At 41.1% G+C, this 144179-nt stretch overlaps 1 protein-coding gene across 1 annotated transcript; it reads left to right on the plus strand.

Annotated features, from left to right (window-relative positions):
• The first annotated feature begins 9876 nt into the window (after positions 1-9876).
• Positions 9877-107740, plus strand: ALDH1A2 (aldehyde dehydrogenase 1 family member A2). The gene is made up of 13 exons (XM_067030725.1): positions 9877-10824; positions 46994-47098; positions 47283-47423; positions 50298-50427; positions 65435-65496; positions 67488-67616; positions 67743-67856; positions 93694-93796; positions 95465-95649; positions 97593-97757; positions 98441-98598; positions 98899-98973; positions 105803-107740. The coding sequence occupies exons 1-13, from the start codon at positions 10708-10710 to the stop codon at positions 105873-105875; spliced, it is 1557 nt and encodes a 518-aa protein (XP_066886826.1). The 5' UTR covers positions 9877-10707; the 3' UTR covers positions 105876-107740.
• The last annotated feature ends 36439 nt before the right edge of the window (positions 107741-144179 follow it).

A 144179-nucleotide genomic window follows, 5' to 3' on the forward strand; every position in this document is an offset into this window, starting at 1 on the left:
TCTTATATTTTCAAAAAAGTTATTTTTTCTAAAATATTTAAAAATTTTAATTAAAATTAAAAGGCAAAATAGAAATTAAAAAGTATCAAACAGTAAAATTATGGTTTTAAAATATATAATTATATCTCATAAATTTTTTTTTTTTTTTTTTTTTGCGGTACGCGGGCCTCTCACTGTTGTGGCCTCTCCCGCTGCAGAGCGCAGGCTCAGCGGCCACGGCTCCAGCCGCTCCGCGGCATGTGGGATCCTCCCGGACCGGGGCACGAACCCGTGTTCCCTGCATCGGCAGGCGGACCCTCAACCACTGCGCCACCAGAGAAGCCCCTCTCATAAAATATTTTTATAAAAATAAAACTGTTAGAAATTGTAGCGTCTAATGTCCGTCTAGTTGCCAAGTTAAAGCAGCAATATCATACTTAATGCATGTTATGTCTAGACCTACATATTATACAAATTTTAGAGTATTATAAATTATTTAATGTTGCAAAATCTTCCTCATTTCATAGATCTGTTAAGAATACCTACCATCTTCATTTGTGACAACCTTAAAAAACCATCAATTGGAACACAAAGAGAAGCAAGAAAACGGACACTTGGCACTCTTGGGAAACAATACTTCCACTTTCGAAGAATCTACTGCATTCATGCTCTCTGAGAGAAAGGATCTGGTAAGTGAATTCATTTGACTTTCCTCTCATCTCTGCTTCCATTGATCAAATCCTGCCTGCACTCTAATGATGACAGCCACTTAACATACTAATCTGCCAGCATACGAATGCTGTTTTTTGTAAGAGATGAGGAAGAGCATTTCCTCAGGACCTGAATGTTGTTAGTTGTGATTGTGGGTGTTTAGGTTTATGAACACTGAGAGTCAGATCTTGAATGACAGAGGTGCTCGTGTATTCTTTATTGAATTTGTTTTTTGTGTATTTGTAACTGCGGCCCCTCTACAGCATGAGTACCAGGGCAGACATTCCTTTTACTCAGGTCTCCTCTCAGTCCCCCTGAGCACATGAGGTGAACTTTTTCCCCCTTCTGTCTTTTTTTGTGCTCCTTACATCTACTGAGAATAGCGTAGGGAAGAGTTACTCACATGGGCACTGTTTTTCAGATACTGAAAAGTGTTAACTGCCTTTGAAACACATTAAATCTTGTGGGCCTAAGTACATTTGTTGTCAGTTATGAAGGTTTTCCTTACAAGGATCAAGTTGTGAATTTCTTGAGGTGTGACCTTATAGTTTTCTTTTTCATACTCCCAGGGGGTCTTGCCAGTGCTAGGTACATAAGAGGCCATCAATAATAGACATGCAAATATTGCAGTGACTCATTTTTAGAATATTTGATTAGTGTGCACTTGATACTCTAATAAGGATATCGGTACTTTGCATTTGTATAATTGAAAGTAAGATATGTGGTCTTTTTTTTTTTTTTTTTTTTTGTGGTACACGGGCCTCTCACTGTTGTGGCCTCTCCCGTTGCTGAGCACAGGCTCCGGACGCACAGGCTCAGCGGCCATGGCTCACAGGCCTAGCCGCTCTGCGGCATGTGGGATCTTCCCAGACCAGGGCACGAACCCGTGTCCCCTGCATCGGCAGGCGGATTCTCAACCACTGCGCCACCAGGGAAGCCTGGAAATATGGTCTTTTAATTGTCCAAGTGTCAGCTTGAATATAAGGAGTAAAATGGAAGGGAAAAAAAAAGACTTTTAAGGCTCCGGTAGAGTAGCACACACATGTCTTGAAATACTCTTACCTGCAGACATAGGTCCAAAGTCACTTGTTTAATTCTTGTTTTGACATGAAAGATATCACATGCTTTAGAAGTGATTTCTGATTATTTTCCTCACATTCTTGCCACCTCTAATTCAAGTGAATTCTAGCTCTCACCCACCTTTCCTGAAACTCACGGTTTTTTTCATAATTACTAAAAATGCCTATTCCTGCATAGCCAGAGAAATAAAAACCCAGAATTTTAATAACTGGAAATATTGTGGAAATATATTTTAGATTTCTGAATTATCTAGAATCCAAATATAACTGACAGGGACTTCCCTGGTGGTCCAGTGGTTAAGACTTTGCCTTCCAATGCGGGGGATGTGAGTTCAGTCCCTGGTCAGGGAGCTAAGATCCCACATGCCTTGCAGCCAAAAAACCAAAACATTAAAAAAAAAGCAATATCGTAACAAATTCAATAAAGACTTAAAATAAAAAGGTCCACATCAAAAGCAACAACTACAACAACAAATATAACTGACTATTGGAACATCTAGTTCCCAAAATAATATCTGGCCATATCTTTAAATATATAAAATCACATGAATTTGGGATGATCCTAAAGTATATTATAGTAAATTAAAGGTTTTGTTTAATTTGCAATATTAATTTTCTCATTGAGTTCATTATCTTAGGCATTTTTAATGAAAAACTCAGGTTAGAAAAACTTAATAATTTGAGATTACAATCTAGACATGTAATTTTCATATTGAAAAGTGTCTTTGGATATGTATTTCTTTTGCAATTCTGATTTCCACATTTCTCTGGAAAGGCAGCTATCTCTAGACAGCATATTGCTTTTGCTAGGTTAGCAGGCCCATAAAACTCCTTAAGAGCATTATAGTATGCAGAAATGTTAAAACTGAAAGCCCAAGCTGTTTTAGTTATATAACAGACAGTTTTCTTTTTTCATAGTAGAAAAGTTTGCGTCTTTTCAACTGGCAAGCAGATGTTACCCTGGTGCTGCCTCCATATTCATTAGCTTGTAATGAATCTATTAATTGAATATGTAAGTTTGGCTGATTAGATGTAAGACATTTCTTCAGATTTAAAGGGTAGTAATAAAAAATTTAAACTGCAACACCAGATGAAGCATTTAAGGGTTGATAAATGTGAACTGGAAAGTGCACAATTCCAATATAAATTAGTTAATTGCCTCTGTTAATTTAGGTGAATTACATTAGCAGAAAGGTCAATCCATTTGAGGCTTGATGTGTTTTTCAAATAGTAAATTAAAAATAGCAAATCAAAGAGCACTACAAAGTGAGAAGCATGGAGTCCACTTTTCCAATCCAGGGGCTGCAGAGTGGACTCAAGTACACAGAGTTAACATTCTGTGGGTTAACCAGTGGTTCTCTAGCTGGGCTGTCTTACAGACACCAGAAAGCTTTGTTAAAGATATCAATGCCTTGGGCCCCACCTTAGACTAATTGAAATCTCTTGAGATTGGACCGGGCATTCATATTTTTAAAAGCTCCCTAAATTATTATAAATGGAAACTGGGCTGAAAACCTTTGGACTATTCCATGAATGTAATAGCAGGAGTAAAGTGGCAGGTCGATGGCAGGTATGTAAGCATTAGTGGTGTCAAACTTAATGCTCTCTTTTGTTCTTCAGTGGGGAGAAAAGTAAACTGCCCTTAGTCCCTCCTGTGTTTTCGCTTCTGGCTAGGCCTGTGCCAGTCTATTACCTGAGAACATTTAACTAGGATTTGGGAAGTGGGAGGCAATCCAGGTATTTGCTTTTGGGAGTTCCAGTTCTACAAGTAGTTAACTTACTGGATAACATTAGTTATCTTTACACTAAAAAATGTCAAAGGAGTTCTTTGTTGGACCATGTTTTGGAAAATGTTACCTTTATCACTTGTGTCTTATGTCCCTCATAGCACCTGGAAGAGTGTTAGCCCTATGGAAAGCCCCAACAAAAGTGTTTGTAATAGGTTGTCTCCTTTCTGATATCACTTTCTTTCACTCTCATTCTGCACTGCATATTCTCACTTCTTTCCTGTCTCATATGGCCCTTGAATTATTTCACATATGCAGTTACTGTCATTCCACACACTTCTTTTTTGTTCTTCACAGACTCTTTGTCAGTGCTTGGCTTATAATGTATCATCAATGAATATTTGTTCAATTGAGAAGCTATTTGATTGATAGGGGGAGAAAAAAAGTCTCAGTTTAGCAATGTAGTCAAGGAGTCACAGATGCTCTGAAAGGGGGAATATGTATATCTGAAGCAAGAGACCCTTCCTTTGTAGTCTGGGGCTCGATGTCCAAATTGGATGTCTATATCCTGGCTCTGAATGTCTCCCATTCTTGCCCTGTGCCTTTCACAGATTGAACTGTGGGGTTGAGAAGAAAGATGCTGGCATTCCCCCTCTATTGTCAAGACATCTAAAGTGTCCCTCATTATCTTTTCAGTGGCTCATTCCAGCAAGTAAAGGAGAACAATGACTGTTTATTGAGCCTCATTTTCTAGTGAACATGAACACGGATCCCTGTCCCAAATATCACCAAAGTTCACATGAAGATTTCTTATACCCAAAGACCCTCTGGGTAACTGACTGTGTAAGGGCAGAAAGAGTTGGGGGAGAAGTTTATATTTAAGAACGGGAGGGCTTCCCTGGTGGCGCAGTGGTTGAGAGTCCGCCTGCCGATGCAGGAGACACGGGTTCGTGCCCTGGTCCGGGAAGATCCCACATGCCGCGGAGCAACTAAGCCCGTGAGCCATGGCCGCTAGGCCTGCGCGTCCGGAGCCTGTGCTCCGCAACGGGAGAGGCCACAACAGTGAGAGGCCCGCGTACCGCAAAAAAAAAAAAAAAAAAAAAAAAGAACGGGAGAGTCTTAAAGTGAGTAGTAGTAATGGTTAAGAGTTAGTTATGTGTAGACATGAAGAATTTTTAAAGTCAAAAGAAAAATGCAAACTAAGGAACACAAAAGAAAAACAGAAGAGCAAACTTAACTTAGTTACATGCCAGCCACTTATCTGGATGAGGAAAAAAATAAATTCTGGGGCTTGCCTATTAGTAACTCTTCCTCACTCATGATGATAAAAATAGTTGTTTCCAATCTGAGACACACCCATGTGACTTGCTCTGGGATATTACCTTCTCTTAACTATAATGTGAACGGGACTGTAGGGTTCTAAGTACTGCACCTTTTATGGTAAATTTGGCTAATGAACCCTATCATTCTTTTCTTAAAAGTCACAAAGTCTTTTAATGAAAGTCCCTCTCCTAAACTAACTGCAGTGTAAAATTTGTCTGGATCTTGAAGATTTTTTTTTTCTCTAAAGTAATTCAGACTAAAACTGTAACATCTAACAAAGATTTGTCAGTATTAGACATGTACATTGAATCCAAGCTGTTGCGGTATGCGGGCCTCTCACGTTGCAGAGCACAGGCTCCGGACGCGCAGGCCTAGCGGCCATGGCTCACGAGCTTAGTTGCTCCGCGGCACGTGGGATCTTCCCGGACCAGGGCACGAACCCGTGTCTCCTGCACGGCAGGCGGATTCTCAACCACTGCGCCACCAGGGAAGCCCAGGCCTCTCACTGCTGTGGCCTCTCCTGTTGCGGAGCACAGGCGCCGGACCGGGGCATGAACCCATGTCTCCTGCATCGGCAGGCGGACTCTCAACCACTGCACCACCAGGGAAGCCCCAAGCTGTTGCTTTTTAAATGACAGTATTCACTTGCACATACATACCATCAACTGCAGAGGGAGCTAATGCCTTTTTCCTCAGGCTCATAAGAAAAGGCTGCGGGGCTGGGAGTTTAATTTCTCCCTACGCCTGTTAAGCGTGATTATTGGTAATGTACTGAGCTCATCTCTGCACCCAAAATTAAGCCTCTAAAACATATATGAGGTGGAACTGGGCTTTACAACAAAGAGTAATCTAGTTTCCACTTTTAAAATAGTCTCCTGAGGCTCTCAAAAGGTGGAGGATATATTTTAAAAGGAAAGAATTGTGTTTTGTAACAAAACATGATTTTTGGAGTCATGACCAATTAGGAATCTACTCTCTGCAACCGTAAATACTCTTTTTCATAGAATATAGTGACCAGAGGCCACATTGGGCATGGGGACTTAATATGTAGAGAATTTTTATGGTTAATAAATGCCACAATCTCAGCCTCTTTTCTTCTAGATATTGGAAGGAAAAGAATAATTAAGTGAGCATTTAGATCCCAATAAAAAGTTAACATTCACATTAAATTAAAAATATAAGTGAATTTATTTTATAGAAGTTTTATTAATGGGTCGAAAATACTTCGTTAAGCATTTCTGGAGAAAAATATGTAAAGCCCTTATAAGCTTTTGCTAATATATTAAATACCATTTCTCTATAAATATACCTTACATTAAGCTTTCCTGTTAGAGTTTTCAGGAAACATTTCAAATAAAGTAGCCAGGCGTATCCCATTTGAGATGAATGAGATCATTAGGAAACACTTATATCTGAAATAAGCACTGAGATCATTCTGCATACAACCCAAGGGCCCTAATTTTTAAAATATTTCAAACACCATGCCTCTTTCAAATCATTAGACTTAGAGACATTTAAGGAACTGGTTCAATTAACTCAGAAGAAAGAAATGCTATAATGTGTGATTTATTTTTGCAGATAAATTAAAATGCAAGTGTATCTGTTAGAAAAGGTAGGCTGTCATCGTGGTTAGTGATGGGAACAGGAAGGCAATTAAGCAGGGCCACCTGAGGCTGAAATAGCCCCTAAACAGGAAAGATTGAAGTTCAAGCTGGACATTCAGTTATTCTCAAAACCAAAAGTGTTCCTTCCTTGGAAGGAATCTTTATGCTCTACTTAGTTTCCCTCATTGACTTCTAAAACATGTTTCTCAGCTTAACAAATACTTTTCCCCTTTAACTGTAATCTGAAGAGAAGCCTAAATTGCTATGGTTTCATACCTAAAGTCAAGCTTCACATAAAGCTGATGCCTGAAAATTACAACTTTGCAATTCTACTATTTAGGTGAGGAAATATGAAGCAATAATTTATTTTTCTCCCTACAACCCCAAGATATTGGCTCCACCAGGCCTAATAAAATGTTTTCACAAGGAAATAAATAGAGCATGCTGTGGGCTTCCCTGGTGGCGCAGTGGTTGAGAATCTGCCTGCTAGTGCAGCAGACACGTGTTCGAGCCCTGGTCTGAGAAGATCCCACATGCGGCGGAGCAACTGGGCCCGTGAGCCACAGCTACTGAGCCTGCGCGTCTGGAACCTGTATTCCGCAACAAGAGAAGCCACAAAGTGAGAGGCCCACGCACCGCGATGAAGAGTGGCCCCTGCTCTCCGTAACTAGAGAAAGCCCTCGCACAGAAATGAAGACCCAACACAGCCCCCAAAAAATTTAATTAATTTTTTTAAAAAACAGAGCATGCTGTTGCTTATGTTCCCTTGTGCAGGGGGTTTTAAATAAATGTATCCTAAAAAATAGATAATTACAAGTGGGGGAGGGTGGGAGAAGGAAACATTATAAGGGTGGGCAAAAAATATGTTTCTTAGCCAAATCAGGGAAAAGACTGAAATTCAAAATGTTAGAAGCCTGAAGATAAAGACTGCTACTTCAACCATTGTTGAAATCTATGGAGGAAATGAGAGGACAACAAAACAAGATGATAAAAGGAAGAGAAGAGGAAAGAAGAAGAATGTGAGAAGAGGTTTTAAGGCAGCTTTGAAAGTAAAGCAGAATAAATTCTACTAATAGAAACCAAGAAGACTGAAGTAGTTATAATTCACTATTCTTTCCTGCTAAATCTTGTCCCCCATCTTGAATTAGAGTTTGGACAAAAAAAAATGGCCACAATCATGAGCTGAAGATAGGGGGGAAAGAGAATGATCATGCAAAGAAAAAAAATCTTAGAAATCTATGAACAGAAAAGTTTATAGTAAAAGATGGGGAAAAGTGAAACAAAACTTAAGATCAGGAAGAGAAAATGTCCCTCAGTCAGAGAGCTTAGGAAAGTTACCTTCATTTATGGTTGAAGTAGTCAGCGGAAATGGAAATGTTTAGGAGAAGAAGTGTTTTGGAAATGTTTAGGAGAAGCCAAGAGATCCTCACTTTCTTGCCTGAACAAGAAGGGAATCTCTTTATTACTCTTCCTCACTGTGTAAAAAACTCTAATAATTCTATCATCCTATTCCTTCCAGCCATGGTGATGGAACTGGAATTAGCACACCAGAGGTGGGTCAAGGGTCAACACCCCTGTCTTATACTTTGCAGAGAATATAAATCAATGGTTTCTGGTTTGTGATAGTCTTTCTTTTTAAAAAAATTTTTAAAAAAACTTTATAAATTTATTTATTTATGGCTGCGTTGGATCTTCGTTGCTGTGCACAGGCTTTCTCTAGTTGTGGTGAATGGGGGCTACTCTTCGCTGCAGTGCGTGGGCTTCTCATTGTGGTGGCTTCTCTTGCTGTGGAGCACAGGCTCCAGGCACATGGGCTTCAGTAGTTGTGGCACACAGGCTCAGTAGTTGTGGCACACGGGCTTCGTTGCTCCGCGGCATGTGGGATCTTCCTGGACCAGGGCTCAAACCGTGTCCCCTGCACTGGCAGGCAGATTCTTAACCACTGCACCACCAGGGAAGTCCCTGTGATAGTCTTTCTTGACAATATTCATGAATCAGTTTAATTTATACAGGTTTCCCTTTTCTCTTCCTCAGAATCTTTTGATGACTTGTCCTTCTCAGTGCCTCAAGAATAAAGGCCCTTACAACCTTGAGTCAACTGCCTTGCCAGCCTCATCTGCTGCTCTCCCAGCACCACTGATGTCCCGTAAAAAGCATTCTCACACCTCTGCACCTTTGCTCTTGTGGACTCTTCTTCCTATACTGTCCTTCTCTCCCTTGTTGAAGCCTGACCTTTATTTTAAGGCCTAGCTCAAAGGTCAGCATCCCCAGAGAGCTGGCTTCTTCCTTGATGGGGCACCCAGATCATGTTGTTGATGCTCTTCTGTAACTTTTCCCCACAGCCTCTCATAGTCAGTGATCTCCCTCTCCATGGGGAAGGGCTTAAGCTCACTAACATCCAGGGCTGTCCATCTTGTTTGTAAACAAGTCTCTAGCACCTTGCCTTGCATTGGAAGGTGCAAACATGCTTGTAGAATTGTTCCACAAGCATCACTGATTTCCCTTGCTATAGACTTCTCCCTCTCCTCAACTAACCTTACTTTTTAATCTCTCAGTTGTATCTCTAACCCTGTAAGGTCTTCATCTATTTCATGAACATACACTGTTATTATTAAGGCATAATTTTTGGCCATAGAGATCCCTTGTGAACTGAAATCTTGTAACTGCCTAAGCTAAGGTTCCTAGTTTCTCAAGAAAAACCAAAACAAAACAAAACAAAAACCCAATTCACTCTGGTAACCTTGTGTAGATACTCTGGGTTCTGAGAGGCTGGAAGTTATTTCTTTAGACTTAATACTAAAATGAAATATTTAGGTCTATTTCTACTGTTGTTTAGTATCCAAGCACTGAGCATAGGGCAGTTTTAGTTACTGAAAGTATCTAAGGCAGGATCTTTTCTGGCTGACACTTAACATCCAAAGAATCAGTAGGCCTCCGCCAGGCTTGCATTGAGAGTGAGGAAGGGAAGAGACCTATAAAGGTCTTTTTATCTGTACCCCAGATTTAGCCCATGGAGCCCAAAACCCATTCTGACATGGGGTGTCTGTGTTCTTGACATAGACCTACATGCTGACCTCTAGCGTCCCACAAACTAGAAGATCTGTTGGAGCTACAGAAACGCTTAAATTAGGGGGGTATAGGTATGGGAGCTCAACCCCAAAGGGGCAATTAAGTGAGAAGCCCAATGTCTGGCGGGATGATAGCTGTTAGCGTGAAGAACAACAGAAACGCAAAACTGGTGTATCCTTGTGTGTTTGGGGGCGAGGAGAGTACGGGCTGGAAAGAGGGATTTGATAAAGACCAGAGGGGTCAATGCAACTTACAACTCACCGGAGCGTACCAGGACCAAGGCTCCGTCCTCCCAGCGCAGCCCAGACCGCCCGGGGTGGTCCCGGCCAGCAGAGGGCAGCAGCTGGGCGGGAGAGTCCTGGAGAGGGCCGCGCGGCGTCGACCGGCTCGCGGGGATACTCATTTTGAGTGTGGGGCGAGAGACTCGCGCCCATCACTACTCGTCCTCTACCCTGTGGCCACGGCGCGCTTCGGGCCGCGTTTCGGGAAGTGCGTGTGCGCGGGGGCTTGGGGTTGCTGCGGAGCGCCGGGCGCAAATGCCCGGGGAAGGAGAGCGGAGGGCGTCCCGCGGGTCCCCGGGAGAGAAGGGGAGACGGGCTTCCGCGGTCGCCGGGCGGTAGGGGATCTCCGTGTCCGCTGCAGCGTCTCTCGCCCCATCCTCTGCCGGTCCCCCTCAGTGCCCCAGCCTTCTCCCGCCGACACCGCGCCCTGCTTTCGGGGCCGCGTCAGCACCGGGCCGCTCGGGTCCCCCGCCAGCCCCCGCTCCGCTTCCGGGTACACGACCCGCGCCCCATATCCGCCAAGGTGTGTCTTCCGCTGACACGGGCCCGGCCGGAGCGAGGCCAGTCCAGCCAGCTGAGCCCCGCGCGGGCGCGGCGCAGGTTTGCTTTTCCGCCGTCGAGGACTGCGGCGGCCGCGTGGGCGTGGGCCGGTCCCCGCGGCCAGGGGGGACAGGGGTACGGCAGGCGCACTTGACCGTGGGTCCCGAGCGTCCGAGCCGCGCTGCGCCAGTGGCGGGCTTTATGTAAATCGGGGCTGAGCAGGGGCGTCCTAGGTAGGATGGACCAGCCCCCCGCGCCTCGGCCCTCACGTCCAATAAGAAGAGCCCCAGCTTGACACCTGCCTATATACAGGCGAGCGCGCCCCCGGCTCGCGGACCGAGCGCACAGCCCGCACAGCCCACGCCGCGGGCGAGCGAGACCTCGGCCCGCCTTCATGACTTCCAGTAAGATCGAGATGCCCGGCGAGGTGAAGGCTGACCCCGCCGCCCTCATGGCGTCCCTGCACCTCCTGCCGTCTCCCACGCCCAACCTCGAGATCAAGTACACCAAGGTAAGGCGCCGAGAGGGCCTGCCGTCCACGGAGACTTTCTAGAACCTTCCTTCCTCTCCATGGTCTGTTAGGGGGAGAGGGTGGCGTGACGGGGTCTGGGGCCCGGGTCTCCCGGGCCAGCCTGTCGTCCCCGCGCAGCAGAGGGACAACACCCCGTCCTCGGCGTTGGGGCTTCTGAAGTCCTGCCGGGATCTTGGGACGCGTCGGGGACTCGCCCCAGCCTGCCGCTCGGCGCTGAGGGTCGCCGTCAACGGCTCCTTCCCAAACCGCATTTGCCGCTGCCTTCTGGTCGGATTCTCAGCGTCCCGACTGCTGCGGGGAAGGCGTCGGCACCGCTTCCACTCCTCAAATGGGTAAGAAGGGTTCCCCGCCAGGTCGGCCACGCAGCCTGGCTGTTTCTTCTCGGCCGTCCACCTTCAGGGGCCGCAGGGCTGCTGGCCCCGCTCGGGTCCTCGGCAGTCCGCACGGTGCGCCGCGAGCGGCTTTCGCGTAGGATCATCCGGCACGCAGCGCTCTGGCCGCCTTTGCAGATTTCATGGAAACCTGGCTGCTGAGTACAGTAGATCCGATGTCAGCGTTTCATTCGAATTCTGTAGGCAGTGGCAGTTTTCCTGGAAAACTTGAGAAGTCTTTAAATTCGTGCAAATTAACGGGTTCGCTTTTGAACTGAAAAAAAACAATTACTTTTTGTAACGAACTCTGACATCTCGTGTTGGCCAAGCAGGAATTTTTTGGTTGCACCACAACATAAAAAGGAAATGAGTTCGCTACCTTAATGTAAATAGAATTTACTTCCCACAAATTCGACATGGAAAAAATGCATTGATTACACACACGGTTGGGGGGGCGGTTATGTTATGGCATTGGGGTGGGAGAGAGAGAAATAGATGCGATTTAAAATAATGTTTCTTGGAGTTCCTTTTACAGTTGTCCTGTTTGATTTTCTATTCCTTTTAGTTGATTTCTACTACAGACATCGCCCAATCAACTTAAACACATACTGCACACACACAATACGGTTAAAGTTGTTTTCCATCATGCTTATTACGAGGTAAACTAAATTTTGTCCAAAAGTAAATAGTTTGGTTTTGGCTTAAGAGTTGAAAGTGAAATTTATAAAAAATCCATCAGAATATTGAAATTTTACCTGCTAAGTTTTAGGATAAAAATCAGGGTGACTTGTGTTTTGAATGCCAACTTAGGTGGATTTAATGTACCTGTTAGCTTTTTAGATGGTGTGACAAATTTTTGAAAGCCATTTTAAGGAGAGGTCGTTAATGATTACAACCATTTAGGCGTTGTTTGCATAACAATGGTGCCAATGTGTGGCAATTCTCCGGGTTTAGGAACAAGCAGGGAAAGCATGCAGCAAGAGTTTTGTTTTATGAGGGTCCCTAACCTCTTCAGGCTGTCTTTAAAGGTCTTAGGATGAGAGAGCTATGCTGGAGAGAGGACTTCAGATTTGGGAGGGTTTGATTTTAGTCTTACTTTGGATTGGATTTTCCTCACAGCCCCTGAAAGGAGTTTTAGGTATCTAGGAATTTAATTTTGAAACTCTTCCAGTTCTCTTTTTCTCTGACAACCCTCGCTCTCTTTTTTTCTCTTGTTCTCCCCCCAGTAGGAAAGACAACTGATTTATAGCTAATTGAAGCCTTTAATGTGGAGTCTTTTAGCTCAGGGGGGACTTTTATCCAGTATCCACTTTCCCACTTATTACAAAGAAAAACAATCAAAAATGAAATAATGGATTGTAACTTGATTCTTTAATTTGTGGGGAGGAGGCACCTTATTTTAGACTTGGCAAGCAACCCTCATAAACACTGAGTATTACTAATCTAAAGCCAAGCTCTTTTCACAAAACCTTGTAAAATCAGGTATCTGCGAACATTCCCAGCAGCTTTCCTCCTCAGCTCTTTAGTGAGACTTCTGAATTTTCTGAGACAAGCGGCATGGGCAAGCAGCATCTTTAACATGAAGAGCAGAAGCTGCTCTTTTGGTAGCCGAGGGTAATGGGTAATGATTTTTTTTTACTTAAAAGGAAAGTAAGATTAATGGAGAGTTTTTAAAAATTCACTTATGATCAGGAAATTATATTAGTGAGTTTAAGCAGAAGAATGAACAAGGTACAGTACACAGTCCTTTAGAACAGTGATACCACATTCATTAGGAATTTTTTAAAGGGTAATAGCTAAAATATTATTATGCTAGCGTGATTGTTGAATAACATGTAGGAAAGAAGTACGATATTTGTGTCAGAAAATGGTACAAGACAAATATAGATGGATCCTTAATAATTTCTGTCTTGTTAAACAAAAACTCTTTAGTGAAGGATATATAATGACAGGACTTTAAAATATGACTTGAGGACCAGTATAAAGTCACTACTGTTATGTAAGTGGTGATATTTTGAGTATTTTAAGTAGCATGCATTCAGAAAACTTTGCACATGTGATGTTGTATTTTTCTGTGTTTTTCCACCATTTTCTTTCTTCTAAAAGTATTTTACATTTTTTATAAAAGGGGAATAGGGGAGATCATAAGAAATAAAAGTTACTGCTATTTTCCGTCCAGTGAAAATGCTCCAAAATTAAAGTTCAATCCCCAAGAATGCTGAAAGGGCTGAACTGGTGGTTTTGTACTGACTCTTGGGCAATTACATTTAGTTTTTCAAATAAGCCTTCCTCTCTGAAGTTCCAACACCCATTTAGAACTGATCATCAATAGCAATACCATTTTTGGGAATATGTCTATTTTTATTTTCCTAATACAGCAAGCTAGACCCCAAGTTTTAAAAGTGATTCTTTTTTAAAGGAATATGTTTAAACAAAACAAACCAAAAAACTGCAGACTGCGTTAGTCAGGAAAGACTGATAACTCCACCACCATCAAGTAAGTAGTGAGGGGACCACTTTGGGGCCGGGAGAATGTGCACTCTCTTCCTTGTATCCTAAGGAGACTGCTTAACAGCTAGCATAGGAGTGTGATTGTTTTTAGCTGTGCTTTTATGAATTAAAGATTTTCTGAGTTGTTCCTGTTTTATCAGTCTGGTTTTAAAATTTTTGTATATCTGAATATATTATAGGAGTACACACATTATAAAATCAAGGCTTGCTCTTGTGCTGACTGCCCCTAACTGCAGGGGAGATCTCTTCCAGATTCCCAGAAGATCTTTGAAAACTTTCCGACTTTATCCCACCCCTACCTTCTCTATTGTCTCTATCATCTCTTCTGACTCTACTAGTCCCTCCCCCCACACACACATTATACACACATGCATTGTGCTGTCTCTCTGTTGATCACTTTTCAGTGAGAGTTTATGCCCATAACTAACACTAACATAAAGGGTTTTGTTTTCCTCTAGCATTTGATACTGTGAGGAGCTAAGACCTAGGGAAGAGGGGGTTATGGAGAGCTGACCCACTAAACTAGAAGAGAAAATAAAAGGCAATTAACTGAAAATTAGAGCTAATGTGCATTGGGTAACTACTATTTATTCTTTTATTTATTCATTTAACCTTTTTTTGAACACCTACTGTTTTCTGGGATCAATTTCAATACAGTTCAAAGGATTTTTAAGTGGCATCTTCCTAACAACAGTGCTTTTCATTAAGCTGGTTGGGCTGGGGAAGCATGGGCCTCCTAGGAGCTTAAGGTCTTTTTAGAAAGATGGAATGCCAAAATTTGGTTATCAGTATGGCAGTAGTTCAGTTGATCAATGTAATAATGACAATAATGATAATACTTATAATGCCACTTATATTGTGTATGGGACCTAATGGCTTACCTAGCACTTTCATATGTATCTTATTTGATCCTTGCAAAACCTTTTGAAGGAGACAGAGTAGGAAGAAGTAGGAATAAATGATAAGGAAGACCTTGGCCTTGAGTTATAAAAAATTGATAGGAGGTTTCCTCACCATACACTTTGCTTTTCCTAACAGTCACATACTTTTTTGAGAGAGAGAAAGAGTTTTAAATCTTCATTTTTGTATATTGCTTCTGTTGCAAACATGGAGAGAATATGAACTGGTCTACTTCTTTTAAGAAGGAGCTACGTTTTGTGGCTTCTGATTCCCTGACTTTAAATTACTATATTTGCTATTTCTATGAGTTAGTGGGGGGGTTTTATAGGTCTGAGGCAAGATTCTTGCCTATACTAGGGATTATTTCTTAAAAGATGGTACAGGTTTGGTTACTTCCAAAGCTCTAATCAAGATTGTCTGCTTGATCATGAGGTTTTAATCAAATTTAGCATTTAATGGGGACCTCAGGTTTTCAAAACTATACTTTTTCATAATTGGACAGCTTTTTGATGTTTGTATCATCTCCATTTAACCCAGGAAAGCTAAACAACTTCATTGTAGGACTTGAATTAGATAACTTTTCAGGGGTCCTGCCTGATGCCTTCTACTATACAGGCAGGAATCATATGGAATCATCATTTGCTGAGGTGCTTTTGTCCTTTATTTCTATAAAATGAGGAATTATAGTTTCTCTATGTAAGGGTAGAAGATTCTCTGAGGAGCATGTTCTGTGAGGTCTGATTTCCTTGCAGCCTGGCTTAAGAGAAGCCAGGCATGCATAAATTCTCTGTTGCATTAGATGATGATGAGCGTGATGATCAAACCATGACCAAAACAAAAACATCTCAAATATCAACATAGTTCTGTCTCAAGTCTTTCTCAGTTGGATAATAAAATACAAATACTAATGTCTATTTGTATATTTTTAGTTAGTGACAGCCTGTAGGGGTCAGCAAACTACAGACTGTTTGATTTTGTAAATAAAGCTTTATTGGAACACAGCCACACCAATTCACTTACATATTGTCTGTAGCTGTTACTACAATGGCAGAGTCAGGTAGTTACAACAGGGCTGTATGACCCACATTTCAGAAAAAGTTTATAAGCCCTTGACTTACTTAGAAAAAAGAAAGGCTCTGAATAAAAATAGGCCTTTGTTCAAATCTAGGTCACATTTGTACTTATTAGCTATGTGCACAGTTAACATTTATTCACCACACAATGCCAGGTATGGTGCCAGATTTTGGAGATGCAATAGTAAGCAAGGTATGGACAGTGTCTCCTCTCAGGGAGTTTCTTCACTGAGTATCAATTTCTACATCTGTCAAAATTAAGGTAATAGTAGTACCTACCTTACATGATGGTCATTGTCAGGACTAGGCAAGCAGGTATGTGAAAGAAAGTGGCATATAATGATAATCAGCTAAGGGCTAGATCAATTTCATTTTGGGGAAGTGATGAATACATTTGTTGTTTCAAATTAATGGACGCCCATTTTAAGAAAGATCAGAAATATATGATCAATAAAGTTTTCTGAAACAGGCCATTGTTTACAATTTTAATTAAGTATAAGAGTTTAATATTCTGGGTAGCTGTGGAATCCTTATATGTTTACACTGGATTTTCATCAAATGGGATCCCTTGGAGGTTTCCCTACCAAAGACTTCTCTTTACTAAAAAGTTACTAAAACAATTTCCCAGTCAGTATTTTAACAATCAAATTAGATGTCTGACACTTTTGCCAAAATTCTGCATTCATATGCCTCAGTATACCCAATTGGCTGGGCCTAAATGTCAGATGGCAAAGAGTCATTTCTGGTATTTTAAGTAGTTTGAAGAAAGATCTTGCCAAGTCATTGGTGCAAAAATCTGGGAATTATGGCAGCACAGGAGGACAGTCTCAGAAGATACCTTTTGGATATGGGAAGGTATCTTAGTTTATGTAATTTAAAATTGAAGAGTCTTTCAGTGGTCCTGATTGCCCAATCTGGGGGCACTTCACCCTCCAAAAAGTAAAAGCACCCACGTAGTGACTATTTTGAAAGTCCTCCCAGCATTTCTTTAATTTCTTTGTTTGCTGTGACAGGTAATTTCAAAGCCAGTCATTTCCCCTCAAACACCAAACCAATGCAGAGAAATGATTGTCATAGTGTCACCTTGGTTAATTTTTAATTGCCTTTTCAGACATGTCTTTGAGCTTTATTCCATTTTACCTTTCAGATATATGAGATAACCCAAACTGGGAATTTCTTATCTCTGGCATTTCTCTATTGCTAGTCTGTCTACTTGTAAGATGATAGAGTTATGTGTAAATTGTTTCCCTTCAAAATCTTAATGAGTTTATTTACAGTAAGTCTCTGTTTTGTCACATGATTTGAAAACACTTCCAGCCTTTGAAAATTCCAGTTGGAATAATAATTGAGTGCTTTTACCATCTAGACTTTTGCCAGGCTCTCAACAAAACTTCCCTGGGGCTAAACATGGGGGTTTATTGACTTCTGTAGAATGTGGTTAAAAATTAGGATGTCTGTGAGTGAACATTCTAATTTTTATTATAGAAGGAAGCTTTCCTTTTACTGCAGTTCAGCTCTGTTACCTCTTGAAGTAGATACCTGCTCTATTTTCTTTCCTTACCACAATCTGACCTTTGGAGAGCCAAAGTAGCAGTTTCTTTATCCCTAGATCTCTGGAAAGATAAAACCTATTGTCCAGTTGAAACTGGAAACACTTTATTTAGACAGAATTTAGGATATCATGGGTACCAAAACACTTTCCAATATTGATTATAAACTATAGGGGAAAAATTCAAAATAATTAAAGATTATATTTTTATACATCTTCTTATACATAATTTTAATTTGTCTAGCCTGTCTTCGGATTTCAAGTCCAATGACTCAGGATCTTTTGCCCTGGGTCATTTCTAGGGATTTCTAAGAGACTAAGCTGAGTCAGAAAATGGTATAAGATGTATGGCTCTTCCCTCAGTAAGGATGGAGCCTACTTCCAGGTAAGTGGATATACCAAAGTAGTGTGAATTTAGCAAACCCACTAACAGGCAGAAATCACCTATTTCCCTCCTCCTCCAACCCCACCATTGACAGACACCAAATATATGGACTGAGGTGTGTGTAATGATGGAGGGTTTAGGGTGAAGGAAGAGGGGAAATAAGAAGACCTTGCCTACTTGCTTCCCGGGGCTTCCCTGGTGGCGCAGTGATTGAGAGTCTGCCTGCCGATGCAGGGGACACGGGTTCGTGCCCCTGTCCGGGAAGATCCCACATGCCGCGGAGCGGCTGGGCCCGTGAGCCATGGCCGCTGAGCCTGCGCGTCCGGAGACTGTGCTCCACAACGGGAGAGGCCACAACAGTGAGAGGCCCGCGTACCACAAACAAACAAACAAAAAAACCCCCACTTTGCCTGGGAAGACAAAATGATGAAATGTCTCTACAGATCTGCAGAGGATAACTTAAAGTCTTATTTCCCCAGGTGTGAAAATTGGACTCTCTCACTGAATCCTTTTTGGGAGGAAGTCAGGAAATAGTATGAGACTGATTGGTTGAGCATGAAACCAGTGAATTCTGCCTTATCTATATTTTAGAGTCTGATAACCAGCATACCAATATAACTTGATTTTCACAGGGAAGGTTATCTAACTGTATTATCTCGGGGTAATTTTTATCTTTAACTGCAGTCAGAGCTACCCTTTTGCTCCCCTGAATTTATTTGCTTGTTTCTTCATCTGATGTTTATTAGAGCCTCTTGTGTACAAAGCATTGTTAATCACTGCCTGGCACAAAAAGATACATAGATGTGTACCCTGTCCTGAAGAGGCTGGAGAGGATTCCTATTTGGGTGTGGGATGGGAACATGCACACAGATAACTGTGGTTCATGATAGAAGATGCTAAATTCTTGACATGAATGCACTTAAAGCACCATGATGATTCAGAAGGTAAAGAGATGTTTCAGCCTCAGCACAGCAACAGCACATTGTATTGTTAGACATACTTGAGAGGAAATCAAATATTTCAATCATACAGCAGAGTATAGACAATATAACAAGCGTGCATACATATACCCAGATTTGTTTGTTCTTAACTGTTTGCCCTATTTGCTTCTAATCTTTTTAAAGAAATACACTGATGCTTCCCCTATGAACTTCTCCCATTCCCCTCTCTCCTCTCCTTCCTTTCTCAGAGGTATTTGGCATTTATCTTTCCCATTGGTGTACGTATTCATACATGTATATGCATTCATAAATGATATATGTTATTTTATTTTATTTTCTTACTTAGTAAATGTTTATTGAATTAATTCATGCTTTCTTATATTGTCCATGGAGATTATTCTTCTGGATCCCATTAATAAATAAAATAACCATTTAAACAATTTGTACTTAATAATCACATATTTCCTGGCAAAATAATGAGTCCAGCAGCCAGGCAGCCTGGACTTCAAAACTGTCTCTGTCACTTGCCTACCTGTGTAACCGTGGGCAAGCAAAAGTGTGCCTCACTTTTACTGTCTGTAAGATAAGGAAGGTATTGTGACGATTAAATGATTTAATACATTTAAAGCACTTAGAAAAGTACCAGATGGTAATGCCTCAATAAGTTATTGTTATTATTACTGCTAGTACAACTATCAATATTATTATTCCAGAAATGAACTTAAAACACTCTTTTAAAACAATACTAAATATGCTATATTACTCATTTTTTTAGAGTTTCTATGTGTTTTTTTAACATCTTTATTGGAGTATAATTGCTTTACAATGGTGTGTTAGTTTCTGCTTTATAACAAAGTGAATCAGTTATACATATACATATGTCCCCATATCTCTTCCCTCCTGCGTGTCCCTCCCTCCCACCCTCCCTATCCCACCCCTCTTGGTGGTCACAAACCACCGAGCTGATCTCCCTGTGCTATGTGGCTGCTTCCCACTAGCTATCCACCCTATGTTTGGTAGTGTATATATGTCCATGACACTCTCTCACTTTGTCCCAGATTACCCTTCCTCCTCCCGATATCCTCAAGTCCATTCTCTAGTAGGTCTGTGTCTTTATTCCCGTCTTACCCCTAGGTTCTTCATGACCTTTTTTTTCCCCTTAGATTCCGTATATATGTGTTAGCAATGATGTATGTTATTGTCTTGCATGCTAAACCTTTTAATATAAATGGTACCATTTATATCTTGGCTAACTAATTCAGTACTATGCTTCATCCTGTTAGTTTAGAGAATTTAAATTATTCCTTAGCACCAGGCTTGAAAATAGCATTACTTTGTTTTTTGTTAATATTTGAACTCATTGTGTTTTAAACTCAAAGCTAGTGTTATACATTCACCTTCGTATTTGGATTTCGTAAGTTATTTGATCTGTGCATGTGTGCCTCTAATTCTAAAGAACCTACTGAAGAATGAAATTCTCCAACCTTAAAACTGAATCTAGCCCTTCTGTGGATGTTACTTATGTAATACCTAACAGATGAACATAGTCTCTGAAAGCCCTTGTTACTTGTTTGCACTACTACTAAAAAGTGTGATTTTTGCCTTGTATTATATTTTTCTGCATAATCTTCTACTACTAAACTGTACTAGATTATAAACTTACATTCATGTTGGTATTTTGGAAGCATCTAGTTCAGTGTCTTACAGTGTAAATGCTTAGGGCATATTTGTTGAATGAATACTTGTTATATTTTATCATTAATAGCTACTAATAGCAATGAATTACCTTTTTATTAATACTTTATTAATTAATATATTATCCTTTCATTATTAATGCTATGGTTTCCAAAGTACTTTTCACATATGATTGCTTTTAATAATTGTGGCAGTCCTATTATGTGAATATTATATTAATACCCCCATTTTAAAAGTGATACAATCAAGCATATTAAAGTTAATTAATTTTTCCAGGATCAATAGCTATAGGTGACAATTCAAGACTCAAATAATCCTTTTCCTTCCCTCCTCATAACAATAAGAACAAGCACAAAAAACACAACAAAGACAAAAAATTTTGGATTATTAACCTAAAGCTCTGCTAAATGTTTTACAGGATAATCCCAAACCCAGTTCTCTGACTATAAATCCCAACCTTAAGTCCAGTTGGTATTGTTATAGCTATCATTAGCAACAATTTCAGCCTGACATAAAGATGAGAGTGTATGTTCAAACAAACAAAAAAAAGTTGATATAATCAACACTTTAGGTATGAATCACCTGGGTAGGTGTGATTCTTTAGCCTATGGGAAAGAACTGTATTTTTGGATTCTCAGTGGTTGGGTAGTCACACATGGCCCTTAATAACACCTGCTTGTTTGTTTTTTTTCAGAAAGTAGTTTTCTTTGGTATGGTTATTCAGATTCACTTGGGAGTGAGGATTAATGAGACTGTTGAAAGCGAATATATTTCATAGTCTTTCAAATCTTCCTCTCTCCCCATAGGCCATCATTTTGTGTTATTTGACTATAAATTGTGTGGGAGAGGCACTTGCCAGAAAGAGTTGGGTGGATATGTTCTATCTTGCCTTTATGAGCAACCATTTCTCACTAAGCCTTAACTACTGTTAGATCCATCTATTACATGTAATCTCAGCGGGGATGCAGAATAGAGAAACAGTGGTCCGCAGGAATTCATGCAATAACCAAACTTTAACAGAGTTGCAGTGACACAGGGGGGTGGTGATTGGGATGCACAATTCACGTTTCATTGTAAATGGCTCAAAAATCCTGTCTAAAGAAACTACTGTCAAGTTATTGCCTTTAAGCCAAATTTTATAATCTCCAGATTTCTGTGTTCACTTTTAGAGAGAACACATTTCTCTTTCTCCTCTACTTCCCAGTCAAACATCCCTTCTTCTAACCTTTTCCATCTCCTTTTAAATTTTTACGCACTTGTGCTTCTCTTCTCCTTCCCTAAGTATTTCTCTCAGACAGGCCCTTGATGACCCTCATTCCTTGGTTAGGCTCATTTACCTGTTTTCATAAAGTGGTTATAGCTGTGCCTGGGAACCTTTGTAGTCAGCTCTTCCAGCTGTTGGCCCGAATGGTCCCTAGGGAGACCAGAAGCAATGAACCTGGAATAACCACATTTGACTTCTGTGAGCCCTCTTGAGAATTTAGTAATTACTTAATGGATTGAATTGGTGACATATACTATTCCAGATAACAGCCTAGGTTGCATTAAATTAACCTTCACAAATGGGTATTTATTGGGTACTCTTAAAAGACTACATGTGTTGGCTGTAATTGCTCTTCCATGTTTCTCCATGCTGATAGGTATTTGTACCGAGTGAAAAATTTCTCAGATTAAAGCCTGGGTGGTAGTTGTAGCCATTTAGTGATGTGTCATTGTGTTCAGCACATTGAGCATAAATCCTGTCTTGTAAACAGCAGGGAGACTAATGAGGTTTGCCCACATTCTGGTATCATTACCAGGAATTCCAACAGCGAAAAAGAGAAGAAAGAAAGAAAAGTTCTTTTCAGAGTGATTTTTGGAACCCCTGATGATCCAAATTGAGGAGAGAGGTGATTGCTCAACATTAAGTATAGTCATGTATGTATAAATATGAGTACGTAAACTACATTTAGCCAAAACAGAAACCAAACATTCTGCTTTTATGAACACTGGCAAAGTCAGTGACTTAGTTCTACAGAGAGCTAATGAAGGGCTTATTTATGAGTGTCTTTAATTGTGAGGGTGTAGTGGGACGGCTATTGAAATAACGCAGCTGTTAACATGATAGCACACTTTTTGCTTTCTCAGAACTCCTTATCATTACAGCCAACTAAAATTTCACATTATTTTTTTGTCTTACAATTTTTGGAGTGATTCTGCTGTTATTTTTATAGTCACAACTGACTTCTGAACAAACCAGCTGTCTTGTGAGAAATCTTTCAAATGTGTTTTTTTAGGTTTATCTAAGATCTTCATTATTACTGCTAAATAACTTGTGTGTTTGTTAATGTCCATCAAGGGATTCAATTATTGCTTAATGCCTGGGCTACTTATCTTCCTGGATTCAAATGTTCATGAAAGCTGGTATCATTGCACCTTTGGCACAGAGTGTGTTCCGCACATTTTTGTGTTTGAATAAATGAGTAAGTAAATGGCTGAATACTAGAAAATAATATTGTCTGATCCATTTGCAGAGTTACTAATAGACAGAATGCTGGGACTAGAAAGTGAATTCCAGGGTACAGTGTTTTGAAATAAATAGCTTTCTCCCTTTAAAGAAAGCGCATGCATATTCTCCCTCTGTCTCTCTCAAGGAAGACTCCCTTCCTCCACTCCCACTTACCCCTTCCTTTGAAATAGAACCCTCAGGGTACATTGTAGAGAAGTGAGCAAGGCAGTCGACTGTGCATTAGAAGACCTGTGTTCTGGTCCCAGGTCTGCCAGGGATGTATGCTCATTTAGCAGTTCCTTGTACATGTAGGCACAGGATAAATAGTCACTGAATTAATGAATGAACAAATTACTCGATCGCTTATTTAATACTTCCTCGTACGCTAGGCTCTCAGGATATGAAAATGCTTTGTGATATTGGGTAACTTACTTAAATTCCTTAGACGTCACTGTTATTACTTATAAAATTATAGGACAGAACGAGTTGCTTATTTACTAACCCACCTAGTACTTATAAAAATGACTGGATTAGGAGAGTTGTAAGATTTCTTTATCCCACCCTGACTCTGCAGAACTCTTTAATTTCCTGGGTCCCAACCTGGGATTATGAGATCAGAAGGACAATACCAAACTTGTTTGTATATCTAGTTACAGTCTTTCTGGGACCCAAAATTTTCACTCAGAACAGTGTTTTTTAAAAATATTTTCCCAAGGATGTCCTTATAATTACCAAAAAGTAGTCCACAGAAATCTCTGTTAATGATTCTCCTTATGTAGATGAGTGATTAGCAGTGTCATAAAGATCCACTGGAAATAAAAAGTTTTGTGTTCACTGAACACTTAGAGTACTAGAAATTAGAGCAGTGACTCCCAAGAGAATTCCTCCTTTAAGTCTTAGGGATCATTGATTTTAATACTGGGTAATAGTGGTAGAAAGAAAAGGTTTGTTGGCACTTTTCCTCCAAACCATTTTGGCAGCTTCTTTGTCAACCTAAGCTCATGAAAACCACGGTGGGTCGGGTAAACTCTGTGGAGAGGGAACTTGTCAGAAGCTACGGCTTTTCACTTGAGTCTAATAGAGACTTAGCACTTTGCAGGTCAGTGCCACTGCTATTTGTCTCTGACCCAAGAGATCTGGAGTTCTTCACATCAAAACCACATCTTGCTGAGCAGAGATCAAACGTAGGAAGGTAAGGATTCTGCCAGTGATTTATCATGCCAGGGAGAGTGATCAGGCCATATGGGGCTGCTGCAAATGAAGTTGACATTCTGGCAGTTTCTCTTATAAGTCTCACATGTAGTTATAGCTAGTTTTTCTTGTAGAGGAATTCCGGGTCAAGTGGCAGCTTTCAGTGGCATTTCTTAGCAAGCCTTACCCCCAACATGAGGTTTACTTCAAAATCACGTCCTAGCAAGATTTTTTCTTATGGTTTATGTAAATAGCAAAAATGGATTTCTTAACCAAATATTTGAAGGTTAATTTGAGCTTTTCATTTGATGTCTCCTTTTTCCCCCTTTTCTGGGAAGGTAACTATTAAAAAACAAAAGAAAAAAGAAAAAGAAGAAAGAAAGAAAGAAAGAAAGGAAAAGAAAAATTAAGGCGATTTGAGGTCTACAAAAAACCACTTTCTTCCTAAATATTAAATGTGACTTTAAGGTAATGAAATTGACTCTATAAGCTATGCTTAATTAGGTTCATTAGTTCATCACATTTTATTAACTCAGGGCTTTAGGAATGAATGACTATGAATATTACAATACAATTCCTGGGGTAAGGAAGGTATCACATAGACCTTTCTGTATATTTGTAATGGCCAAGAGCAAAGAGGAAGGATTTAATTATTTAAGTACAAAATAGGTATAATTATGTTTGAAAGTATTTGCTAACATTTAAATCAAGGACAAAAATTTTAATTTTAATTGAAAGAAAAAATTCAATAATCCCTCTGTTCTTTTAACTATTTATATCAACAGATACATGACAATAGTTGTGCAACATAAAATTCAGCTTGTTGTTTGTTTACTGTTACAAGGAAATGTTTAGTCACCTGTGGAGAAATCACTCATTTATTGGTTCAAAGGCCTCTTCAACCTTAAGATATACACTGGGGTGTTTCATCCCCTCTTTGCACAGGATATTTGCTTTGTAACATCAATGAAAGATGATATTGGCCTTTAAATGTAGTCGTTCATGACATTAACTTCTAATTCAACTGAAGATATCAGTTGTCCCTTTTGTGTTTTACTTTTTCTTAATGAGAAAAATTTCTATAAATGGAATGGGCTTTGGTAGTTAGAACTGGGTCTCATCCAGTAGTCAAAATTCACTTGATTTCCTGAGGTGTCAGTATATCTGTTTATTAACTGGGAATTATTATTCTGACTGATGAAGTACTTCAGATCTGCAGGAAGCAAGTTTAAATATAGTAATAAACTGGACTTTCTCCCAGTTTTCATCCTTGGCATCCTTGGAGCATGTACAACATCTGCAAAAACCTGGTAGGTTTGCCAGGTAAAATATAGGGTGCCTAGTTAAATTTGAATTTTAGTTAAATAATGAATACTTTTCAAATATAAGTATGCCCCATGATTTGCCAGTGATTTAGGACATACTTATTCTGAAATTTAATTAGTTGTTTTTCTGATATTCATATTTAACTGGGCATCCTATATTCTTACTTGCTAAAACTGGCAACCCTAAACTGTTACACACATGGTTTGTGATTTTTATCTGTGACCAGCAAATAAACATCATTTTAATGGAAAATTAATTGGCAGTAAAATCAAAGACCAAAGGAATCCTTTAAAATTATTGCACTTGAATAATGAAAAGGAGTGTCTTAGAAAGAGTTTTTTTTTAACCATAGCAGTACTAGTAAATAAATAGGGCAACTAGGCCCATTGTAAGACAGCTTAATCTCCTAAATGAATTGCCCCAACCTTTTAATTCAAAATCATACAAACAAAAACATTGAGATAAGCTGGGTGCTTTTTCAAATGGGGACCCCTGTGGCTTTGAAAATAAACACTTCAGTCTCCTCCCCCCCCCACCAACGCCCACACCCACACTCACTGGCCTTTCTGATGTCTCCCATTTGCAAATGAACAGGCTGAATTCTGAGAAAGACAGAAGACTAATTAAACCTAGGAAAGATAGGCAAAGGAACATTTGTTTCCAAGCAGAAGTCAAAAAGAAATCAAGTCACATTCTGCTTTCTCAAGACTGACAGGAGGGCCTTAAAGTCCTTCCTGAAGTTCCTTCTTCTCCAAGCGTATTTCCCACACCATTGCTCAGACCCTCTCAGGGCCAGGCTACAGTAGTGTGTTTGAACCGGCCCACGTTGGACTGTTTTCATGGCCGAATCAGGCAAGGGTCACAATCAGAAATTGAGAGACTAGTCAGAGTGTGGGATGACCTTCACCATCTTTACCTTCTTCTCCCATCCCTTTGCCCTATGTGTCTCTCCTGGTTTGGCAAAGGGGTCTTACTGGCAATAGAGAGAAGAATAAATGGAACAAATAAACACAGAACAAGGAGTGTCTAGCTTTTTAAGAGCACTAATAAATTGCCTTGAATTGATGGTTTACATTCAGAATCAGAATCAATTAAGAGTTTGAGTGCACACTATACCAGACTTTTCAGTAATCCAATACTTTAATCCTTACAACCACTGGATGAGGTGATTTTCTTATTTTAGAGTTGAGAAAATTGAGCCACAGAAAGATTAAATGACACACCTAAGTCACACCATTTAGTAATCTTTATACATGTAGAAATTTGATCCGTAAAGAAATAGTTTGAGAGCAATGGGGAGGCAGAATTTGATCTTAGGACACCTAAGAAGACCAAAAAGACCTCCATGAGATTCAACGTAGGTGTTAGTCAAACCTGGTGATATGACTGAGGCTGGGCAAGTCAGACAGTTTAGGTCTGTGGTAGAGATACCTGCCATAACCCTTGGGATCCTGAATCACTAGGTCTGCCCTAATCTGTGTCACAGGTTCTTGGAATTACCCCCAGAGCCCTTTAATCTAAGTAATCCTAGCTGCCTCATTCTGGGAAAGAAGGCAGCCCCCTACCCCCCATACTTTGCCTCCTAGTTCATTTGGATGGAGCCTCGTGCCCTGAAGGCTGGCCAAACTGAACTGTCCTCTGGGGGATGTGACTAATGATCTCTTGTCTCTGTACTCTCATCAGTGTCCTTTCACTTTCAGAAACAGACCTTGAGGTTAGATGGATATGTGAGAAGCTGGGTGGATCTTGGCTACCTAACTGCTAATATCCTAACTTATTTCTGTTTACAGCATTAACACAATTTGTGTAATCATGGCATGTTAGTGGAATATTTTGGGCATACAGCATTTATTTTAAAATACTCTGGCACAATCAATTTAGATTAATATTTTAAAGCTATTTTAAAATATTGCCTCTAGTTTCTCATTTCTTTGACTTTGTGCTATTTACATACTTTCAAAGTCTAGTTTGCAGTCTTTTCTGTTGAAGGCTTTTCCTTTCTCCTGCCTTTCAGCCTAAGACTCAGGATAAGTGGGATTCAAGACATACAATATTGAGTCTATTATTTAAAACTGTTAATTGATTAAAATTAAGATTGATAAACTAGTCCTTGTCAAAGCAGGCTTTGAAAAACCATGCTTTTTGCCAGGAAACAATTACACCTATTGAACAAAGGCCATGTCTCGAAAATATCAAAACATTGACTTTAAAGCGAAAAATGCAATCAATCATCTAGGTGTTTTCCTATACAATGCCATTTGGGTGTTTTTTCACTTTTTAGCCAGATGTTTTGGCGTGAAGCAAAGCGAAGAATGGAAGGCAACAGAACCACTTTTGCTCTCACTACCTAGATATTTCAATAGGAAGCTTCTCCTCTCACCCCATAAGTGATCTGGACATTTGCTTCTTTGTTTTATGTTATATAGGTGGCCTCTTAATTAGAAGTAAAATAAGGTGGGGATTTTTGTTCATTAAAGTTAAAAATACCTTTATAGCCTTTGATTGTAATATTTAAAGGCTACCAGCTTTGCAAGGTAGCATACTGAGGTGATCATCAATATAATTTTTTATAACATTAGAAATTTAATTTTATATAGTTAAATGATAGTGCTGTCTGTACTTTGTTGTCCATAAATCTCTTTAAAGTCCATCAGCAGAAACAATGGAACAATCAGGTAAAAGGAGATAACTAACTAACATATGACAAGTCCTCAAACTACTTCTTTCCACTCTTTAATTAAAAGTAATTGAACTTTTTCCTATAAATAGATCAGTCTGGTTATTGATTTGCTGTCTGGTACTCTCCTTTGATGAACCAAAAGCAGTTTAGCGGCAAGCGGAGTAAAATTCAACTCTCCAAGGCATGTTCTACTGCAGGATTTAATACAAATCATTTGAAGCATTTACTATTAAAAAAACAAAACATTTTATTACTGAAATAAAACATGTCAGCTTTATGTCAGAGATTCATTGAGGATAGGAAGTTATTTACACCTAACTCCTATTAATGCCTGCTGCTTTGAGAACTCCTCAGGGGTTTAGATTCTCCAATTAGAAAATTCAAGGCAGCCTCTCTGTATTGTCACGGCCACTTTGCTGTGGGCTGGAAGTGTGGTAAGCCTGATTTGTCCTTGACTGTCTTCCTGCTGCGAAAGTGGCCAATTGATGTGGCTTGGCTTGCATAGCTAAACTTCACTGTTCTGAATCTTTATCCAAGTAACTGCTGAGATTTATAAAACAAATTAAAGCAATTTTTAGAAGAATCAAATTCCTGTTGACAGCCAGTCTGAATTCCTTACCCCACCTTTGCTTCTTGCCCCAGTAACATGATTTATTAAATCTTCTGAAAACTGTCTGCATGTTATAGTGCTGTGTTAGAATGTGGGAGGAATCCAGATGATGCCGGGAGACCTTTCTTCAAGGAACTTAGAAAAGGCAGAAACTTCCATTTTAGCCAGCTAAGACTTAGGCACATTCACATTTTATCTCGCCTAACTGTACAATAGACCGCAAGGAACAGGCCTTATTTCTGCTTTTATAGAAAAGGAAACAAAGCTCAAAGAGTTTCAAAGTCTATTTTAGATGGCTCAGGATTACACAAGTGGTAAAAGGCAGACTGATTTTAAATGGAGATCTTTCAACTCTAGTACTTCCACTCTAGTTTGTTCTATAAGGAAGATAAAGAAATACATGCAAGATTAATCACCTCAGTGCTCAATGAATTTCCTACTTTGTTTTACATACATAGACATGACCCTCATGACATCTTACCATTACTGTTGAATAATTAAGCAACTTCAGTCTCTCTAGTTGTCTTGGGGAGAACAGACTTGCATGTTACTTTGTTATCCTGGTGGTGTGTTTTGAAAACAATTGTATAAACCAGCCCAGTCATCTTGAATTGGCTTTCAAAAAGCCTGCCTTTATCATCTTTACTGTTTAAAAGCAGGGACACAACCATATATTTCATTCATACTTCAGGCCACCTCTCTTGGATGTTATGAGATGTCTGTTCCTCTCAGGTTCGGGAAGGGACACTTCTGTTGGGCAGAAGGCATGTGGAGTATTGTCCTTGTTAGAGTTCTTAAAAGCATTCCACCAGGAAGGGAACAACATTTGTGAGATGGGGAAATAGATGACATTTCCTGACCAGGTTCTCAGAATTCTAGGATGCTATGAAGTAATTACAGACGGAAATTGTACTTACAGGTTTTTTCCAAACGCCTGTGTGGTATGTCCCTAATTAACTGCCATTATGAATTTTAATTTTGATTCCCTAAGCTGGGTGAGGTAACTGAGAGCCAGGTAGCTGGCTCTTGATGCCTGTTTTGATAACTAGATTCTTCAGAGAAAGGAACATATGAAAAAGAAGGCACTTTGATGCGGTGAATTTGTAACCAGCTCTTAAATCAGGCAAGGTTGGCCATTCACTTTTTCTTCTGCACATCCAAAACCACCCTTCTGTGGAAGGTCGTTAGGATAGGGAATGGTTTTGAAGTCCCCTTCCTGGACCCTCAAATAGAGCCCTGTGGTTGTAAGAGCACAAACGTTTTCTTTAACAAGCCTAGGAAAATAATTTTCTCTCTGAGGATCACAGTACTGTGGCTGCTGTCCTCTGGCAGAAGTTCTTGCTTCTGCATGTGAGGAGAATGCAGAAAATGTCCCAGGACCTCACCTCTGAGTGGAATCCACTAGGAATGTTAAATCACCACTGTTTCCATAACACATTTTGCCTTCAAGAAAGAAAATGAAAAAGTATTTTGCTGTCACCCATGTTGATTGTGCTGAAGGAAAAAAGGACTCAAACAAAATTCCTGTGCTGAATAATTTTAGAGACATTGTGAAAGAGGTGCTCATATTTCCTGGTCGACCATCAAATCTTCTTTCTGAAGAAACATCAACAAAACTTAAATTTAGAAAAAGCCCTGGAATGGGAATCAGGATATTGGGTTCCAGTCCCTATTCAGCCACTAATGGGCTGTATGACCATGGGCAAGTCATTGGACTTCTTTTGACAAGTTTATTTATATAACACTTTCCTTCGGCATAGATTGTATCTAAAGCCCTTTCCAGCTCTTTGAATCTATCTCTTCTTGATTAAAGCAGCCTTTACTATATTTAGACCAAGAAAAAAGATACTCATTCATTAGTGCATTTAAAAATAGTACTTTAATAAGGGTTAGCTGTTAAAGTATGAGCTTGGCATGCTGCATAGTTTCACAATAAGAAACTAAAACCAATTTGGGGGGAGGTGAACTGTTTACATTTGTTCTTGGTGATCAATTTGCATAAATTTAAACATGTTTGTTCTAGGACTTTGTTCCACCTAAATTTCACTTTTTTCAAATGGTATCTTTCTAGCACATTAGTTGCATGTTCAAGTATAAGACATAATTGGAAAAGGAGGCAGTAACTTTTGAACCTGGAGGATGGAGTAGGCTATGGGCATGGACATATATGATTCAAGTAGTTATGAAACATCAACCTGCACTTAGAAAAGGAATAAAACAAATCTACAGTGTCACAGAACCTCTGATAAACTCTCTTATTGAGCGCCCACTGGTGGTCACATGTGTTCTATACCCAGTACCTCAGACAGGCAGTGTTAGAACTATGAAGTCCTTAGAGATGGCATCTTCCATTCAACTGGTAGTAGCTTTCTAACATGCCATGTAGAAAAGTATTCAGGAGTTTAACTGGAAAGTGTCATGATCAATTATCAATGTCTGTCAAGGGACTGGACGGAAGATTTGTATCACAGGTGCCATCGATGAGCCTGTCTTCAGTTGCCAAGTCTGGTATTGTCATAGATGAAAGAGGGATGGTGGGAGACTTGCTGAACATTTGGTGTGAAACCAAGACCAGAACACAAGCACTTCACCTCCTCTTCCTCCTTTCGCTGTGGAAGAAAATAGAACTGTTAAAGAGGTATCCCCTTATAAATAAACCCCCAGGTATAATCAGCCTAAATAATGAACTATAAAATGGCCAAACTACATAATTGGTAGTGGTCAAAGGAGGACCACCGCCATGCCCCAGTTCCTTTACATAGCTGAGCTTCCACTTCCTCGCCTATGACATGGAAATGATGACAGTGCCTACCTCATGTGGTAATTTGAGGATTAAATGAGTTAATACATGTAAAGTGTCTGGAACAGTGCCTGGAATATAGTAAGCACTCACATGTTAACTTTCATCATTATTCCCTTGATCCATTTGGTTTTCAATTCTGACTTTATAGTAAATTTCCTAATTATGTTCTTTCTACTGCCTTTGGCCTAACTGAACACAGATCTTTAACTACTGTTATAGTTCAGCAGAGAAGAGGGGGGAAAACCAGTAATGTTAAGAGGAACGAAAAAGCTGTATACTTAACTTCGGGAGACCTAGGTTCAAATTTTTGCCCTGTAAGTTATTTGCAGTATAAATTTGGACTTGTAACATAAATCTTAGTTTACTCATCTGGAAGGAAAATACCTACATCACAGATTTGTTATATAGATTAAGTGAAATAGTGAAAATGCTCAGTAAATGGTGGGTACCTAATAATGTCAATAATCAGAATTATTTTTTGAATGTGTATTATCCATATACTTCAGGTTAAAACAAATTTGGTCTTCATGGTATAGTTGGGCCTGTGTAAGTGTGCTCTGTTAGCACAGCTCTTGGAGAAGGACTTACTTATCAAACAGTTCTGTTTTTTCAACTGTGGGTTCAGAGATCTGGTGCTTTCTTTGATGAAGCCCAAGACCTCTCCTCAGAAGGATGTTCTCTCGGCTTCTGTCAGGCAGGTGTGGTTCTTTGGTTGGATTTCTCCGAGGCACACAAATGACTTGTCTAGTGTTTTATAAAATCAGAATATAAAATCTATTATCCTTAAAGCATATTCATAGTAGGTATTCAGTAATACTTTTGAATGTTGTTACCACATCATACCATTGGAGCTGTTCCTGTGTTGGTCTTCCCCCACTACAGTGCTGAACACTTATTTCAAGGGCAGGGGCTGACTCTATTTATTTCTGTATCCTCGGTGCCTAGCATAGTGCCTACCATATAGTGATTGTGAATAACAGAAAAAAATTAATAACTTTAAGGGAGACAGGACAAAGACACTCCCCTTCACACATGACTGTCCTTTTTCTTCTTTTCCCTCTCTTTTCAGCTCCTCCCTTCCTCCCAATAACTAGTGTCATGAGTCATTTACTAGCCTTAATTCACCTTTTTAGAAGATAATATTTCTTTCATTTCCCCTTTTCACAAAAATGAAAGGTGACATGTCTTCATATAAAGAAATGGCCTCGGCCAATTCTGGAAGAACTCTTGTGGTTAATCAGTTACTTTTAATTTAAATATATATGTTTAATGCTGTATTACATTGTAAACTCCCAGGCTGATTTATGGTCTCAGTCTGCCTTAATTAACATCGATTCTAGGGGAATAGTAAATGGGAATGGCCTTCACAATTGAGGCTGAACAATGGACTCTCTGGGTGTTGTCCAATTTGTAACATGATTTACATGGAAGCCAGCCCTTCCTTTCCTGGGGTTATCCCTTTTTCATCTAGTGTTTAGGACGGGTTATATATAATCCAAAGATAGGAACATTTGCTGTCAAATACTTTTGCTGATTTAGAGCTAGGCCACAAAATGGTCACTATTAATAAAGAAGGAGAAACAAACCTAATCTGAGGCTTTGCAGGGATTCCAGGTTCTTGCTATGTGTCATCGCTTGTCCAGTCTGTGGCATTTTTATGAAGTGGCCATAATGAAAGTCAGATTAAACGCACAGGATATATACATTTAATCAACAGCCATTGGAGTCTGTGGTGCTGGAACAGTTATAAGGGCCCCATGAATGCAAATTTATTGCAAAAGAATCCAAGGGGTGGGGAATGAATGTCTGCTGAATGGTACTACCTGACACGGGACACCAAAAAACTTTCCAGAGTGAGTGATTTAAGTGTAAGGTTTGGCTTGTAAAGCTGCCAGCTGCTTGGTTTCAAAACTTGAAACATTTCCAAAACATTGGATGAGGCACTTTATATGTGCACTAGAGTAAATACTCTGGTTTTACTGCCAATTTAAATGTGCTCAGTTTACAGTAATGAGCTTGTATAGGCATTACCTTGTTTATAGAAAGTGGAACAGGAAGAAATGAACATTAACCATTACCAGTAGCAATTCCTGTTGCCTTCTGCCATATCACTGATGGCAAGCAAAGTTTCTTCCAATTTGAGAATGTCACAACTGACATTGGTGTGTACTTGGCTTTAATGCCATGTTGCTTCAACATGTAACAGAGTAACAAATACTGTAATTCACTGTGGCTCTGATAAGGCTGCTCAGACCAGTTGACTGTTGTCTTACTATTTTTCCTAAAACAGATGTGAAAAGCGTTCCCAGATATGGGAATCATGGGACAGCAGAGTAGGTAGGTACCCTGATTATACACAATTGAGTTTATTTTAGCCAGGTCTGTTTTCTACAAGCAAATCAGTAATGTGAGTCATTTATTTTCTCCTAAAAAAGTTATTTGGATGTGTTTTGGTGCTCTACATGGAAGCATTGGCCTTTTTCTTTTGGGATGACTGGCACAGGAACCCCTTTAGCCCTCTCGTACTCTTGAGGTCATATACTGGAGACAGACAGATATATTTAGCCTGAAAGACATAATTTGCTCAGCCTGGAAAAGAAAGAAAATATAGAAATCTAAGGAGATATTAGTGAGCACAATGCCTAGAAGGGAGTAGGCACTCAATAAAAATTGATGAAGGAGATAAGAAAAGAAGGGAAGAAGGGAAGGGAGGGTGTTCAATAGGAAGAGACCATGGAAACCCATATTTTAAGAGACATATCCTCATGAGCTCAGCTGTGTTTAGAATAGACTTTTTAAAACAAAAAAAGTCCCTACTGATCTCCAGGGACTCCTTGTCTTTATTTCTGTGTTTCTTTGCAAGGCTTCTGAGAACCTTTTGGCCCAAGTACACATACTTATGAATATCTGGATTATGCTACCTAAGGAATACCACGCTTCCCCAACAGTATAATTCCTTTTCCTTTGCGTGGGATACTAGCAAAATGCAGAAATTGACCAGAACCATGAGCACTGTATATGTCTGCAAATAGTAGGATTCTGATGATGCAAGTATATGGCTATAAAATTGATCTCATGACACAGACTATGCATGTTTTCTAGCTGGTCTTGCTTTGAATGCTTTTTCTAACAGTATTTTCATGGTGCAAAAAGAAAAAGCTAGTCATTCAGCACTGAATAGTTCAAAATATTGAATACCTGAACTTTCATGACAGATGAGCTCCACCTCTGTCTATTTTCCCTGTCGTACCCTCTCCCTTTCCCTCCATCCCCACCTCCCTTCATCCTTGATTCCCTTCTCAGTTCATTGTTTCTCAGTATGAAATCAATAAGGCTTATTTTTCTTAGTCTCTTCTATTCAAACGGAACTGTATTTTTAAAAATAAATATGTTTTCTAAGCCTATTTTTCAATATTCATTTCCTTATCTTTTAAAAGTCTCCTCTTCTTGTCTCCTCTACAGTATTTTTCACTCCTTTAGTTACTGCTATTAAAAGTGATTAGTTTATATTTTAAAAATTCTTCTCTCTTCTCTCATGTCTTCCTTCTTTACATGACTCTGTTTGACTAGGTTTATGTGTTTCTGACCTATTTACTCTGACTGTGAGTTTTCATGGCTTTTTTGGCCCTGCTTGCCTCAAGGTACCCTGCTCACTCTGAAGACAGTGCTGTGGTAGAGGCCAGTACTGAGAGTGCTGGGGCCCTCAGCCACTGGAGCTACTTGTAGCGTCCGGGGACTTTTAGGTGGGAAGGAGAGAAGCTAAACTTGTATTTCTTCCTTCTGTGCCACACATCTTCAACCCGGGTATCATATAATCTTTGAGAGGAGCTGAAGTCAAGGAGGAGGGACTGATGAGGCCAGCTGAATAATTTTATTAGGGATAGAGTTTCTTTCTTCTACTTTATCCGTTCCCTACCCCAGGTCATACTCCCTCATTATTTCTTGTTTCCCTGAAGTGTTCTTCTAACATGTCAGCCCACACCAATTTCTCCCTTTTCTGAAGCAAACTCCTGCAGTGCTTATCTCTACCATTCATCTTGGCACTAAATCATAGAGTGTCTTAACATTATTTAACTTTCCTGAAAGTAATCTTGTCTTTGAAACATGATTATAAGCTCCAGGACAGCAGAGTACACATCTTCTGTAGATTTTCAGTGGTACCTACAAACAGTTCCCTGTTTAGAATAGGCCTTTAATGAACATTTTGCAGTTTTTTTCTGTGAAATCAAATTTCTGCTCCGCTATTCCTTAACCATTTAATGTGAACTCAGGCTGTTTCTGTTCTGTCAAACCTGTTTCACAGAGGAGGATTGAGAGGGTTTAGCAGCTCCCTCAATTTTATGAAGTGGTTGCATTGCAACTTAGAGCCATTGCAACTTAAGTCTTTTTTAGACTCTTTTTTAGATTATTATTTTTAAATTTACATCATTTAAAAGATTAATAGTTGCTGCCCAGGATTTCCACTTTGGGCATTAAAGTAAACTATCATACTCTAAAAGATCCTTCAATCACAATGCAACTAGCTCTTGTATGAATTAATGTGTGTGAGTAAATACATGTACTTGAATTTCAGTTTCCAATGATTTGTTGATTGTATATTGATCTTGTATCCTGGGACTTTGCTAAATTATACGTCTAGTACTTTTTTGGTAGATTTTTTAGGAATTTCTACACAATCATGTCATCTGAAAATAAAGAAAATAAAAACTTATTTTATTTTCAACCTTTTGGCCTAATAATATCAGATATTATTACAATATTAAATAGAAATAGTGGGAGCAGCTATCCTTGCATATATTATTTTTAATGTATTGCTTACTTAAAAGAACAGTGATCTGAAAACAAATCAAGGGGCTGAAGGAAAATGCAAAGGCTGAGTTTTCTCTAGAAACAAAATGCCAATACTAGTTCTAGAAATAGTAAACTAAACCTCCATCCAGCAACAGCAGAATACACGTTATTCTCAAGTTCACATGAAGCATTCAACCAAGTTAGATCACATTCTGGGCCATAAAACACACTTTGGCAAAACTGAAAGCGTAGAAATCATATAAAAAATATACTGTCAGATTTCAGTGAAATTAAGCTATAAATTAATAACAGAAAGATAACCTGGAAAAATCCCCAAATATATGGAGCTTAAACAACACATTTCTAAATAACACATGGATCAAGGAATAAGTCTCAAGATAAATTAAAAATATTTTGAACTAAATGAAAATACAACTTATCAAAATTTGTGAGATGCAATGAAAGAAGTATTTAGGGGGGAATTTATATCACTGAGTACATATATTAGAAAATAAATAGTCTAAGCTTCTACCTTAACAAATGAGAAAAAGAAGAGCAATATAAACCTAAGTCAAGCAGAAGAAAAATAATAATAAATTATACCAGAAATCAGTGAAATTGAAAACAGGAAAACAATAGAGAAAATAAATGAAACCATAGGCTGGTTCTTTGAAAAGATCAATCAGATTGATAAACATCTAGCCTGGCTAACAAAGAGAAAAAGAGAGAAGACACAAATTACTAATATCAGAAAAGAGAGAGAAGTCATCATGGACATTAAAAGGATAACAGAGGAATATTATGAGCAACTCCATGCTCACAAATTTGACAACTAATGGGCAAATTTTTTAAAAGACATTCTACTAAAACTCACACAAGGAGAAATAGATAATTTGAATAGCTCCATATTTATTAAAGAAATTGAGTTTGTTGCTAAAAAACTTTCTCACAAAGAAAACTCCAGGCCCAGATGCCTTTGCTGGTGAATTCTACCAAATATTTAAGGAAAAAATAATGCCACTACTACATAAACTCTTCCAGAAAATTAAAGAGGAGAGAATACTTCCCAGCTTATTCTTTGAGACCAGCATTACCCTGACACCAAAGCCAAAGACATTACCAATATACATTTAAAATCCCAACATCTACCAAATTGGCACCCAGTCCTGAAATAGTCATCACTTCTTGTCTGCCCCTCCATGGTTCTTTTGATTGTAAGTTATCCTGACCCAGGACTTAGAGTTTAAATGGCCTCAAACCGTACTGCATGACTTTCTGTTTCCTGGTTCCAGATGTTTGGACCCAAGGGCAGGGCAGTCATTTAATTTACATCTGAAGACTGGCTTGAAAAGATGTACTGGAACCCAATCAACTGCCGTTCTCCTGAGACTGACCTAAGAGACACAAAAGGAAGGAATATTGATGGTGAGAGCTGAGGATGGAGACTCATACTGGCTAAGCCTGGATAGACCTATATCTGTTTAAGAAATTGAATCAGTAATTAATAACCTCCCCCATTAAAAATCCATCAGTCCACATGGTTTCAGTGGTGACTTCTACCAAGCATACCAATCCCTATAATCTCTTCCAGAAAATAGAAGCAGAAGGAACACTTCCTAATTCATTTTATAAGGCCGGCATTATTCTAATACTAAAACCAGAAAGACATTACAGGAAAGGAAAACGACAAACTGATGTCTCTCGTTAACATAAATACAAAATCCTCAAAAATATTAGCAAATAAAATCTAACAATGTTTAAAAAGTATTATACACCACAACCAACTGGGATTTATTCCATGTGTACAAGACTGGTTCAGTAGTCAAAAATCAATTACTGTAATCTATCACATCAGCAGGCTAATGAAGAAAAATCATGTGATAATATCTGTGCATACAAAAATAGCATTTGACAAAATCCAACAACCACTCATGGTAAAAACTCTCAGTAAACCAGGAATAGAAGGGAACTTCCTTAACTTGATGAAGAACGTCTATATGAAACCTATAGCTAATATCGTACTTAATGGTGAGGAACTAGATGCTTTCCCTCTATGACTGGGAACAAGGCAAAATATTCTCTCTTCAATGTTGAGTTCCTATTCAACATTGTACCGGAAGTCCTAGCTAATACAGTTAAGATAAGAAAAAGATATAAAAGGTATACAGATTGGGAAGGAAGAAATAAAACTGTCTTTGCTTATGACATGGTTTCTATGTTGAAAATCCCTAGAATTGACCAAAAAAAAAAAACAAAACAAAACCCAGAAAAACAAAAAAGGCCTCTGGAATTAATAAGTGATTATAGCAAGGTTGAATGACACAAAGTTAATATACAAAAGTCATTTGCTTTCCTGTACACCAACAATGAATACTTGGAATTTGAAATAAGAAACACAGTGCCATTTGTATTGCCACAAAAATGAGAAATACTTAGGTACAAACCTAACAAAATATGTACAAGATCTTCATGAGGAAAAATGTAGAATTCTGATGGAATTAATCAAAGGAAATCTAGATAAATGGGGAGATATCCCATGGATAGGAAAACTCAGTATTGTCAAATGTCAGTTCTTTCCAACTTGATCTGTAGATTCAATGCAATCCCAGTCACAATCCTGATAAGTTATTTTGTAGATATCAATAAACAGATTCTAAGGTTTATATGGAAAGGCAGAAGAGCCAATAATATTGAAGGAGAAGAAAAAAGTTGTAGAATCGACAGTACCGAACTTCAAGACTTACTGTGAAGCTACAGTTATCAAGACAATGTACTATTGGTAAAAGAATAGACAAATAGGTCAATGGAATAGAATAGAGAGCAAAGGAGTAAAGGCAGTAACTGAGAAAGGATAGTCTTTTCGACATGGTGCTGGAACTAGGCATCCACATGCAAAAATGAATCAAGACACTGACCTTACACCTTTCACAAAAATTAACTCAAAATGGATCATGGACCTAATGTAAAATGCAAAACTATAAAAATCTTAGAAGATAGTATAGGAGAAAATGTAGATGACCTTGGGTTTGGCAATGAGCTTTTAGATACAACACTAAAAGCATGATCCATTAAAGGAAAAAATGATATGTTGGACTTCCTTAAAATGAAAAACTTCTGATCTGCAAAACGTACTGCAAAAGAGAAAGAAAAGACAAGCCACAAGCTGACAAAATATTTGCAAATCACATGTTACATGAAGGACTTGTGTCTGAATTATATCAAGAACTCTAAAATTCAGCACTAAGAAAACAGCTCAATTAAATAATGGGCAAAAGATCTAAGATTCCTCACCCAAGAAGATACACAGACAGCAAATAAGCATATGAAAAATTCTTAACACCATATGTCATTGGGAAATTTCAAACTAAAATGAGGTGCCATTGAACATCTATTAAAATGGCTAAGATCCAAACAAAAGGAAACAAAACCTGACAACACCAAATGCTGACAAGGATGTGAAGCAACAAGAGATCTCATTCATTGCTGGTAGGAATGCAAAATGGTACAGTCACTTTGGAAGACAGTTTGGCACTTTCTAACAAAGCTAAGAATAGTCTTGCTGTGGGATCCAGCACTCTCCTAGGCATTTACCCAAATGGGTTGATAATTTATGTTCACACAAAAACCTGCATATGGCTGTTAATAGGAACTTTATTCTTAATTCCTCCAAACTGGAAGCAACCAAGATGTCCTTTAAAAAGTGAATGGGTAAACAGACTGTGGCACATCCATAAATGGAATATTATTTAGCATTAAGAAATAATGAGCTAGTAAGCCATGAAAAAACGTGAAGGATGCAATACTTTTTATGCATTTCATCCTTTAATGCAAATTGCTAAGTGAAAGAAACCAGTCTGAAAAGGCTACCTCCTATATGATTCTAGCTATATGACGTTCTGGAAAAGGCAAAATGAAGGAGACAATAAAAAGGTCAGTGTTTGTCAGGGGTTTAGGGGGAAGAGGGAGGGATAAATTGGTGGAGCACAGGATATTTAGGGCAGTGAAGAAACTGTTCTGTGCTAAGTGATGATACATGACATAATGCATTTTTTCAAAACCCATAGAACTGTATAACACAAAGAGTGAAGCCTGATATAATCTATGGACTTTATCAATACTGGTCCATCAGTTGTAACAAATGTACAACGCTAAAGCAAGATATTAAAAATAGAAAAAACTGAGGAGGGGAATAGCAGGTATATGGGACCTCTCTGTACTGTCTGCTCAGTTTTCTGTAAACCTAAAACTTCTAAAGGTATTAATTTTTAATACAAAAACAAAAAGACCACGCAGATTTGAAAAAGAACAAAGCAGAACTTTTAGAAATAAAAATATAAACCTTGAAATTAGCAGATTGGACCCTAGTAAAGAGAACTGAATGCTAGATCTGAAGAAATTATTCAACTGCAGCACAGAGGAAAAAGGAGAATAACAGAAACAACTTAAATGTTTTTCAGTAGAGGGCTGATTGAATACATTAAGGTACACCCATGCACACACATGCATGCATGCACACACGCACCTATATATACACACAGAAATACACATTGGAGTCCAAAGAAACCATTAAAAATGTCTATAGCATATTGTTAACTTTTAAAAAAGCAAATTCTAAAGCTCATGTAAAATTGGTCTTATTTCGTAAAATTGTGTGTGTGTGTGTATATCTGCCTAGAGACATGTCTAGAAGGATGGTCATGAATATGTGAACTTTAGTTACTTCTGGATGATGAAATTTGAGGTGATTTTTTACCTTCTCTCTGCTTTCCTGTATAGTTTGAATTGTTTAGAAGAGTATTTTTTCACACATTTACAAACACAACAAAGCTATGTTTACATAAAATATTTTTTAAAAGAGATGGAAAATATGAATGGTTAAAGCCATTGAGGATGGACTAGAAAGGTATAACACTTGGAGTTCCAGAGCAGGGAACAGAAAGAATGATATTCAAGGAAATGATGATAGTGTTTAAGAATATCCAGAAATTATAAGAGACAAAAACTCAGAGATGCTGCAAGCACAATGCTTAAGTATCAAAATAAAAAAGAAATTAATACATAGACATATTGTGATGAATCTTAAAACACTGAGACAAAGACAAGATCTGAAAAGCAACCAGACAGAAGAGACAAATCATCAACAAAGAAATGATAACCAGAGACTTACAGCAGAGATTTCTTGTAAACACGATTGCAAGATAGAAAATATTGGAATAATAGTCTCAAAGTATTGTGAGAAAATGATTGTCTTCCTAGAATTGAGTAACCTTCTGGGTGTATCTTTTGAGTATGAGGGTACAATAAATATATGTTCAGAATTGAGACTTTACCCCCAACAAATATTTACTAAATGAAATTCTAAGAAATCATGAGAATAAAAATTTTTAAATCTTATTAAATATAATAAATCCTTCTCTGTATAAAATAATAATTTTATAACATGCCCCTGGAGAAGAGTGATTAGATTTTGTGTTCTAAGGCCATTGTAATTGTTTGGGAGGAATGTTAAGATATGTATTAACTTTATACTTAATTTTCTTAGATATGCATGATAAAATATCATGGATAATCAATGAAAGAACATGAAAGATGTTCATGTTCTTGAAAGATGTACGTGTTCATGTACATGAAAGATCATGTACAACTTCCAAACCAATAAAAGAGGGAAATTATAAAACAAACAACAAACATTAATCAAGCTGAAAAAAGAGGCAAGATGGGAGAAGACAGGAAGTAAAGTAAAGCAAGACAAATAAAAAGCATTAAGTCCAAATATCACACGATACGTTATTTAACACAAAATATGATAACAATAAATACAAATGTATTAAACTTGCCAGTTAAAAGACAGAGATTTTCATATTGAATAAAATAAAACATAGCCATACATCATTTAAAGGGACACATGAAAATAATAAAGATGTAATTGAGAGAGAGTAATATGATGGGAAAAGATCTATCAGGAAAATACTAAAGAAAAGCTTATGTGGCTTTACTAATATTAAACAAAATAGTCTTTAAGACACAAAACTTCATTAGTAATAAAGAGGGTCACTTCATATCGATAAATGGTTTTGTTTTATCAGAGAATCTAATAGTTCCGCTTAAATTCACTAATAAAGTAACCTAAAATTTATAAGGATAGAAATGATAGAGCTAAGGGATATATTGACAAATCTACCACCAAAGTGGGAGATTTCAACACAGCTGTCTAATTATCAGTAGGACAAGCAGATGAAATGTTAAGAAAGATCAGTTTGTCACATTACTGGTGACGTTAACTTTGATCACTTGATTAAGGTGCTGTCTGCCCAGTTTCTCCAATGATAAGTTACTATTTTCTACTTTGTCATTAATAAGCATCTTGAGGGGAGATACTTTGAGACTACATAAACATCCAATTTTTCATTATACTTTTACCCACTAATTTTACCATCCATTGATGATATTTGCCTGAAGCAATTACTATTGTGGGGTTTGACACATGGTGATAATCTAATTCCATCATTCCTTGACAGCTATTAGTTTGAATTCTACTGTTAAGAACAGCTTTTCCTTATCCCCCATTTATTTATTCATAAAAAATTTATATCATTTTGGACTCTTGGATCCTTTTTTATTCATTGGGTAATAATCCATTACTATCACTATTTGTTTTGTTGCTTAAATTGTCCCAGTATTGACCATTGGGAGCCCCTTCATGTTGGCTCCTGTGTCCTTTTGATATGTCCCCATCAGTTTCTGAGCATGTACTTGATTTCTGGCACCATAGTATTCCAGGATCATCATGTCCTTTCCCTCTAGAGCCCTGAGATATATTGTTTCTTTAAGGAGCCCTGGTCAGAGAAGAACACTTTAGACAGCATTCAGAACTTTTGAAATTGCTCAGAGAAGATGAAAACCTTCAAGTATTTTGGAGGAATTTGCTTTCCTTTGTTTTTTAAGTGTCATAAGGCTAGATCTATAAGAAATAATAGCATAGTAAAACTACCAAATATTTTAATGTTTGGCATACCAGGAAAAATAGTCATCACATTTACCATCTGGGTCCAATGGAGGCTATAAAGTTTTAAAATTAAGTTATTTTATGAAAAATTTAGAAAAGTGAAAGTAAAGAGACAGTGAAAACAAGAAAGCAATACAAGAAACAATAGGACAAGAATTTAAACATAACAAAACCAATTTTTCTTCCATATTTTCCTGGTATTGGAGGTATCTGTACATGAAGTGAGCAATGGCCCTTGAATGCAGCTAACTACTCATCAGCCATCATGTTTGAAACTGGAAATATTTATGTCATAAATACTGATTACAGATTTTAAACACATCTCTTATAGGTTATATCTTACTGTACTTCTGGTTCTTCTTGCATGTGCATTATCATAATGTAATACTATTGAAAAGTTTGAAGGCTCATAATTTTATAGAAAAGAGCATGGCCATTTTTGTTCCATAATTACAAAAGCATTTTCATTTTTAGTTTTATAAATGTAAATTAGATTGATCAATCCAATGAACTTTTTTATTTCTACGTAATATCTGTACTCCAGTCACCTTTGTGTATACACCTACCTTCAGCATTTGTCCAATTTTGAATCATATCAAGTAAACTTTTACCCACAAATATCATGAAAGATAAAATAATTCTTACATGTTCTTTTATCAAAACAGGATGGTTTTAAATTATTAAGTCCTTCCTATTAATGACTAGTTGGGTTAGACTATCATATTTCCTTTTTGTGTTGATAAGTATCTTGTTTGCTCTCTGATTATTAATTTGGAGAAAATGCATTTATTTATCCTAAAGACTCATAGTCCAAGATTTTGCTTATACAGTCAATTTCACTCTCATCAGCAGTCTCTGGTGTTTCTGTCTCTTTGACTCATCTAACAGTTATGAAATATCTTTTTCTATTAGTTTTCTTCTCTTTTTCATTATGGGCAGAAATGAAAAATTCTGAATTCTTAACTGTGTTCAATGAAATGTAAAAAGAATATGACAAAGATGGTGTCTCCACACTTCTTTATTTATACCCTTTTGAGGCATAATGCATTACTTTGGATAATACAATAATAAAACCAAAGGATGATGAAATAGTGGGGATGTGTTTATTTATTCATTTCTAAACAGTTCCATAATGTTTTTGTTTCCTTTGTGTGTGTGTGTGTGTGTGTGTGTGTGTGTGGTATGTGGGACTCTCACTGTTGTGGCCTTTCCCGTTGCGGAGCACAGGCTCCGGACGCGCAGGCTCAGCGGCCATGGCTCACGGGCCCAGCCGCTCCGCGGCATGTGGGATCTTCCCGGACCGGGGCACGAACCCGTGTCCCCTGCATCAGCAGGCGGATTCTCAACCACTGCGCCACCAGGGAAGCCCTGTTTCCTTATTATTTTAGGGTTTTTTTAAGCATAGTTGGAAATAATTGATGAGTGATGAAATAATTCCGAGAATGATGAAATTAGCAATATGTTTCAAGATACAGGGAAAGCTCACTAAGATCCCATAATGTATTTTAGATTGATAAAACAATCAGTGTACTTAAATGATAACAGTAAGAGAATGAATTTTATTCTATTAAAAAATAAGTAATTTTTCTCTTTGATCCTTGGAAGACCTCTAAGAAACAATAAAAGTCATGAAATATCAATCCTTACATACATTTAGAATTGTTCAACAAAGAAGCTTAAAACTATAATTGGATCTGGGCTTCCCTGGTGGCACAGTGGTTGAGAGTCTGCCTGCCGATGCAGGGGACACGGGTTTGTGCCCTGGTCCAGGAAGATCCCACATGCAGCGGAGTGGCTAGGCCCGTGAGCCGTGGCCACTGAGTCTGCACCTCCGGAGCCTGTGCTCCGCAATGGGAGAGGCCACCAACAGTGAGAGGCCCGTGTACTGCAAAAAAAAAACAACAACAAACAACAACAACAACAACAAAAACTATAATTGGATCTAAAGATATTCCAAGGGTTAAGAAGTTTCAGTCAAATAGTGAATAAAAGAAATAAGGAATATTGGCAAGACCCATTCTCCTTTAAACCTGATAATCTCTAGAAGTGAATCTTTAATGAAAGTAACCTCTTAATATTTTTCTTTTGCTACCTTTGAGATCATATTGTATTTCAAAGGAGTGTGCAGATTTGATGAGCTGTGAAATGTTAGGAAATTTGTTAAATGGAGTGAAAAGAGGGCTAGATCAGGAGTCCAAGAACTATAGATCTAATTTAGGCTTGGACATAACTAGTTGTGTTTCTTTGGGCTGAGCAGTCCTGGAAACCACAGTGTAGTGGAAAGAGCAGCAGACTTTGAATCAGAGCCACGATGAGAACCTGCTTCTTCGGACTTTTAACCTCTCAATTTTTTCATCTTCAGTTGAGATAATAAAATCCTGCCATTAGGGTTGTTGTGAGTATTTAATGAACTACTAGAGACTGTTGACCCTGGAAGGCTGGAACTCTTAATCATCTTTGCCTCTCCTGTGTCTAGAAATATCTATGCATTTATTGAATACATTATACAAATGAATACAGTATGTTAAACATGTTTAGACATTCATAGTAAAAACTTAAAAAAATTGTCACTCAATTACAAGGTCACTGTGTTTGTGCTCAATACATTTGTATTAAGTGCTTTTACAGGTTTAAGGTCTCCCCCCGCCTTTATCTTAAAAAGGCTTCAGGAAAAGAAGACTCCTTCAACACAGACTCATTGTTTTACCAAATCAAGGAAAAAGCAAAGCTTTGGCATAATCTAGAACTTAATTTTTAAAATTGTAGATCTACACTCAGCGTTGTCTATGATTATTAAAATGCCAGGCAGTAGCAAATCAGTTTATCATTGTGTTTGTTCTAAAGACTGACTACTGAATGGTTCATAGGTTCAGAAATTTTCACTGTTGTGCCATAAACTTTATAGAGTAAAATATCTTTGTGTATTCTTTGGGCTTTCATAGTCCAAAAATATTAGTTTGGATTTCTCTGTTAATATCAATAAAAATTTTTTAATGTTTTTGCCTATATTTTCCCTCCTTTGTTAATGCATATCTTACAAATCTTCTGAGAAATTGACTTGAATAATTTCTTAAACCATTTCTTTGCCATTTTAATATAATCTTTATTTCCTATATAAAGAAACCAAGGCTCTTAAGAAATCCTAGAGAGACCCATTTGAAAGTTATAGGCCTTTTCCCTTTGCTGAGCCACATAGCCTGCCCAGTAAAAGGAAAGAAATATAACTTGGATTTACACATGTAAGTTGTTTAACTCACCAGTTGGTTTGGCCAGAGCCATTGCTCAGTTCAGGATCTGACTATAAATTAGGCAAATGCTTATTCCAGCACCCTTCAGATTTCCCTGTGAAGTCACTTATGCCTGTGACAGAGAAACTAGTAGCTAAGGCCGGATGACTGTCAGTTTGATCCACGATTTACCCTTTTGGGATATTGGCCAGAGCTTGTACTATAATAAATACTTTCTCAATCTCGGTGTATGGTTTGTATGTATGTGAGACTGTCTATCCTTCCTTCCTTGTTTGACTCTCTCAGTAGTTGACAGGTTCACTAAAGGTAAGAATTATATTTGATCTTTGGATGATGTTGAGTTAAAAATATTACAAAGGAAAAAAAAAATATCACAAAGGAAATTTCTGAATTGGGGGTAAGGCTGGACTGCATAGTGATAAAGGGTTTCTTGTAACACTTCAAATTCTATACTTTAATTATATACCAGCAAGCATACAGAGCAAGTATTACTACTATGGTACTTCCATGTAATACGGCACCATGGACTGACTTCCTGACACCTGTCTCATGGATGCCATTCTGTTGTCTACTCCCTTAGATTTTTATTAACAACGAGTGGCAGAACTCGGAGAGTGGGAGAGTGTTCCCTGTCTATAATCCAGCCACAGGAGAGCAGGTGTGTGAAGTTCAAGAAGCAGACAAGGTATGTTTGTCTTAGAAAAAAATTTCGTATGAAATAACTACCTTCAGACAACAAAGCAATAAACTTATGCTCTCCAGACATCACCACTGACGTTCATTCATCACCTTTTTTTTGTGAAAGCAGATGGTTCTTCCTTTATTTGTAGCAATCCCTCTCTTCACTTGTGCCTCTTCCTCTCTAACAGGCAGATATAGACAAAGCAGTGCAGGCAGCCCGCCTGGCTTTCTCTCTTGGCTCAGTGTGGAGAAGGATGGATGCTTCAGAAAGAGGACGTCTGTTGGATAAGCTTGCAGACTTGGTGGAACGAGACAGGGCAGTCCTTGCAGTAAGTCACCTAAGAAAGCATCATGTCTTTACCCCAAATTTACCTTTCCTTTGAAATTTAGATTCCTCAGTCTTTCTGAAAGTATGATATGAAGCAGACCTGGGGAACAAGCTAAGGAGTACCTAATACACATGAAAAATGGGAGAGGTTTGGCTTTGGGGATCAAACGGGGAAGTGGAGGACCAGCTGAGTGTCTCTTCTTATTGAATTTTGAAGAACAAAACCATAGCTTCCCATGACTAGTTAGGACCTTCCTGCTTTCCTCGTCCCCCTTCCTCCCACCCTCAACAAAAAGAACAAAAACAGTCAAGCAACAGGAGAGTCACCATGCTCCTTGCAGGAAACCAATACCAAATACTGTGGGCAATGAAAAGAGTTTTATCTCTCCAGAGTTAGCCCCTCTTGACTAAAGAGAATCCTTCAGAAGCAGAGAGCATGATATGGACCTCTCATGTACTTCTGCTCCCTTTGTTCTTTTAGAACTAATAGGAGAGACAGAAGGAGACAGCAACTTTCTTTCACTAAAACAATCATTTTCTCACATAAGGAATATCTGCTCTCCTAGTGGTTTATTGTTGTCATTGTTGTTGTTGCTATTTTAAAAATAAAAGTCGGTTTCTTAGGGAGTACCTACTTTTTTGGAAATTGGAACCATTTAGGAATGCCTGTGCAGTATACCTGTCTTGCAGGGATCTCCACCTGCATGACCCATAGTTGATCATTTGATATTTAGGGCATCCTTGTTGAGTCAGGGCATTAAAGCCATGAATACTATATTCTGCCCTCTGCTTGGGAAATCAGATCACTATTGGGTTTGCTTTGGGAGAGGGAAGCATTAGTACCCTTCCTCAGTGTTGTTTCTACCATGGCTCTCCCTCCTACCATCCCTTTCATGGGTCTGTTCATAGTGTGGAAACAAAAATGAATCCTTTATGGAGATGGTTTAGAACTCTTGCTATATATAAAACATTTATTTATCTATAGAAATATTTTCTAGTTTGGTACTTCAAGGAATACTGTTTCCAATGAGGTGTTTGTATATATTGGGAAAAGGTGTTCCATGGAGATTAATAAGACACTTAGCATATTAAAGACTCTGACAAGCCCTACTCAGTGTTTCTCAAACCTGTTGGAGCCTCAACACTATTTTTCTGGCTAACCTGTCAATATCGTACAAAGCAGAATTCTTTGGAGTGCCTTGGGGAATGCTGGTGTATATGCTGTCTCTTTACTGGATTATGATTTCTTTGAGAGTGAAAATTATATTTTACTCCGTTTTTTGTAATCCTAGCATAGTTCGTGATAGATAAACGGTGAATGGGGGCACACTGATGGTCTGTAAGTGTCTGTTTAATTGAGTTAAATCCATACAATATTTATAACATTAGATTAGCAGTACTTACTAGATGATGATATAGTTCATTTCTGCTGTTATATTTTCATGTCATAAAATTCATATGCCATCCTGTTTCTGACATATGTCTCACTGTGGTCAAGTCCTTTATCCCATCACACTTAAATGTGATTTCTACTTTTAAACACTCCCAAGCCATGAGAGGAGTGAGTTTTGTTAAGAGGTAGCCTCTTGAATATAGGGGGAGCTCCTGACCAGAATACTGACGTTAATACTGCACCCAGGTAAACACAATTGAAAATAAACCTAGGGCTGGCAACTCTCAGGTAAGTTTAGCTGGTGTCAACAGCTCATAGGGATGGACCATTTAGGTGGCCCAATTCTGGTTAATGACTCTACTTCAGTCTATGCTGTCAAGACCTTGGCTCTATGCCTGCTGCATGGAGAATGTAATGCTCATCTCACAGACATATAAATATTCTAAAAAGAACTGGGAAATAACTTGATTTCCTTTAATATATATATTAAAGCCAATGTACAGTGAATAGGTCACATGATATTTTAGAATTAGTTCCACCTTATACACATGGTAAGTGGAAAAATTGCACTGTAAATAATATTTTCATGTCATTGAATGGAGAATATTTCAATTTTAGCTTTGTCAGCACTCAAATAATTTTCGTACCAGTATGTGTTGTAAAATGTCCTTGAAGAGAAGGACATGAGATTACAAACACGTTTTTTAAATTTTATTTGTTAAATATGTAACACCTTCTCAAGTCGAAATACTCTTCTCATTTCATTGTGTTCATTTGTAATTTTTTATGTTACAGATTTACCCTATTTAGGAATGTGTCGTTAAAATAATAACATTTATCATCTAAAACTGCTTAATAACTCTAACTCTATTTTTATTAAATAGGCCAGATACTTCACTCTTAATAGATAATGGTTATTAACATAAATATTTATGAAAAAACAGCCCTCAAGTTGTTATAGTATGAGCCTCCCTAGAGGAGATCTTGTTTATTTGGTGGTAATAAGTAAACTCGCTGTGCACGTGGCCATGGCTAGTCCATTTCTCAGCGGGGGTCTTGGCAGTGTGGAGAACGTTTTATAGTCTCATCAACTGCATAAAAGCCCAGGTCCCTGCTCCTCTTTTTGGATTCAGAATACTGGTGTAGACTCCAAAAAATCCCCACGCAGCTCTGATCATTAATACAACAGAAGCTGGTTTGACAAGCAGAACACTTCTTTATCACCAGTTGTGTTTATATTTTGGGATAGTGGTTACTGGAAGCACACAGGCACAAGAACACACACATATAAGTTCATTGTGGTTTTTACTGGAAACTAAACTAAACAGACAGTACTAAAAATCTTTTCATTTGGGAAATCAGAGTTGACCAGGTATGCATCGTTGTTCAGATTCATTTGTATTCTCTCTATTCCTTTTTTCTTCTGCTGTAGAAGTTACTTAGTGTATCATTGGAAAGTTCTCTCCATTTCTTTTCCTACAGACCATGGAATCCCTAAATGGTGGCAAACCGTTCCTGCAAGCTTTTTACGTCGATTTGCAGGGAGTCATCAAAACCCTTCGGTATTACGCAGGCTGGGCTGATAAAATTCACGGGATGACCATTCCTGTAGGTATGTGTAATCTGAGTACATTGAAAAGGGAAACATGAGGCTTCACCAGAAACACACTTTCACCAGCAAACACAAACAGCAGTCACATGGAGTACAGATCTGAGCACACTTTTACAGCAGCTTGAACCAAACAAAGAACTAAACAGATTATGTCACTAATTCTGACAGTATCCTTATTTCAATATATGGACAGTCCACACACAGGTGTAGGGGCAAGCCACATCAGTATGTCTCTCAGCTAAGGAACAGGCGTGTGTTTGTCAGCTGCAAAGTGCTTAGCACTGTGATAGGTTAGGTGCTGGGAGTGTGGAGAGGCGCTAGGTGTGGGGAAGCCAGGGAAAATTCTGAGAAGATTAAGACTTGGCCCTTGCTCTCCTGAAACAAAAGATCTTGTTTGGAAGGAAATCCTCTAAAATGTTAACAGTTGTTTTTTCTTGGTGGTGAGATTATGGATTATTTATTATTTCTTTTTCATATTTTTCTATATTTTCTTTTTACTTTCACAGTCTGTGAAAACAACCACCATCCTGACACCTTTTTTTAAGATCCAGGTTTGGAGACAAAACCAGTAACACAAAACAAAGATCTCTACAGGAGAGTTACAGTTAGGTGCTAAGTCGTGTGGCTTGGCCTGTCAGTGTTGTAGCCCTTTAAAGGAAAGGGAAAGTATCCAAACTAAGTTGGGGGAAAGGTCTCGGTATGCGCATGGATACTAGCTGTAGCTAATATCAAATGAAATGCTTTCACAGCAGCCCCAAGGAGAAGGCACTGTTATTAACATTCTCATTGACAGAGGAGAAAACTGAGGCCTAGAAAGGTTAGTTTTCCTGATTCACCCAGCAAATAAATTGTAGAGCTGAAACTTTGACATTAGAGCCTGGTGAATCACTTCACTAGAGGATCCATTTTAGATACTGGGTAGAAGAGATAATCACTACAGGAAAGGGACCAACTGGAAGAGATATGACGATATTGGCAGTGGTGAATACATATAAAGAAAGAAAATACATGTTTTTGAGTGGCTTCTGGATGCTGCTAAGTAACGTGCGAGGTACTCTACCCGTGTTCTCTGGAAAACAGCCTGCTTTCCATGTGCTTACTAGGAAGAGTGGAAAGTGATGCTAGGAACTTTGGAGTTGCCCAGTTTGGGCCTTCCTAGGCTGAGGAGGAGTGGTTTACCAGAAAAGGGGATGATTGGCTGATAGTGCAGCTGGCTTAGAGCAGTGCTTCTCAAACTTGAATGTGCATATGTATCACCTGGAATCTTCTTCAAGTGCAGGGCTAGGATGGGGCCTGAGATTCTGTATTCCTAACAAGCTGCCAGGTGATGCCTATGCTGCCGGGTTCTCTGCCTTGCGTAGTGAGGAGACGATACAGAGACCAGCACCAACCATGTGGCCATTGCAATGCCTCATTTAGCAAGAAGAGAAGTTACAGTGAGAAGAGAGAAGGGACAGAGATGAGGCTTCAAAGGACTATTTTAAAATTACCTCCGTGAATGATGGTGACATGTGGAATGTTAGTCTTTAGAAAATGCGTTTCTGGTTATAGGGACTCTTCCCTGCCATCCAGAAGTTTCCCACGTTCAGCAGACTCAGAAGGATGGAGAAGACTGTTCTTAAGGAATGTCAGAATCTTACTGCACTCCTGGCTGTGGGATATTGCAGACCACTGTTCTCTGGCCTCATTTGTAGGATCGAGGAATGGCCTAAGTGAGGCAGAGTCATTGTCTGGCGTAAGCATACATGTGGGAGGGCGTGGGAACGAAAACCTTTGTCAAGAGCAGGACATGCGCCAGCCTTTTCAGGTTGACCTCTTCTGTGTCAGTGCAGAAAGGAAATTATCAGGATCAAAGGCCCTCGTTGTTTTGCACCCCACACCACCTGCCATTTCACTAAAACAACAAATATGTTTCAGGTATTTAAACATCTTTTCAAATGATTTAGAGATATCTTAGAAATAAGGTGAAACAGAAGGCTGTACACGTTTGACCTGGTATTTGACCTAACGATATCTTGGTTCTCTTTTGCCTCCTTAGGAGAGAAGACCTTGATTGATTAGATAAAGATTTATTGGAGTTCCTGATAATGCTTGATACTTTACTGTAACTTTATCTGGAAGTAGAGGTGGTTGGTCTATAAGTCTCACTGTTTTCATCTGATGCTCTTTGGGGATTCTGAGTTAGAAATACAGGGCTTAGAAAAGTCTTTCGCAATAGTCTCTCCCACCTTTACTCATAAACTGGTGTCCAGCCTGTGAAGGAAAAAAAGTGAGGAATTCCCTTAAATGCCAAGTAATTTTTGTTTCCCCAGTTTTTCCTAAAGTGCGTTTAAGGGATACCAGGATGAGGGACTCTCCAGGGATTCAGGTCATTAAGCAGAGCTCCTAGGAAGCTGGGGGTCTGGGATATAAGACCTTTTTGCTGTGGTGCCTCAAGCAGTTGAAAGGAAGGATGACGGCAAACGTGAACTTGGCCACTTTCCTTTCTGTTCCAGTTTTAGATACATTTGGACATGCCTGTAGGCTCCTGAGAATTCATCTCACAACCCCTTTGGCTAGTTCAGTGCTTAGGGAATCTAGTTGGCTAAGCCAGAGGGGTGATAGTGGAAGATCAGGGAAAGGGAACGTCATTATTATTTACTTGTTTATTCTCAAATTTGTTCACTCAGTCCATTTGTGCTTTATTTGTCATTTGTAACTTTATAATTTTGTTTGTTTGTTTGTTTGTTTTTGCGGTACACGGGCCTCTCACTGCTGTGGCCTCTCCCGTTGCGGAGCACAGGCTCCGGACGCGCAGGCTCAGTGGCCATGGCTCACGGGCCCAGCCGCTCCGCGGCACGTGTGATCTTCCCGGACCGGGGCGCGAACCCGTGTCCCCTGCATCGGCAGGCGGACTCTCAACCACTGCGCCACCAGGGAAGCCCTGTAACTTTATAATTTAACATCAGCTTGATTTTTGTCTCTGAGTTCTTGGCTTTTTTCAATGAAATGTGGAATATAGGAAAGCTGTTAGACTTTAACCATGAGGTCTTTATTGTGTTACATACATTTCCCTGTGAAACACCCTAATTTTGTTTGAAATTATAATACAAAGGGAAAATGTACTTTATGTTTGCAAAGCACCTGAGCATGTAAAAGTTTCTTTCACATACAGGATCTATGTGATTGTGTGTATGATCTGTGAAACAGGTCAGATTTTAAAAGGTATTGTACCCATTTTGCAGGTGAGAAAATGAGACAGCGAGGGTTTAGTGTCTTGAACAAGGTCACATGTGAGTAAGTGGCAGGCCTGAGATTTAAACCCAAGTCTCTCTCTGCCTAAGCCATTGTAGACCCTTTTGTGGAGACCTGTACAGCAGGGCGGGAAAAGGAAGAGACCAGTCACCCTCTTCCGATTTTTAGATAAACATCCAGTTGATTCTCATTATTCATGGTAATTATGTTCTATAATGTTGGCGTGGACACTGAGTTAGTAAATATTGAACCATTGCTCCTAGGAGAAATACAAGGACGGAAAGCACAGTTCTGCCTGGTCACCCATAAAAGTAAACCTGAAAGTTTTTTTTTAATATAAGGCTGCTTTGTTACATTGAATCGTACTCCATGGTTCATCCAGCTTAGTATCCCTGACACTAAAGGATAAGAACCAGAAAGAGTGGGAAGAATTATGCTATTGTCTCTTGGACTCCTTCCCATTTAGGAAGGCTGGGCGTTCTGCCACGTAATGGGAAGAGCTCTTCCTTCACCTGCTCTACCAGGCTTCAACCTCAGTCTCTCAGGCGTCCCCTCATTCCTTCATACATTCATTCATTCATTCAGCAGATTTTTTTTTTTTTTGAGCACCTGTGTTAAGCACTGGAGTTACAAAGGCGAACAAGTTAGATGTCCATAGAATAGTAAAGAAAACAAACAGGTAGACAGCCAAGTGCAATACAGAGTGGCTCATTCACATATGGAAGTACAAAGTACAATGGTACTCCATAGGAAAGGCATCTCACCCAGTATTAAGGCTTCCTGGAGAAGGAAGTGGGATGTACAAGGTGATGCCTGTACAAGGGCAGGTAAGTGAAGATGGAGATAGGGCCATCACCAGCAGTGATGATAACCTGTGCGAAGTATGGAGGGAGGAGAGTACAATGTGCTAGTGGATCTGAAAGTACAGCCAGATTTAGAAGACAGAGGGGCTCTGGGCCTGGGGAAACCGTGCTGCAAGTTTTATTCCACAGTAATGGTGAGTCACTGAATTATTTTAAGTAAATGAATGCATTGATCAGAATTGTGTTTTAGAAAGAGATTTTGATTACATAATGGATAATCAGTTGGAGAGAACAAGTATGTACTTTTTCCCCTCCCCCTGAAGGGTAGCCTCCCTCTAGAGAGGGAGGAGGAGAAAAGGGTTATGGCATGACCACTTTTGAGCCATCCACTGGACAGCTGTTTCTCCCTCTGAATTGAAAGATTCTCCCATCCCTTTCTGTCACATCCCCCTCAAGGCCCACAGTTGGATGTTATCACAGAATCATGCAGTATTAGTTTGATTCACAAGGGTCTTGATGTTCTTCCCTTTACAACATTGTCTATTATTTCCTGCTGTGGTACTCAATGGAGCCATTCTTTCTGACCATAAATCCTATGCTTTGACCCTTCTGCAATAACATCTGCTAATTATGATGATAAATAATAATCATTATTATGATTTGTACACTTTCTTTGTGTACATTACAATATCTCTAATCTCGTAGAAGCCCTCCAGGGGAAGTAGTTTTATCCCCATTTTGATTATTTTTAACCTGTATTATTTTTAGCCTCTCATGGCCACAAACTCCTTGTGATGGGGGAAGGAACAAAGATTGTTTTTAGTTTACTGAAGGAAAAATAGAGGATAATTGATTTACATTACTTACGATTTTTCTCTTTAACAGTATTGATTTTATTTATTTTGTGATACGTAAGCAGAGAAAATGTGGTCCATGCTTTAAGCTGAATTCTGACATAAAAATGACCTTATGATACATTAGCATATAGAAAAGTTTAAAAAGCTACTCAGGCCATCTGTAATTATTTATTTACTTCACCTCCTTTCAGTTTTACCTGTTGAACTAAATAGGCTAAAAATGTGCAGAAATTGACTCATATCCTAAGGTTTTGCCTTTAACAACTCGATCTAATTTAGTGTTGTCAGCAAAGAACCCATATGGTCAGATCTTATTGTTCAATCAGATTGAGAATGAGGAGCTATTTGCTCTGCCCACCTAAGAACCCAGGGTAAGTAGTTACCTGAATTGGTGGTGACAGGAGATCGCAAAGTCTGCTTCACATGTAACCTCTTTGAGAGGTAAAGGCTGAAGAAGAACTCAGGGATCACTAAGGCCAGTCTCCTCATTATTCAGACAGAGAAACTGAGGTCCAGAGAAGTAAAGTAACTTTCCAAGATGATGTAATGGAGTAGTAGTAGAGCTAAGATATCTTCATAACCGACTCAGGAGCATGTAGTTTAACTTCTGAGATGCTACCAGCAGCCTCTTGGGAGAAATAGTGTTAGCACCACTGTATGCTAATGTCATCTCCAGTGTCTGTATAAGCATTTATAGAGTTTATCCTTATAGCTGTAAAATGTTCAGTGAGGTCTGTTCAGTCTCAGAATACATAGGAATCTGCTAGAGGACAAAATGAACTAGTTCAATGTAGTTGGTCTAATTGTTTAATACTGGGGTCACCAAAAGGGTTGCTGGCTCCTTGGAAGGCAATTCTGTATACAAATTAGAGATTAGAAGATGACCATCCATTCATTGAATTGTGTTACAGATTTTGATGCTGTTAAGTAAACTCATTTTTAGTGTTACCAGATATATAAGATTTGTAGCAATTCTTGAAATACTCTTCATATTGTAGTTGGGAGCCATTTCTTCTTTTTTTTTTTTTAACATCTTTATTGGAGTATAATTGCTTTACAATGGTGTGTTAGTTTCTGCTGTACAACAAAGTGAATCAGCTGTACATATTCATATATCCCGATACCCCCTCCCTCTTGCGTCTCCCTCCCACCCTCCCTCTCCCACCCCTCTAGGTGGTCACAAAGCACCCAGCTGATCTCCCTGTGCCATGTGGCTGCTTCCCACTGGCTATCTATTTTACATTTGGTAGTATACATATATGTCCATGCCACTCTCTCACTTCGTCCCAGCTTACCCTTCCCCCTCCCCATATCCTCAAGTCCATTCTCTAGTCTGCATCTTTATTCCTGTCCTGCCCCCAGGTTCTTCAGAACCATTTTTTTTTTAGATTCCATATATTATAGAATAATATATGGAATATATTATATTATATATAATATAATTGGAATATATATAATATATGGAATATATTATATTATATATAATATATATTATGGAATCTAAAAAAAACATATGTATTAGCATATGGTTACCTCACTCTGTATGACAGACTCTAGATCCATCCACCTCACTACAAATAACTCAATTTCATTACTTTTTATGGCTGAGTAATATTCCATTGTATATATGTGCCACATCTTCTTTATCCATTCATCTGTAGATGGACACTTAGGTTGCTTCCATGTCCTGGCTATTGTAAACAGAGCTGCAATGAACATTGTGGTACATGACTCTTTTTGAATTATGGTTTTCTCAGGGTATATGCCCAGTAGTGGGATGGCTGGGTCATATGATAGTTCTGTTTTTAGTTTTTTAAGGAACCTCCATACTGTTCTCCATAGTGGCCATACCAATTCACATTCCCACCAACAGTGCAAGAGGGTTCCCTTTTCTCCACACCCTCTCCAGCATTTATTGTTTATAGATTTTTTGATGATGACCATTCTGAGCAGTGTGAGGTGATACCTCATTGTAGTTTTGATTTGCATTTCTCTAATGGTTAGTGATGTTGATCTCTAATGATTAGTGATGTTGAGCATCCTTTCATGTGTTTGTTGACAATCTGTATATCTTCTTTGGAGAAATTTCTATTTAGGTCTTCTGCCCATTTTTGGTTTGGGTTGTTTGTTTTTTTGATATTGAGCTGCATGAGCCATGTGTATATTTTGGAGGTTAATCCTTTGTCAGTTGCTTCGTTTGCAAATATTTTCTCCCATTCTGAGGCCTGTCTTTTCGTCTTGATTATGGTTTCCTTTGCTGTGCAAAAGCTTTTAAGTTTCATTAGGTCCCATTTGTTTATTTTTGTTTTTATTTCCATTTCTCTAGGAGGTGGGTCAAAAAGGATCTTGCTGTGATGTATGTCATAGAGTGTTCTGCCTATGTTTTCCTCTACGAGTTTTATAGTGTCTGGCCTTACATTTAGATCTTTAATCCATTTTGAGTTTATTTTTGTGTATGGTGTTAGGAAGTGTTCTAACTTCATTCTTTTACATGTAGCTGTCCAGTTTTCCCAGCACCACTTATTGAAGAGGCTGTCTTTTCTCCTTTGTACGTTATTGTCTCCTTTATCAAAGATAAGGTGACTATAAGTGTGTGGACTAATCTCTGCACTTTCTATACTGTTCCATTGATCTATATTTCTGTTTTTGTGCCAGTACCATACCGTCTTGATTACTGTAGCTTTGTAGTATAGTCTGAAGTCTGGGAGCCTGATTCCTACAACTCCATTTTTCTTTCTCAAGATTGCTTTGGCTATTTGGGGTCTTTTGTGTTTACATACAAATTGTGAAATTTTTTGTTCTAGTTCTGTGAAAAATGCCATTGATATTTTGATAGGGATTGCATTGAATTTCTAGATTGGTTTGGGTAGTATAGTCATTTTTGCAATGTTGATTCTTCCAATCCAAGAACGTGGTATGTCTCTCCATCTGTTTGTATCATCTTTAATTTCTTTCATCAGTGTCTTATAGTTTTCTGCATACAGGTCTTTTGTCTCCTTAGGTAGGTTTATTCCTAGGTATTTTATTCTTTTTGTTGCAGTGGTAAATGGGAGTGTTTCCTTAATTTCTCTTTCAGATTTTCCATCATTAGACCCACAAATGGCCCTAAGTGGGTTCACTTTAGATGGCCAGAGTTTTACTATATAGATCACAATACATTATCCTTAATGGAAGAACTATTTGGCAGCATTTAATAATTAATGTTTACCTTTATCTTGGAGCCATTCATTTAAAAAATGAAAGATTTCACATTTAGATGGCCCAAACAAAGTCCTGAGAGCTTGCATCAGAAATCAAATGGCAAATCAGTGTAAGTGAACCCTAAACTTTGATGAGAACTTGGGCAAAATTTCATCAGTTCTATGAAAATACTTCTGCATTGCTGAGTAAATTATATGAGGAAGTAAAATGGGAAGAGGACTTAGTAAGTAGCTCCAAAAGGGGAAAACTTTTTAAAATAGAAAAAAAAAAAGTCCCTGTCTTTAATTTTTTTCCCCATTACAACCACCCCCTTTCCTTGGCCTAGCTGGAATGCACAGTAACATTGTGTATAGGAATGCAAGAGATTTCTGTACATTAATTTTGTATCCTGCTACTTTACCAAATTCATTGATTAGCTCTAGTAGTTTTCTGGTAGCATCTTTAGGATTCTCTATGTATAATATCATGTCATCTGCAAACAGTGACAGCTTTACTTCTTCTTTTCTGAGTTGGATTCCTTTGATTTCTTTTTCTTCTCTGATTGCTGTGGCTAAAACATCCAAAACTATGTTGAATAATATTGGTGAGAGTGGACAACCTTGTCTTGTTCCTGGTCTTAGTGGAAATGGTTTCAGTGTTTCACCACTGCAAATGATGCTGGCTGTGGGTTTTTCATACATGGCCTTTATTATGTTGAGGTAAGTTCCCTCTATGCCTACTTTCTGGAGGGTTTTTATCATAAATGGGTGTTGAATTTTATTGAAAGCTTTTTCTGCATCTATTGAGATGATCATTTGGTATCCTTCAGTTTGTTAATATGGTGTATCACATTGATTGATTTGCATATATTGAAGAATCCTTGCATTCCTGGGAGCCACTTCTTGGGGTCCATATTTTATAAATTTCTTCTCAATTTCTGGCACATTTCAGATTCTTCTGATTTCATTGACCATAGGTATTACCTAATCATAGTCTGTCTGGTTTATATGTAGATTATGTCAATGCCAGATATTCTTATGAGAATAATAATTCTGTCAAAATTTTTTTCAAACAACTATAAAATCTGCTTTAAGAAGTAATGTTTACCCTGAAGCAATAATCCAAATATTTAAATTGTTCTAAATAACTAAGTAATTGCTATATTTCTTGTGTAATTTGATGAGCCCCCATCAAAGAACATAGAAGAGTGCCTCAACATTCACAAATGTGGAAGAGGTTTTTCTATTACTCATCTCTAGAGACAAAGACTCTTCTTAGTTTAATTCTAGAAATAGCTCAATCTATACATGCTCAGTAAAATTTGATCCATAGTTCAACCAAATTCATGGTAAAGCAGAATTTTTGATTGTAAGATTTTTATATTCTTCATAAAGGTGTATAACATTCAGGTATGAAAACACATAAGAGAAGTTGTCTCTGGGTGTGTCTTAAACTCCTTTTAAGAACAGTGTTTTTTACTTGAGTGAAATGGAAAAGAGGCTGAGAGATAAAAAGTTCTAAACATGTGAATTAGTATCTCTGTTTTGGTGTGTCATCACTTCTTTAGTTTTCTCCACCATAGTTGTTGTCTCAGAATGTGATATTCAGAACATTTATTTGGTATTTTCATCACATGCAGTCCTTTCTTGCTGAGTCTGAACTCTCTCTGTAATGCCTCATATTTGGTAAGAAGACCTAAGATCATCATAGCCTAAAATGGAGTATCAGAGTTTGGATGGAGATTTTTTCTATGTCAGGCTGATGTGCTTTATAGCACAAAGGTAGAGAAATGATGGGAACAATGTTTTTAATCATCTTGCCATATTTAGAGAGCGTTATTAATGTAAAAGATGGGAAAATAGGCTGCAATATTTCTTCTAGGCAGAGAGCAGTACTCATTATACATCATCTTAGGTATAGAAGAGAGAGAGGGAGAAGTAACACTCCGTGCCCTCTTGGAGTTGACTCACCCCAGATGCAGAGAGGTGCTCAGCCTTGGGCTCCCCCACCTGAGGAGAGGGCTGTTGCTCTGTAGCGTTCCCTTTATAACTTAAGATACAGGAGTCTATGTGAGTTCTCTGTCTACACACCACATCCTCAAAGAATCATCTTCACCCTTCGTAAAAGGGTTGTCTTTTTCCTCCCATTTGCACTCCTTGATGTTGCACTCTGCTTCTATGGTTTGTGGTAGCCACCTAAATGCAACACCTTTTTCACAAAAGAGCTTTTAATATGTTTCTAAGTGAAGTGAATTTGAAGTCTGATGACACAGATTCAAGTGCAGGAGCCACAACTTAACCAGTGATATCCCTTTAGACTTAACCTCCCTGTGCCATATTTTCTCTAATTGTAAATTTCTAATAATAATACTTGCCCTAATTTGTCCGTAGTGTTGTTTTGGGCATGAAATGATGCAAGAATGTAAAAATATTTTGTAAGGTTCTGTAGAAGTATATATGTGTTTGTTCTTATCTTCCTATTTTAAAAGTGTTAAAAATATTGCTTAGATTCTCCTACACTTCAAACTCCTTTCAGGCAAATTAGTTATCAGAGAGGCAAAAAGTAAATAGAAATGAAGTCAGCAGCTGTAGGTCATCACAATACACATGGACTACCCTTTACTTGCTTGGTTCCTCTGAACGTCACTACTTGGAGCGTGGTCTGTGGATCAGAAGCATTGGCATAATCTGGGAGCTTATAGAAATACCGACTCTAAGGTCCCACCCTAGATTTACAGATTCGTAATCTGCATTTTATCAAGAACTCTAGGTGCTTTGTGTACACATTTAAATTTGAGAAGCACAATATGGCATACCATGTGGCACAGGTAGCCTGCAAGATGATTCTATAGAAATGCAAATCAGAACCACAATGAGGTATCACCTCACCCCAGTCAGGATGGCCATCACCAAAAAGTCTACAAACAATAAATGCTGGAGAGGGTGTGGAGAAAAGGGAATCCTCCTATACTGTTGGTGGGAATGTAAATTGGTGCAGCCTCTATGGAGAACAGTATGGAGGTTCCTCAAAAAACTAAAAATAGAGCTATCATATGATCCAGCAATCCTACTCCTGGGCATAGGTCCAGAGGAAACTCTAACTCGAAAAGAATCATGCACCCAGTGTTCATAGCAGCACTATTCACAATAGCCAAGACGTGGAAGCAATCTAAATGTCCATCAACAGATGAATGGATAAAGAAGATGTGATATATATTTATACACACACACACACACACACACACACATAAATATATATACACACATACACACATGTGTGTATGTGTTATATACACAATGGAATATTACTCAGCCATATAAAGAAAGAAAGAATGCCATTTGCACCAATGTGGATGGGCCTAGAGGTTATCATACTAAGTGAAGTAAATCAGACAGAGAAAGGCAAATATCATATGATATCACTTATATGTAGAATCTTAAAAAAATGATACAAATGAACTTACTTACAAAACAGAAATAGACTCACAGACATAGAAAACACAGACATAGAAAACATACCAAAGGGGAAAGGTGCGGGAGGGATAAATTTGGAATTTGGGATTAACAGATACAGACTACTATGTATAAAATAGACAAACAGCAAGGATCTACTGTATAGCACAGGGAACTATATTCAATATCTTGTAATAACCTATAATGGGAAAGAATCTCAAAAAGAATATGTATATATTTATAACTGAATCACTTTGCTGTATACCTGAAACATAAATCAACTATACTTCAATAAAAAATAAAAATTAAAGATGATTCTTTACAGTAATGCAGTAAGCATGTTTTATTTTAATTATTAGGTTTGAAGAATATTAGAAGAAAATATTGCTAGCTCATGAAATCTTTTATTTCATAGGTTTTCCTTAAGGTGAGGCTAACAAATAGCTGACAAATAGCTTTTAAAAGATGAGTTAATTTAAGAAATTATAAGTAATAGGGTAAGTGATACTTGAACATGGCAAAAATTAAGAAGGTGGCTCTTGAGTGATTGGCCTTTGGGTAACCTTAGCCTAGAAGCTTGGTGAGATCCAGAGCAGGGTCATAGTAGCTGTGTGGGACTTCTGAGGTGCCTCCAGCCCTGGCCAAGGGTGCACGTAGGAGGTATAGTTCTCGTGTGTTCTGGGCACCCTGTTCAGACTAGGGGTGTTCAGAATCCTCTTCCACCAACCAGATGAGAATATGGACTGAGCGCAAGGTCTGGGACCCTTTCTTTATCTCTTTCACTCAGTGGTGTTTTAGGAAGAGCTCAAGCACCAAAATACCCTTTTTAAAAATCTACTGCTTAGAGGAACTTAGATAGAAGATTCTTCGATTTCTTTCATTGCGCCAGCCATTGTCAAATCTGTGAAGTTTATCCAAGAAAGTTTTCATTCCCCATAACTCAAGTTTCTCTTGGGATCAATTATGGCATCGAGTTCAATTCCTTATGAGGTCAGCTTTTTAAGATTTTCCTACATTTCTTCTTCTCTTTCATTTCTTCAGTAACTTTCAAAATTATATAAGTAATACAACTAAATTCTTCAGCATTTAGAATGTAGAGATGAGGAAACACTTTATGAATTACAATGCTGTGCTTGTGCAAGTGCCCTGTGAATTCTCTCTGAACCATTCTAGTGCTGCTAAATAAACACCTGTGTGGTTCTTCAGTTCGTATTCTCATTTTTTTCTCAGGCCATTTGTACTCCATCTTGACATTACACTCTCTTTCTATGGTCTTTGATTAATACCCAAATCCATCACTTTAGCCAGATTACAGAGTTTACTTGAGAAGGATTTCCTTGCAAATGAAACTCTCTAGCCTATTGATCAGTGTTTTTGCTCCCTGTGAAAAACCTTCCCAGGAAGAGGAGCCTAATATTGCATTTATATCTTCTGGGAAAAAAATGTGAAACATTAAAATGTATTAATAGAAAAAAACTTCTTCAGAGATTTATAAATTGAAGAAGGGTGGTAACTTGCACTATTGTAAAAAAGAAGTATCTGTGAAAGTCCTTGAATTGTCTGCATACAAAGCTGAGATAGTTAAACTTGATTTTTAAAATATTACTCAGACTTCTTATTGTCATCCTGTGGACAGTTTCCACATTTTGGCTATTTTTTTTGTTGTAGTGGCGATACATTCTAAAATAATTTCCTTCCTACAGCGGCTGAGCTTACCTACTTTCTAAATTCTTCCATTTAAAGTAATATACATGAAACAAAATTAGGAGACAAGTAGCAGACTAGGGGAAAACTTTGCATATACACATGACAAAGGCCTAATTTTCTTAATATACACAGAGTTCTCTCAATGATTAAAAAAGAATAACCTAGTAGAAAAATGAGAAAGGATATAAACCTGAAGAAAAAAATTTTTAATGACCATTAAACATGAAAAAATATTCATTCCATATATCATCAAACACAAATCAAAACAGGTTGTCATTTTCTTACCTATCAGGTTGACCAAAATTAAAATGTTTGAAAAACCCCAGTGTTAAAGGGTAGGGGAAAAAAATGTTGTTTTGGAATTATGAATTGTGTAATTTTTCTGAAGAGTGATTTGGCAATATTGATCAAAATGTGAAATGCATGTACACTCTGACCATGAAATTTCACAGATACACAGAGATATATAAAATGATAGTGTTACAGCATTATTTATAATAGCTTGAACTGAAAGCAATCTCTGTCGTCCTTCAGGAGAGTTTACAGTGGTACCATTATTTATTGAGCCAGTGGAATAACATTCAGCAGCTTAAAAAATGTGTTAGATTTATATGAAAAAAGTGGGAAAAACCAAAGTATAGAAGACTGTGAATAATATGACCCCATTTGTATTTTTTTTAAAAAAAGAGAGGGGATAAATGGATGCTAATGTATGTGGGAAGAAAAAGTTCTTTGAAAAGATGTACCAGCAACAGATAGCTGTTAATTCTAGGAAGAATTAGCATCTCCTCCTGTCCCCACTTTCATTCCCATCCCTAATAGTAATGCTCTTCCTGAGTATTAACTGAGGGTCTTCACTTTCCCTAGTGAATGGCTTTTGAGAGAGAAAACAAGTATCAGTGAAGCAGCCAAAGAGGTGGCAACTGAGGGAAAAACAAAGACCCAATACCAGAAATGAAAAGCTTTATGGTGAAAAAAAAACAAGCCATTCTTTGGTTATCTCAACTAGCCACTTAAAATAATTCAGATAAACATAACGGTACTGTCCTAAAGAAGAATTTGGTTTGGATTTCCTGGGTATTTATTCCAATTTCCCATTGCTCCTATAGGGAAAACAAGGTTATTAAATTGTCCTCATTTCCATGGCTGGTTTGAGGGTGGAGGCTTTGGGTTATTGATGTAATCTTCTTTGAAGTGAACTTTTGCCTTCTTGAAATAGGCCTAGACATGCCTGGGTTCCCCCAGTACCTGGAAGTGCATTTGGACACCAGGACTGAGTTATGAAATAGATCTTACTTTTACACCTCACCTTTTCCAGTTGCCTAGCATTTTAAGTTTACCCAATAGCATTTTACTTAGTTTCTTTTTTTTAGTACTTTCAGAAAGCTATTTAAAATTTTGAGGTACCTCAGTTTTTAACTCAACTGTTCTATATATAAATATCATTTTAATATTTAATATAATATTTAATATTTTCCAGTTCCCTGGCCCGCCCTCCACCCCCAGGACTGCATCTAGTGTCATAAACTTGTCTTTTATTTTGCCTTCGAGGGCCTCTTACCAGTACTCTGTTTGGGTGTCTGGGGACCGTATCTGGAGAAACCCTTTGCCAAGTGACAGCTCTTCTACCAGCTTTCATACACAGTTGAGTAGGAAACATGGAAAAAAAGTTTTCTCAACTTTATTTCTGCTTTTTGCTGCCACCCAAGTTCTCCATCTGCAGTTTTTCTTGTAGTCTGAACTCTGTGGTAGTGACAGTGCTTGTTTCTTTCAGATGGAGACTATTTTACCTTTACAAGACACGAACCTATTGGAGTGTGTGGACAGATCATCCCAGTGAGTGTATCTCCTCACGCCTCGTATTTATTTTCATTTGAACCAGTTCTCTTAAAGATACATAAAACATGGACCTCAGCAATGTGTGTTTTCCATTACTGGGGGAAAAAAACTGAGTTCATGTTGTTGACATATCTTTAACAGCCTCCCTGCAAATGCTTATTTGAACAGGTTAATAGGGTTTCAGCTTCGTTACCAGGAGTTGAGTTCTCAAGTCATGGAATTCTCATGATTAAAATAAGCAAAGCAAAGTCTAGTGTATTAATAACCTGCCCTTGGTTATGGATGTCCATTCTGCTTATGGAAAATTAATACTTTGTTATATTTGCTTGTTTATTTTTTAGAACTGTGACTCACCATTTTTCCAGGCATATTGTTTTATATGGTCTTTTACTCCCATTCTTTCCCACTGTTTCTTTTCATAAGAATCTAGATAGAAGACTCTACAGAAGACACAGCAGTACAATTAACGTCACAGTCATAATTGAAACCATGCCGGGCTGTTGTGTGTCTTGTACAGGGAAATAGATGTAGTGCTTAGTGTTTGGATTGGAACATTAAACATTTTTTTTTTCTCTCTGTCTCATACACAGCCTTGGCATTATACAAAACATCATCAAATCTGCCAACAGAAGATTCTAGCTAATCGTTCTGGCAAGGATTTCAGGGAAGGCTCAATTTAAATTCTTACAGTATAGACAAGAAGTTTTCTCTTCTCAAAATATAGGAGAATAATTCAAGATAATCTTTGGCTTTGGAAACGAAAGATTTCTGAGAAGTATTAATATATTAGTGGTCCGTAAGCTGTAGGTTACTGTGAGATTTTTTAGAGAATGAAAAGGGAAGATGAGAGATTTAGTTTAAGTTCTTCTGCTCCTAAACCACCCAGGGAAATCCTACTCAGCTCAGAGCAGGGTTGAGGTCTGTCACCTTAATTGCAGGAACTCAAACCTGCTTTTCCTGCCCTTCCCCAGACTCTTGGAGCTGCAGCTTTCACTGACAGGACAAGAGCTGCTTGTCAGCCAGCTCGGCTCAATTACTGCACTCCAAGATTTATATACTGTAGATGGAATTAAAACATCACTGTGTACTCCCAAGTTTATAAACAACTAAGGGGAAAAGAAATTGGGTGTTTGGTGAAGGCAAGACACTTGTATATTTTTGCAGGCTTGCCAGGGCCAGTGAGAATCTTTCAAGGATGGCAGCTGAGATGCTTCAGGCAGAAACACATTGTGGTCAGGGGCTGAAGCCAGGGGACCAGGATTTTTGTTTTCTTTCTTAATGAAATTATCAACGACACCTGATAGTACTGAGGCTCATGCCTGCACTTATAACAATACAAGCTTAATATCCTTTTAAAATCAGTTTAAACCATTTTAGGCTGCAGACTCAGATACTCACATATATTTTTTAGTCTCCATTAGCTTTTTTTGCAGTGTCAAGGAGACAAAGTAAAACTTTTGTATACTCATCAGTAGATGCACTTTATTTTTTGTAATCACTTGTTTTGTGACAACACATGTAGGTAAAGAAAAAGGTGCTGCCTGGAAATATACACTGACTTCTAGTTCTTCGACACTGAAGAGCTTTCATACCAGTCTGAAATCCTGGTGTAAAAATCACAAATGCAAGAAAAAGTTTTCATACACAAGAACTTACTGGAACCAAAGGCTAATTTTAAAAACATATAAAGTAACACCAATGAAAAAACAAAACAAAACAAAGAAGAAACAGACTCCCTTTTTACCATGAGATTTCTTTTTGTGGGTAGCTGGAAATAGTAATTTGCTGACCAGAGAGAAAAGGAGAGATTTTCACGGTCAATCCTATTTCTGTTCTTAATGAAGTAATTAAAAAATCCAAACATCTATACTCTGGTGGGACAAGATTTATGTTGAGGACTAGTCTGAGACATCTGAGAAGTCACAGCTTGAAAACAAAGTAATGGAGGAATATTTTTCATTTATCAACCTTGAGTTTTTGCCTTTCAGTGGAACTTCCCCCTGCTGATGTTTGCCTGGAAAATTGCTCCAGCTCTGTGCTGTGGCAATACAGTAGTTATTAAACCAGCAGAACAAACACCACTCAGCGCGCTCTACATGGGAGCCCTCATCAAGGAGGTAAGAGAAACTGGCTTCAGGAGTGTCTCCCGCTCTCCTTACAGTTGGGGCCTACTGGAGCGTCTCCGATTTAACGTGCTTCATCAGCTTTCACAAGCCACGTTTCCTCCAATTCTGTTTTGTTAGGCTGGCTTTCCACCGGGAGTCATCAATATTTTGCCAGGATACGGGCCAACGGCCGGGGCAGCAATAGCTTCTCACGTTGGCATAGACAAGATTGCGTTCACAGGGTCTACTGAGGTAGGTGCCTGAGAAACCATAGCTTGAAGAACAGTTCTGCAAATGAGTAGAGTGTTTAAGAGAAAATTGAAAATGTTACCCATAGGCTGAACACCTAAAGAGCAGTGAATACCCAAGGTCTCAATGAGCAGCATTGGTATCATAGCTAGAAGACTGATGAATGTCAAGGTAAAGGTGTACATTGACTATTTGATGCCACAGAGCTGTGAGGTTTTTTTGTGTGCCATTTGTGTGAGACCAGTCCCAGAAAAACAAACAAAACCCTATTATATTTCGAAATAAAAGGAACACATATCAGAGGCAAAAACAAACAAACAAACAAACTGTCCCACAAAACTGTCCCAGAAGCTGAGATTCTGAACACTTTCTCAAATCAAGATCATAAGGTAAGAACTGGAGATCTAGGGACTTCCCTGGCGGTCCAGTGGTTAAGACTTCGCCTTCCAATGCAGGGGGTGTGGGTTTGATCCCTGGTCGGGGAGCTGAGATCCCACATGCCTCGCGGACATAAAATAGAAGCAGAGTTGTAGCAAATTCAATAAAGACTTTAAAAATGGTCCACATCAAAAAAACCTTAAAAAAAATAAAAAGAACTGGAGATCTAAATTAATCTCTGGTCTTATTATATCACCCATTCCTGTAGATGCAGTTTGCAGCTTACTATGACCATGAGCCATAATGGGTGATGTAGAGTAGAGGTCAGCAAACTTTTTCTGTAAAAGACCAGATGGCAAATATTGTAGACTTTGCCGGCAATATGGTCTCTGCTGCAACTATTTAACTCTGCCTCTGTAGCACGAAGTAGCCATGAGTAATGTATAAGCTGAACAAGGCTACAGGCCAGCACTCCATGTCCTGTACTGGCTTTGCTCTGGGGGCAGTCAGCTCTGCTTGCCTGCCTCTTGGCTCAAGCACTACTGAGCCACACAGCTTTCAGGAGTTATCAGCCCTTCTGGTCACATGGGGCCGGAAGACACTCTACAGTGGGTGGTGCCATGATTCAGCTCCTTGTCTGGGCAGGGCAAACTGGGCTCTAGGGCTAACAAAAGTCCTTATTTGAGCAGCTGAATCAGGCAGATCTGCAACCCTCTGTGTTCCCTGATCAGAGTGTGCCCCCAGTTTGGTTCTGCAGATGAGCAAAGCCACTGGTTGGGATTACTGCTTGGTCACCACAGGTAGGAATTCAGTCTGCCAAGATTTCTGTGCTGCAAGCCCCTACCCCCTTCACTATCACAGTCACGTTCCCAGTGCTTGAGCTCCGCAGAGTCCCCTGCAATCCCTGTGGTACGAGATCAGAGTAGCAGCTCCCACAAATTAACTCACAATTCTGGCTTCTCTTTTCCCACTGAGGAACCAGAGGGTCCGGAGAGATCCTCCACATGGTGCTGCAATGGCCTGGGGGAGGGGCAATGCGGTCACAGTGTAGGCTGCTTTTCATAACCCTTCTAATGGAGTCTGTCTGGGTCTCTATGGTGCAGGGGAGTGCTTCAGGCTTAACCTTATGTGCTAGGATTCTCTCAGTGATGTCTTGGTTTTTTTTAATAGTTGTTAGTTATGCTTCTTGTGAAGGGAAGAAAAGTCTGGAACAACCTATGTTGCCATCTTTGTAACATCACTCCTCAGTATTTTCACTAGTACCAGGTTGCTTTAATTATTAGGTTTTAAAAGATGTGTTGTAATATGGTAGGCAAGATTCCCTCTTATTTGGTTTTTCAAAGCCTTTTGGCTATTCTTTCTCCTTCTTTCAGATAAAATATCAAATTAGTTTTCCAAGTATCTTACCTTCCTCTACAAAACTCTCATTGGAATTTTGATTGGTGTCATATTACCTGTCTATATTAAATTGAGGGATAAGTGCTCTCTCTAGAAGATTGACTTCTCATCTAGGAATGTAATATAAATCTCTTCATTTATTTGTCCTATAATGTTCATCACTGATATCATCATTTATGTGTTAGGCTTTTCTTGATAAATTAATTTCTGGGGATTTAACTTTTTGTTCCAAGGATATTTCAGTTTAAAAACTGAGCACTTTTTTTTTTAAGTCACAGTACCATGTATTGGAAAGTTATATTGAAATGATGACTTAATCTTTCAGGCCAGACAAGAAGTGACATAGTGAATCAATAAGAACATAAGTGCTTGTTTCCAAGTTGCCTGGGTTTAAATCTCTGTTTTGCCATTTTAAAAGTTTTTTAAACTTTTAAAAAGACTTTATTGAAGTATAATTTACACACATTAAAATGCACCCATTTAAGTACCAAATGTACACAGTCATGTAACCATCACCCAAATTAAGATATAGAATATTTCCATACCCTAAAAAGATTTGTCATACCCTTGGCCCCAGACAACCACTGACCCTTTTTATTAATTTTTCTTATTCTATTAGTTCATATAAATGGACTGATACAATATGTACTCTCCTGTGCCTGATTTTTTTTTTTTTGGTGAGGGGGTTGTTGTTCAGTATTTAATGAATTATTGATACGATTGGGTTTGAATCTCCCATTTTGATTTTATTTTCTACTTGCCCCATTTGCTTTTTGTTCTTTTTCTCCTCTTTTTCTGCCTTATTTTGGATGAATTTAGTACTTCATTTTATCTTTTATTTTGGATTATTAGCTAAGCCTCTTTTTAAATATAAATTTATTTATTTTATTTATTTTTATTTTTGGCTGTGTTGTGTCTTTGTTGCTGTGTACAGGCTTTTCTCTAGTTGCGGTGAGCGGGTGCCACTCTGTTGCGGTGCACAGGCTTCTCATTGCAGTGGCTTCTCTTGTTGCAGAGCACGGGCTCTAGGTGTGTGGGCCTCAGTAGTTGTGGCACGTGGGCTCAGTAGTTGTTGCTCGTGGGCTCTAGAGCACAGGCTCAGTAGTTGTGGCTCACAGGCTTAGTTGCTCTGCGGCATGGAATCTCCCCAGACCAGGGCTCGAACCCGTGTCCCCTGCATTGGCAGGCGGATTCCCAACTGCTGTGCCACCAGGGATGCCCCAGCTAAGCCTCTTTTTAAAGTGCTTGCTTTAGTAATTCCAACATGCATCTTGATCACAGTCTATTATTTAAAAGTATTATGTTACTTCATATATAATATAATAACAGTACAACAGAATTCTTCTATTTCTCATCCCATCCTTCATGCTACTGTTGTTCTATAATTCACTATTGATGTATGTTATATAGCCCATAGTACATTGCTACACTTTTTGTTTTAAAAATTCAACTATCTTTTCAAAAAATTTTTTAAATGAGAAAACAAAATTATTTTACATTTACTCACATACTTGCCTTTTCTGACCCTCTCTCTTCTTTTTTTTTTTTTTGTTTTTTGGTTTTCTTGGTCCATGTTTCTTTCTGATATCATTTTCCTTCTATATAAAGATCTTTCTTTAACATTTCTTATAGTGCTGATCTGTTAGTGAAAAATTCTCTCAGCTTCTGTTTGTCTGAAGATGTCTTTATTTTCTTTTCATTTTTTATGACTTTTTCCTGAATATAAAATTCTGATTCAACAGTTTTTATTTTATTTTACTTTCAACACTTGAAAGATGTCATTCTGTTTTTTTATGACTTGCTCTGTTTCTGATAAGAAGTTAGCAGTCATTCTTATCTTTGTTTTACTGTATATAATTTTTTTTATTTGGGGGCTTTAAAAATATTTTCTTTTTACTGATTTTCAACAATTTGATTATGATGTGCTTCTGTGTAGTTTTCTTTGTTTTTCTTCCCATTTGAGGTTCATTGGAAATTCTTGGATCTATGAGTTCATATTTTCATCAAATTTGGAAAACTTTGGCAGTTATTTTTCAAATATATATGCTTTTTTCATGTCTGTTAATTTTTGAAATGATGCTGAACATTATGACCATTACCTTATTGAACATGTGGATTTTGTTTTCTTTCTTTAAAGAGTGCTGGACTTTGTTCTGTAAAGTGGTTAAGTCACTTGCAGTACAGCCTGACCCTTTTGACACTTAATTTTAAGCTTTGTTAAGTATAGCTTATCTTTTACTAAGATACTAAACTTTATTAAGATTACTAAGTTAGGATCCTTCTGGAGTTTCTACTGAATGTTCTCAGTGTTCAGCTAGGTCTTTCCACTCTGGCTAGTCAGAACTCAAATGTCCCCAACTCTGTATGAGCTCTGGGGATTATTCAGCATACAAATTACCTGGTCTTTGTTCTTTATCCAGTCTTGTGGAGTTTCACCATATGTATACCCAGTTTAGCCTTCAGTCAAAGACTTGATGGGACCCCCATAAGGTTTCTTGACTGCATTGTCTCCCTCTGGTACTAAGCCCCTAACATTTTAACCACCTTATTCTCTCTAAACTCTGATCTATTTCATCAATTCAGTGAGACCACCGTTTTCTACTTTGGTCTCCTCATCCCATGCTGCAATCTAGAAAGTCTTTTGGCAGAAAGGTCTTCCCTTGTTTGTTTCTTTTATCTCTAGAATCACAGTCCCATACTGCCTGATATCTCATTTAAAGAAAGCAATTTCATGTACCTTTCTAGTTTACCATGAAAGGGCAAGTCCAGTGACAGTTTTTGACAAATAGACTGCCAGTTAGTCCAACAGCCAAAATGGGTTTATTCAGAATCAGCAAAGAATTGCAATTTGGGGTCTGCAACTATGGCAAACTACATGCAAGTCCTTCCACAGCAAGGAGAGGACTCTTAAAGAAGGGAAAAGGAAATTGGAGGGCTATAGTAAACAGAGTCCATTGGAGAAATTGACAGTTTGAAGTATAGTGGCTTTTCATTTGCTGGGGTTGTGACAGTCTCCTCTAAATGGATGAACTCTTGCCAGGCAAGAAGAGGAAGTCTTTCTTTTTCCTGTTAGGCTGTGCTCTTGTCATAGGTGTTAGAGCTCCCCTTTCTGGTCTCCCAACTCTATCTTAATTGAGGTTTCTGTTTATTAATTTTTACATTTCCCCCTTTTGATCAAGAGCTTTCTCTGAAAGCATTGCTGATCAAGAGTCCAGTTTTCTGGTTTTAGCAGCTTTTTGTCTCTCAATGCCCGGAAGGACCTTGGGTATTGTTTCCCATGTCAGAGGGAAAGTACACAGATTGAAAACCTATTGAGGTCACATTCTAGTAACAAGGGGGGATAGGAGGGAGAACTCTCAGGCACTTTTTGTGTAAAATCCATGTGTTATCAAGATCGTAGACATAGGAGATCTTCTGAAGTGTTATGTCATCATTAAAGATCTGGCAGGCAAGCTTCCAACAGGACTGGTCCAGATTACCTTGAGAAAGCTATCTCATCAGGTGTTGTCTGCTTCAATTCTAGGAAATTTTTACTTTCAGGTCCCCAGATGATGTGCAGGTCCAGTCAGGGTTAGGTGCTTTCTTTTAGTGTATCACATGAATCCCAAATCTTTTCCCTGGAGTTCAGTGGCACAAGGGTTGGTTAGCAGTACCAGATAGGGGATCTTTCCAGCAAGGTTGGAGAAAGTCTTTCTGGAGGTCTTTTCCAATAGATAAAATCTCCAGGGTGCAAGGTGTGATGCTCAACGTCTTTGTCTTCCAAGAGCACACTGTAAAAAAGATTGCTCTAACAAAACATGGTTATTTTTAATAGAAGCAATTAGGCCTTTGCAATATTGCAGTATCTCTCTTATCAGTGAGTCAAAAGGGACAGGAGGCAAGTTCATTGGGTATTCTGTGACTGTTTCAAAGTATGAGAGTTTATGAGTTCCAAAAGGGATGGATCTAAGATTTAGAAGGACCTATGGCAATGCTTTTGGCCAAGGTGTTTTTAGGGACTCTACAAATTTGCCATTTGAGTCTTAATAATATCATTAGTGCATTTGACTAAACTAGAGGGTTGACAGGGGTACACATGGTGAAAGCGTTGTAAAACTGGCCAAACAGTGCACAGTTGTCAAAGTACTGACTCGTAAGATGAGTTCCTTGATCACTATGAAGTTCAAGAGGAGTAACCCAGGTCCGGGATAATCTTTTTCAAAGGGACTTTAGCCGCAGAAGAGGCAGTAGCCTGTCTGTAAGAGATGCCTTCAGCTCAGTGTGAAAACAGACAGACCAGGACTAAAACATATTTATATTCATGAGACAGAGGAAGTTGTATGAAATGCTTTTTCCAGACCTCAAATCGTTATTAAGCAGTTTGAAATGTCCGGGAGCAGTGCAAACAGGCTTCTCTGGGTTATATTTCAGACGAATGGGATAAGTGAGGTAGGAACTTCTTGCAGCCTTCTTAATGTTTCTTCACCAGTATTGATTCATGAATGCTATCATTATGTCAGTAGACCAATGGTTTAATGTATGTACAGTGGTTAGGATTGGGAATTCTAGAATCACCACTAGGACTGAGTTGTTATTTGGTCCAAACCAGAGCTTTCTCTTTTTGTCAAACCAAGAATTGTTGAATTTCCAGTCTTGTTTTTCCTTCTCTGAGGCCAATTGTGTTCAGCTTCTCTAACCAGTTTTTCTAAGTTATAATTTGGGGAAATATCTCTTTGGACCATGCCAGAGGTTTGGCTGTTATTGGTTCCTTTAAGGACAGCATTCCTTGTGGAAATGTCAACAAGGTGATTTCTTTTAGCTTCCATAAAGTCAACTTTAGAATCTTAATAATAGCTAAAGCAGCAGATAAAAGTATTGCATCTAGCAATTCCTGAATATAAGGGCCATTTTAAATTTTATTTCCACTCCAAGTAAGGAAGCCATATTGCTTCCACAGCATTCCAAAAGTATGAGCTACTCTGAAAGCACATCTACTATCAGTGGCATTTTTGTCCTTGGCTGGAGTACAAGCCTGTGTAAGAGCACATAATTCAGCTTGTTCCGCCAAAGTAGCCATAAGTAAAGATGCTGCTTCAACAACATTAAAAGGAGTTGTAATAGCATGTCCAGCACAATATTTGTCATTGTCACTTTTTAAATAGAAACCATCAGTGAACCATGAGAAATCAGTGTTACCCAAAGCATTTTCCTGCAGATCATCTCAAAGAGTCGCAAGGTGATCTATCAGCGTTAAGCAGTCATGAGGGACTTCATCAGTGACAGAGGGGAGAAGAGTAGCAGGGTTACCATCACTCTGTAAAAGAGTGATTTGAGGAGTAGTTAACGAAAAGACTTCAGAGGAGGTGAGGCAGCTGACGGAGAATTGTTGAATATGATGAGAATTCAGGTGAGCTTTTACTGCATGTGGTACAAAAATGGTTAAAGGGGATCCCATAATAGTTTTCTTGGTGGCCTTCACCAAAAGGGCAGTGGTAGTAATGAATTTTTCTCCTGTTTTGGGAGAAAGAAATTCTGGCTTGATACCTCCCTAAGAAGTCTTAGCTAAAAATGGATAGGGGTGGAGGAACTAAGGAGAAAAGAGTATGTATTTCTCAAAGGGTCTAAACAAAAGGGTATAGGTTCAAAGACAGGAACCTCTTGTGGTTCACTAGAGATCCCTGATATTTGAACTGTTTAGTACTCCGAGGCAGGGGCTGCTTTATAGTAGCAGAGTTGAGCATCGGGTGTGTTGGCTTTGGTGTCAGTTAGGACGGGAGGAGATTCAGCCCTAATCTGGAGAAACATTTGGAGAATTGGGAAGATCCCCTGTAGTTCCTCAGAGCCACTTCCTTGAGGACTGGGAGAGCAATGGAAAAACTGGTTAGAGGCCTGAAGGGGCCGGAAGTGCTTGAATTTATAACAGTCTCTTTTCCAGTGTCCTGGCTGTTTTGCAAAGATAGCAGAAACTAGGAAGGTTTTAGTTTCATTTAGGGACCTTCATTTGCTGGAGTTGAAGATTAAGAATTTTGTTGGTCTTCCTTTTAGGTGACTGCTCTAGAGTGCGAGAGAACTGGTTTACCAGATTACCTAAATCTGAAGTGGACATAGTTTCCCATTCCATCCTGGTCCTTTTTACCAGAAGGGGAAGGTCCCAGTTCTACCTATTGATAAACATAAAATTAAAGGCTCCCCAGGTGGGATCAACATTTGAAGGAAGACCAGAATTTTCCTTAACAATCTGAAGTTAATTATAATAGTCATGAACAGATTCATCAGATTTGCGTGCAAGCTTGAATTTTGTCCCAGTCAACAGGCTTTGGAAAAGTCCTAGTAATTGCCTGATGAAGTTGTCTAGCAGTTGCCTGAGCCTGATCATATAACTTAGCGGGCTGGTCTCCAGCTTTAATTCTAGAGACGTTTCAGGATTTTCCCAATTAGCAGCTTTCATCCAATGCTGGGCCTAGCCTTCACCAGCAAGCGTATGAACTAGCAGATATGAATCCAAGAAACCAGGTAGATAAGTTTTGTTTTGTGTATCCCTTAACTACTTATTGTGGATATAGATGATTTTACTACTTTCATCTTTTAATTTTCCTACTAGCTTTATAAGTGGTTGATCTGCTATCTTTATCATATATTTGCCTTTACCAATGAGGTTTTTCTCTCTCATAATTTTCATATTTCTAATTGTGGCCTTTTCTTTTCTGCTTAGAGAAGTCCCTTTAACATTTCTTATAAAGCCTGTTTTGTGCCACTGAACACTTTTAGCTTTTACTTGTCGTTAAGACTCTTGATCTCCCCTTCAACTATGAATGATAGTCTTGCTGGGTATTCTTGGTTTTTTCCTTTCATCATTTTAAACATATCATGCCACTCCCTTCTGGCCTGCAGAGTTTGTGCTGAAAAGTCAGCTCATAGTCTTTTGGAAATTCCCTTGTATATAACTAGTTGTTTTTCCTTTGCTGTTTTTAATATTCTCTCTTTATCTTCAATTTTTGTCATTTTAATTACAATGTGCCTTGGTATGTTCCTCTTTGCATTAATCCTGTATGGGACTCTCTGTGCTTCCTTTCCCAGGTTAGGGAAGTTTTCAGCTATTACGTCTTCAAATATGTTCTCTGCCCCTTTCTCTCTTTATTTTTCAGGGACCACCAGCACATTTGATGTTGTCGCAGAGGTCTCTTAAACTGTCCTTTTTTTTTTTTTGTGGTACGCGGGCCTCTCACTGCTGTGGCCTCTTCCGTTGCAGAGCACAGGCTCCGGACGCGCAGGCTCAGCGGCCATGGCTCACGGACCGGGGCACGAGCCCGCGTCCCCTGAATCGGCAGGCGGATTCTCAACCACTGCACCACCAGGGAAGCCCTGTCCTTATTTTTAAAAAGTCTTTTTTCTTTTTTGCTTGGGTGATATCCCCTCCTCTGTCTTCTAGTTCACTGATCTGTTCCTCTGTATCATACAATCTACTGTTGATGCCTTCCAGTGTATTTTTTATTTCAGTTATTGTATTCTTCAGCTCTGTTTGGTTCTTCTTTATATTTTCTAACTCTTTGTCAAAATTCTCATTGTGTTCATCTATTCTTCTCCTAAGTTCTTTGAGCACCTTTATGATTATTACCTTGAACTCTTTATTGGGTAGATTGCTTACCTCCAGTTCACTTAGTTCTTCTGGTGTTTTATCTTGTTCTTTCATTTGGAACATATTCCTTTGTCACCTCATTTTGCCTAATTTCCTATTTTTATTTCTATGTATTTGGTATGTTGATTATGTTTCCTGATCTTGGCAAAGTGGCCTTATGTAGGAGACATCCTGTGGAACCCGGCAACACATTCCCCTTTGTTCAGCAGAGCTACCTGCTCTAGGGGACCCTCTGTGTGGGCTTTGTGGGCCCTTCTGTTGTGGCAAGCTGACTACTGCTAGCCTACTTGTAGGCATGGCTGGCCCCTGGCCTGGTTGGTTGCTAGGCTCTGCCTAATGTAGAGGCTGCTGGCTGCTGGTGGGCAGGGTCACGTCCTGGCACAACTGGCTACACGGAGCCTGGGAGTTGGGCAGGACTGGGTCACAGGGCACCTTGCTGCAGAGCTTCAGAGGTTCTGGGGCCACTGCTGGACCACTGGTGGGCAGAGCTGGGTCCCAGGGGAGGGGGTGGCAGGTTGCAGGGGCAGGAGACTCGGAGCTATTGTCAGCCTGCTGGTGAGTGGTCTGGGTCCTGACCAGTGCTGGGTATGGCTGGGCCCAAGGGATCCCAGGGCTGGTACCCACCCACTGGTGAGTGAGGCTGGGTCCTGGGGCTAGTGCCAGCCCACTGGTGGGTTGGGCCATTCCCGACACCTGGCTGCAAGGTCCTGGGGGCCTGGGGCTAGTGCTGGCCCACTGGTGGGTATAGCAGGGTCCTGGGCCCTCTGGTGGCTGGGGCCAGTTCCAGGGCATCTTGGGACTCAGGGTGTCCTATGGCAGCAGCCCTGCTAGTAGGTGGGACTGTGTCTCTGCACCACTATCTTCTAGGACTGGGGTGTCCCAGGACTGGTGGTTACTGGTTGGTGGGCAGGGCCAGGTCTTGGTGCTAATAAGCTAGAGGGTGAATTCCAAAATGGCACTTGCCAATAGCAGGGCCCTCGTGGCAGAATGAGCTCCCTAAAATGGTTGCTGCCAGCGTTGGTGTCCCCAGGGTGAGCCCCAGTTGCCCCCTTCCTCTCTGGTAGGCTCTCTAAGATCAGCAGGTGGATATGACCCAGGCTTCTTTCAAATTACTGCTGCTGCCTTTGGTCCCAGAACGTGTTGTGTGTGCCCTTTAAGAGTGGAGTCTCTATTTCCCACAGCTCTTTGGGTCTCCTGAAAGTAAGCTCTGTTAATGTTTGGAAGCATCAAATTACCAATTGAAATAGGTGTTCCATTCAGTTTGGGAAATTTTAGAGCTGTGTAAGTTTGAGGATTTCAGAAGTTTCCTATAATCACCATTGATATTCTGAATTGCCTTTGGTTAGGTAGGTTTCAGGCAGGTCACCGATTCTCATAGTTTATCATTGTCTCAAATTGAATATATTATACTAAATGAGGTTACAAATTTATATACTTCTGTTGATACATCTAAAGTCTTAAGAATACAACCCTAACAATGTTTGGATTTAAAAGTCCTTGGTTTCTTCGGTGTAGAATATTTTTAAAGCATTTTAATCCCATAAATGACTAATTTCTAATCTTTATTAAAAATTATTTTAATTTTATTTATTATACAAATGATAACATTTCTATGCAAGATTTGCATATAAAACACTAATCTCTAATCTTCTGGGGTCAGATAATTTGCTTATCAGTTTAGTGGTGACTTTTTGGCTTTAATTTTTAAAGATTACAGTTTCTGGTCAAACATACCGATTTTGGGGGTGGGGGGTTTGCATTCTCTTTGGAGTCTATCCTTTAGTCATTCTTCTCACTACCCCACGTAGCATCTGATGTGTAGTCAGAATGAATTATAAGTATTTGTTAGGTACACGAAGGAGGAAAGACTGAACTTGAGAAATAAAAGCTTAATCTCAGAGCTAGAAGGTGATATATCAGTGGAACACTTTCTTCAAAATGTCACTAATAGCTTAGGGTTTAATATTTTCTACTTTGTAGCTATATAATTATGGACCACTTAATTCTGTACAAAATTTGCTTAATGGTAAGCACACATTTCTCAGGGTTGTGAGAATTAAATGCACAATGAGTTTTATAAGTTGTAAGCAACAAGCAAATGTTAGTTTGTAATATGTCATTAGCATTCTAAAAAATGAGAGAGCTCTGTGAGTTGGATGATCTGTCAAGGCTTCAAGAGAAAGATGGATTTGATACAGGTTTTGTAAGATATGGTTAAGTAGAGTGAATGGAGAAGAAGTAGAATTTGTCAACAACTAGAGGCTGGAGTGTACAGAAAGTCTTAGTGAAGTAGAATAGGGATAGGGAAGGGGTTGGGGAGAAAGGTTGGGAGGCAGATGAACTAGAAAGTGATATTCTGCAAATCAAGCCATTGAAAATAATTCTCAGTTTAAAAATTGAGGCCAGAGGGCTTCCCTGATGGCGCAGTGGTTGAGAGTCCGCCTGCCGATGCAGGGGACATGGGTTTGTGCCGCGGTCCGGGAAGATCCCACATGCCGCAGAGTGGCTGGGCCCGTGAGCCATGGCCGCTGAGCCTGCGCATCTGGAGCCTGTGCTCTGCAACCGGGGAGGCCACAACGGTGAGAGGCTCGTGTACTGAAAAAATTGAGGCCAGAGAGTAGAAGACCTTTCAGACAAAGACATCACATGGAAACTATACACCAGTATCCTTTATGAATATAGATGCAAGAATCCTCAACAAAATACTAGCAAACAGAAATCAGCAACTTAAAGGATTATATACCATGAGCAAGTGGGATTTATCCCAGGAATGGAAGGTTAGTTTAATATCCAAAAAATCAGTCAATGTAATATTCCATATGGATAGAATAAAGGACAAAACCACACCATCATCTCCATAGACATGGAAGCATTTGACAAAATCAAACACCATACAGAAACATACAGAAATATTATTCCTAATTCCCCAGAAGTGGAAACAATCAAAATAGCCATCAAATGATGAGTTGATAAGCAAAATGTGGGTGTATCCATAGCCATACAGTGGAATATTATTCAGTCACAGAAAAGAAGGAAGTACCAATATAGGCTGACATGGGTGAACCTTAAAAACATGCTAAATGAAAGAAGCCAGTCACAAAAGGCCACATGTCATGTGATCCTATTTCTATGCAGTGTCAAGAATAGGCAGATCTGGGCTTCCCTGGTGGCGCAGTGGTTGAGAGTCCGCCTGCCAATGCAGGGGACACGGGTTCGTGCCCCGGTCCGGGAGGATCCCACATGCCGCGGAGCGGCTGGGCCCGTGAGCCATGGCCGCTGAGCCTGCGTGTCCAGAGCCTGTGCTCCACAAAGGGAGAGGCCACAACAGTGAGAGGCCCGCATACCACAAAAAAAAAAAAAAAGGAAGAGTAGGCAGATCCATAGACAGAAAGTGGATTAGTAGTTTCCAGGGGCAGGAAAAAGGGGAGAATGGGGAATGACTACTAATAGATATGAAATGTTCTGGAATTAGATACTAGTAGTCATTGAGATGATTGCACAATTGTCTGAATATACTAAATTGAATTTTAAATTTCAAAAGGTAGATTTTATGGTATATGAATTATATCTCAATAAAGCTGTTAAAAATGGATGATTTTTAAGAAGTATTTAAGGCTTAAAATTGTGGATATTAAGAGCCAACATCGATTGAGCACTTACTGTATGCCAGGTACCTGCTAAGTGCTTTGCATATATCATCTCACTACATCTTTACAGTAGCTCTAGGAGATACACAGATGAGCAAGTGTGGCTGGGAGAGGTTAAAATTACCTGCCCGTAGTCACGTGCTAGTAAGTTGTGCGTCTGAGAATCATACCCAGAGCTTATACTTCAAATGACAGTGCTGTGCTGCTAAGGGGCTGTACTCGGTACCATAGAAGGAGGGAGCCATTAAAATCAGGAATGACATATCAAAGGGGATACTTAGGAAGGATAATATCAGTGGAACATATTCTGTTCAAAGCATGGTCAAACGTATGTAATTCTGAAAGGTCAGAGACACTATTCTAACTCAACTTTTTTTCCTTCTTTCTAAAATTTACTTTAAAATCGCATCTTTAGCCTCTTTAAATCTTATTCGATACATTATAGGGCCTCCAGTGGACGATCTCTGGCATAGAACTTACAGTTTTAAACCTAAGCTGTCTTGTCCACTCTGCAAATATTTATTGAGCACTTACTAAATATCAGGTACAATGTTAGACCTTAGAGAAATTGTGCAATTCAGTCTAACCCAGGGATCGTCTGTGAATATGTGACTAGTATAGTGTGGTGTGTATGGGAGCATGGAGAAAGAGAAGAATAATTCTGCACCATTTCTCTTAATACTTCCTTATTGAAGATGACTTCTAAGACCAAGGCTAGAACTAAAATTCTTTTGCTCAACATGGTTTTCAAATGTATCTATATCTGTGCATTAAGGAGAAATATAATTTGTTCAAGATGCTTAAATTCAAACAAAAAGCTATTTCATTCAAAGGTAACACCATTTAAGAAAAAGATAATTCTACATCTTAATTCCACAGTTTTTAATATTCACAACTGTGGAAAATATAGGTCTGTCTTCCTTTTCTCTTTGGAGAAAATGAAATTATGATGGTATGGTATGGGAGCCAAAGTATGAAAAGGACTTGTGGGAAAGGAACCCCAGCTGTGGGGACCCTTGTGAGTAATGTGTTGCTTGATATTGACGAATAATCATTAAACACTGGTATCATTCAATTCTCAGAATCATTTCCCATGCCTAATAGTCCAGCACTTTCAAAAGGCTTGATACATATTTTGCTGGAATGTAAACTGGGACGTTGGGTTTCACTGTTGCCTCTCAATAGCAAATGCAGTTTTTGTTTTTTGCATTTTAGTCAGCTCTGCTTTTAACAGGCATTTTAACTCCAGAGCTGTAGATTTTATACTAATTCAGTATATCCTTAAAATATCTTCTAAAGTGAAAAGCCTAATAGAGATGGGGGAAAAAATAGCCCTATGAATCTAAATCACAACAGATGGGACTTGTTGAGGGGTTAGTGGGTGTCTGATTTCCTCGTACCCTGAACACTTGGTAGAGTGATCTAGTGCTGGACACCAGATGTTCAGTCAGTGACTGCTAAACACATAATTCCAGTGTTCTAGTGGAAGTATTTTTATATTTAAGGGACACAAAAGTTTGCAAAAGCTAGGAAAAATACTAGGTTTTCCCGTATACCCATTTTCCGTAAATCATCTTTCTAATGTTCAGATTATATTACTCTCACCTACATTCCGGCCAAGTTAATTTCCATCTACAAAACTATCCAGTGGTTTATGATAAGCAAAGGTAATAACTGAGCTGAAGGGTTAGTAATCAATCTGATCAATCTCACGATCAACAAAGACCTCCTTACAGAATTTTATACTAGGGAGTTTAGAGGTTTAATGTAGTTCACCTTGAGTTTATTTCTTTCAATCCTTTATTTAGAGTCTCTTAAAGAAAAATAAAGTACTCCTCATGGCTTTGCTAAAATGAAAGCTTGAAAGAATGCTGCATCCTCTAAAAAAACCGGAGGGAAGTATTTTTTCAGTAAGAAATGCCAAACATAGTCTTCAAATCATACTAAAAGCAATCACGATTAAATATCAGATCTATATGAGAAAACTAGACATAATTTAAACCTCTCTCATGGTAGTGTGCATTTGTTCACAGTACATGTTGATATTTAATCTTTCCCACCCTCAGATTCCATCTGTGGATAAGGGATGACTGTACCTGACTCATCGACTGAGGAGGAAGTAAGCTAGTATATCAGAAAGTATTTAGCACAGGGCCTGGCCCTTAGTAAAGTGTCAATAAATATTAGCTGTTACTGTTTTCTATTTATTATTAAATGAAATTTATATAACAATACAGTCTTGGGAATGTGTGGTGTAATATAGAAGGGGGCTGGGTTCAACCAAGCTTCGATCAAATCCCAGCTCTCTTTGGCATATTATTTAGTCTTTCTGACCTCTCGTTTCTTCATCTATTAAGAGGGGTTATGAAAAACTGCTTACATGTTTATTTGTGGATTAATGGAGATAGTGTATTTGAAAGTTCCAGTCCTATTGCTGGCACATTGTAAGAATTCAGTGAATATTAGTTGAATCTGATTGATTCTAGTTGAATCTATTTGCAAAGGATATGTCTGTCGAAAACTAATTCGTGCTTTCCTCTAGAAATTTTACTTTCCTTTTGTTTGTTTTATGACTTTTATAAATATTTTACAAATATTTTTGTCTTCTAATAAATGTTTATTTTTGTTTTGTTTTGCTGTTCTATTTCACTTTTTTGGAAGATTGCCTGGGTGCTTGCTTGAATAAACTGATTTTTAATGGTTTTTTTTGGCTGCATTGGGTCTTCATTGCTGTGCACAGGCTTTCTCTAGTTGTGGTGAGCGGGGCTACTCTTCCTTGCGGTGCATGGGCTTCTCATTGCGGTGGCCTTTCGTTGCGGAGCATGGGCTCTAGATGCATGGGCTTCACTAGTGGCGGCATGTGGGCTCAGTAGTTGCGGCACATGGGCCCTAGGGCACATGGGCTTCAGTAGTTGCGGCACATGGGCTCAGTAGTTGTAGCACATGGGCTGAGTTGCTCCGCGGCATGTGGGATCTTCCTGGACCAGGGATCAAACCCGTGTCCCCTGCATTGGCAGGTGGATTCTTAACCACTGCAATGCCAGGGAAGTCCCCACAGTTCTGTGACTTTGCACATGTCATTTCTTCTGACAAAAATGACCACCCTTCCCTTGTCTACCCAATGAGATCTTAGCTCAACGATTTTGTTCTACCATCTGTGCAGATAAATGAGAACTGGTCAATTTCTATAATGAGTATGATGCTTTATTCTTATTTAGATTCATAATCTCAAAATTTACCACCCTTTTACTTCCGATAATTTCTTTTATTGGCTTCTAATCTGTTCTTTGTTTTCACCACCTTTTGCTTTCCCTTAAGTTTAGTCTTTTTCCCTCTTCACTTGTTCTCTTCCCCTTTCAGGCTTTAATAATTTTAAAATTTAATTAACTTATTCTAATGCATTTAACTTTAATTAAAACCATTAAATCATATTTTAAATAGTCATGTGGTTTCAGTATCATTTCCCCACCAATAATTCACAAAGGGCAACAAAAAGAAGTGTGGCATAATTACTCTAATAAAGTAAAATTTTTATTGCTTAATATATCTTTATTAACAGCTTTATTGAGGTATAATTGATATACAATAAATTTCACATAAAGTGTACAGTTTGGTAAGTTTTGACATATGTATCCGCCTGTGAAACCATCACCACAGTTCACATAGTACATACATCCATCAGCCTCAAACGTTTCCTACTGCCCCTTTGTAATCTCTCTTGCATCTTTCGCTCTGCTCCTCCCCCCATTCCCATTCCCAGGCACTGATCTGCTTTATGCCACTGTAGGTCATTTGCATTTTCTAGAATTTTATGTAAATAGAAACATACAGTATGTACTCTTTTGTCTGACTATTTTTACTCAGCACAATTATTCTCAGATCCATGCACATTTTTGCATATATATCAAAAATTAATTCCTTTTTATTGCTGAGTAGTGTTCAATTTTATGGATACATCACAATTTGTTCATTTGCCCGTTGATGGAAATTTAGGACATTTAGGTTGTTTCCAGTTTGGAACTACTATACATAAAAGCTCCTGTGAACATTTTATATGCCGGTCCTTGTGTGTGTGTGTGTGTGCGTGTGTGCGTGTGCATGTAGGTGGATAGTTAGATAGATAGATTGATTCTTTTTTCTCTTGGGTAAATTCCTAGCAATGGAATGGCTGGATCTTATTAGGTTCAGAAACTACTAAATTGTTTTCCAAGGTGGGTGTATCATCTTACCAGCAATGTATTAGACTTCTAGCTCCTTCACATCCTCAGCAGCATTTGGTATAGTCAGTCTTTATCATTTTAGCCATTCTAATAGGGGTATAGTGCTGTCTCACTGTTGCTTTATATAACACAGGAAATTCTTTATCTTCACTGGAAGAACATTAACAACTAAATATGTTACCTTCAACAATGCAGATATCCAATGGGGGAGCTGAGAGAGAAGGGAGAGTTGGGAAAGAGAATAAGACGGAAGGTGGCCCCATGAAGTATTTTGCTGTTAGGAACATTCACATAGTGAGATAGCTTATAGCAGTGTGCACAGAGCAAGTTTCACCTAAATTTTTCTGGTGGAGTCTATTGATATTTCTCTCTTTAGAGGGGTTTACATTCACTAGGAGGGAAACAAATCCTGTGGCATCTGGAGTATCTCCAAGTTTCTTCTCTGGGATGATATCATTGACAGATAATAGAGGACCAGAGGGAGAAGTATTTGACTAGACTACAAAAGTCACCTTATAATTATATTAATGGTGGCAGGGGGAGAACTTTCACAGGCACATCTAATGATCATGTAATCACCAAACCCCTTTACAGCTTGTTGTTTTTTACTTCTTTATTTATCTACCCTCTCTTAATTTTGTAAGCTACTTGGGAAACCATATAGATTCTTCCAGAGGGTACATGTCATGTAAATATGGATTTGAATGTGGCTCCAGTAATGATTATCCTAGTAGAGGGGACCTGTTTACACATCACAAAATGTCTGGAACAGTCAGCAACAAGAAGCTTATTTGAGGTGGCTGCTTTCCATTTTACTTTAGCAAAAGGCCTTTAAAAAGAAAACAAAGTTACTCAAAGATAGGATTAATTTCTCCTTATGCAGCTAAATACATAAGCAATGAATGTAAATATTTGATAAGTGAATATAAAAGGGCTCTTATAGGCACAGAGTCAATAAACAACCTCAATAAAGTACAGGAAAACAGTTTGCATTTTGCTTGGTATGATGTTTTCTTTATTCAGTTAAATTAACAAACCATGATTTCATCATTAGTCAACAAGATAGTAGAGAGACCATCAAAGCAAACTACAGGAGAGTCCAGATTGATCTGTGCCAAACAAATGTTTGTAGCTAACAGCTGTATTATCACTGATTCTAATTTACGCAGCCAGGGTTCTCCTTTCATTTCCTAAGTGAGATGAATGTCATCTTACATGATACAGACACCCTCTCTGCTGCTTGAGTAATGAATCAGGTCAGCTCTCCCCTCTGGGTAGCCTCACCCCTCTTTGTAGGTGGGGAGAAGTGGCCTGCTAGAGTTTTTTTGTTATTTTTTTTTAAAACAACTTATAAGCCTCTTTCTAAGGTTGTGTGAGTCCATTAGTAAACTATCCAGCATTTGAATGAAAAATACCAGTTTGTTGTGTCAAAACCTTTGGATGTACAGGTTTTAAATTATGAGCTCTCTTCCTTTTCTTGTTTAATGCTTAAATAAAACCTTGAGTACTGAAGAATAGGAAACAGTATGCTGTAGTCTTTGCCTACTAGCTGAGATTCTTTGATTCATTCTGCAGTAGATTTATCTCCTCAGAGCTCAGGCTGAGGATGAACTGATCCTAAGAAGCCCATCCGTTTAGTCCACCTGGTTAGTGGGACACGTAGTATCTTTGACTTGAGGATTCCAGGTTTCTTCCTATCCAAGCAGAGCCCTCCCCCAAAATCAAAATCTTGATTTTTTAAATTTATTTGAGATTTAAAGGGAGAGTCTTGGGTAACAGAAGGAGGGCTAAGTGTACAGGGCAGTCGCTCTGGAATATCTGTTAGCTGTGGATGGTGTGTTTAGCCATCAGAATGCTGCTCATAGCAGAGGGTATATAACCCCAGGAGAACATCTGGAGAAGAGAAGCAGTCCTGGCTCTGCCACTCAGTGGGTGCCTGTCAGCAAGTCATTTCTTGACCCGAGTCATGCTTTTTTTTTCATTTTCTAAAATGGGGTAATAATTCTTACCTCACAGGATCACCATGAGGATTAAATAATGTTTGTGAGAACAAGCAGCACAAAATAGGTGCTCAATAAATGATAATGTTCAACAATTGGAAAACAGAACCAACAATGAAAGGTTAGAGACGGTATGAGAGAAACACCCTTAAGGATTCTTTAATTCCATGGTTCTTAACCCTAGCAGCACATTAAACTACCCATGCCCATGGGCTCCACTGCAGACGAAGATGATCAGAATCTCTGGGGGCAAAGCCTAGACAAAAAAAACACGATTTTAAGTGCTCCAGGAGCTACAACGTGCAGTCATGTCAGAACCATGAAGCCATCCCCTTCATTAAAGATATGGATATTTCAGCCAAAGATAAGTAAGAAGAGGAAAGCACAAGATCATTCTGCCAGTGGTGTCCAGGCAAAAGCCTTGCACATAGGCGTTCCGTGTTCTAATCGCTCACCTCTGTTTCCTTGAAGACTTCATGGTCTCTGATTTCCAGAGACTTCAAGAGCAGCTGTCATGTTCTGGCCCATCGGCTCATCAGATGTTGCTGACAATCTGTCTGTGCACGTGCATGTGCGTGTGCGTGTATGCGTGCATGTGTGTTTGTGCATGTGTGTGCGCGCGTGCGTGCACAGGATCCCTCTGCTCACGGTCAGTCTGGTAGGGAAGACAGCTATTAAACAAGAGCAGGATGAGAGTTACGTAGCATCAGAAAAGTGGGGAAACCAAACCCTATAGCAAGAGTGAATCTAGAAAGCTAGCTTCTCAGAGGAAGTGGCAATGGTAGGGCCGGAAAAATGAGTAAGCAAGGAGAGGAAAGACATTTCAGGCAGAGGAAACAGCTAATACAGAGACACAGTCATATTCCAGGAAGGGCAAGTGGTTTCGTGTGCTGTAGTGATGAGTGTGTGGTGGTGAGAATGGTGGTGGAGGAGAGGGGCTGGAAGCATAGTCAGAGGCTGCATTGGTTTTCACAATCTGAATTTCACAAAGTTTTGAAATTGCTATTTCCCTTAAATTAAAGGAACTGCTTAGATGCCTTGGTCCTGTGGCTTTCTGCTGCAGATCTGAACAGACTGATTTGGTCTGTTATTTCTGGATATTTCAGAAAGACAAGAAATGTCCAATTATACATATTTTGGGCATTTCTATTTCTATCATAGAACCAGTAGCACAATGAAAATCAAGAAAGGAGAGGAGGAAAGAAGCACAGAGTCAATCTGTTTGGGGTTTAAGAAAGGAAAATATATTGGAAAAAGCATTCCTCTTTAACCTGTTTATTGAGATGTCTACTAGAGAGTTTTCCATCTTTTAAAAAAGGTGGCATATGTCTGAGAAGGAATCCACCCCAATGTGTATACTTAACTAATCAAGAAAAAGAAATATCTCTGAGAAGAAACCCATCCTAGAAATATGGGTAATTAACTAATGAATAAAAAGAAAAGTTTTACCAGACTTTAGAAACTCTGTTCAAGGAGCAACAGCCTTGAATAAAGAGGGCACAGAAAGCCTTCCATGGTCTTTTTGTCCTGTATAACAAATTAGTTTCCATGCAAAGCTCCAAATTGCATTTCATACCCTGCTGCATTGCTGTGAGCATGATTCTGGTACATTGTGGCTCTTCCAGGGATACTCCTGATATCAATCCTGAAGACTGTTCAGAATGAGGATGGGAGTCAGAGTTGATTTGTGCCAACATTCCTGCCGAGAATTAGCCCAGTTCCATTATGTGTGGGCGAGCCCCTGGTTCCTCGCCCTTGCCTGTTTGAGGTACACAGATACAGCTGAGAGACTCTGCAGGGAGTGCCAAGTTAAGACACCCCATGATAGGAACATTATCACTTACTCTTTCATAATGAGCTCTTTGTGGGAAACCGAAAAAGATCAGGTTTATCTACCATTCAGTGCAGCTGTGGTGCCTCTGTGAAAAGCGAGGTCTGCTCAGTAAGACTAGAAGAAACCAGAAGAATTGGATTCTTCTGGACAGACTCTCAGAACGAGCAGGGGCCCTGAGTCTTTTTTTAACTCTTCCAACTAACTGGGGTACTAAGGGCCAGAGTAACTGCTTGGTTTGTATCTTCAGTCATCAGTTGAAGAAACTGAGGCCCAAGGAGGTGAAGTGGCTTCCCCAAATCAAAGGTTAGTTAGAGGCCAAGCCAGAGCTTATAGTAACTAGGTCTTCTCACTGCTGTGGGCCAAACTGTCGTCCATAAACCTGGTTACGATTATAATTAGCTAGGTTGTCAGAGATAGGACAGGATGTATAATAAGAGTATATTGTGAAATCTTTTCTGATTTGAAAAAAAAGATAACGATGAACTTGGTCAAAATTTGTTCTCTGTGCCTTTATTCTATTTAAACTGTGTTCACATACAAGATTTAATTTCTCAAACTGTGTATTTCTCTGTTTTATCTCACAGGTTGCCTATTTATCAGAATAGGGCTTGGTGTTACGAAGTCCCCCCCTGTTGACTTGACTTGAACCACTCAGAAGACCTTTGCATCCTGGCAGCCTCATTTATCTCACCTCATGCTCCCACCTTGTAGTCGTGTTTAAATACGACTGGCGTAGCATATACATATCCCCGCGGAACTTAACTACTTTTCTATCTAAGATGGGTCACTTAATCCCAGGCCTTTGTTTGATGTCTGTACTTCATTCTTTCCTGGACTTTCCTACCCCATAGATTTTAACTTCGGAAACCTTTGCATGGGATCTGTACAAGTGATATTTTAGGTTGGTTTGCACAGGACCTATCATATTTTGTGCTCTCACATGAACTCTTTATTTTTAAACATTACTCTGTCCTGTTCAGAATTCCCTGCTTTGGAATTGCATCTATTCTTCCTGTTGTCTCTTTCCCCCTTATGGTAATGACAGTGAGGAGTACTTCCCTTCAGGGCCACTTAACCTCATTCCACTCGCAGGGAGAATTCATGAGTACTAATATGTTCTCCAAAGAGAGTCTGGCCTGCAAACTGAGAGTATTATGGGAGGGCAGATGATACCCAATCATGTAATTAATGAAGTTTTTTACACCTAGCCCACTTCTGTGGGTGAGGCCCAGAGGAGCCTGTCTCTGGGTTATAACAAAATGCTGCACAACCATAATTTCACTGTTCAGATCTAATATTAAATCAGGCCCAGATTTTTCTGTACTTACTGAACACCTGTTAGGTTTACATGGGAACCCTCTTAGCTGTGAGCTCCTTGTGGATAAGGAACTGTGCCTAGCATTGCGCCTGGCACATAGTAGGAGAACCAGGAATAAGTGTTGAATGAAGGGGATTGGTGAACAACTGGGGTTTTTCAGAGTATCCTGTCCTGAGGTCACTGCAGATGGAAGTGGTTCTCCTGTAGCGTAACACATCCAGTTCTTTCTTGAGGTTGGGCTGCAACTTGACCCTCTTCCAAAGATGAAAAGGAAAATCATTATTCATCTGAGATTTGCCTTTCGGTGTTTAGCACGAATTTGGTTTCTAAGGAAAAAATGGCAAAGCATTGATGCAGGAAAAATTATTCTTCAGGTATTCTTCTCTGATGACCATAGACTGAGCAAGATTTTTGTATAGTTACTGTAGCCATGAAAATACTAATCATTGGACAACATTCCTAGTGCAACAAATATCAACCCATAGAGCACTTTGATGAATGTCAGGGAGCAGAGCTAACAGAAAGTTAATGCTAGTGAGTTGGCACTCTCTTTACCAACTCCACACATTTATTCAGCATCTTCCTATGTGTAAAATCCGTGATTTCTCCTTGCTTTTGTTTATTTTTCAAATGTCAGTCTGAAGGCAGAATATACCTTTTGTAACTGATGAACTGTGATCATTATTTGTGTCTATATAAAGTGATATTCCTCCTCACTTTTAAATTAATATGGAGTTCAGGGATAAGGTTTTGGTGGTATGTGGCATGCATTAGGTGCTCAGTAAATATAGAAGGGAAGGCAGAATGCTGGGAGGAGGTTAGAGGAAGGAGAGGAAGTGATCCACACTTGGGCCCTGGAGTCAACCTGCACAGAGTCCATCAGGCTCTGTGAGTAACTGCCGGGTAACCTGGTAACATCCATTGACTTCTAACCTGAGTTTAATATTCTTTAAAATGAGATAATACCTACTTTGTAGGGTTTTTGAGAGGCTTAAATGCATGAATACATGTAAATGTCTGATATAAACCAACTCAATAAATGCTAGTTTTTAAAATATAATTAATAATAATGTTCATGACATCCAGCGATTATCTTCTTTGAGAAAGCACTTGTCTCTTTATCTTCCTGGACTTTGAAATGAGTCCCCTTCAGTTGATATGGATTCCTCAGGGCAGAGAGAGACAAGCCCAGTAGAATTGCAGAACAGGCGACAGCCTCCTCAGGGGCACCCCACGGTGCTATTGCCCTGCTGCCCTCGTGTGGGTTCCCCTCTGCTAGGGTCTCAGGCTTCAGTCCTAATCTCATCTGACTGCTGTTCTCTTGCCAGGATGGAGGGCCAGATTCTCCTTTCCTTTGTGTATCCATACTTTCCTCTTGCAAATTGCAGGAGAGCGTGTTTGCCTGAGCATGGGGCCTTTATTAGCCCACCTTCCTAGGGGGTTTACCTTGAGGTCGAAGAGAGACAAGCCGGCCCGGTGGGGAAGGGCCGTCTGGCTGTGGGCTGATGTCTGCCCATTAATCCTTAGGGCTAGATGTTGGTGTTTCTTAAACCTATGATGAGTAACAGTGTTCTGCATCTAAGAGACTCTAATTTTACCTCTTTCGGAGACATCACTGTTGTTTCACCAAAGTTAGATTTCCTCAGAATGAGAGTATATTTTCTAAAAATGTTTTGGCACGAGGTAGAGTAACAATAAAAACATGTAAAGCATTAGCCTATCTAATGAGCAATACTGGAGACGGGTGGCAAGTCAGAGGGCTTCCTCAGGGTTTTCCTGAGATAACTGACACGCACAGAGAGTGGAGGGGCCCTGGGAGGAGACCTGCTTTGGAAGGTTCCACCCCCTACAAACACCTCCATTTCTCTGCGCCCAGCGTGGAAGAAGGGGCCCTGGCCTCTCATACCTGCGCATGGCTAACTTGTGCAGGTGCTTACTGCGTGCCAGTCTGGGTTCTGAGGGCCATCGACCCTAAATCACTTCATCCTCAGGACACCTAAGTTCTGAGGTGGATACTGTTTTTAGCTCCATTTACAGAGGAGGGGACGGAGGCTCTGAGAAGATAAAAAATTTCCCGAGTTCAAACAGTCGTTAAGTGATATAATCAGTTAAAAAAAAAAAAAATTCCAGGCTCCAGAGCCTTTTCTCTTAACCACTGCTCTACTACACTGCTTGAGGAGTTACCTGTCCTTCCTGAGGATTGCAGGCAGGGACCAGAGGGGTCCAGCATATATTTAGCATTTTTCTTCCCCAGCCTTTTAAAATACTTTGTTTTCAGTAGGATTCCAGGCACAAGCAGCAGTCTTCATCTCAACAAGGGCAAACTGCCTATAAGAGCTATAGGGTGGCCCAGCACTTTCCATAGAGTGACCTCTGCCCTCCAGTAGGGCAGCACCCTGTCACAAGCCAGGTGCCCTGGAAGGGGTTTCTGAGATGGAGTTTGCCGTGTAGGTTATTTATTAGGGATCCCAGCTGAAGGGCAGTTGACACAACAGGAAGTCGAGCTGCAGTGCAGGCCTGATGGCCTCAGTCAAGCACCTGGCTGTGGTGGAGCAGACGTGGTCTCTCAGAGCTAGGCTAGTGGTGGTACTATCGCCCCCATCAGGCGGTGGATGTGGGACACCTGAAGGGGGGCATCCCCTCAGACAAGGGAGCTCTTTTCAGCTGAGGTGACTCTGAAGGAGCTGACAGCATTCGTTGTCACTGAGGCAGTGCGTTCTTCCTTGAAAGGGGGCTCTAGCTGCTGCATCCGTGTTTCCATCTTGACGCTTTCGATTTTATTAGCATTTTTGAGTCCACACAATGGGAAATGCTTTCTTCAAACTCAGCCTCTATTTGCTTGGATTCTAGATAAATAGGCATTGCACAAATAAAGACAGATCCTCAGCTTTCTGGCATCCTTTTACTATAGCCCTAGGCAGAAGCAAAGGTATCACATCAATATATATATTTGGATCATGTGATTAAAGTCATACCTGGCATTTTTGGAGGCACTTAAAGAGTTTGTTTTATGCTCATCATGTCTTTCGAGTGGAGCCAGTTGGCTTTTTTCTGGAGGCCAGAGTCCAAAGCTAAAAGCCACAGTGCAGTGATGGAAAATCTCTAGTTACGTTCTGCTTGCCAGTTGTCTTTCAGAGAAATCTTCCAGTGATTAAGATTCCAGGTTTAACCCCCTTTTCCTTGCTCTTTTCCATCATGATACTAAAGCAGTCTTCCAACTCACTTCAGAACAGACATTAAACTGCATCCCAGCTGACTTACGTCTTGTCCACACAAGTTGACCACAGGATTTGTCCCTGTGTATCCAGTGGGTGCTTTGCCCTGCAGGATCCATTACTGCTGTGTCCCACTGTTGCCCACAGCTGGCTCTGGCCACTGATGGTCTCAACTGCAAGGTGTGCAAAACCTTTCTCCATTTCCCTTCTTTCAGGTTGGAAAGCTTATCCAAGAAGCAGCGGGAAGAAGTAATTTGAAACGAGTAACTCTGGAACTTGGAGGGAAAAGTCCCAATATTATTTTTGCAGATGCTGATTGTAAGTCAACCGCAAATCTCTTACATGCCCTGGCACACTGGCCTGTGGTGCTCACTTTTATTATCTCCACTTTCAACAGGACACTAAGAAAAAGGTCTTTGAAGCTAAGTGGCATTCAAGGAGAAAAATCTAGACCCTTCCTTTTAAGGAGAAAATAATATTGGTAAAGACCACTTATCAGTTGACAATCAGATAGAGTTTGTTTTCTAGACATAATAAGCCATTTTGACTCTGTGTTGTTGTAAAATAGGGTAGAAGAGGTGAAGGCCTGGTCGGTGTTGTATAGTGCAAAGAGCAGTGGTCTAAGTCTCTGAACACTGGAAATATGTAACCTCTGCCTAGATTCAAGAAACCTGAAACATCTCATGTATGCCTGGTGGCTTTGTAGATCATTAAAAATGTTTAGTTCCCTAGCTCTACCAACGTTGTCCCAAACCCACACCCCCTTCTCTGTTTAGCCATCCCCACCCCTTTCTGTTGCTCCCGTGGCTTTTAGTCAGGATGACAACACACTATGGTCAGTTCTGTATGAATAGACCTAAATTGGAGGTGATTACACTTTGGCAGTAAGACTATACAGAGGCCTAGAGCTATAACCTAGAAACCCCATGTCTCCAGGCAGGATGCTCTCTAGTCTACTCTGCACGTGTGTGCTCCTCATGTTTGGAAAAACTTTCCAGGGAATGAAATTACAAAACCTCTTTCAGGCATCCTTTTTCTTCTTCACATCCTGCCAGGCAGCACTGCTTCCTCAATTTCACTACTAGAGAGATCAGAGAACAGAAAGCAGATTGCCTGAATTTCAGCTCCAGCTTGGAATTTGCAAGGAGTTCAGCTTCAGCTTTATACTAGTTGTCAAGAGGATCAGAATTCTGTACCTAAATTCCTATTAAGGTGTAGGCACTCCACTGACAGTAGATTGATTCATTCAGTCAGTGAGTCATTTAGCAGCTAGCAGACACCCGATTTATTAATACTATATTGAGTATTATTTAGTATCTCTTATTTTCACATGAGATGAAAACGAGTTACCGTATGGTACTATACAATTCCATGTAAATATAGAGGAAATTTAGCGTCTTCAAAGACGATCATTGCTGTTACAGTTTAATTTGCCAGAACACTAATTAAAAGTATAGCTGCAAGGTCCTATAGATTAGGGATTGCAAATTGGCAGTCTATAGGCCAAATGCAAGGTATGGCTATGTTTACTTCTAAGTATTACACAAAATATTGATTTCTGTTTTTTTCTTCAAACTGGAAATCTGGCAACCCTGGGCTGTGTTTATGCATAGCAACAGCCAAATGAAGTACTTTCCTTCTGAGTCTCTGTCACATTGCTTTACTGTTATCTGCCCAGCCCCTTTGGTTATTGGGGTTTGAGACTCCTGTTATAGATAACGTGGTCTAATCCCTCTTTTTACAGAAGGAAGGGATTCCAGGAGGTGAAGATGTCCAAGTTAACACAGCCCATCACGTCAGGGTCCAGTTAGAGCTAGAACCAAGTTGTGTTCTCAATCCAGTGCTTTTCACTGGGCTGCTCACGGTTCTGCTCTGTGGTGAGCATGACGTGACACCTGGGACTTCGGGGAGGGAAGAGGGTCGGTCCCTTAGGCCCCTCCACATGGGGCAAAGCAGTGTTGAGAGCATGGCTGTTTCCTCTTGTAGTGGATTACGCCGTGGAGCAGGCTCACCAGGGTGTGTTCTTCAACCAAGGCCAGTGCTGCACTGCAGGATCTCGCATCTTTGTGGAGGAGTCCATCTATGAAGAGTTTGTGAGAAGAAGCGTGGAGCGGGCTAAGAGGCGCATAGTGGGCAGCCCCTTTGACCCCACTACCGAGCAGGGACCCCAGGTAGAGAAATCATAGACATGCCTGTTCTTTTTTTTTTTTTTTTAAACATCTTTATTGGAGTATAATTGCTCTACAATGGTGTGTTAGTTTCTGCTGTATAACAAAGTGAATCAGCTGTACATATACATATGTCTCCATATCTCCTCCCTCTTGTGTCTCCCTCCCACCCTCCCTATCCCACCCCTCTAGGTGGTCACAAAGCACCCAGCTGATCTCCCTGTGCTATGCGACTGCTTCCCACTAGCTATCTATTTTACATTTGGTAGTATATATATGTCCCTGCCACTCCCTCACTTCATCCCAGCTCACCCTTCCCCCTCCCTGTGTCCTCGAGTGCATTCTCTACATCTGAATCTTTATTCCTGTCCTGCCCCTAGGTTCTTCATGACCATTTTTTTTTTTTTTTAGATTCCATATATATGTGTTAGCATACAGTATTTGTTTTTCTCTTTCTGACTTACTTCACTCTGTATGACAGACTCTAGTTCCATCCATCTCACTACAAATAACTCAATTTCGTTTCTTTTTATGGCTGAGTAATATTCCGTTGTATATATGTGCCACATTTCTTTATCCATTCATCTGTTGATGGACACTTAGGTTGCTTCCATGTCCTGGACATGCCCTTTCTTTACTTAATCTCTGATGAACACAGAAACCAGACACTCTGGTGGAACCCGACAAAGCATCATCTTCCTTTTTCTGCTGACTCCTTACTCTTCTTCCTCATCTGTCTTCATGGCTGGAAATGTAGCCAGTGAGGCATTACTTGCTTACGTCTTGTGCTTCTCTTTCTGTTTGTAAATTTTATCCTTGAAAAACCAAGAGATTAGGATTGCCTTAAGGATATCTTGAACTTTGGGGGTAGGTTGGAGTCTCTCAGCTCCCAAAAAGGACCCAGGCATGGCAAGATGGATCTTGACTAGAACCCAGTCCCAGTCCTTAACTGCTGGATTCAAGACATCCCCACAGGTGCCACAGTCAAGGAGGGCAGGTATCTCTCATTCCCAGAAACTCATTTATACTTTTACCAGCTGCCAAGCATTCTCTCCACCAACCTGACCTACTCTGGGATGACCACTTGCAGTTTGTAATTGTGTAGGGAATGCAGAGCTGTCTGCTCTCTCTTCTGCCATATGGTTCTCTCTTATTCTGAATGCTTCATGCACTGTGGTGGATGAGGAGGGCCACAAAGGTCCCTGCCAGCTGCACTCTTGAGCTCTGCAGGTTCTCCATGGTCATCAAGGTATATTTCCAGTTGGAACTCTGGTTTTGAACTGAGAATTTTTAAAGGAATATGTAGACCAGATCTCATCTGGATCACTAGAGCATGGGTTTTCCTGAAAAGAAGCAACATCTCCTTAGTTTGGGGGCCATTTGAGAGAAGATTGAAGTTGTAACAGCAATTCAAACTCAGCTGAATGTAGGTTTCTTTTTTATTTACCGTAATAACTGAGTGATAAGTCTATAACTTGGCGGCTTGTGGGGGGCGAGAATGATCTTATTTTATGGACTAGGACGCTAGCTCTCACTCTTTAAACTTAATCCTTTCCTCTGATGGTGTAACAGTAGTTCCATAAAATTATGCCCCAATATTCATTTGTTTATAAGGTTAATTTTTACTTATGTACGCAGTGAATAATCAATTAGCCAGTATCTCCATCATTTAGAAACACTGCTTAAATCTTGAAGTGGTACTTATGATTTGGCAGTATCATCAGAGCAGTGCATTCACTGGAATTCTTGATGTATTAGGTTAAACCATACAAAATTACCCTTTTTCATAGGTCAAAAATGGTTAATTAACAGCAGTTCCATATGATTTGACTAGGTATAATGAAGCTTTGGCCAAAAATCACAAATGAGAGAGATTCTTGAGCACATGCTTATTTCCATTTTCATAGAAGATTTTACTTGGAGTCATCAGGCACTTTCTTCTGTAGATTGATAAGAAACAGTACAACAGGATCCTGGAACTCATCCAGAGTGGTGTGGCCGAAGGCGCCAAGCTGGAGTGTGGAGGCAAAGGGCTGGGCCGAAAGGGGTTTTTCATCGAGCCCACGGTGTTTTCCAACGTCACCGATGACATGCGGATTGCCAAAGAGGAGGTATCACATAGATTTTAACAGCAGCCACATCTTCCTTGGGATGGTTTCCAGGGCATTTCTAGTAGACAATATTAGAGGTTTAGTTCTTTGTATTTTATATACATTGTACAATAGCAAGAAACATGGCTATGAAAATCCCCAGTTTCAAGAAAGAAGTTAGACAAAGAGGCAAGCAAGCTAGATGGAGGCCAGGTGAGGTGCTTTATGATCTCAATTGTTCCTAGCCAACAGAACCATCCTAAAAGCCAATCACTGGTCTCACTGATACATTGTCAACAGTTCAGTTCCCCCAAATATGGGTCATTAGGCTGTTAATCAGGAAATAGAAAGCACCCAAGCATCCTCACGCTTCTGCAGGAGAGGACCAGTTGCAGATCAGCCACCTCTCCAGAGCGGTAGTTCTCAGTGCTGGAGCGGTGCCTGGGGGGTCATGGAGAGCACAGCTTTAGAGCACACTGTGCAATCAAGTGTTGCCAGGCAGGGTGGGGGAGCGGAGGAGTTAAACTCTAAGGGTAGACTTATGTAATCTTATTCTGGGAAAGTTTGGGATATTTTTACAATTATGTTCTGCTAAACTTAAACATCATTTAAATGATGAAGGCAGAATAAACTTGCCTTGAAACATAGAAAACAGGTGAAAGGATGGCGAAGCAACCATGTTGGGTCATCCTATTTTATTGCAGATCTTTGGCCCTGTTCAGGAAATTTTGAGGTTTAAGACTATGGATGAAGTTATTGAAAGAGCCAATAACTCAGACTTTGGACTTGTAGCAGCGGTCTTTACTAATGACATCAACAAGGCCCTCACGGTGTCTTCTGCAATGCAAGCTGGGACTGTTTGGTAAGACCAGAGTCAGTCTCGTTCTGGCCATAACACATTCCATGAGGGTGGTAGGGGGCTTGTAATTCTCCAGAGCCTGCGTGAAATAAAAGCATATGCTCTGGAAGGATGGGGGAGACCGAAGACTTCACCTTGAGAAGGGATACTTCCTATTGGCTAGATCAGCAAGTCAAAGTAAATCTTAAATTATAAAATTTTCATGTGGGGGAAAAGGAATTAAAAAATAGAAATATCATGCCACTGGGATTGTTTCTGTGTAAGCAGAATACACACTAAGAGTACCATGTTTTCTTCTTTCAGGATCAATTGTTACAATGCCTTAAATGCCCAGAGCCCCTTTGGGGGATTCAAGATGTCTGGAAATGGGAGAGAAATGTAAGTGTCCAAAGTTGCTGGTGCCTGAAGAGAAACAGGGTTGCGAATAGCAGCATAGAGGGGCACTCACAACATCAGTGAATTCTCTTACTCTCATCCATTCACTAAACAAACACTTTGTTGAAAACATAAATGTATAAGCAAAGCACACATTACAAAGATGAATAAAACACAATAATACCCTTACCTTAAGTGGGAATGGAGAAAAATTCATGTACCAATAATTCCATGTAATAGGTGCTATTATGCAAGTATGTCAAATATCTTGTTAAGTACAGAGGAAAAAATCAATTAATTTTGCCTGATGAGGTCACAGAAGACTTCACAGAGGAAATAACATTTCAGTTTCTTAGGAGCAGGCATTCCAGGTAGAGGGAATAGCAAGAACAAAGGCATGAAGGCATAGCAAATACAGAATAGTCCAGACACAAAACAGAGTTTGGTGTGTTTAAAACAGAGGTCACCAACTGCCCACGCAGGGACAAATCTGGCTTAGAGGAATGTTTTGGGTTTTTTTTCCTTATAACATTTAAAAACCTTTACCTGACATTCAAAATGAGGAGACTTTCCATAAAAATCTAGATTTCTTCCTTATTTTCATTCCCCCGAAGCAAAATTGCTGCAGCTGTGAGCTCTGCAGTTTTCCTTATTCCCCATCACGCCTGCTTCTGGGAACTGGATATTGGTTGTGTTAGTTTTACACATATCCAATTCACTCATTGTCACCTGCTCAGTGCCTATAGGATCTTTGAGTCTGGGGCTGCAGAGCCTAGGGCACAGGATGCATGGAGGAGACTTGCTGAAGATAAGTGGAGAGGTTGCTTTAAACCCAATCTCAAAGGGTTTTTAAAGGGCATACTGTGGGAGCTGAGGGGATACCAAAGTTTTTATGGCCAACATTCTTGGTGTATAGAGGATGTTTTGGCAGAGATTACAGGAAGATGACCCATTACAAGGATTTTGCAATAACAATAATAGGTATTAATTAAATACCTGCTCTGCATATGGTTTTATTCTGCCTTCTTACCTAACATTGTCTCATTTGCTTTTCACAGTGATTCTATGGGGTAGATACATTTATCTTTATCTTACAGATGGTTCAGATGAGGAACTAAGGGTTGGAGCAGTTAAGTAGTTTACCCAAGTCTCACAGCCAGTAAGTGGCAGATCTGAGCTTTGAACCTAAATTTTAATGGCTTAGTTTCCGTGATGTCTGGCCAAGGAAGCATGGGAACCAGGTATAAGGACTCTTCCGGGTCAGAATCAGAGCTGGGCTGCCCTCTTGTGATGCTAAGGACCTGAAAAATGGGACTGTGGCAGAGGAAAACTAGAGGGATTGCATTTGCAACTTCATATATGAATGGATTTTTAGAATTGCTTTCGGAGAATGAATGGTAGCTAGGGTCTTCCTGAGCTGACATCTCCCCATATCCCCCCAAACTTTCATTTTCCCTCATTTTGAAAGGAGCTATATCCATGTTTTCTAAATCCTGTGACTCGTAAGAGGAAGCATCTTCCATGCCTGTTCCCTCTGCATACTTTTTTGCACAAATGCTTAGTTCGCAATCAATCTGCTAAAAAGTATTGAGCACATACATACTTTGTGCAAAGCATGATGCTTGGTCTGTAGGGGAAGGTGCAGCCCATTAAATTACTTAACATTTTGTTGGATAAATGAAATATACAACATTGAAAGAATCAAAAGAATTCCAGAAAAGTCTGTGGAGTGGTAGAGGAATTCAGGGGTGATAGAGATTGTTGTGAGCTGGAGAAGTCCAGGAAACCTTTAGATGTGATCTTTTATAGGAATTTGAATTGGCCTTTAAAGGAGAGGAACATTTGAGTAGATGAGGAGAGAGGAATAGTTTTTCATGGTTGGTGGGTAAAACAGGATAGCAGTGGGGGAAGAGTGAGCAAAGGCATTGTGGGAGAAATAAGTATGGTGTTTGGGGGGAAGTGCAGTGAACCCATGACTAGCACAGGGGATTTACATCTTCAGATACTGTAGCTGGTAATCTCTAGTCCCGAGCCATTAAACCATGAAGTAGATATAGCTTTGAGGCTAAGAGCAGATTTTCTAGAATCACACTGCACAGATATGTACCCTGGCTCTACTGCTTATTACCTGTGCAGCCTTGGACAAACTATTTAATCTCATTGAGCCTCAGTTTCCTCATCTATAAAATGGGAATAATTATAGATAGTACTTACCCTACAGAGTTGCTGTTAGGATTAGATATTAGAATCATGTATGCCAAACATCCATCAAGGTATCTGGTAAACCTTCAGAAAATGTGAGCTACTATCATCATTATTGATCAAGTAGATGACTGTTATGTAGGCAGTCCTTCTTTTTCTTAATAAATGTATTAAGAAAGGGAGAAACTGCTCTTGCTTGAACCTTTGCTTCTGGCCTTCAGTACCTCCCACTTGCTTTATAGCCAGAACCCATACCCAGTCTGGATCCTATTTGCTAAGTTATTAGTATTCCTTCAGCTTTTATAAAGTCTTCATGTACTCTAAGTATCTCTTCTTAACTTGCACATGGCCTTAACTTTCTGCTTCCACTTTTGAAGATGCATTGAACTTCTTTCATTTCCTGCCCCTGTGTTTGTGCTCTCCCAGTCTCTGGAATGTTGGGGCCATCGCCGGCTCTGGGAATGCTGCTCACATCGACTGTCACAGATCATTAGCAGGGTGTATCATGGGCATAAAATACACTTGAAATAAATAATTGCTGGTTGATGGTTTCTCATCTCAGGTTAGCCCTGGACTCTCATCACAGGCAAGCCTCCTACCAGGATTCGGCCTTGGGACATTGTTCAGGCACAGTCTCTTCCTGTCAGAAACATCGCCCTCGCCTAGAAAGAAGGTCCAAGAGACAGTTTGGCTGTGTCATAACCACACAGAACAGTGGCCTTTCTTTACTCGTCTCATGGGCACAGTAGTGATTTGGCCTTCCCAGTGCAGTTAAAAAATAATTAGGATACAGTGCTCTTTGATGAGACTCATTTCATCTTATCTAAATTATATGAGTCTTTGTTCTCGTTTGCCCCCAAAACATGTTTTCTCTTCCTTAAATGACCTGGAGTGGTAGGAAATGCTTCAGATAAAAGAACCTGCCCTGTCCTGGTTCCCCACTCTTCTTCTCGTTTAATACAGTCCTGGAAACTCTGCTTAGCCTTCCACCTGGACAGAATTATTTATCTCATGGCCTGCAGGCTCCATGCAGCTTGGGTCCCTGACATCTCCTTGCCCACCTCTAAGAGGAACAGAGAAGGGGAGTAGCACTTTCTGGAAACGAGCTCCAAGGAAGGCTGTTGGAGCCCCTGAGTGCTCCCCCACAGAGAGCTGTGGAGAGGGCTGCCCTCTACAGGTTATCTGATGGGCTGGCCTCTAATTCCCAGCGTCAGAGACTTGGGCTGAGTTTTTGTCAGTTCTGCTTGTCCAGCTAATTCCATCTTTTTCAGCCTTCCCATCCTTTTCCGTCTCATTTAAGCTCTCCTGAGACAAGGGGTCATAGAGCCCAAGCTATAAAATATGTATCACAAACCTAGGGGATGGAAAGAAAGCTGTGAACCTCAGCATTTTAAAAACTAAGGACACACGCTTTGAAGATGAGAAGTGTTGTTCGGATGCTCTGAGTCAGTGTGTGTGTGCACAGCATGTGTATGAACAGAAAGTCATCTGCAGGCTGGGAGAGGGGCTTTCTAACCCTGCCTATCTGGCGATCCACTCTCAGAGATTCTGATTTAGTAGATCTGGGCTAGGGCCCAGGACCTGGATTTTTCTTTTTTTTTTTTTTTTGCAGTACACAGGCCTCTCACTGTTGTGGCCTCTACCATTGTGGAGCACAGGCTCCGGAGGCGCAGGCTCAGCGGCCATGGCTCACGGGCCTAGCCGCTCCGCAGTATGTGGGATCCTCCCGGACCGGGGCACGAACCCGTGTCCGCTGCATCGGCAGGCGGACTCTCAACCACTACGCCACCAGGGAAGCCCACAGGACCTGGATTTTTTAACAAGCTTCTGGAATGATTCTCGTGCAGGTGGTCTGGGGATGCTGCTCTGAGAAATGCTGCTGGAAGTCAGAGAAAAGGGCAGGGAAATGTACACCCTAAGCAGAAATCCCTTTGTTTTATGCATGAGTCTGAGTGACTTCCTAAAATGGCTGGCCGAGAGACACCAAAATCTAACATCTTACCTTACCTTTACGTATGCCAAGTTTGGTTCATCTTTGGGAATACAACCTAGTCTGGCCAAGAAGCAGGAATACAGGCTTCTAAATGTGCTGTGCCCTGACACATGTCCCAGCTGGAAAGGTGACTATACAAAGAGATTGGGGCATGTCACTAACAATACATCTGCCTTTTGTGCAGCAGTGGACTTCTTCCTTAACTATGGAACTATGTGCCACAGAATTTAACCGGATTGAGAAAAATTTAAGTAGATTTGAGAGAAAGACCCTGGAATGAGATGGCGAAACAGCTGAGGAATCCAAATGTCAGGGATTGGACTCAGAGACCTTGCAGCAGTGTTGCTCGAAGAGTGGGTCCAATAGCCACCTGTCTCATGGTCTCTTGGGCTCCTCCCCAGACCTACTGGAACAGAATCTTTGGTGGGGGATGGTCAGGAACCTACAGTTTAAGTAAGCTTCATGGGTGATATGTGTATATTAAGGTTCAGGAACTGATGTCAGAAAGACGACCGGGTGCCAAGAGGAGGGAGAGAGTCAGCTGGAGTCGTACAGCCGCCAGTTAATGCAGAGCCAAGTTGGCACTCCTGTCTGCCGACCCCCCACCCTCAGTGTTCTGCTCCACGCGCCGCCCTGAGACCTCTCATTGGCTTTCCTTGAGGCCTGGGCCCATGGGCAGTATTTCCTTTCACGGCAGATGTGAGTCCACTCCTCCATCTCGGAGCAGGCTGTGTGCCGGCCATGCAGCAGACGGCCGACTGGGACCCAAGAGAGGAGCACCTCCAGTCCAGCAGAATTTTCCATTGCTTTGAGCACCCAGAGATTTGGGGTCCGGCAGTCACACTCGAAAGCAAGGTTTCTAGCTCTGTAGACTTCCTTACATCTTTCACAGCCCAGTTAGAGATCTGAGTGGGAGGAAAGTTGTTCAGGGTCTGCCCCAAGTGTGTGCACAAGCGAGGGAACAAGAAGGGAGTAGCCACACTTCAGACAGGAGGCAGAGGATGTCCGTGATGAAGAGACACATGCACAGTTGCCCGAGGGCAGGAGAAAGTCCAGCGAGAGCCAGAGCTGAGCTGGTAATAAAGAGCCAGCCTGGACAGAGCCGGTGAGGGAGCCACATACTGAGTGGGGCAATCCCAAGTTTATTCTTCCCATTCCTGCAAGCAGAATGGCCAGTGCAGACGAGAGAGCAGCATGCGCTTGAGTCGCTGATGTTGTGGGGGCTGTGGGGGAGGAGTGGGGCGCGACCACTCAGGAGCCCTGGTGCTCAGAGGAGCTGCTGGCACAGCGAGGGCAGCTCTGTGTCGGGCCAGGGAAGCAGAATGAATCCTTTACATCGGGTCTTCACTGTAAAGCCAAGTTGCAGGAACTTTGTACCTTTTATATAAGACTGTTTTTAAAAACGGGCGTTCTCAATCCTTTCTTATTCGAATATATGTCTAAGCGTTCTTTCATGTTTTTTTTCTGGCAGAGATGGTCAGTCAGCAGGGTGGAACTGGGGAAGAGAGGGTAGGAAGACGCCTGTCCCCCCTTCCTTCCTCCCACAGTTATCAAGTGCCTTCTTTCAGCCTGATGCTGTGGGCTGCACGCTAGGTTTGGGGGAGGACAGAAAGCAAGATCAGGAAGACGCAGATTGGTGGGGGAGACAGAGACGCTCGAGCAGCCCCCGCCCTCCCTCCTGGTATGACAGGGCTGTGGTAGAGGTGGGTACAAGGTGCTCTGAATACAGAGGAGGAGGGGCACTCCTTCTGCTGAGAACTTGAGGAGAAGCTTCACAGAGGAGTGACTTTGAAAAGAAAAGAAGAAGAAAATGTCAAGTATTTTGCACAAAACAATTAAGAGAACATGCTTGATGTGACAATGAAATCGAGAAAAGAAAGGAAGGCAATTAAAGAGAGGTAGGAATAAGAAGGAACTAGAGAAGAGAAGTGAAGAAAAGGAACACTGTAGCAGTGGGGCTTTTCCACGCGCCAGCGCCCTTCAAGCAGTGGTCGGAGGGGCTGTTTCTCCTGGGGCCGCCTAGGCAGGTGACCTGACTCCCGCCCCCCCCCTCAGGCCCAGCCACCTACAGGCCCTTCAGAGGCCGGGGTCCATTATCTGGTTTCTCCTGCACCCGGCCCAGCACGGTGCTGCCCCATAGTAACAGTGCAATAAACGTTTGTTTGCCAGATGACAGAAATCCTTGGTCCCCGATCAAGGCCCCAGAGGGTGCCACGAGCCAGGAGGGGAAGTGGCCGAGGGCAAGTCTCGGGAGACAGCTGACTCATACTCCCAATTCCTTTCCCGTCCGTTGTTTTGATTTCCTCTTTCCCCTGACTTTGTGGAGGCCGCAGATGGTATTTGTTCAGGGTTCTGTCCTTAAGGCATTGCGTGTGATCTATACTCTTCTGTGGTGGGCCTTTGGGTATTGTTGCCGCTTATTAAACCGAAGGATCGGTGAGAAGGAATATAGAACATCAGGCCGAGAGGACCCTCGTGGTTTTCTTTCAGGTAAAGTGGACTGGGTCTCTAGGAGAGCCATTAGAGCACTGGCACATCCTGGGCGTCCAGCAGTTGGAAGAGGGTTTTTGAAGAGGAAAGACCGTGTTGGGCCGCCCGGGCCTCTGGTACCTGATACAGCCCATTTCTGTTTTTCAGGGGAGAATTTGGTTTGCGAGAGTACTCCGAAGTTAAGACTGTGACAGTAAAGATCCCCCAGAAGAACTCTTAAGATGGCCAAGAAGGACGGTGAAGGCCAGCCTGCACGACTCTCCCCCTCTGCTTTCCCTGTGGGGCCCAGCTCTCAGGGATCCAAACTTGATACTCAGTCCTTACTTAACGATTTAAATGACAGCAGGTAGGCCAGGCCATTCGCTGCGTGAAGAAAGCAAACCAGTTGGGCGTGGTTTCTTGGCGCCCTGTGAGGGATCACCTTAACAGTACCAAATGTTGGGGAAAGTGGGATAAAGGCGCGAGGAGTAGCTTTCGGGCATACCCAGTATTTCTTTCTGGGGTGAGGGGCTGAATGAGGGAGCTGTATTATTTGATGCCTTCTGTCACAAAGGACTTTGCTTGTGAGCAAAGGTAGCCTTTCCATTGTCTTCATTTCCCCCTTCCAGGCTCTCCCTGCTCACGCACCCCTCCCGCTCCTCCAAGGAGATCTCAGCTGAGCTCATCTGGGGCAGATGTTTGGGCCGGGAACAATTTTCCAAGGTTTTGCAGCCAAATTACCGTTTCATGTCATCCATTTCTTCAAAGCAAAACATGAAATGGTTTTAGTTAGGGCCAGACCAGACTGAAAATGCCAGGAGCTGGTACACTGCAGATGTACTAAGGAGAAAGAACTTGGGATATTCCTGACCCAGTCTGGCTTTCTTATATCCGTATATAACATGAGTGAAAGATCAGGAGATGGAGCTCCAGAGATCATTATGTGTAGTTCACAGCCTTGGAGCTCATCACTGCATGGTTTGAGGGGGTAAGAGAGAGGGACGTGTGTGTGTGTGTGTGTGTGTGTGTGTGTGTGTGTGTGTGTGTGTGTGCGCGCGCGCGCATGCGCGCACATCTGTGCATTTAATTCCTTCTTGAGTATTCTGGAATAAGTCAGGGGGTGGGTTGTTTTTCATGGATTGATCTTTTCCAAAGCTTGTCTTTAAAATCAACCAAAAACTGATCTGAGCAGGCTTGAGAATTTGGAAAAAGGTAATGCTGGGTGCCTTGTAGAAATAATTCCATTTCCAATACTGCTGACAATTCATACTAAATGAATTATCTCTGCAGTTGGAATCTATAGCTTCTTCCGCCCCCCCCCCACTCCCCATCCCCGTCCCCGGTGCACGCCACTTCCCAGTCCCAGTGCTGTGGGTGTTACTTCAGCCTCCCATGCCCTAGATCCACTGGCAGTAACCTTGGAAAATCTGGCCAGGCTCAGAGGTTTCCTTCTCCATGTGTAGAGTTCCAGTGTGCCACGATTGCCACGCTGCACCAGATCTCCACTTGTCACGCCCGTGGCTCGTCCACACACAACTCTCGCTCTTGGCCTCCCAAGGGGGAAGCATGAAGCAGGCTGGCTCCCTTTCCTCCAGCCACGCGCTCCTCTTCTGCTTTCCCCTGAAGGCTCCATCTCTGACGTGGGCAGTGTCAGCTTCCTTTCCTTTTTCCCTCCTTCCAGCTGCCAAATCCAACTCATTCTCTAACCTAGATGAAGATCATTTATTTAAAAGTACCAAACATAACCCAGAATATATGAAATATGGGCAACACATATATAGCCTTCTGTATTTAATGGTTTTCTGCTCTCTAACCATACCGGTTTTCTATTTATAACCCTTGACTATTCATGATGTTTTAAAGAAACCTCTCCTTGCTGTTATTGACAAAGGACAGTGGCCAGATGCCTTGAGAGATGCCACATTTCTGAGTCCTTTCGTGTGAATGTCATGCTCTCCTCCTATAGCCTGTGTCCCAGTGAACATATCCATTAACCAGCTAGTTACCTTTGAACTGCAATATAGAATGTGAAAATGAAGATTTATTTCTTTTAATTTACTTAAAAAGAAACCTCTGTGCTAGCAATAAAGCATTTATATTGTGTACTCCTCGGGATCATTTGGCTGTGTTTATCAGTGTCTTTGTGTCATACTGAGTCCATCTAGGTCCTTCTGTCAGCTGCTGGGCTTTTCAGGTATGTTGCTGCCTCTGGCTACTGAGCAGAATTTGGGAGGGTATCCTTGCCATAAGGTAAACGAGACCCTTATTTCTGACACTGTTTAAAGTCCAGGTATACATACAGTTCTGTGTGGCAAACAAGTATAACCATGTGTGAGACATATGAAATGACAGTTTTCATCCAAAGGAGGCTCTGTGAAAGCTAACATGTAGAGGAGTCTTCAGGCCTGTTCTCACAAACATGGACCACGTGATGAGAGCTCTGCTAATGCCATTTATCAGTAGCTTTATTTTTATTTACCGAAGTGGAACAAAGTCAAAAACTGACAACCTGATGTAATATTTTTGCAGCTGTAGAAAGGAAGCTGTAAATGGTGACTGCAGGACCAGCCAGAGCTTGTTTACTTTCTGTGTGTTCTCAGGGTTGTGCTTTTGGAGAGCGGTTTCCACCCTTTAGACCTGCACATCCCCTCCTTCCAACCATGCTTCCCCACCCAAGTCCTGGTCAAGTGAAGCAAAAACAAAAACTGATGACTTAGACACAAAGGAAGTGAGACCCGGGGAGAGACATGTTGCTCTGGACTGGGTGGGATTCCTTGCTCTGACTGCTGGTATCTTGTTCCTCAGAGGAACAAACTGGGCGTCGGAGAATGTTGTCCCTGGGGCATGGGGTGAACTCTGAAATGTAGGCTGTAGGCTTTCTGTGAATTTACCTCGTGTTCAATATTTCGGGCATCGGAGAGAAAATGAGAACAAGGTGGACACAGAGTAATCATGTGAAAGTCCTTTGTTAGGTGCCAAGTAGATGTTATAGATAGCAGGAATCCAGAATAAGGTAAGGCATAATTTGATAGTTCTTCAAAGCATAAAGTCCCTCAAACCTCATCCATTTATGATGCTGACATAAAGGAAAATGAAGAGAGATGGTATTTTAGGTGTCATGAATGAAACCAACACAGAGACACCAATTGGTGATTTTTCATCAGCACTACGTAATTACAGTCTTTTTGTTAACCCCTGAGATTTTCATTGTACCTTTTCCTCCGAAACACCCTCAGTGCATTCATATTGACAGTGTCATTCTTTTTTTTTTTTTTTTTTTTCGGTACACGGGCCTCTCACTGTTGTGGCCTCTTCCCGTTGTGGAGCACAGGCTCCGGACGCGCAGGCTCAGCGGCCATGGCTCACGGGCCCAGCCGCTCCGCGACATGTGGGATCTTCCCGGACTGGGGCACGAACCCGTGTCCCCTGCATCGGCAGGCGGACTCCCAACCACCGCGCCACCAGGGAAGCCCAGTGTCATTCTTTTTAATGACATTTTAGATAATAAAAGACAAAAATATTGCAATGTAGGGAGTACAGAACAGAAAGGAACAGTGACTCTACCGGAGTGTGTCATTAAAACAGGAAGGCACCCAAGAAAAGAGGACAGTCAGAGACAAGTTAATGGAAGAGGTGGGTTTTGAACAAGGCTTGAGGAAGGAATGTAATTTCAATAGGCAAGGGAGCAAGAAGAAGGCATTTCTGCTCAAAGGAGTAACCTGCAGAGGCACAGAGGTGAGGGAGGTCAAAGCCTGCTTTTGTGATAGGGGATGGACCAGCAAGAGCAGGTACCACATGCCGTAACTTGGTCAGATGGGGGTTGGCCAGAGAGTTCCATGGCACTGCCCTGCCCCACGCTCCTGCCAGCCTCAGAGCTCCTCAGAGCTCACTAGTAGCACATGCTGCATTCAGTTAGAAGAAACTAGAGCTGTATTTAGCTAGCTGAGATCAGGGAGGAGGAAACTGTCCTGTGTAATAGATGTTAAAGAGTGAGTAGAATTTGGAAAGGTGTGAAGCAGCAAGACTGCTGGGAAAGAAAATCTCCCCACAGAATTTGTTAATGTCACATGGTCTGCATTCTTGGCAGGGGGAGGGGCACAAATAGAACAGAAATGCCATTGTTACTTACATGTGTTTAGATAGCTATTTATTCACTTTTCTAGGGGTTTTTTTTCTTTTTGGTTGACTAATGTCCCAGAAATATTTAGTCAGCAACAACAATGCTTAAAGTATAACAGAAAAAATGAAAACAACAAAATCACATGAATTAAAAGCAAGAGTAAAGGAAAAAACAAAACGAAGGTGGGAAACTAATGCAGCCAAAATGAGACCAGAAAATACACATTCTACAAAGTCCTATCATCACTCGTCTTAGGGGAATTTGATAATCTAGTGAGAGAAGAGCCAACACCGCAGGCCAGTGATCCTAAGAAATTAACCTCCCTTCTTCCCTCCCGTCCTCTCCCCTTCCCTACGTCCACAAATGTTTACTATGCCAGATGCTGGCACAGGCGCTGGAATACACAGCAGGCCAGGCATGGCTACTGCCCTCATGAAGCTCATGGTCTCATATGGCAACTCAGAGCCAAGAGTTGGTAGTTTTCTTTGCTATCTCACTGTAACTCCTTGCCAGGCACATATATTCAATTTATGGAAGGATAATGTAGAACCTTTTCCAGGTCCTCCTGGTAATCGAGAGTGACAACTTTGCACACAGAAATAGCCGGTTAGCAACATTGCAGAGTGAAGAGCATCAGAGGGTCAGAGAAGTGATCAGAAGTCCTCACCTGAAGTCCCTTATTGGCCATTTGCAAGTGGTGTGTCCTTGCGTAAGTCACTTAACTTCCATGGGCCTCCACTTCCTCCTCTGTAGGATCCAGATGATCATTCCTGCCCTGCCTACCTCACAATGTTGTGTGAGGATTAAACAACATCATGGATGATGTATCTCTTCTGTTGGTCTGAGACGTCACGCTGCACACATACAACTCTAAACAACTACAAAACGTATGAACGAAATGACTCTGTTGCTTTGCTGCCCAGTCCATAGGACATCAGAATCTATCATTTCTCATCCAATGTTGAGGCCATCATGTAGAACCTGACTCTTTAAGATGGGTTTCCTGTGGTTTCCAGGAGGCCTCCTTTCCCAAAGGTGGACCTCATCAGAACTCAAGCCAGCTGGGAGTAAGGTGGTGAATGCAGCTCCAGCTGTTCCCCAGGTTTTGGTTGTGTATATTCAGTACATTGTTCTGACATTCTATGGGGTGATTACAAGACCTCCAAGCTCTGGGCCGACTGTCTGTGCCACCCTGAATGTTTTACACAACAACCACTCCTCAGTGGGGACCAGCTGGGAATGAGAATGCAAGGAAGTCCACTCTGGAAAGGCATGAAGTCCTCTTCCTAAACATGTACATTGTCTAAAACTCATTTGGTTATTGGACAGATTAAAGGGAAAATCAGCCTGCCATTTAGCCTTTGATGTGGAACTCTTGGATAATGTTTCCTTTGGCCATTTATGTAGCAAGGAGGAACTTGAAACCAGCATGGCCCAGGCGCCATTACTGCTGGAGCAGGAACGCCTCTAAATGGTTTCAAGGTCTTTTAGCCCTGCTTTTTTGGTTTGTTTCTCAAGAGCAGGTCCCTGTCCTCCTTCTCGTGAAATGAAATATATGTTATTTACCAAGTCGGCTCGAGTTGACTAATTTCGTTTACTACGTGGTTTTGTTACCGACCCTCCCAAGTCAGTCCCCAACAAGGATCTTCCCCGTGTCGTCCGAACCAACAGAATGAGACTGAGTTCGGTTTAGAAGCAAAGGGAAACTCTGTTCTCTGATCAAAGAAGGGAAAGGTGCGAACTCCAACTCTAGAGTCCAAGCGCTCCCTCGACACGCCGTGGGCGGGCTGGGGCTGCTTTATAGGAATCCTATCAGCTGGGAGGGGGTGGGTCCTAGGGTGGGGTGGGGCGCAGGCGCAGGCGCAGGCGCAGGCGCAGGCGCAGTTCAGGGCTCCAGATCTCAGCGCTTGGGGCAGCGTCTCTGCGCACAGCCCGCCGCCACCGCCGCCGCCATTTTGGCTTGCAGTGTTGGGCAAGGCCCTTCTTTCTGCTCATGCCCGGGAGCTGAGGTGCTGGGCGCACCCGTTTAACACCAGGAGCTGTGGTCTGAAGGGCCGGGTGAGAGGCCTCTGCACGCGGCCCCCTCTGAGCAAGAGCAACCAGACTAAGCACCGTGAAAAAGAAAAAAGGTTAGGCTTTATTTTATCACCCAATTTCCTGGGAATGGTTAATGGGCTTTGCCGGTGACCGGTCCCTTGCCTTTTGTCCTGCTCCTCATTCTTGAGGGCACAGGTCCATTGTTTGTAACTGCTTTCTGCTGATTTGGGGCGGCGTCCTAACCCCGGGCTTAGGAGCAGGACTTCTTCCCAGCTGCTCTTAGACGTGCTTGACGGTCCCAGGCCTCCAGCCTGACTTTTCGCGTCCCTGAGCGAACAGTCTAACCTCTTAGAAACAGAGGACACCAGACACTTTCAGATAGCAAGAGACTAATGGTAGACTTTATCTTATCACCCCAGATTCCATCTTATTTATCCCGGGGACCCCAGTGGGCTTTGCCAGTGACCATTTCCCCAGCCTGTTTTGCAGAAATGTGCAGCTGATTTCATAGTTTATATTCTGAGCAGGTTAAAAAGTGCACCAACCCAGACACCCCTGAGCTGCAAAGAATAGAGACCCCTCCAATCCCTACCCCTTCTGGAGCCAAACACGGTGATTCCAGGACCCTGGGAAGACCTTTGTCTTTCCGACTCCAGACAGATGCATCCAGTTTAATGGAAGGATAATGTAGGACCTTTTCCCAAGTCCTTTTGGATGATAACCTAGAATAAGAACTCTCAAGACTCCCATGGGGTAGCCGATGGATAGCAGTGAACATGAACCCAAGTGCTTTGTTAGTTTGCCAGAGCTTGGCAAAACCCAAGGGAAGGGTCTGTTTGTTAAACAGCTGGGATCCTAGTCTCCATTTCCCAAGTTAGGTTCATTCATAAACAACACAGCATTCGTGTAAAATTGAATAAATTGCAGATGCCCCTTGTTCATACAATTAGCTCATGCTCCCTAGTGGTCCTGAGGGAGGTGTTATGCCCCAAACACTCTCAGAGCCTGGAGCCATGTCCACTCCCAGCCCCTAATTGTGTGTGCTAAAAGAAATGCCAGCGGCAGGTGGGGACAGGAGCGCGGCAGGCAAAGGCTGGGGACCGGGGGCGCGCGCGTGTGTGTGTTTGTGTGTGTGTGTGTGTGTGTAAAGTTGTCCATCCATCATGTGTCTAGTCTTTTAAATTCAGATCTGACACACTAATTCCGGAAAGGGAAGCCTGTTAGTAACATAAAGAGTTTTTCCAATGGCCAAAGGAGCAGAATCCTAAAGTGTTCCAGGGCTCACCAGCTGTGTGCCCTTGGAAAATCAGTTAGCCATCCCAGATCTCAGTTTCCTGACATGGAAAATGGGGTGATAAAATTATCTACCTCACACAGTTGTCGTAAGAGTGGAACAAGAAAGTGCGTGTAAAGTGCTGAATAGTTCCCATTTGTAAGAGTGCAAAAAAAAAAAAAAAAATTAGCAGCTATTAAAAATGAATAAATAGGGCTTCCCTGGTGGCGCAGTGGTTGAGAATCCGCCTGCCGATGCAGGAGACACGGGTTCGTGCCCTGGTCCGGGAAGATCCCACATGCCGCGGAGCAACTAAGCCCGTGAGCCATGGCCGCTGAGCCTGTGCGTCCGGAGCCTGTGCTCCGCAACGGGAGAGGCCACAACAGTGAGAGGCCCGCATACCGCAAAAAAAAAAAAAAAAAAAAAAAAAAAAGAATAAATATGTGAGTATTCACTAGCGCTGTAGTCCCAAAGAGGGTGTAAATCTCACTTTCCCTTGGCCTTGGTCTAGCACATTGGGGCTTTGGGTTCTTGTGCAGAAGCCAGGCAGGAGGACACCTGTGTTAGATGGTAGGACTGGAACTAGGAATCTTAGTGAATGCTGGGAGGCTGGAAGGATAATCACCATTTAAAATCACATCGGTGCCCAGTCAGTTTTGCTGAGTCACCGAGATCTACACAAAGACTATCATGGCTCCCATTTGTTTAAAAGCACAGGTAGCAAGAAGAGGCACAGGGGTGAGAGAGGCCAGTGTTAACCTAGAAGAGGGTTTTACCACCTTGTGCTGAATAAATGTCAGCTGTAGTGACGTTATTATTTTATTGTATATAGTAACAGAAAGTAATAGAATATTATTGAATTATTATTGTTGTTGTCATTGTTCTCTAATTCAAGGAACATGGTGGCTTTTTTTGCCTGGGAGGGGAATCACTTGTCTGGTTTGAATATTTAAAATTGAAGCACAGCAGTGATTCTCAGGAAGGGGATGGTAACCCCTATGGAATAGTGACAATCTGAAAGATCTCCTCTTCCCTGAAGCTACAAAGTATGACTCTCTGCAAGTTCTTGGCCCTTTCAGAGGAGCTCAGGCCGAGGCGTTGGAAACAGGAACCCTGTCCCAAGCAGGGACCTACATCAAATCAGCTAAGCCTAAAGGGCCACAGAGAGCAAACCTGAAAGATGCCCAGAACACATTCTTCTGCTGCCTGTCTGTTTCATTCCCACAAGAAACTGTTATTCTTACAAACTGGTTACAAGGCTTACCCACAGGAAGAATCGATAACCTTAAAGAACCTAGTGAAAATAAAACCACCCTGGAAACTCAATCCCGAGGGCTGGGCTTGGGGTATGATGACCCAGCATTCTGATTTGGCTTTTTTTTTTTCTTTTCCTTCTCAAAGATAACAAATAAATTAATGCACAAAACCACATCCATATTGGAAACACTTGTCTTTTTTTTTTTTTTTTTTCCACTTACGCTCAGAGACATCAAGGGCTTTGTAATAAATAAGCTTGTCAGGAATTCTTTTCAGGAAACTCAACCACAATTTTAGTCTTGTCTATTCAACACATTGTTCAGAAATGTTTTGGTAACCTTTAATGTCCTACTCAAGGAGAGAGGTTCCCATACCCTTCAATTAAATTTTTTCCTATTTTGAAGGTCATTAAGACTTTGGAAGATATTCTTTTTTTTTTTTTTTTTTTTTTTTTAAGATGGCATTCAAGATATATTTGAAAAGGAATGGATAGAGTACATTATAGGGTTAATACAATTCCAATTCAATCTCTATATATTCTAAATCAACAGTTCTTAATAGTAACTACTGAGTTTTTTTTTTTTTTTTTTTAACATCTTTATTGGAGTATAATTGTTTTACAATAGTGTGTTAGTTTTCCCTCTACAACAAACTAAATCAGTTATACATACACACATGCTCCCACATCTCCTCCCTCTTGCATCACCCTCTCTCCCACCCTCCCTATCCCACCCCCCCAGGCGGTCACAAAGCACAGAGGTGATCTCCCTGTGCTATGCAGCAGCTTCCCACCAGCTATCTAATTTACATTTGATAGTGTATATATGTCCCTGCCACTCCCCCACTTCGTCACAGCCCACCCCTCCCCCTCCCCATATCCTCAAGTCCATGCTCGAGTAGGTCTGTGTTTTATTCCCGTCCTACCACTAACCTCTTCATGACATTTTTTTCCCTTAGAGTCCATATATATGTGTTAGCATATGGTATTTGTTTTTCTCCTTCTGACTTACTTCACTCTGTATGACAGACTCCAGGTCCATCCACCTCATTATAAATAACTCAGTTTCATTTCTTTTTATGGCTGAGTAATATTCCATTGTATATATGTGCCACATTTTCTTTATCCATTCATCTGTTGATGGACACTTAGGTTGCTTCCATGTCCTGGCTATTGTAAATAGAGCTGCAATGAACATTTTGGTACATGAGTCTTTCTGAATTATAGTTTTCTCAGGGTATATTCCCAGTAGTGGGATTGCTGGGTCGTATGGTAGTTCTATTTGTAGTTTTTTAAGGAACCTCCATACTGTTCTCCATAGCGGCTGGAAGATATTCTTATACGTGAGTTTGAGTCACGAATCCGTGTCCTCAGCTGAAGAGGCAGGAAGGTCCACACTTGTGAGGAAAACGTTCCACAGAGCCACCAAGTTGTGCTGTTCCAGGCCCTTCCTTGTTGGGAAGGAGAGCCGGGGGCTGTTGGACACAGCTGCCAACTAGTGAGGGCTCACTGGTGTGTGGGGCTCCATCTGCTTTGATAGATGCCGGGGTGTGAACAGACCTAAAGCAATGAGGGTGGGGGACCTGTGCCATGGGAAGGCTATGAGAAACCCTGAAGTAGGGAGTTGGTTCTCCCACTCCGCCAAAACCTGGTCATAACAGGGACTCAAACAGATATTTGGATACCCACGTTCACAGTAGTGTTATTTACAGTAAAGACAGAAGCAGTCCATGTGTCCTTGAATGAGTAAACAAAACGTGCTACATACATACAATGGAATATTATTCAGCCTTAAAAAGGAAGGACATTCTGACACGTTACAAAATGGATGAACCTTAAAGACATTGTACTAAGTGAAATCAGCCAGTCACAAAAGGACAAAGATTGCATGATTCCACTTATACGAGGTACCAGAATAGTCAAATCCATAGAGATGGAAAGTAGAATAGCAGTTGCTGGCAGTGGGGGAGGAGGAAATGTGGAGTTGTTATTTAATGGGTTCAGAGTTTCAGCTGGAAAGGATGAAAAAGTTCTGGAGATGGATGGTGGTATTGATTGCACAATATGAATGTATTTATTGCCACTAAACTGTATACTTTAAAATGGTTAAAATGGTACATTTTATGTATATTTTACCACAATTTAAAAAGCCCTACTCATAAAAAGATTTGATAAATTCATATGCACTTGGGGTGAGTATATGGCTGATAAGACTTAGAGTATTGGCTCTCAGGACACTTGCATTTTAGCAGGAGAGAAGCCTTAGATCAAGGCTCCTTATCCCAGCTGGTACAGGAGGACCTAAGGGAATGAAAAATAGAGCATCTCTTCTTGAGCATTCTTTCTCAGATGTATACCTGGCTTCCCTCCCTCAGCAGGAGCAGAAATCACTAGAGATCAGGCGTGTCCATGCTGACCTGCAGTGTCCCGTGCTGGGTCTTCTCCTATTCTAATAGGCTATTTTCCATCTTTAACTTTTGTTTGGTTTCAGTTTCTTTTAGCGAATCCCAAGCTATTCCTCTTTCTTGTGATCAAGACTGAATTTGCACTGAATGGTCCCCTTTGCCAGCCACCTAATCCTGAAAAGGCTAAAACCGTGCTACTCGTGCTCAGAGCTACAAAGTATTTAGTTACTGAGAACTCTTTTCCAAAGGGACAATTATATCTTCTAGTGCCTATGTTTGAAAATATAGATTTAAACAGAAAAGACAGATTTAGGCAGGGATTATATAATAGAATTTTAAGCATTAAAGGGGACCTTTGAATTATTCAGTCTAATGCCCTCATTTTACAGATGTAGAAAATGAGCCATAAAGAGAGATGACTTCCACACGGTAAACCTTTCAACCCAGGTCTTGGAACTTAAGTCTGTTGCTTTTTCTCCCCTGCCTCCTGGGATAGAATTTTAGAAAAACTGTTTTACTGAATCCCCCATATTACTTTACAGAAGTGAAATGCAGTCATTGATTGCAAATGTTTCCAGAAGGGTTCATGAATGTCTTTTAATAGAGTGCATTTGCCCATTATTACCCACTAAACACATCATCACTCAGTTTACCAGATTAGCTTGAAGGAAGGGTTTGAAGGGCAAGGGTTCTGAGACAAGAAAAGTCTTTCTTGGGTAGAGAAGTAGAATTGAGAGGAGAAGATGCTGGGGCCCCGGTGGGACTGAGGGTTAAGGGATAGCATGTTTGAAGATCTGGGCACTGGAAACCTAGATTTTACTTACTGTTCTGTTTCTAAGCAACAGTGTGACTTGGCCTCATCCTTACCCTTCTCAGAACTCAGTTTTATCTGTAAAACAGGGTCCTTCATCAGGAGGGAAGTGTCATCCTCGAGGATAGGAGTCCTTGAATCTGGCATCAGAGTCATTTTGGAGAATTGGTTAAAAACACTGCCCCATTTCCTCTGGACTCAGGTAGGACCTGGAAATCTATATTTGTGGTTCATCTTATTTTAAATGTGAGTTGTTTTAATTATTTTTGAATAATTACATGCGGTACATTCAAAACTCAAAAGACAAAAAAAAAAGTATTTGTATACTGGAAAGCTTCCTTCCAATGCCCTGCCCTCATCCCCCATCCCTCTTTCCAGAAGTAGACCTGATATCAGTTTCTTGGTATCTTTCCAAAGATGTCATCAGTGCTTTTAACATGTAGCCCAAGTGATTATGGTACAGCTGGCTTGAAGATAGGCATTTAGGGTGTCTCCTCTAGAGCTTCCCTACTGCAGATGGGGGAACTAAAGCTCACAACACATTAAAACATCACTCCTCATGGAGTGTTTGGGAACTGACAGCGGCGATGATGTACGGTGCCCTTGAATCTGTGCTTGGCATGTCTTAAGGCCTATGCTTGCTGTTGTCATTGCCTTGCTGAAGGCCACTGCTGTATGGGACTGAAGGGCTATGGTGTGTCCAGCCCCAGATTCTCTCTCCTCTCCTGAAGCCGGGAGAGCTGACTTGTGCCCCTAGCATGGAACCTTGCCAGGAAGGGTCTCCTGCACTCAGAGCTAGACACCTGTCTGGGCTTCCGAATTGCTGGATGAATGACTGGGACCCCCAGGTGCTTCCTCAGAAGGAAGCCTGGCGAGGTGAAAAAAATGCATCTCCCCAGGCCCCTGGGAAGATAAGAGCTCCACCATGGGTACTGCCTCCTTCCCTCCTCTCTCTGTCTTTGGTGGCATCAAAAACTTAAACACAGGAATTCTTTCCCCAAAGTTGACTGATTTCATATCTGAAAAATCCTCCCAGAAAAGGAGGTGGAAATTCTGGAGAGTAAAGAGCCTTCATTTCTGATATTTGAGTTAGTAATGGCCTTAAGGTTCTTCTAGCAGTGGTCCCAGCAACCCTCCATTTCCACATACTCCTGCCCTTAGCTAATAAATAACACAGTGAAGCTTCACCAGGGGTCTGTTTTTGGACAAATTATCTTTTCAACACTTGGATCAGTTTACTTCATAGCTTGGTTGTTTCCTGTTTCTCAGCATCCAATTGGCTCGCCTAGGAGCTGGCCATGAGTACGGGCTTTGTGTGTGAGCGTACGAAGAATTCCTTCGCATTACTTAAAATCCAACGTTCCTCACTCTAGAGCTCCCATGGGGGCAGCCCTCTGCAGTGGGAGGGACCCCTGACTAACAGTCCAGGCACCTGGGTTCTGGTCCCGGCTGTGTGCTGACGCCACACCCTTGGAGCCAGCTTCCTCCTCTGCACGTGCTGGCGCCTCTCCTCCACTCAGTTTCTTCACATTGCATTGTTCCACTTCAGTCTCACCACTGCCCTGAGAGGGAGGTACATGAGTCCCATTTCGTGGATGGCAGTGAGATTTGAGAGGAACTCAGGAGCAGCAGTATATGAACTAGAGTTCTAGGCATTGGGGTGGAGTATCAGAAGTGATGGGACCCTAACCCCCAGCCTCTGCCCAGCCACACATCTCCATCACCACATCCCCCCACTCATCTCCTCCTCCAACCCCAGCTCACCCATTTGTTATTGTTCCCACTCTGCTCACTGATACTCAATACCCGCCGCCACCCACCCAGAACCCATCGCCACTTCCCTTGGCTTCCCCTTTCTTTCTGTCATTTATACTTTCAGCAGGGTGATGGCCCTGTGCTCGGTTTCAGGCGTATACTAGGTGCTGGGAATACCTAGCCAGTGAGAAGTGTTGGTCATCTGGAGCTCACAGTCTAATGTGTGAGACAGAGAAATAAATAAATCACTGTGATATCATAAGTGCTGTACTAGGAAGAAGAACATGTGCAGTGGGAAGGCAGAGGAAGAAAGTGATACACTTTGATTTGAGCAGGAGCTAGGGTGAGTTTGGGCGGACGTTTTATGCAGAAGGTGACATTTGCGTTTTTTTAATACCTCCCTGCTTCCAAAAGTATTTTAGAAGGATGAATACTGGGTAGGGGTCAGAGAGTGAGAACATTTTGCTTTACCATGTAGCCTGTTACATAGCAGGCATTTTTTACTTGCCCAGTGGCACATAGCTAGGAGATTCAGAGGCATATCCAAAGCCCAGAATCTTACTTAACCTCATACTGACTCTGGGACAGTAACTTCTAGGGGGAAAAAAAGTGCGGATATAAGCCACAAAAGAAAACCTGAAGTGAGTGGAATCAACCTCAAGGGGAAAATATCTGTCTACCAGGCAGGGATAGATTCTAAGTGTGCATAAGCAGAGCAGTGAGGTGCTGGCAGAGCCTTGAAGACTTGATTCAGAAAGGGAGGGGAAAGCGACCAAGAACTGAAGGCAACAAATGGAAGGGATGACTGCACACTCTTCTCTGAAATTCTAAATGGACCTTGCAGGAGGTAGATGGGGCACGTTCTGGAAGAGGGGCTGTTGAAGATAAATGGCAATTTCAAGGTCCACTTCTCCTTTGCTCTGTGATCTTTAGCCCCTGGTTTCTAGTGTATCAGGCTGGCAAGTAGACTGAAAGCTGCTCTGCTAGAATCCAGGAGGAGCAGTGAATGGTCCCGAAGAGGGAACCCACTACAGGGCAAGATCTAGTCACACAGCTCTTAACCCAGGCTTCAGGATAGGGCTGCATTGGTGGAAAGACATCCCCATGGGCACCGAAGAACACAAATCCTTCCATGGGTGGCAACACCAGGCAAGTAGAACTCTGCCTGCTAGAGATAGAAACTTTCACCTCATGGATTCCCAGCACCTGCACATACCAGGCACTACAGTGGGCTCTGGTGTAGCACCGTGAGCAAGACTTGGCTCCAGCCTTAAGAGGCTTGTGGTTTAATTTATACTTCTTAGACCTGCTTGCACATTGTCACACCAAATGACATTAATGGAAAATGGATGAGAACTTACTAGTTGAATTAAAGAGTTTATATTCATTGTCTATTATAAGAATCCTTGCATTTGGCCAAGTGGAACTGTTAGAATAGACAAGTCAAGAGTGATAGTAAGACTGAGTCTGGAATAAGACAGGTAGGCTTCAAGTTCTGACTCTGTTGTCGTGTGTGACTTGAGGCAAGATGCTTATCCTCTGCATCTCATGTTCCTTTCCTATAAAACTGAAGAGAGAGTAATATATAGTTTGCAGTGCTATGAGGATTTAAAGCATGTACCCAACAAAACTAGGAGAAAATATTTGCAATATATGTAACAGACAAATTATCAGTATTTAGAATATATAAAGAGCTCCTAGAAATCAATAAGAAAAAGAAAAGTCAATAGAAAACTATTGAAGAATAAATATATTCTTCAAGAGAAAAATAATAGAAGAATAAACATAAAGGCCTGTTCAGTTAGCATATGAAAAGATCCTCATTCTTACTAGTAATCCCGGCAGTGCAGATTCACAGTGAGATGCCATCAGTATTGGTTAAGTATACTTTATGTAGCTCTACCATGAAATAAATTACACTTATTGACTCCTTTGCACATGCTGGGAAGAGGGAAAACAATGTGTTTTTAAATATAATGTTAAGTGAAGAAAGCTTATTGCAGAATAATACATAAAGCATGATACCATGTAGGTTGAAACACACACACAAATATACTATATATGTCCATAGTGCACTTGTATTCTTGTAAATGTCTAGAAAAAGACTGAAAAAGATTCACACCAAATGTTTATCAATGGCTACCTTAAGGGAGGGGCCTGCCATCGGTTGGTAGGGGAGAGTTGTCAAAGGGCACTTTAGCTCTATCAGGAAAGTTTCAATTTCTTGTAAGAATGTGTTTGTAGATTAGTTTAAATGAGTACATTAAGTGAGTTAAAAAATACGTATATATATGTATAAAAGAATTTATCTCAACATGGTGTATGGTTAACATTTCCAGCTCTGAACCTAGACTGTCTTGTGCATACTTTGGCTCCACCACTTACTCTGTCTGAGCTTAGCCAAGTCATCTAACTTCTCCTGCCTTAGTTTCCTCATTCTTGATATAATCGTAATAGTAGTACTTGCCAAGGGCAGTTGTTGTGCAGATAGATGAAACAATACATGTGAACAACTTAGTGGCTGGCATGTAGAAAGGGCTCAGTAATGTAGCTTTTACTGTCATTACCTTCCTTCCTACAATGGGTCAGCAAAAATCATTCCATATGGGAGATGGGAAGGCCCACATTTAGCCTAATGCCATTCTACAGATAAGGAAACTAAGACCAGAGAGATTCAATTACGCTCCTGGTTCAGATTCTGGTTCCAAGGCTTAGTGCTTTAATAATACAAAGTTAAATTCTCCAAGGCATAAAAACACTCAGACTCGGCTTCATTTCTGTGCCTGTAAAATGTTAATGTCTTTTTCTTTACACACATCCTACAAGACTTCCTTAGGAAAAGTGCAGCCCCAGTAAAAGGCTAACTCATGGCATGAATATGAGGGCAAAGACAAAACATATCCTGGTTATGATGGTTCTCTTGTTCCCAATCAATGCTCCAAGGAAATCACTAACAATTGATATTTGTATTCCAAAGCACTTTCACATATTATCTGATTTGGTCCCCAAGACTCAGGGAGGCAAGTAGCATTATTATCCCAAAATTACAGAGGGGGAAACTGAGACTCAGAGAGTTTAAGTAGTTTGCCAAAGAGTTTTAGAGAGGATTTAACTTTCTACTAAATTAAATGGCAACTTTAAAATTAATTTTTAAAAACCAGGCAATCAAAAAGGTTTGAAATACCGTTTTTGTTGTTTTTACAGAGGTGGGATAGAAACATGTTAAAACATCCTCTATGAGAACATATATTTGTGTAGATAGTCTCTAACAGAGCCATTTTCAAACATGTTGCCTTATGGGCAGAATTTGCATACTGATATCTGTTTAAGAAAAAGTAGTTACCTTTCCTACGAAGAAATATTTTAATCCAAGATTCATTAAAGGTCAAAAATATCATTATGAAACAGTGATCATAATTTCCAACTGTTTCACTTTTATCTTAGTTTTGGGTGGCAAATAAGCGTAAGTAGATAAATAGAGCCAAGTAACCTTTAAAGAAAAGTTTCAAAAACTCATCCAAACATGCCGTGAACCATGTGAGGGGCGCCCCTTCACAGGGTGCCAACTGTCAGTAGGTCCAGAAGTAGCTGGAGATGACAGAAATATTAAAGAAAAATACTCCTCTCTGTGGGAGTCAGTGCTCATCGCCTCCAGAAGATGCCTCTGGGAACAAAGATGCTCAGCTCTCAAACGCAGGGTATGTATCTGCAGAGAAGTGTTGGTTGAATCCCGCTCCATCTGGTCAGACCCACTGTCCATCCAAAAGTTTATGTGAATAGAGTCAAGTGCTTAACTCTCTCTAACCCACAAAGTTAATCTAAGGGGGCTTATTAGAGTGGGGTAGGTATGTCCAAGGAGACATGAAATTTAGATATATATGTGAAGAGGAAGGGGCTCGGAAAACAAAGGAGAAGCTTCTGAGCACCAGGTTCCTTTGTCTTGAAGAAAAAGGGCCACCTTGGAATTCCCTGAAGTCTTTTCCTATGGGAAAAGGGAAACCCTATCTCCTGAGCGAGGAGGATATTTTAATGAACTTCTACCTTTGGGTACTGACAAGTGGTGAAGTGCAAAATGCAAACAGTGCAACAAAGAAATGCAAATGGGACACTTGTTTGCCCAGCGGAGCCCACCCTGGTGAGCACTCCCACCCAGGCTGCTGCTTTGAAGGTGATGGATGGAGCGTGGGCTCCTCAGCCTCGCCATCTTTCAGGCTCCCACTGCCTCCTGGACCACTCTGGGTGATGGGGTTCTCAAAATAGCATCTGAGAATTTTTGTTTTTCTAGTACAGACCTACCATATTTTACATGCATTCAGGAGATTGTTAGTGGCATATCTTCCTTTTCCAGCGTCTGAGTGTCTGTAGCAGTTGTTGAGCACACTCCTCAATGCACGGGATTTACTTCCAGCATCTCTCCTCTAACTTCAGTGCTTGCTGATGAAGCCAGGGGATGTCAGTGAATGTCTCTCTGTATGTCAAAAGATTTTTTAAAAATCTCCACCCTAAGAAATAACTCGGACAGATTTGTAATAATGACCAGTGAGTGCCACCAACAAGAATTAATATTTTAAAAACTTGTTCATGAAGTGAATTCTCTTTGGGGTTGGTGAAGAACCTACACATTGTTGAGGCTTAGACCCTAATACCAAGATAATGTCTGTCCATCAGAGCAGCCATCACAAATAAATTGCTAAGAGGGAAAGGAAAGGATATAGTACCAATAGCTTTGAGGGAAAGTTATGCTTACAAATCTCAATTCCTTAAAGAAATAGGAAATACACTGTTAGTAGAATGCTTTCCAAATTATCAGTGAAAGTTACTGAAACTGAAAAGAAACTCACATGGCAAAGTCTGCTGTTGGCAGTAGGTAGACTGTACTACCAATGTACCCGATATGGGGTGAAGTGAAGACGAATGTGAGGGAAACCTCCAGCTACTAACGTGGTGTGAGACTCATTCAGTACACCCTAGGTTTCAAATATCTGGGAGTGGGGTGAATTACATGAAAGAAAGAGGGAAAAAGAAAGAAGGGAGGGAGGGAGGAAGGGAGAAATGAGAGACTTTGCCTGCATACACTTTGTTGCAGCCCCTCTGTGCAGCAGTCCACTGGGGTCTCCTCAGAGGGAAGCAGTAGGACCATGAGCTGTTCTCTGCTGCAGAGGAACTGGTCTGATCTGAAGGAAAAGTCGAGCACAAGGTGGTGACTAGATGGAGGGAATGAATCCTCATAGACGCTGTTCTTGACATCTACCAAAGAGTAAGGTGGAACATGTGCTGGTTATTCAGACACTTGAACATAGTACAGGGCCTTGAACCTAGTACAGGGAAAGGGCTGATTTTTTGAGATTGGGGAGGAACTGGAGATCCTGAAAACAGGACTGTGCAATGACAGAGTCAGTTGTCAGCATTAAGGAAACACATATTAGCTACACAATTGTTGCCTTTGGTCAAGGGTCTTAATCCCTCGTCCCAGGGTTAACCGTTCACGGTTGGAAAAGGAAGCACTGTGGCCTGGGTGTGTATCACAATCCCAGGTTTCAGAGTCAGCATGGCCACTAACATCTCTACGGCCTGAGATGGCACAATCGATCTGGGCTTTGGTGCCTCATCTGTAAAGACAGGACTGGATAAGGGCCTCATTATGTTCAGTTCACCTTGAAGAACCAGTGATTCTAGGATTCATCTCTACACAATTCTAGAGATAATAAGTATCTGGGTTTAGGGTGAAATACGTAAAATGTGTTGAGGTTTTGAAATGATCTCTGCTACTAGTGCTAATCTCTTGAACACTTGGATTCATGCTACTTAACTTAAAATTCTCTCTCTCAATAGCAGTAGTTTTGTCTGCTGTTGCCTAGTTAATTGTCTTCCCTTTGGGGAAATTCATCTTATAACAAGAAATCAAGGAACTAAGGAAAAGAAAACTAAGAAATACAAATCTATATTCACTCCAACTTATAACTGAAAGAAAAATGAGGATTCAGCTACTTTCTCCAAACTTAAATTACTTTCTTTGCCTAGATAGGAATAGTACAATCAGCTGGGGTGATTTTTTTAAATTGTTTTTCCCATATTTGTGAACAAGATAATTTAAATATTAAAATATTCTTTAGGGACCTCCCTCACAGTCCAGTAGTTAAGACTCCACACTTCCAGTGCAGGGGGCATGGGTTCGATCCCTGGTTGGGGAGCTAAGATCCTGCAAGCTGTGTGGTGTGGCCAAAAATAAATAAATAATTAATTTAAAAAATATATTCTTTAAAATCTATTATACATATCTAATGACAAATAAGGAAGTGTAGAGTGCTTAATGGTTTGTATTGAAAGAAACAATTTTATGTCCAGTGGGCACCTGCTGCCTTGGACATGAGCCATCTTCCAATAACTCACTATGTTTCTGCTTGACCCAGCTTTCAAAATAAAAGAGTCCAGCCATTATTGGCTGTTCTAAGGTAGCTACATCCCCATTCATCCTTGAAGAGCTTTCCCAGAACATTTATCCCTCAGTCAAGCCTCTGATATACAGCTGGGAGAACAGGCTGAGGTATCTGATCTCTGCTGACCTCGGGGGGAAAGGCCCTTGCATTTAGACTCATGGGCCAGATCTGTACCAGATGAAGAGGACAGTCTAGCTTGAAAGACTTGGTCTTTCCCACCCTGGTCTGAGAAAAACTTCAGAATTCGTGAGAGCAGAGGCTGCTGAAGAGTGGCTTTTCTTAGGGCATTCCACTTCTCTTATGTAATAGAGTTACTCCAGAATAATCTGTGACAAATCACTTATATATGAAGAGGCTGTTGACTGCCCAGGAATACCAAAATCTGGCTCTCTGAGTGGCAAACACATTTTCATTTAGCCTGCGGCTCTCACTGTAGAACACCAGCATGCAGGGCACTCACATATTTTAGGTCCTGGACAGAGATGCCACTTAAAGAAGTACCAAGATGCTATCTTAAATTACACCCATACAAGGTGAAGGATGGGATGAGAATGGACCTCAAACCCAACTTTGCATCAAAATTAGTTGGGGCTTTGCAAAAGTACAGGTTTCCAGGCTCCCCGAAACTCACACACACCAAATCAGTATCTATTGGGTTGGCCAAAAAGTTCGCTCGGGCTTTTCCAAGCATCTTGTGGAAAAACCCAAACAAACTTTTTGGCCAACCCAATATCTAGGGGGATCTGGAAATAGCACTTTTGAAAATCTCCTTTCAAGCTCCATGTGCCACCTGCCTTACACTAATCCTTGGGTTAGTATTTGTGAACCACTGAACCAGATTACTGTTCCCAATATAGCAACTTCCTAGAAAATAAGTTGGTGTCATCTAGAACTCTGGCTAAGCCCAAGAAATATTTCTAAAGAGAGGCTTTCAGTGGACATTATTCATTTTAATTTAGCTGAAGTTGTTGCTGTTGCCTTTAGTCACACAGGATTTCTCATTTGTAATCAGATTAGCAAAAATTAAAAGTTAAATCTATATTTTTAGGTTATTATATATGCTGGTTGATGGGGAAAATTCAGAACAGAATATATATATATGAATTAATATTTAGTCAGCTAGACTAATTAAAATGTCTATGACATTTTGGCTTTGAGACTATACACCTAATACAGTGTATCTCCAAAACAGCTGTGGTTAACCCACTGAATTGGAATAGGATTTCATGAAAAAATAACAGAAACATGCCTCGGTTTGCAGAATTTATATAGTTTCCTTTTGATAGAAAGAATAGCTCTGAATCTTGCTCCTTTGGATAACATGGTGGCGTCAATGACATTCCAGTTGTTTCTGTTAAACCACTGAGAAGAGCAGATACGGGAGGTGTGGGGAGTTCATTTTCCTGGATTAATTGGCTGTCAGAGATTTTGTTCAAACCTTGTGCTGAACCAAAATCTTTTCTTCTTCCAATTGAAACAAAAAGCTTTCTTTTTGGCTTACTTGCTTTAAGATAATTTACCTACCACCCACTCTGCCAACTCAGGAATAATCAGAAGTAGCCATATCACATCATAAGATCTGAATACAATCTTTACAGTTGTTGAAAAACTCGTGAAAATTTGTAGAACACAGCCAGTGAACTGAACAAAGAGAAGAGGAAGACCCATCTTGCATACAAGCCCAATTCCAAATTTAGAGGCTCATTCATCCTTTCAGACATCCTCTCTCAAGTGCCTTCTATGTTCCAGACACCAGTACAGGGGATTATAGTTCTAGAGATGAACACACAGTTCCCACAGCTAAGAAATCCTGAGTGAGAATGACAGCTATTAAATTATTACAGTACTGTTGGATAATTCAAGTACAGTCCAATCAAAATATACAGAAGGACAATTCATGAGTTGGACTTTGCATAGGAGTTCTCTAGGTAAGGAAGGGAAGTATGTCTTTTCCACCTCCCAAAGTTTGAGAGAAGAAGTGTCAGGCATGGGCAATGGCCAGTGCTTCCATGTGGCAGGAATATAGGGCTGTGAGATGTGGCTGAGGCTGCAGGTCCTAGCAGTGTCTGGGTCCTAAAGGGCAGTAACTCATGCTCAGAATTTAGACATGATTCTTCAGAGAACTGTGTAGCCATTGAAGGGTAAGGTTTCTGATGGCAGAGTGGAGGAAAGGGATGAGACTAGAGGGGCATAGAGAGCAGGTAGAGGCTGTGACAAGGTGAGTGGCGATGGCATTGAGATGTGAGAGCTCTTTGGGGGGTACATCTGACAGAATCTGATTGGGTAAGGACTGCAGGCTAGGAGGCAAGAGGGAAAGTAACTGACCTGAGGGTTGACACTGCAACATCTTGTCTTCTCTCCTCTCTCCACAACACTTGAGTTGCCCTTGTTGTCTTAGATCCCTTTCCTGTTTTCTTGCTTCTACTTGATTTTACACTTCATCCATTAAGAACTGAAATATTACCTCTACCATCCACATAGACCCCCATCCCCACAAACTATCCTACAAATTACAAGAGCTCGGGCTACAAACAGAGGCTCATGAGGCAGCGGGTCCCTGGTGCTCCTCACTTCTCCACCATAAAATGACAAACATTTGCATATTGTTTCACAGGCCCACATTTTTTTTCACATCTGTACCTCCTTCGAGTCTTATAACCACCCTCTCTGTGGGAAAGACAAGTCTTATTGTTCCCATTTCAGGGAGGAAGGAGCTGAGGCCGCATCCACAGCCCACTCCCAGGGAAGCAATAGGGAGCAGCCTGGGAAACCTGTCCCGACACTCCCAGACTGAGCTCTTACCTCCTGCCTCTGTGATGTTAGGCCTGTTATCCAAACTCTCAAAATCGCAATTTCCTTCTTGGAAAATGGGGACGACAAAAGTACCTGCCTCCTGGGATCACTGCATAGGCCAAAGGAAATCATGCACGTAAAGTGCTTGGCACAGACCTGGTGAAGTCTCAATGAATGTCAGCTGTTGCTTTTTCAGCTCTTCTAGCTTCAAAGTCCCAGATCATTCTCCTCTACCAAAGTGTCCCCCACTCCTGGGAGGGGGGACATTTTTTTCAGAAGACTGTAGTTTACCACTGGATAAATCAAATCGGCTTGCTGACAAAAGAAAAACACCTAAAGGAAACATGACTATTTCCCTGGGCCTGTTATATCATTCAGTAGCCACAACTCATACCCTGAAGTTTCTTCAAATACGAAACAGATAGTGCCAATGGAGAGATGTTACTTTTTCAAGACCTTCTCTCAGGCTCCGAGAGAGCTTCCTGTACTTATAGGAAATATAAGTTTGATTGGAGTGAAAGTCAACATGTCTGTGGGTCTCATAAGAGGACCATCTACTGGCTCATGTGGGGTTTTTGGCTTGTCCTGCTTGGCTTCAGAAGAAGCTGCAATCAGAGCCATCAGGGTGTTCCTGAGATGCTGGCAACACTGTGCATCCGCATTGGTGACAAGACCAAGGAGCCAAGCAGTGTGTTCTCCTTGCAGCCACTTAGCAGCTTGAAATCTTTCTTAAGAAAAACATGCCTCCAGTTCCCACGTCAGGATCTTTGTTCATCTCGTATGACTTTTTCTACACACTTCTACTCTGTACCAGTGATCCATAATGAACAACGTAAAGATGGTGGGGGCCAAGGAGGGGGACACGAGTATTGGCATATTACTTGGGGACATGATGGGGAAGGATATTGTCAGGAAAATAATTCAAGAAGAAAGGAAGAGGACTTCCATTCTGCTGGGTGGAATAAATGTTTGACTGAGCAGCATTCTGTCCAGCTGGGGAAAGGCCAAGACTAATTTAACCTTTGGTCAAATGGTTGGGAGTTAGCTGGTTTCCTTTTTCCTCTTACATCACTCCCAGAGATTCAGACAAAAATAACATGGTCCCGATTACATGACATTATGGGCTCTGAAAATACACTAGGGAGGATAGTGTTGAAACCCCTTGGAGACAAATTAATCCTAGCAAGGCAACAGCTGTAAGATTGATACAAACAGAAGAAACAACAGCATGTTGGTTCCAGGCTTGTTTAAGAGTTGGTTTTAACCCAAGCAATTTAAAAAAGGGTTAAAAGCACTAATTTGGGAGCTTTTCTGTTACTTTAAAATGGTGCTTTATGAAATACTCATGAATCCTCCGTGTGTTATATTCTGCTGTTTGGCACACTTTTGGATTTAATTCCTAAATTTGATTTTTTAAATCCTTATTGTTTAAAATTGAAATAAATGCAATGAGAAAGAGATGCAGCAGAGCTTCAGCATCCTTCTATTGGGAAGCCAAGTTGTGAGAATCACCACTGTCCTGGGCCCACACTTGGCATTCAGAGGTTGGGCACCTGCCCCCCCTCCCTGGGCTGATCGCATCCAGAGCGGATACTTGAGCATTTCCTGAAAACACAGCCTGCACCCCCAGGAGGACAATCTGCAGAACTTGTATGCACCATTGACACTCAAAAATATTTCCTCTCCCCAGGACACAGCAGCCCTCTCCACACCCACCCGCTTTGCTGTTGGGCATTACTTGGAGACCCAATATGAACCCTAGAATAGAAATCTCACAGCTGGAGCCGGAACTTAATGGAAAGGAACACACTTTTAGGACAAGAGGAAATTATCGTATGGCTACAGGCATGGTCTCTGTACTCAGACTGCCTGAATCCAAATTCGTCTCAGCCCATTGCTACTTGCATGACTATGGACAGGCCCCCTCTGTGCCTCAGTGCCCTCATCTGGGAAGTGGAGGCAAGAATAACATCTATGTCACAGGATGGCTGGGAGAATGAATGATGATGTGGAAGTGCTCAGCACAGCCTGACAAGTAATAAGAACATAAAAATGGAGCTGCTGTCATTGTCAGGACGACAGTCATCTTGGAGGTATTGGCAAACTCCTGGCAAACCAGAAATTGGATGGCAGCTAGTCCCCATTTAGTAATCTTCAGAACTGGGCTAATTTCTAATCACAGAAGCAAAGACTACCAGGACAGCAGCCACATAAGTAGTAAAAAGAGTCCCACTCCTGAGCCTGGCACGTGAGCTGAAGAGATCTGGGTCTTCTCCTGGGGCCAAGGAAAGTGGCGTGGACTTCGCTAGGGTGGGGGATGGGAGCAGTCACTGGGGAAGAGGGAGTGAACTTATCAAAAATAGAAGGCAGAAGTCCCAGTACAACAGGGAATGTTGAAGCATGGGAACTGCTGTTTCCATATTCGCTCACTCAACACACTCCTCCATCCATCCATCCATCCATCCATCCATCCATCCATCCATCCATCCATCCATTCATTCAACAGATCTCCACTTACTCTGTGCCTGGCAGGCACTATGCTAAGTTCTGTTCACACAGAATGGTCATTTAATAGAACTTATAGCCTGGTGGCAGAGACACCTTTGAAACATAATCACACAAATATTTAAAGTTGTGCAATTTGTATAGTTTATTTCAAAAATAGGGCACTATGATAAGAAATAATGGGGGTCCCACTTTAGGTTGGGGTTCAGGGGGTGCCTTATTGATGAGCTGACAGAATGACCCCAGGTAGCTGGAGATTTAAACTTGTGCCTTCTTGGTATCAGGTCAGCAGCCTCATCCCACCAACTCCAGCCTCCTTGATTTTAGCCTTGTAAGCTACCACCTCTCCTGCCTCTGCAACAAAACACCCAATACCTAGTGCCACCCCGGGAATCGGCATTAAATTAGTACAAGGCCTTCATTCTCTACATGCAGAAACTCACGCTCTGGCTGGGGTGGGGCTAGCTTCTCTATCACCACATGGCAGGTTGGGTCTGGAACCAGGACTCCTGAGGCTGGGCTCCCACCTTCCCCCACATGACTCAGAGCCCACACCCTAATCCCTCTGACCTCTGACTTCTTCCCAAGGAAAGAATGATGGAGGACAAATGTCTTTTAGAGAAATGTCTCCTAGAGAAATTCCTTTTGGGGAAGCCCCACTGTTGGGGGGAAACTCAGTCCCTTCTTGTAGACCCTTGATCTACTCTGAGGCCCCTCTAGGACCTTACCATTTAAAAATAATAAAAATGAAATGAAGTAAAATGATAAAATAAAATAAGCTATTACAGGTATATTAAAGCTAGCACCTTCAGAATGATAATCACCACTTCTCAGTTTGCTATGTTTATATTCTGACTGGCCTGGCTTCCAGGTTGCTCTACCCAAGAGGGAACATATTTCTGAATTATTTCTGACTCATCTGTAGACCTTTGGCTAGCATAGCGCATAACTAGTAGGTTTTCAACCCAGATCTTTTGATTCCAAGCCCAGCACTTTTCAACTCCAACATGCAAAGTTACAAATTCAGTTTGGGATACATGGAGGCTACAGAAATGGCGAATGTTTCAAATGGCACACGGACCAAGGCAGGTGGTCACTAATCTATTCAACAAACATTTGCTGAATGCCAGCAAGTCAGGCCCTGCAGATTTCCTGGTGAATAAGACCAACTCTGGTCCCACCCTCGTGGAATGAATAATTGTCCAGAAAATTCATACAATGAACGCATAACTACCCAGATAGTGATTAATGACAACACTGCTGAGCGCTAGATGGGTTTGTACAGGGAGGGCATACCAGGTCTTATTTTAGTCCTATCCATCTGAGAACACAGAACTCCCACCCCCAACGCCTGTGTGGAAGCCAGTAACCAAGGACTCATCCTCATACTCTCTTACTCACCATTACCAATCCCACACCATAGCCCCTGGATTGTGCTCCTAAGTATCTTCCAGAATTTTGCACCCCTCTCCACCTTCACTGCCATTGTCTCCACTAGCACTGTTGTCTCTTGCCTTTACCACTATAGTACCCCTACCGGGTCTACCCCCAACCCTGGGGCCCCTGCAGTCCATTCTACACAATGCAGCCACAGTGGTCTTCTGAAAGGAAAACCTGATCATGCCACCCTTACCCTCACCTCTATTCCTCTACCCTTCCACACCCCCACCCCCTTCCCAATGCTGAAAGTCTCAAAGTCTCTTTGCTCTTACGAGTCAAGACAAACTCCAGAGCATATCCTACAAAGTCCTGATATTCTGCCCTTTTTCCTTTCCCCGAACTCATACTAAAACAGCCTACACTCTCTGCCTCAGCCACCCCAGCCCACTTTCAATCCCTAATACGTGGTTTGCTCCCTCCTGATGAACGACCTTTCCACGGGTTGTTCCCCTGCTTGGAATGCTCATACATCTCCCTTGTTGCCTCCCTAAATGGGTCCAGTTTGTCCAGTGATGCATTCCTAGAGCTTATCACAGTGGCACTCTATGCCTTCTAACTTGATTGTGTGCTCCCACAAGACTGTGAGCTCCATAAGGGTCATGCTTGTCTTGGCTCATCATTGTATCTCCAAAATCTGGCCCAGGGCCTGGTACAGAGCTAGGAAGTAAGGAATGAATGAATGAATGAACAAACAAACGAACGAACGAGCGAACGAACTCCCTGAGGAACTTTGAGCTGAGATGCGAAAGACAAGCAGAAGCCATTTAGATAGATAATGGAACTGGGGAGGAAGGAACATTGCAGTCTGAAGGAAAAGCATGCCTGTGGAGAGGAACTGAAATGGACCCTCCCTCCCTTTCCAGGGAGAAGCTGTGTGGAGATAGTGCCCTCCATCCTGAAATGCAATCTCAGATAATGTGGGGGTGAAGGTTGAGGTGAGGGGCTTTTTGTAATGAACATAATTCAGAAAGGAGACAAATATACATATGGCATAAAAAGGCAAGTGTTATTTCACAAGGTCAGAGTCAGGTAAATAGAAAAAAATAGGTTTTCTTCATAGACTAGACTGTGTCATCCTCAGAAAAAAATTGGTTTCCATAGTGGCATATGCTTGTAGGTGATTCAGGAAGAAACCAGTGATGGGCATCCCCTGGGGAGAAAGACCAAAGTGCAGATGAAGCAATCACTGGGACTCTGCCTCTCCAGGCAAGGAGAAGCTTGGGAGGAGGAATGACCCATTAGCATCTCCCAATGCCTGAGCCAGAGGCACAGTGGTTTCCTCTTGAGAAGAGGGGTAAGTGTTCTGAGGAATGTCTTAGTCAGCTCAGGCTGCTATAATAAAATACCATAGACTGGCTTACACAACAGATATTTATCTCACAGTTCTGGAGGCTATAAGTCCAAGATCAAGGGGCTGGCAGATTCAGTGTCAGGTGAGGGACCCTTTCCTGGGTTACAGACAGCCACCCTCTCGCTGTGGCTTCATATGGCCTTTTCTTGGTGTGTGTGCACATGGAGAAGAAGTTCTGGTGTCTTTTCTTCTAAGGGCACTAATCCCATTATGGGGACCCTACCCTAATGACCTCATCTATATCTAATTACCTCCCAAAGACCCCCCCACCACCACCTAATACTATCCCCATAGGAGGTTGGGGCTTCAACATACGAATTTTGGGGAGCCACAGATATTCAGTCCACAACAGCTTTGGATTTGGATAGTTCAAAGAGGAACTCAAAAGTGGGTACAAAGATGCATAGCAAGGGTGGAGAAATAGGGCCATTGTCTATTCAGAGACTAATGTGAGGCTTTACACCCTCACTTCAGCCCAAGGGACAAGTTAGCCTGATAAGTCAGAACTCCCTGTTCTTCCACTGGGTACATTTAGGGATGCTCTTTTAAACCTTAAGGGAAACAACTACTAATGACTAATTTGGAGTTACTATGTAGTCTGTCAGTGGGAACAGACATGATGATGTTGGAGGTAAGGAGACGGGGAAGCTACTGGGGGTTTTCCAAGGACTTTGTGTTACATCCTGCAATTACTAAAGGGGCAGAGAGTACAGACCAGCAGAGGACCCTGGAAGCCAGGGAGACTATATGGCCCCTTCTGTTGATATTTCCTTTCCCTCAGCAGGTTCTAAGGGATAATGCCTGTACCACAGAAAGAAGAGACCCTGACATATAGATTACAGATGCTAAAGCCATGTGACAGAAAAGAAATTTGTGCATTCACAGGACAGGAAGAAGGCCAGGGGGTCCAGCAGTGGAGAGGGGGAGAGTTGCAGCATGGAGCTAGAGAGATAGCAGAGACCAATCCCAGCAGATGTTGTAGCCTGGGCTCAATCTCTTGGACTTGGTTTGAGGGCAGTGAGAAGCTATAAGCAAGCTACCATGAGAATAGCATTTTTTTTAGATCATCCGGCTACAGGGTGGACAGTGGATTAGAGGAAGCAAGCACAGCTGCAGGGAGGCCATCGGGAAGCTACCCCAGGTGAGATGGGATGGTAACCTGAGCCATGGTTACAATTTCCAGGATGTGGGGATGGATAATAATGGAGGGGGAAGAGGAGGAGTCCAGGTAGGCTAGGACAGGGTTTCTGATATGTGCCAACTGGATTGTGGGTGGCATCGTTGCCTGGACTGGGGGACACTGGAGGGGGAATCCCCCACTCTTGAGAAAACCATAGTGAGGCTATTTCCTCAAGAGGATTCTTGAGCATTCCTGGGGTTGGCGGTTCCCGTAGATCTAGTGATTCCCTTCTGCACGGGAGGATTGTGTGGATTGGGTGCCTGTGGGGCTTTTACTTTGCTTTTTTGCTTTTGAAATGACCGGTTCTCGTTTCCTCCTCCGCACACTCTCTGAAGTGGTGTGTTTGGGAATGTTACATAACGGCCTTTCCCCATCTCTCTCATAATTATCTTTGTCTGTGGCCTGCCCTCCCCGACAGGATGGGGGACCACATCAGTTTCAACAACATGAGTTTGCCAAGTACCTGCCTTGGAGGTCAGGCAGGGCTGAGTTCTCTGTAACTTCTCAAAAGACAACCAAAGACTTGGGGATGTCCTTGGGTCCTCGTTCCCAAAAAGGTTTCGATCTCTGTAGCTCCCTTCCCTGTGGCCTCAGGCACATTTTTGGGATGGGCTCTCTGGTTAGCATAATATAGGACATGGTAAAAAAATAATAACAAAGGAAGAATACATAAAACTTGGCTAACGAATGCCAACAAAGTGCCAGCTACCTTGGTTGCTGTTTTTGGACTTGTAGCCAGAGCACTTTATCTTTTGGTGGTTTCAGTCTTTCCACATGCAGGTTCCACTTCTTTCCTAGGCCTCCCGCTCTACTTCGGCAGCTTGATCTGGGCCCTTCTTCGTCTTCTTTCCTGCCTCCGTTTTTCTGGTCTAGTCCCCCTTGGCTCCCTTGCTGACTCCCAGCCCCTCACATATTTGTTTCCCTCCCCCACCCACTGCCCCTTCACTCTCCTTCTCTCTCTTTCTCTCCTTGTCACCATTTGTTCTCTATCACCCTCCTTTCTGGCTGGCTGATGTTGGAAACATTTCAGGAATTTTTAATTGAAAATACCATGAGAACTGTTATCACCTCCGTTTCACTACAGAGCGGACCCGCGGCTCGGAGATGATGATGGGTGACTCCCGGGGTGGGTGGGGTTTAATATCTCACCTAGGTTAACTGGGGCAGCCGGGCTGTGCTAACCTAGGCCCCGGGGTGGAATGTGAGAAATGAAATATCGTCTGACAGGAAAGAGGGTGTGTTGAATAACCAAAAATTCCTATAAAGTCTGAAGAGGTGGGAGAGAAGTAAAGGATGGGGAATTAGTTAAAAGAAACAAAACAACCAGAAATTCTCCTGACCACCACCACCCCCCGCCCCTACACACACACTCCAACTGTCTGCCACAAAATAGCCGTGAGGGTATAGCCGATTAACAGTGTTGTGACAGGGCTTCCCTGGTGGCGCAGTGGTTGAGAATCTGCCTGCTAATGCAGGGGACACGGGTTCGAGCCCTGGTCTGGGAAGATCCCACATAATGCGGAGCAACTAGGCCCGTGAGCCTGTGCATCTGGAGCCTGTGCTCCGCAACAAGAGAGGCCACGATAGTGAGAGGCCCGCGCACCGCAATGAAGAGTGGCCCCCGCTTGCCAAAACTAGAGAAAGCCCTCGCACAGAAACAAAGACCCAACACAGCAAAAATAAATAAATAAACTCCTACCCCCAACATCTTCTTCTTCAAAAAAAAAGTGTTGTGACAGTTTCAGGTGTGCAGCAAAGCAACTCAGTCATACATATCTCCAATACTAAAATAAAAAGTCAAAAAAAAAGAAATGGCTGTGAGGGAAAGCAGGTACCACCTGGACACCGGAGAAGGATCAGGAGCCTCCTGCCTGCCTGCCTGGAGGGGTCCCGTGTCCTCCCTGTGTTCTCACAACTATTCCTGGCCCTTACTCTGCGCCCTGGGTCAGAAGAGCTCAGCCTCCTTTGATCTCCTCCTCTGTGAAGTCACCAGCTCCCCCGAAGATCTTGTCCCAGGTCCCAGGTCAGCTTTTACATCTGCCAAGGCCTCGGCAACTGGGAGGCTGAGGAAGATGGCAGCAGTGGGCCATCGGGGGTGGGAGAGGGGGTGGGGAGGGGCCTGGACGTTTTTCCCTTATGTCAGGCCACAACCAAAGGATCCCGTTTTCACCCAGTCATTGTGGAATAGGGAAGGCAGGCAGGGATGCTGGGACACCAGGGAGAGAAGGTGATACTATGGTTCCTTACCTCTCTCCTGCATCCTCAGTTGGAGTCAGGGGCAGTGGCCCAAGAATCATCAAGTACTGGGACTGGAAGGATCCACAGTGGGCATCTCCTCCTCTGGCCCCCAGCCTGGACCCTGAGTTCAGTGCCCAAGCCCTCCCATCCACGTTCAGTCAGGGTAGCCCCACTTTTACCTGTTTCCTATAATGAGGTCCTATGCAAGATTTTGAGAAAAGGATTGCACTGCTGAAAAATAAAAGAGGTAAAATTTTGAAATCCACTGATTTAGTACAAGCCTCTCCTGTTTATTTATAAATGAAGCGAGACCCAGAGAAATTGTGTGATGAGCCAGAATAATACAGTGGTAACTGTATAGCCAGCCCAACCTTGGGTCTTCTACCCTCAGCTAATTTCCCTGGGGACCGAACAACCTCAAAGGAGGAGGAGCTGGACCGCAGTATGGGTGAGGCTGTGGGAGTAGATTTACTTCTCTCCATCCTCCCAGACTCATAGCTGCTGTTACTCCATGTGGGAACTGAGGCCCAGAAGGCCCCTTAAGTTTCCCAAAGGAATAAAGGTATGATATTTCAGTACTAGAGCAGAGCAGTCTGTGTGAGTTTTGAAATAAAGCATCATGAGTATTTCCCTCTGAGCTGCTGGGCCTGATAAAGCCACTCATGCCACCTCACAGACATCTAGAGCTACATGCTAAACTAAGAATCCTGGAACTCATTTTTTTTTTTTTTTTTTTTTTTTTTTTTTTTTTGCGGTATGCGGGCCTCTCACTGCTGCGGCCTCTCCTGCTGCAGAGCACAGGCTCCGGACGCGCAGGCCTAGCGGCCATGGCTCACGGGCTTAGTTGCTCCGCGGCATGTGGGATCTTCCCGGACCAGGGCACGAACCCGTGTCCCCTGCATCGGCAGGCGGACTCCCAACCACTGCGCCACCAGGGAAGCCCCCATGGAACTCATTTTAAAAAGTTAAAGAAAGGAAAGAGAGAAGAAAAGAGGCAAAGGAAGGAAAAGAAAGAGAAAAATACATAAACATGAAAAAAAAAGAGAGAAGAAAGAAAAAATACATTTGCCTAATAGGATATATGACCCTCTTATTCCTGAAGAATAATCTGGAAAATGAGAGGTAAAGAAGTCAGATGCTTTTAACCAGTTCCTACCATATGTCACAGCTAAATATTGAGCTTTTGGGGGGCATTTTCATCTGATTATTTTCTAAAACAAGAAAAAAGCTGAGAAAATGAAAACCCAGGAAGAAGACATAAATCTGAAAGCCTGCCATGGAAGGGGATGTCAGGGAAAGCCAGACATCCGGGCAGGTGGATGGCAGCACCCAGGCGATGGGGAAGACTCCACTAGCGCGTGACCGGAAAGGGTGACTATTCCTCCCAGGCCCCCGAACCAGACAACCCCCTTCCCTCTTCCTAGGTGGCCCTCACTCAGCCCAAGCATGGGCATCTCTGCTAGCACATAAGGTTTTCTTTTTTCTCAACTAAAGTATCATCACCTGATGTTAGCTAAGTAACTGTGAACTTGTAAAATCTGTTTGTTGTTCCCCAGAGACCCATTCAAGTGGTTTTTCATATGAATTTGTTCATTCAGACACATTGCAATGTTTCTTTAATTGTTTCTCACAGCCCCATTGTGAGGGATAATTGCTCCAGCAGCCTCTCTCAATCCTGTTGCAGGTGAGTAAACTGAGGCGTGTGAAAGGGGTGACATGAGGGGCAGAAACCACCACAGATCCATCCTCCCCACCCTCAGACACTTGTGGGCATTTTCCAAATCTAGAATCTTGCAGGACTCACAGATTGCACGTTTCCAGCTAACCCCAGACCAGCAAACAGGCATCTCTTTGGTTTGGCCAAAACACAGCATCCTGTTGATAACCATTTAGTAATTTTAGAGCATGTCAGAAGCATCAGTGAAGCTAGTATAATTCAGTCTTAGAAAACTAGGAGTTTAGGAGATGGAAATGAATGAGAGCAGGGGTCCTAAGGAGTCTTTAAAGGTGCTGCAAAGGTAAATGAAAAGCATGTGGGAAAATACGGTTGGGATTTAGTTCTCACTCTTGTAACTAATGAAATATATTGCTCAGGATCCTTCTCTGTCTCCCTTAGGTTTTAGTCCTGCATGAGTATACAGGGATGTATTAATTATTAATGAATCAATTAGCAATAAATAACATTTTATGTTATATATTATATATGTTAATGCCATGTATTATATATAATAATATATAATATGACAGTATATTATATATTATATATTGCATATAATATTGATTCATATAATACTGTGTTAAATATATATTTATAATACATAAATATTCTATAATATAAATATAACACAAATGTATCAGTAAACATGATACTGTATTAATAAACATGATAATATATTAGAATAATATATAATAAATATTAAACAAATAGCTAGTGCGGCATTGTTCCTGATGCTGTGTGTATGTGTTGGGAATGCAAAGCTGCATGAGTGCCTCAGAGACAGGGTGGGCTGGAGATGGGAGTCAGATATGTCTAAGGCAGGAGGAGAGTATGAACCCACCACCACTCTCCCTTAATGATGATCTGAAGCTCCCCCACGGAGGCTGCTTTGAAGTCCTGTGCCAGCAGTATGGTGACATTAAGGGCTGTCAAGGGAGAAGGCATGAAAAGTTTTACAGAATTAGGGAACTGGACAGAAGGACACCTCCCTCCTTCACCTCCACCATTTCTACTCTGCAGTAGGTTGTGACTCTTTCCCTCTTGGGCACAGATGGTCTTAAATACGTTGTCTTGCACCCAGTGCTAGGGCAGGGATGGAGAGGGAAAATCATTGCTATTAAGAGTGGAGTGGGTTGGAAAGAGCCCTCACCTGGTTCTGAGGAGCTAGGAGGTAATTGGATGTCAGTGAGGAAAGAGTCAGGAATTTCTCAAGGTAGGAAGTCAGGGCAACCTGGGGAGATAGTGGAAGAACACAGCCCTGGAGACCCAGGGGCTCTGGGTTCACCCCGTTTCTGCCTCTAACTTACTGTATGATGTGGGAAAAGTCACCTCTGCCTGGCCTTGGTGTCCTCGTTGGTGAAGTGTAACACCCCTTTCCTCAGAGAGGGACTAAGGCTCCTTTCTGCCCTTAATTCTGGTAGTCTGTCTGGACTGTGGGAAGAAAGATTTAGGAGAGAGTAAAGACACACTGCATAATTCTGGCCCAGAACCATAATATGGGTTTTAAAAAAGGGGGGGAACTGACCTGGAAGCAGGAGAAATGGGTTCTGGCCTCACCTTGGACCCTTACTTAGCATGTACTTGGGAAAATCATTTTACCTCTTTGGGTCTCTGTCTCCTCATTGGAAAAAGAGTATTGATCTTCAAATTTTTATGGCTATTTATTTTATTTTTTTTTTAGCAAGAGAAATCTTTTACCAGTGTCCCATATATGACAGGGAAAAAACCCCAGAACTTTCCTGGTTTAAGCTATAGGAAAGCCTCTTGAGTCTATCCCTGTGACTGGTGAGTTATTTAATTTTTTCTGGGTCTCTATTCCCTTATCTGTAACATGGGAATAAGAATTCCTGCTCTAATGATCTCACAGTTAATCAGGGGGAAAATGAGACAAGATATGTGAAAGGGCTTTGCAAACTCTAAATTGCTATGTAAATGTACAAATTCATATTCAGGCTTGTTGTCAACTCTTTATTTATTATCTGGTCTAGAAGTCAAGTCCTCTCGAAAGCATTCCCAAAGCCCATGGCTATGGAAGGAAAAAAGAAGTCCATTTCTCTCCAGCCCAAAGCATGGTATGGGGCTGGTAGCCCTGGAAGCCAGAGGCAGCCCCTGCCAGGTCTGTAGATGGGGCCAGAGCAGCTATGGTTAGGGATACACAGGGATAGAAGCTGGAGCCCCTGCTGCCCACACACTTACCCACGCAGGGGTCCATGAACAGCAGAAAAGGAGACCCTCCATAGGAGGAAGAGGTTTCTCTGGGCTGGGGCAGGTGAGCAGACCTTCCAGAAGAAGGTATGGTGGCAGGATCTGGCTTTAAAATGTTTCCCTGAAACTTTGATGAGCACTTTTGTTTGGGATTCCTGTGTCCTCCGACCCCCATACCCCAGCTGGTTACTCTGGTGATCACCAGCAGCTCAGGCCTGGGAAACAGTTTCCATAAAAAGAGCTGTGATCTCCCCCCAGCCTCCTCAGGTCAGCCACCTTGCCTTCCTGCTCCAGCCCTCTCCCCTGCCGGTGCTCACAACACTCCTTGTGCTGCCATCACTCGTCCTGTGCCTTGGTATTAACCTGGGCTCCAGCCTGTGGAACTCCCAGGTTGGTTTCTAGCAGGACGAGGTGGGTTTGGCTTAGCTTGCTCTTTGCTGCCCTCGCTCTTTTGCTCTTCTTGCTTCAAACAGGCTCCTGCTGGCTTTAATTAAGTCTGTGGAGCCTCCCCCAGGGCTGGCCCTCACAAAATGAGGTGACCCAGCTCACTAGGGCTGCTCCCCAGAGGCCCCTCAGCTCCAGGCTTATCACAACAATTTCTGCTTCCCATTTTCCACAGAACATTGCAAACCGAACAGGAAAACATTGCCTGTAAGTGCAGGAGCCAGCCAGGGCACTAGATCCCAAACAGGAAGGCTCTGGATACTCTTGGTGCCCAAGGGGTTCAGCCTTTGGAGAGATTGCCATTGAGAGACATAGCTTTTTAATACCAAGGAAAATGGCTCCTGGGCAGAGCCATAGAGGGCCAAGTCACAGAGTTAGCAGAGCTCTGCAGCCAGGCCACTGCTCTTTCATAGTTCTTTAAGACTGAATCCAGGATGTCCAGCTATGTGGGAGACCCAGTCACCTACTCCATAGAGTCTATACTTCTACATTTTGGATTCAAGACCCTCAACAACTTTCTCCTCTCTGTTGTTCCAGGGTTATAACCTAACATTCTTACACAGACCCTCAGGTCTTGCAAAAGAAAGCTACTGGGGAGTGCAACATAGTGGTTGTATCGGTTAGAACAGGATACTTTATGCTGTAGTAACAAACAGCCCCACCATCTGTGGGTTAACATGCAAAAGTTTATATTTCAGATAGTCATAGAAGTTCCATTGTTTTGTGGTGGATCATGTGGAATACACAGTCTCCTTAGCTATCATTACAGAAGAAAGATTGAGAAATTGGGTACCTGACTGCCACTGTCTCTGCCATGGTTGATATGAACACAAGCTTTGGAGTCAGAACTGGATTCAGATACCAGTTTCACCACTCACTAATTATGGATCTTGGTCAACTTGACCTCTGAATATTGTTGGCTTTTTCTTTTTATTTAAAAAATAAGGTAAAGTAAATACACATATAATAAGTTAACCCTCTTTGGTGTACAGTTCTATAAGTTTTGATAAGTAAATACAGTTGGATAACTACCACCACAATTTAAATATAGAACAGTTCCATCAAGCACTCCCCACAAAACCCTCCATTTCCTGTTGTAGTCAACATCTCCCACTCCAGTTCCTGGCAACCACTGGTCTGTTCCCTGTCCTTATAGTTTGCCTTTGTAAGAATGCCTTATAAATGGAATAATACAATATGTAGCATTTGAGTCTGGCTTAGCTTGATGCATCTGAGATCCATGTTTGTGTGCATTAGTAGCTATTCCTTTTTATTGCTGAGTAGTGTTCCTATGTATGGGTGTACCACAGTTTGTTTACCCACTCACCAATTGAAGGACATTTGGTTCCAGTTTTTGCCAGTTATATATACAGTGGCTATAAACATTTGTGTACCGGTTATTGTATGAACATTAGCTATCACTTCACTTGGGTAAATATCTAGGATATTTAAATACCCAGATTACTGGGTAGCATAGGTGTATGTTTAACATTAAAAGAAATTGCTGAACTGTTTTTCAAAGTGACAATGCCATTTTGCATTCCTATGAGAAATGTATGAGAATTTCAGGCTTGGTACTTAAGGGGTTTTTTGTTGTTTGTCTTTTTAACATGTGAGTAATTGTATCACATTGTTGTTTTAATTAATATTTCCCAAAGTGATTTATGATGTTGAGCATCTTTTTTAATGTGCTTATTGTCACCTGTATTTCTTTGTTCGTGAAGTGTCTGATTAAACCTTTATTTTGTTTCTTTTCTTACTAACTTTTGAGAGTTCTTTATATTTGTGGATTCAAGTGCTTTATCAGATATGCAATTTGCAAATATTTTCTCCCAGTTCATGACTTGTATTTTCATTCTCCTGACACTGTCTTTCAATGTATCAGTTTTTTCCTTAGGTAAATCATGCTATTGCTTATGTTTTGAGAAATAAAGTTAGCAAAGATTTTCTTCTAAGTTTTCTTCTAAAAGTTTTATAGTTTTAAGTGTTACATTTATGTCTTATCAATTTTGACTTAATTTTTTTATCTTTTAAAAGGTATGAGGTTTTAGCTTAGTTTTTTTCCATGTGGCTATCTTTTTGGTCCAGTACTATATGTTGAAAATATTGAATTGCCTTATTTTTTCATGAAGTTTGCTTTGTTGAAAACATTAAATTGCCTTTGCACTTTTAAAAAGACATTTATTTATTTATTTTTGGCTGCTTTGGGTCTTCATTGTTGCGCGTGGGCTTCCTCTAGTTGTGGCGAGTGGGGGCTCCTCTTCATTGCAGTACGCAGGCTTCTCATTATGGTGGCTTCTCTTGTTGCAGAGCATGGGCTCTAGGTGCACGGGCTTCAGTAGTTGTGGCTCATAGGCTCCATAGTTGTGGCTCATGGGCTCTAGAGCACAATCTCAGTAGTTGTGGCTCACAGGCTCAGTTGTTCCACGGCACGTGGGATCTTCCCAGACCAGGGATCAAACCTGTGTCCCCTGCTCTGGCAGGCAGATTCTTAACCACTGCATCACCAGGGAAGTCCCGCCTTTGCACTTTTGACAAAAATCAATTGCTGTAATGTGTGGGTCTATTTATGGTTTCTC

Source organism: Kogia breviceps, chromosome 3 (genome assembly GCF_026419965.1).
Source record: "Kogia breviceps isolate mKogBre1 chromosome 3, mKogBre1 haplotype 1, whole genome shotgun sequence".
Taxonomy (NCBI): domain Eukaryota; kingdom Metazoa; phylum Chordata; class Mammalia; order Artiodactyla; family Physeteridae; genus Kogia; species Kogia breviceps.

What these genes read in the sequence shown, in the direction of transcription:
- ALDH1A2 (XM_067030725.1), top strand. Translation starts at nt 10,708, where the DNA reads ATGACTTCCAGTAAGATCGAGATGCCCGGCGAGGTGAAGGCTGACCCC. An exon ending in GAGACAGGGCAGTCCTTGCA is followed by an intron (nt 47,424 to 50,297) that starts GTAAGTCACCTA and finishes CTTTTCCTACAG; the next exon opens with ACCATGGAATCCCTAAATGG. An exon ending in TGGGAGCCCTCATCAAGGAG is followed by an intron (nt 67,617 to 67,742) that starts GTAAGAGAAACT and finishes CTGTTTTGTTAG; the next exon opens with GCTGGCTTTCCACCGGGAGT.